The sequence below is a fragment of the Tenrec ecaudatus genome, chromosome 11 (assembly GCF_050624435.1).
Source record: "Tenrec ecaudatus isolate mTenEca1 chromosome 11, mTenEca1.hap1, whole genome shotgun sequence".
Taxonomy (NCBI): Eukaryota; Metazoa; Chordata; class Mammalia; order Afrosoricida; family Tenrecidae; genus Tenrec; species Tenrec ecaudatus.
Genome location: NC_134540.1, coordinates 46,679,455 through 46,791,118, shown reverse-complemented (window position 1 = coordinate 46,791,118; position 111,664 = coordinate 46,679,455). Strand labels below are relative to the sequence as shown.

Below are 111,664 nucleotides of genomic sequence, written 5' to 3'. Positions count from 1 at the left end.
CTGGGGGCCTTCCCATCCTCTCGGGGCTCCGATTGGCCAGAGCCTTGCCGACTCAGCGTTTAGTTTTCCACCACCAGGGACTAGGCTCTGCACAGCCATACCATGCTTTTTAGATTAAATCTGGGTTTTCCCATCAAATAGATGCTTTATTCTTATGGCCAACAGGGTTCAGGGGAAGAAGATCGTGTTTTATAATGTTTGAAAAATGCCTGCCCATCTGCTCCAAGTCTGAAAGGAATCAAAGCCGTCTGGGAAACGAGGCACAAGGAAGCAATCCGTGAATGAACGAACGATCGTTGCCGAGTGCCAACAAGGAGTGAGCAGCAGAGAATCATCTAAATCAGATAGAAATCCAAAAGCCACTTCTACACGGGCAAGTCGCCCCTGCCTCCTGTCCCGGCTGCTACGCTTTTCCTGGGACTGGAGAAACGAGCGCTGCAAGCTGGCAATTTTCTCCTGATGCGGAAGAAAAAGACCTCCAGAGCTCTGGTTTTTAAGTATCCCGGGTTTTTGTCAAAAAACACATTCAACATGGGAGGACATTGCGTGTCTTACACACAAGGATTGGCCTTGTGCGTTTCCTCTTTTGTGATCCATCCTTCTGTGCCTTCATCTGTTCGTCGGTTTCGTCGTCCTTTGCTTATTGGCTTGTGGACATTCTTCCAAGAGTCTTTGTTCGATCAGTTACCTGTCTCCACCTGTAGCTTATGGTTTCTCCTTCTTTAAAATGCCCTTTGACGATTAGAGGAAGGTTTTCATCTTATAGAGTTAGTCATCACAACTCTATTGTATGGTGGGTTTTAAAAACACATGAAGTATTTGAGAAGTATTCCCTACCCTCAATATAAGAAGAAAATCACCTGTATTTTCTTCATAAAGTTTTCCTTCTTACATATGCGACTTTAATCCATCTGGAGTTGATTTGCATGTCTGATGGAGATAAGAATCCAGTTGACATTACATATGGATAACCTCTCAGCTGCCCCGCCTACACACAGACCCCAACTCCTTTTATTGAATTCCTCATAAACCATCCAGATACTGATTTACATCCACTCACTTGACAAAAATGTAGAAGTCTGGCAGCTCAATTGCTGGAGAGGATAGACCCATAGGCTCTCCTGTACTTTGCTGGTGAGAGTCGAAATTGCTCCAGCTGCTTTGGAAAGCAGTCTGGCCTTAACTTCCAAAGCCGAACCTCTACTCATCCTGGAAACCCTGGTGGTGCTGTGGGTTAAGTCTTGGGTTGCAAACTACGAGATCAGGGGTTCACACCCACCAGCCTCCTCCCTGGCAGACGATGAGGCCGCTGCTCCCTTAAAGATTTGTAGTCGGGGAAACGGTTAGGGAGCAGTTCTACTCTGTCCTTTCCAGGGCCGCTATGAATTGGAATCAACTTGACGGCAGTGGGTATGAAGGACCCCACAGCCCTGGTGGCCCAATGTTTAAGCACTTGGCTACTAACTGAAAGGTGGCTGGTTCAAACCCACCAGCTCTACTGAGGAGAAAAATGTGAGCCTATGAAGTCTGTTCTTTAAAGACTAAAGACTCGAAAACCCCATAGGGCAGTTCTACTCTCTTCCAGAGAGTCCTTCTGGGTCAGAATCAGCTCGATAGTACCAAGTGTGGTTTCGTCTCTGCTTTTGCTTTATGAAAAGCCCAGTTATTCCATTCCAAGGTGTTTGCTGAGGAAGCCGCTGGCATGTGTCCACCAGGAAGAGAGCCTGTATGCAAATCCCCAAGTACTGTGCCTACCAGCAAGAAACGGAGATCCCTAAGCACAGGGCCCAGGCAGCCATTATGGTATAACAAAGAAAAAGAAAAGAAATCATGATGTAGACACATCGTAAAGCTTTCTAGGATTGTGACCCGGTGGTGTAGTGGCTACACATTGGGCTGTGATCCACATGGTCGGCAGTTCAAAAGCACCAGCAGCTCCACCGAAGCTATTCCCGTAATCTCGGCTTTCTATTCCCGTAAATAGTTCCAGGCTCAGAAACCCACAGGGGTCACTGTGACTCAGCAATGACTGAGGGGTGAGTTTGTTGGTTTGTTTATTTGTTCCTTTGGTAATCTTTATAAGCAGAAGCTCTGGTGGTGGTGTCGGGTAAGGAGTGGACTACTGTGTTAGACTGGGTTGACTAGAGAAACAAATCCAGAGACACTCATGTATCTATAGGAAAGAGGTTTATATCAAAGAGTAATTGTCTATAGGCATTCCAGCCCAGTCCAGATCAAGTCCACAATTCAATGTTAGCCCATAAGTCTGATATCAGTCCATGCATTCCTCTTCAGACTCACGCAGCGCATGCAGTGATGCCAAATGCAGGAAGATCGATCACAGGCTGGTGAGTGGAAAGTCCTATGGGTCCAGTGGCAGTGGAATCATCTCCAGGGCTCTGGCTGCCATCGGCATGGCTCCATGTGACTTGTGAGCAGGAAGACAAAGCAGAGAGAGAGTGTGTCCTGAGATGACCATGCCCACAGGAGGGATAAATCAGGCTATGACCTAATTGACAGGCTAGACTCCACCCCTTCACTCCAGCTGGCAGGAGGTTCTGTAACTGCCACAACTACTAACCCGAAGGTTGGCAATTCATACCCACCAGCAGCTCCGAGGGAGAAAGATGAGGTTGTCTGTTCCTGGGAAGATTTCCCGTCACAGAAACCCAAAGGAGCAGTTCTCCTCTCTCCCACAGGCTCACTAGCAGTCAGCATCAACTCGATGGCAGTGGGTTTGAATATTGTGGATCACCAGGTCTTCCAACCATGGAGCTTCAGAATGGTTTGGAACTGCCAGCCTTTAAGTTAGCAGCTGAGTACTTAACCAGTCCACTACCAGGGATCCTTTACTCTGTGCATGCGTGCGTGCATGTGTATTTAAATTAGACGCTAGATCGATAAGGAGTATAGACACAAAATTCATGTAGGAGGTGGCAGGGGCAAGTGAGATAAGGTAGCAGCAATAGAAGATATAAGTCATTGTTATTATAGGTTTTTAAAATTGTTATCATTTTTCAATTGGTGCTCATTATATATATATATATATATATATATATATATATATATATATATATATATATCCCTAAACTGACCAAATAAAAGAGTCAGGCATGGACCAATGATGGGAGTTGGACATGTACCAGGATGAGGAAGAATCTCAGCTCAGTGCATCATCAGAGGTCCACTGGAAAGGCAGTGAGGGAGAAAATTCAGGACAGGCCCTATTAGAATTAAGCGGTCGGAAAGCTCAAGGAGGAACCCAGGTGCTGTAGTGGCTTTGTGTTGGCCTGCTAACCATGAGGTTATCCGTTCAAAACAACCAGCCCATTCTGGGAGAGAAAGAGCAGGCTCTACTCTCATAAGTTACAGCCTCAAAAACCTGCAGTGGCCGTTCTACCCTTTCTGCCTGGGCCCCCAGGAGTCGGCATGGCCTCGGCGGCAGGGAGTTGAGTGAAGTTAACATGTTGAGTGTAGCGGGCTACATGTTGAACTGCTAACCGCAAAGGCTAGTGGGTGAAAGCCATGGAGGAAGGAACATGTAGCAGCCTGCACCTGTGAAGATTGTGCAGAAATGTAAACTCACTTCCATCGAGTCCATTCCATGTAGCACAGGGAACGGACGCGGTGAGTTTCCCAGGCTATAACTCGACAAGAGTAGAAAGCCTCATCTTTCTCCTGCAGGGGGGCTGCTGGGACTGAGCTGCTAACATTTCCATTAGCAAACTTTCTAGGGTTCAACTCCAAGACAATGGGTTTAATTTGGCTTAGGGCAGGTGTAACACCATGATGCTTAAAATAACAAAACAGCACCAGCCAACCCAACCCATCACCATCAACTCCTTTCTGACTCAGGTCCACCCTGTGAAAGGGTTTCCAAGACGGGAGGTAAATCTTTACAGGAAGAGCCAGCCTCATCTGTCCCCGGTAGAGTTGCTGGTGGGTGTGAACTGCTGACCTTGTGGTTAGCAGCCCAATACCAAGCCCATAGCTCTGTGGGATACCAGCCCCCACAATTGAATGGGTCCAAGGGGTGGTTGTGTAATTGAGGGGTAAAATTTAAGAGGCATCAGGCAAGCTAAAGCATGCAAGCGCTCACCTTCACAGTCATGACTTCAGGAGCTATGTTCACGCAGAGAGAGAGAGAATATATTTCCAACCAAGGCTTACATGTACTCTAGGGGCATGAAGCCCCCCCGCCTCCAATTACAGGTAACCATCTATGTAACAGAGTGGGCTATACCCTTACCCTAAAGGTCCCTGAGTACACTGGAGGAGTAACTTAACACCAGTGCCCTGGGCAGGTCAGGGGGAGGGACGTCTCCAGAGCCTGGAGAGCAATAGCACATGTCTGCCTCTATAGTTAAAGGTGCCGGCTACATAGCCATCAGCCATGTGCTTGTAAGAGGCAACTTTTAGGTAACACTATGATGGGAGGATATAGTGGAGAACAACATAAATTATGAGCACGTGATTGGGACTCTCCTCCAACTCACAAGGGTGAAGTCTCCCTCCACCCCAGAAACCCAGCCTGTCAGGCTTCTTAATAGAATAATAGAATAAAGCATCCATCCGTATACACTCTCAGCCTGTTCCCTGCTCCCCACAAGCTTTAGGCCGACAGTTTTAAGTAGATAAGCTAAACCACTGTTAGATTTTAAAAAGACATCAGGAGGTATTTGGGGTTTAAGGTTTAAAACATCACTCTTGATTGCTGTATGATATTCCATTGTTATGACTGTGCCGCGTGGTTTCTACCTGGTCTCCTACTCTTCTTATCTCCCTGTCTGTTGGTAGACATTTGCATCGTCCCCATGGGGCTTCTCTGAACTCCGCTGCCATCCACACTGGTGCCTTAGCGTGGCCTGAGGCAGGAGTCCAGCTGAAATCATTCTTTGACATCTGCCTACTCAATCCTTCCAGCTCCACTCGTTGAACTTGGACTTTTATTCCCCAGAGCTTGCTTGTTCCCTGTAAATCAACCAACCTTTCCAGGTAAACAAATGATTTTAAAGGAAAATGTAATCCTGCCCTAAAGGTCAGAGCAGTGTGATTTGCCACAAAATGAAAACTTACATGCAGAGGAAACCAAGCGCTATCACCCAGCTTCAGTGACTGCCGAACCTCCTACTTTGCTAAAGAGGGAGGTCAGCAAGTCCCTGGGGAGTCTTGGGGTTGGAGAGCCTCTCACCAAACTTGAGATGTCATAATTGGGATTATTAACTCCCCAAACCAAACTCACGCCCAGCCAATGGGTTTCTATTCAGAGTGACTGTTAGACAGGGGAGAACGGGCTCTGTGGATTTCCAAGACTAGAAATCATTATAGCAACAGACACCCTCCTCTTTCTCCTGTAGAGTGGCTGGTGGTTTCAAACTGCTCACCTTGCATTTAGTGACCAACGTGTAAGCAGTACGCCACCAGGGCTCCTTGGAAGGATTAACAGGGAGAGTTAACAAGGAAACACTTGTCTCCCTAAGCAATCTGATGTGAAGATGTAGCGCCAGCCCCCATGTCCCTTGACCCTTCTCTGCAGCACGGAGATTGCTAGGTGCCGCCCAGGCAAGCTGACTCACAGCGAACCCTATGTACAGCAGAAGGAAGCGCCGCCTGCTCCTGCGGGTTCCGTGGGCATGGGTTCCGGATCCAAGCAAGATGAAACCCTCGACAGCGCCAATCGGGTCTCCATGGATCGTGATGTCACCTGCTGGTCCAGCGGCGAGGAGTTTGGTTTGCCTTGCAATCCATTCCACACTTTTGGATCTTGATCAGCAAGTGCTTTAAGTCGTCCCGTTTGATCTTAAGTGTTTTGATGATAAACATGGGAGCGAGCCATAGTCCTGGGGGTGCCACCTGTCTCTCTATGACCAATAAGCCAGTTCACTTTCAGCAAGCAAGGATGTGTCTGCTGCTCCAATCCTGGGGCCGCATTCTTCTTCACATGAGAATGGTATGTGCTTCTCTGGTGGGTTGCTCAGCATGCAGACTGAGTCCGTATGATGAGAGGGCGCACACCTTTCCTGCTTTTAAAGTATGTCCTCCTTCTCTCCATACACCTGCCTCTTGATGCAGGTACAGGTTCTGCGTGAGCAGTTAACGGTTCTGGAATTCCCATTCTTCTCAGGGCTATTGATAGTTTGCTATGGCTTACACAGTGGAATGCCTTTGCGTAATCATAAAACACAAGCAAACATTTTTCTGGTATTCTCTGTTTTCAGCCAAGATCCATCTTTTATCAGTAATGGTATCCCTTATCCCTGGTTTCATGTCCTCTTCTGAATCCAGCCCGAACCTCTGGCACCTCCATGTGAATGGACTGCTGCGATTGCTATTGGACCATCTTCAGCAACATTTTACTTGCATGTGATGTCAATGATATGTTCTCTAATTAGAGCCTTTTGTCGGGTCCCCTCTCTTTGACTGGTGTACCATTAGCACACCAGTAATGGAAAGAATCTGGCCTTGGGAGGGAAACCAGCCTGAGCTGTTTGAATCTGGGCTCATCACTTATTGACTGAAAGTGGGAGAGTTACCCAGCCTCTCTGCACCCTGTTGGCTCAGTGGTTCATAAGACGAGGCAGAAATGATGGGGTGGTAGATGAGGTTGGGATGAGGTTCTCTCATAACCCAACACCACAGCCATCAAGTCAGTTCCAACCCATAGCAACACTTTAGGACAGGGTAGAGCTGACCCCGTGAGTTCCCCGGACTGTAAACCTTTATGGCAGTGGCTCTCAACCTTCCCAATGCCGCAGCCCTTTGACACAGTTCCTCATGTTGTGGGGACCCCAACTATAAAATTATTTTTGTTGCTACCTCATAACCGTAACTTTGCTACTATTATGAATCAGGCAACCCCTGTGAAAGGGTCATTTGACATCCATAGGGGTCGTGACCCACAGGTTGAGAAACGTTGCTTTACGGGAATAGCGTCATCCTCCGCCTGAGGAGCAATTGCTGGCTTCAAACTGCTGTCCTTGCGGTGAGCAGTTCAAGGACTAAGTTCTTTTGCCCCAAGGGCTACTCCCAAGCTTTTAAGACCCAGTCCCCAAGTAGAACCGGACCACTGTCTTGTGAACTCCATGATGCCACTTTACTTTGGTGACTCTCCAGAGGGGTCATGAGCCCCCAGGCCCAGGATCTTAGTCCCTCAAGGTATTTGGTTATGTCTAAATAATTTTCCTAACTCCCCGCCCCCCAGCATCGCCGCCCCACACCATCTGCTGCGCTATATTCATAGATATACCTTTCAGCAAGGATAGATACCCAGGTACACATAGCCTTGATCAAGCCTCTCTATGTCCCCCTCACCCTCTCACTCCTGTTCAGTCTGCACGTCATACGCAAGCATTGGCTCACAGATGACGATACTGCAGGATTGTGTCTGTAACAGTCTTTGCCTCTGTGGTTTTTAACTGTTTCCCCAGCAGCACTAGAGACGCTTAGGAGATTAGAGACGAGAGAGGAAGTGACTAGAAATGCAGAGCCTTGGGAGCTAGCCCTATCTCCACCTAGGTCTACATTTGATTTCCTTCTCTCTCTTTTCCCTGGACACACGGATGCTGGGAAAAATATAAAGGTATAAGGTCACCGCTGGCGTAAAATTTCCCGGCTAGAGCTAGTTTTAAATAACCAAATCTTGTATCCAAACTTGAAGTCACGACATCCGTCCGTTAAGAGGCATACACCAACAGTCACTCAGATGCCACTGGGTTTGTATCCTTTCAATATAAGCATTTGAAATTTTAAATATTGGCTGGAGGCTTGGTCTGGCTCTTCAGTTCAAGAAATGCAGTCAGTTCAAGGGACGCACCCCCGATCTGGGACGTGTGCTTACTGGCATAGAGGCTGGCTAGAGGCTCCGATCAAACTCCCACCCCATGTGCAGCGGGCTCTGGGAAGCGATTGCTTCTGAGGGTTCAGAATGTCATCACGAGCTTCCTTGCAGAGAAATAAGGATGAGCTTCACATGTCTATTAGACTAAAGAGGACAGCGCCAAGGTACAGAGTGCCTGCTGGCCGGGCCATGACCAGATGGCGCCCTCACTGTGTCCCCAATGTGGTGTTTCCTGTGCTTCGCTGCTGTCTTAGCTGAGCTCTGGAGAGAAACAAAATCAGCGTGCTTTATATATGAGAATGTATAGAGCCCAGTGCCAGCAGACCAACTCAGACTCACAGTGACCTTTCTAGTTTCGAGACTAAATCTTTAATGGAGACAGCCTCATCTTTTCCCCCATAGAGCAGCTGGTAGGTTTGAATCTCTGACCTCGTGGCTAATAGCCACAACCTAACTCAAAGTACCACCAGGGCTCCTTATAAATATATATATATTTCAGATCTGGGACATGTGCACACTGGTGAAGAGGCTGACTGGAATATGTGTGTGTGTGTACGGATACACACACACACACACACACACACAGTCTTGGTCAAGCCTCTCTGTATTCACACACATACATATACAGAGAGATTTCAAGGAAATGTCTTATGTGGTTGTAGAGGCTGTCAAGTTCCAAATCTGAGATCAGATGTCAGGCTAGAGGCTTTTTCTGACTCATGTAACTGCAGCGGCTGATGAACTCAAGATCGACTGGTCAGATGGCAGGCTGCTGGCTGCAGATGCAGATGAATAAGCCAAGGTTGGTAGGTAAAAGGGAAGGTGGCTTACTCACAGGCTATGTCACCCTGTAGGTCTGATGAAGGATACAATCAGAATGGCTGTATTCTGCACACTTCTTTTCACTGACTTGTGGTCTAGTTAAGCCGTTCTCAGGCAGTGATAATTAGTGAGGTAAGAATCTCTGTGAGGGCCTGTACGGGTTTCTGAGTTCCCCAGATGACTGCCCTGCCACACCTGCTGTGGAGCCACCAACTAGACTGCTCAGCTTAGTCACATCTCAGAGCCCCCAGGGGAGGTTCTGTGCAAAATCCTAACCCCTCCACCTATGATGGCTATACTCCCATTTGGGAATGGCTTTCCTTTGAAAATCAACTATTTTTTTCCCAATATGAAAGAAATTGTCTAAACAAGGGAGAAGCAGAGATGGGGAAGAGAAATACCAAGTCGCACAAAGATGCCCCAGGAGCAGCAGCTCAGAATGTTTCTTGATGCCATTTTCATGCCATTTTCGGGATTGGTTGTACGAGGCGTAGTTCTTGGCCCAGGCCATGTCTGCACTGACAGCTGCTGCTCCCGAAGTCTGCGGTTAGGTTTGGTGTCAACCTGCTGCACCTGTGGGAAGGTGTGGGTGGAGCCCAGCCTCAGTCGGAACCTAGTCGCATGGTATCGACTTAGGTTGTGACCTATTTCGGAGACACTGTGGAGGACAGGTCTCTTTCTCTTGCCCCTCTTCTTCCCACATGTGGCCTGTTGACCTGAGGAGCGGTAGGCACCCTGCCATGTTCCTGCCAGCCCTAGATCCATGCAGCCCTGCACCTCCTAGCTTCCTTCTTCACCTTCCTGAGCCATTGACTAGTGGCTGCAGGAGCCTGCAGAAGCCTCCAGTTAGCAGCTGACCCAGGGGCTTGAGTTGGACTTGGCTGGGCCACTTCCCTGATATAAATTTCTCTTGAAGATTCTTTCTTGGACATACATGACTATGGCAGTTACATGATCTCCCGTCAACTTGCGAAGGGGTGGAGTCTAACCTGTCAATCAGGTCGCAGCTTGGTGACTTCATTTTGGAGGTGCAAAGGAGATAAATAGCTCACTGGAGGACCGATACAGCCTCTGCTTTGACTATCTGTTTGATGTTCCTGTTGATGGACACATGGAGCTACACTGACAGAGCCAAAGCCTTGGAGCTGAAGGAGCCATGTGGAGACCCCTGCCAGTGCTGAGATTAATACCACTGCCACTGGATCCACAAGTCTTCCTACCCATTGGGATGTGATCTTCCTGCATTCGGTGTCATTGCGTATGCTGTGTGTCTGAAGAGGAACTTGTAGATTGTTATCAGGCATATGGGCTAATATCGGACTTATGGATTTGATCAGGACTGGGCTGGGCTGTTTTCTTAATTACTCTTTGATATAAACGTTCTCTATTATACATGAGCATCTCTGGATTTGTTTCTCTAGTCACCCGAACTAACACAATGACTGTCATTGGTTTTGTCTAGAAAACTCAGCCTAACCCAGTGGTCTTTGATTTTCCCAGTGGATGAGAGTAGGATTTTGGTGTTTCTCAGCATGAGGCCTGTTGCATCTGTACTCTTGGGACTTATTCTGGGCAGGCGCTATGCCAGGGAAGGTAGCTATGGAGGTCATAAAACAAGTGACACCATCCGACAAAGGTGCTTCACAACAGTGGGGAAATCCCACTAGTTTCTCAATCTCTTTTCCTACACACTTTACGAAGCCCCTTCGTAGAAAACAGAGAGCCCTTCTTACTTTTTAAAAAAATTTAAAGATCATTTTATTGGGGGCTCTTACAATTCATTATAGTCCATACATCAATTGTATCAGACATATTTGTACATATATTGCCATTGTTCTTTTCTAGACTTACTTTTTATTGAGCCCTTGGGATCAGCTTTTTCCCCCCTCCCTCTCCCCGCCACCGTCGTGGCCCCTTGATAGATGATCGGTGGTTACTATTTTCATATCTCACATCGACCGCGGTCTCCCTCTCATTTCTGTTGTTTTTCCCCCTGCGTGGGTGCGTGTGGTTATGTGCCAGTCATTGCGATCAGTTCCCTTTTCCCCTCCTCTCCCCCTACCCTTATTCTTTTAAAGGGGGTCCTGAGAGGATGTACACCCGAGTCCAGTACCCAGCCTGAAATTAAGAGGCCTCTCCAATGAAACATCCCACACTGACTGGTTTGACAATAGCCCTGAACCTAAAAGCTGCATCTGAGAATTTTTAATTATGGTAAGGTATATGTAGCAACTTATTTGCCATTTCAACATTGCTCACATAATTCAGGGACACCAATGATCCCTGCCATGTTGCTCAACTAGCTCCACTTTCCATTTCCAGATTCCCCACGACCCTGAACAGAAGCTCAATGTCTCCTAAGCAAAGATTTCATGTAAGGGGGAATTACACAGCACTTGTCCATTTTTCACTAATTCCACTGTTTTCAAACTTCACCCATTCCATAGCATAATCAGGACTCCCTTTATGGCTGAGCAGAATCCCATGATAGGCATGTACATTTCATTTCTTCATCTGTCGATGGACAGTTTCCACCTTTGGTGCATGAGATTTTAATTCCTATTGTTGCTGCTGTGGTGTGCCGTTGAATCGACTCCAACTGCGAGGATTACCATTTATAAGAGAACCAAGCGTAGCCCAGTCCGGAACCACCCTCACGATGCTGCTATGTTTGAGCCACTATAGCAGGTCACCAAATCAAATCAAGCTGCCGCGTGTCCATGAGCGAGACACAAGCTGCCACCCGCGCTTTGCAGCAGCATCTGAATGCATCTCTTCCGAGACAGATCTGCTCATTTCCTGGCAGTTCATGGCACATTCACTACTCTTTGCCAACCCCATAATTCAAGTGCAGATTCTTCTTTGTTTCTTTCTTATTCATTATTCAGCTTTTGTATGCATCATGAGGCTACTGAAAATTACCATGTCAGGACAGTAATATTGAGTCAGACCTTGCTATACTATGTAAAGAAGAAATGAGTACAATTTCAACAAATGGATACACATATACTTTGCCTGAAACAATTAAATCAAAAAAAATAAGCTCAGGCCAGTGTGTCTAGGAGGGCGGACAGAGACCGACTGCACACTGACTGATCTACCCCCAGGTTTCTGTCGGCGCTGTCCCATTCCCTCCTTCTAGAGCTTCTTCTGGGAAACTCGCACCTCACCTCTCACCCCCCCACCCCCCGGAACTCTGTGTGAACCTGATCCTTTTTAAAAGGCTGGTGTGGTAAGCACAATTTCTACATTAGTTACCATCAATTGCCACCTTTCAGATAAATCACACCTTGCTGAAAACAACGTGATGAATGATCTATCTGCCAAAATGTTTAACGTCAAAGTTGATTAACCTAAAATCATTAAAATTCTACAAAAAGAAATCAATGCCGTGACACCAGAAAATATCTGGCAGTTGGTCATGAGTGGGAATTACATTTGTTTATATGCTGCAAAGATTAAGATGTATAAGCTTTTATTCCCTCAAAGAAAAAAGCATTCTGAAAAAATACCATCAACACAACTACAAAGGCAAATAAGCAACTGTGTACAAAATAATTTATTACATCATTATATAGGTTGGCATTATATATACAGTGAAATTCAACAATTAAGAGTCTAATAGATTAGGGTATGGAAAATCATTTTAATTAGAATTTTTTGTCTAAATAGAATTTGTATTGCCACAAAGGGAAGAATTGATATTAGACATATTTACATAGTTCTGAAAGAAACACAAACATATTCAATGATTCCATAGCTGTTTTCTGTATGAGACAGGACAGAAAGCTAGTCCCCCCGCAAAAATAAAAATCATTGCTCAACAATACTAACTTTTAGTAGTTAAGGATAGTGTAAACTCTCATTTTGCTGAGGAATATAGAGATACGTGACTGTTCAGAGTAAGATGTTTGTTTCACTATCTTTTACATTCGGCCTCTTCTGCTACCTTGAAGCACATCTCTCAGCCACAAACTACCTGTTAACACTCAGAGCAGTTTAGTTAAGAAAGCATAATTCCTGCCTGTGAGACTGAAAGCTATTTAGAGCATGGCAATACATCTATCTGCCAGTTAAGTTCCATGATTGAGAGGTAAAACCAACCCTAACCCTGGGCCACCCAGAAAGTACCGCTGTGACGGAGGCTACAAAGAAGTGGTACAGCAGGACAAATTAAGGCAGAAAAGTGGACACACTAAATTTTAAATAACCTCAATCATCTGCCACGATGGGTTCTAGATTGTTTTTAACACACAGTTAACAACTTAAAACTAATGGGCTTGAAGTAAAAAGCAAGCAACTATAAGCAATCAAACAAACCAGTAAGACAGGGATCAAACCATGAATCCCAAAGAAAACCACATCGTGGCCCAGCATATAACTTATCTTAATGAGAATCAATACATGTATAGAAGTGACAGCGCCTACTGCGGTGTTTGCCACTCGGAAGCTTAGGGTAAAACCATACAAGGTAGAAACCTGGGATCTTAACAGATGTTTATAGAAACCAACCGGGTCGGGTAAAGAATAAAACAAGCTTACAGAACACTTCACTGAAAATTTTTATCCAACTATTTCTATATATATCAGAATGCACCCTGGGAAAAAAAAATCCTGACTTCTGGAATTCTGCCTCGGGTCTGGAAGAGCAAGCTTCCACGAGGCTTCACATTTCGTTCGCCAAAACATCATGGCTAACAGCTGCGTGGTTGAGCACTGCGCTCCGACTGTCGGCTTCGCTGGCGGCAGGCAGGAAGGCCGACGTAAAGGGAAACCGTCTGTGACAGGCCGCTCGGTACTCTTCGTACTGGGGGTGGCACTTCCCGAAGCTGCCGTCCAGCAGGGCCTCAGACACCTTTGTCAAAATCTAGGGAAAAGGGAGACATCCAAAAAAATGTAAAAGGATCCCTCTAACTGAAAGATGCCATTTGTTAATTCAAGAGAAAGCACAGGTTTCAGTCTAAATTAACTGCCTGTCCACAGGAAGTAATCACTTCAAAATAAGCGCACGAAAATTCAACTTTGTTAAAGCCTTAAATCAATAACAAAATAACCAGTAGAATTCTTAAAAACTGGCTTAAAAAAGTGCCCCTGCTAAACTGTGATCAGAAAGGGGACACGGGCCTCCTTAATCACACTCAGAGTGCTTCTGGTTGCAGTCTGTCACTCAGTTAACAACCCTTGGGCCAAGCCTCGGGCAGCAGCGGGGAGGGACCGTTTCATCTCCAGCAGTAACTGGGGGAGCTGAAGTTAAAGACCAGGCAAAACTGTGAAGAGCCCCTTAAGAATTATGTTGGTTAAATCTTACCTTTACGTTTTTATCTTTTATCGTTTCATCCAGTCTGGTAGCAATAGCAATTGCTTTCTCTTGCCTTGACTTATCCAGAAAATACATCATTTTAGCACCTGAAATATCGAAGTATTTTTAAATGAATGATCTCCAAATACTTATGTTTGACCTGATTTAACTGAGTAAACTATTTAAGTCACTGCTTCTCAACCTTCCTCATACCGTGACCCTTTAATACAGTTCCTTATGTTGTGATGACACCCCCCAACTATAACATTATTTTCGTTACTGCTTCATAACTGTAATTTTGCTACCGTTATGAATCAGGCAACCCCTGTGAGAGGGTTGGTCGACCCCCAAAGGGGTCGTGACCCTCATGTTGAGAACCGCTGACTTTAAGTGATGGACATCATGCTTCCAAGTGTTTGATCAGAGATGACCTTGGACCAGCTCCCAAAGCCAACCAAACTGCCAAATGGCTACCAGCCGAGCACTTTACCCACCGTGCCACAGGCACACCTTAGGGGCACCGGATAGTATTTATCACCACACAACTTCTCCAAATCAAGGCTTCTACTACCAGAACAGCTGGTGGTTAGGCCTTTCCAAGAAAACCAGTGATTTACCCACTTTAGAAAGGATCTAACTCAGGAATGTCAACAGGGGCTGCTCAAACAGCACTGACCCCACAAAGACAAAGCTGTAACAGAAGACCACCTGAGGAACTAACCATTGCCACACGGACAGTGGGAGGGACAAAGCTATATTTTTGCAGTTACAAAGCAAATAAGTCTTTAAAGCTTATTTATACTTTCCTGTAAATTACCTGCTATATATTTTATGCTCAATTTTTATTGGGCTTTTCTGTAAACTCTAATAGCTTGTGATGGTTAAAGTTCTCTGTCAACTTCTTTAGGCTATGATTCTCAGAGGTTTGGCAGAAACTATACAAGGGGCTTCAAAAATATTCATGGTTAAACAATTAAAAGATAATGGAGGGGGGAGGGGAGGTTAAAGGGGAGCTGATATCATGGAGTTCAAGAAGAAAGAGAATGTTTTGAAGAAATTCATTGTGGTACCAATTGTATAACACAGTTTGATGTGATTGAACAATGGAATGATATAATATCTGCATTACCTCCCAATAAAAAGGTTTTGGATGGATGGAAAGATACGTCTCCAACCTGTTGCCTGGCCCACAGATCTGGGACATGCCAGCCCTTACAATTAATTGCAAAAGCCATTCCCTCACAATTTTGTGAACCATATTTCCTTTCATAAATTTCTGTCTATACACATTTCATTGGTTTTGTTCCTCCAGACAAGCCAGATGGAGAGAGAGCTCTATGTATGAGGAGACTTCAAAAAGTTCACGGGAAATGTGCATTCTGAAAAACCTATGCTTGGATTTCAAAAGAATTTTGCACAAAAATAAATTCACACACGTCTGCAGAGAATCTGGTTTGAGGTATCACCTTGTAAAGAGCCTCTAGGTATCAGGCATCAAAGAATAAAAAAATCATACCAGGACCAGTGCTGAGAGTAGTGATACCGGGAGGGTGGAGGGAAGGAGGGGGTAGAAAGGAGTCAATTAAAAGGATCTACATATAACCTCATCCCTGGGGGAAGGGAGACATCAGACAGTGTAAGATATGATGAAATAATAATTTATAAATTATCAAGGGTACATGAGGGAGAGGGAAGAGGGGAGGAAGGGGCAAAAATGAGCTGATACCAAGGGCTCAAGTAGAAAGCAGATGTTTTGAGAATGATGAGGGCAACAAATGTACAAATGTGCTTGACATACAATGGATGGAAGTATGGATTTTGATGAGTTGTACGAACCCCCAATAATTATATATTAAAAAATAAACAAAAATAAACCATATAAACATGACACTAAAGAAAAAGAGCCTCTATCGGAGCAACATGAATTCAGCTAAAACTGAAACATGAGCAAACAAAATTTATAATGAAGCTTGGGTGGGAAAATGATGAAACCAGGATGCTTTACAAACATTTACGGGGACAAGGCCCCAAAGAAATGAGCAGTTTACAGATGGATAATTCATTTTCAGAAAGGATAAGGCAATACCAAAGATGAGGCCCAAAGTGTCAGGCCATCCACATTACTTTGTGAGGAAGTGATTCATCTTGTCTGCATTCTAATGGAAAGGACAGGGAACCACCACAGGTGTCTGCAGCAGCTCTGCTCTCCCCATTCTCACGGACAATTAAAGAGCTAACGTTCCATTCAATGGGTATCAGCACTGGTGTGTCTAGATCAGCCAGACATGAGCCACACTTTCAAAGAGCACTTTAAACAAGTGGGATAAGATTCTGAAGCCCTTCTTAGAAGAACTGTAGCAGGCGAGGAAACATGCTGCGGAAGACAAGCAGAGAGCAATGGTAACCCACAGTGGACGTGGTCCCATCCCAGCAACAGTAAGCTCAGCAAGAGCACAATGGCAGTCTGGGGGATGATCAATGCATTTCGCATGGAGAGCCCAAGAGGGTTCTGAGAAAGGTAGCTACAACTTTAGGCCAAGAGTGCCCAGGAAAACGTCATCAGGACAAAGCTCATCCCTGCTCATTCCTCTCATCAAACACCGGCGATCGTGTATGAGTTTCTGTGAAAAACCATAAGGCATGCCTTACAGCCCCGCTTGGGCTCCTTCCCGCTTCCATTTCCTAATCTCTACAACGCCTTACGGGGCATCCGTTTTCTTCTGTAATAATGTAGACAAGCCTGACTGCGATGGTCAGACTCCCAGGGCCCTTTGGTCTTTAGGGGTGTACACTAAATGGCTGGTATCATTACTAAGAAAGGCATCTTGAGCTTGATGAAGCTTATGCTTAAAAATAAGTGATTTAAAAATGTTTATCTTTTAATTATAATTTGCCACACTTTAAAGTCCCTTTGTATATTTGTTCTTTTATCAGTTAAATATCTTTAAATATGTTTTTCCAAATGATCTTTTAACTTTATGCTTTCATTTTTATATAGTGGAAATTATCTTTTCCTTAGAATTTCAAATGATACTTGGATAGGCATTGCCCACAATTATAAATATTTTCTTTCATTATCCTATATTCTTTTCTTTTTCATTATCCTACATTCGAAAAGAAAAATTCTTATCTCCACTTGCAACCAGTTAAGTGTTACAATTTTTCAGAGAATGAATTTCTCACCCATCGGTATCAGAACTGAAGTGTTTTCCTTATAATCAGAAAGCCTAGGTGAACATGGTTAACTAGTTTGCTTAAGTTCTAAGCAAAATTATGACATGTACTTTGTTCTGTCCCCAAATCCTTGTTCTACAGTCTTGGTCCAGTTTTAATTTATCCCATTGTTGTCATTTTGTGAATTTGAATACAATGCCTAAAATCCTTCCCATAGTAAGGCAGAATATAAATTCTCAAGGTAAAAAAATATGTAAAGTAATAAAAATATATTTAAAAAACCTGTAAAACCAAAACACCCAAAGGTAACCAACCACTAAAGCTTTAAAAAATAAGTATTTTGTATATTCAGTTCTGCATGCACATTATTAAAGTATACCTGTTATTATAAACCCTCTGAATAAATATAATTTTCAAAGACTACCTGATATTCTAAGGAGCCTGATGGTGCAGTGGATTAAGAGTTGGGCTACTAAGCACAGTGTCAGTGGTTCAAACCCACCAACCACTTTTTGCGAGAAAGATGAGGCTTTCTGCTTCCATTAAGAGTTTAGGCTTGGACAGCAGTCAGTGTAAAATACGAAAATAATTTATCAAGAGGTCACAAGGGTGGGAGGGAGATAAAAAAGAGAAGCTGATACCAAGGGGTCATATATAAAGTAAATGTTTAGAAAATAATGATGGCAATATATGCACAAATATGCTTGATACAATTGATATATGGATTGTTTGTTCTAAGAGCTGTAAGGGTCCCCAATAAAATGATCTTTACCCTTCCAGAGGATCTCCGGGAGTAGATGAGCCAGTCAGGATGCCATGTAGCAACAATGAAACATACAACTTTCCTCTAGTTCCTAAATTCTTGTCCCCTCCCCCTATCATGATCCCAATTCTACCTTGCAAGTCTGGCTAGACCAGAGGATGGACGCTGGTACAGATAGGAACTGGAAACACAGGGAATCCAGGACAGATGATCCCTTCAGGACCAGTGGTGAGAGTGGTGATACCGGGAGGGTGGAGGGAGGGTGGGTAGGGAAGGAGGAAGGGATTACAAGGATCTACATATGACCTTATCCCTGGGGGACGGACAACAGAAAAGTGAGTGAAGGGGGACGTCAGACAGGGCAAGATATGACAAAATAATAATTTATAAATTAGCAAGGATTCATAAGGGAGGGTGAACGGGGAAGGAGGGGAAAAATGAGGACCTGGTGCCAGGGGTTTAGGTGGAGAGCAAATGTTTTGAGAATAATGAGGGCAATTTAAAAAAAATCTTAAAAAAAATTTTAGGCTAGGAAATCCTAAGGAGAAGTTTTACTCTGTCCTACTGGGTTGTTGTGAACATGGAGTCTATTCAATGAGCCTGATACTCATGGGAATCCACCACTGCTTTTCCAAGGGTCTGGGCCAATTCCTTTTGGAAGCAAGCCAAGGAGAAGGGCGTTTGTTGACCACATCCTTGTAATATTTGGGTCTCCTTTTTGCAAACAATGCCAAGAACATTTTTTAGTGTGAAAGATCAAATGGTATGGTTGGTATGTATTTCCTTTTCTCTGAGAATTACTGAGGATACAAACCTTTTCAAATGTCTGCTTTTCATACAATTTTAACTTTTTCCATAAGCAACCTTGGGAGCTAAATACAAACCTGAAAGTAGATGCTGAAGAGAGGTAGCATTATGTTTGAGAAAATCCTCATTGAAACTTTCCAAGTCCTTGTTGACAAATATTTTCTGCATTTCTTGAGAGAGAACTTGATTAACAATGTCTGGAAGGTTACTATGATTAGACACTGTAAGATGAAAGCAATTGAATGTCTTGTTATTGTTGGTTTAATTTCTTTTAGCAATTCATTTGGTTTATCTTTGTATTGATTATTAAACTTGATATAGCTTACAGAATAAAGTACTGCTGTACCTTGAGAATCCATGTACATTCTAGTCTAAAAATGTGCTGAATTCTAGCACTGTTTTACCAGCATATTTAACTTACAGCTACATTTTCATTTAATCATACAAAAATACCTTTTTATACTTACCAGATTTAGAAAACTTAATCAAACATTCATGTAGCCATGGGTTATTACTGTTTATGGCAAAAGCTCGTTTGACAGACTGCAGCATCAACAGAAACTTTCCTGCATCAGAAAAAAAATCAATACTGATGTCTGTGATTGTCTTCACTTTGTCAGTCTCATCGAAAATCCATAACCAAGAGTTACCTTTGCTATAAAATTCCTAGGCAAAATTAAGAGCTACTTTTGTTATCAAAGATCAGTTTTATTTTCTAATGAAAAGTTTGGAAAAAAACATGAACGACTGCATCAGGTCCATATGCATGTACGGTCATTCAAAACAGTCTTAAAATGGATGTAATTGTACTATGCAAATTGTAAAGCAGCACAGGAGAGAGAAGAGGAACTTCTGTGGAAGTTAAAATAGGACTCTGAGAAATAGAAACTGGTCTGACTGACAAGGATTATCCTGAACATGGTCACTGATGTACTTACATAAGAACTTAAAACCAAACTCAATCCAAACTGTTCGTTACCTTTTCTAAAATATATTTCAAACGCTAATAGATGAGTGTCAATATTATCAGCGACAAGGTTCTTAAGAGGTATAAGGAATTTGATCGCCTCTTCTAGTGGATTTTCTACCTATTTTGAAACAAAAAGAAAAAAAATTTAAGTGGCTGTATGAGCAAAATCTTCCCCTATTATACTGCATAATTTAATCGGTTTCTTTTTATATAACCAAATAAGCAGCAAGATTTAATTTTAAATTATTTTAAACAATCTATAAAAGATACAAAGTATATAGACAATCCCTTTTTAAAAATGGAAACAGCTCTATTGTTTTATAAAATCAATATTATCTTATAAGAATCGAAGAAAATACAGACAAGTATTCCACATACTTGAGATGATATAACAAGTACAGTCTAGAATACTACAAACATCTAAAATAATAGGACAAATGTAACAGCACCATGTAACTGAGGGAAAAAACTACGACAAATTTAAACACTTACATTTGATTAATAAATCTGAAAGCTAAGTATTTCTCTAAATCTGAGCCCTCAATATCTGACACTTTGAGAAAAATCTAGAGATGAAGTTAATGTAGCAGACACTGTCCTGCAGCTCAAAAGACAGAGCTGCAGTGAGCTAAAATCTATTCTACAGCACACTGCGCGAGTAAGAACAAAATGCCGCTCTCATTTTTAACAGGTATTCGTTTTCTATTGCTGCTTTAACAAACTACCACACTGAGTGGCTTATAGAGTTCTGGAGGGTAAGCATCTGACATGGGTCTCACTGGTTGTGCCCATCTAAATGTTGGCAGGAAGGACTATGTTTCTTTCTGGAGACTCCAAGGGAGAATTCACTGTCCTGTCTTTTCCAGCTTCCAGTCTGCCTGCATTCCCTGGCTTGTGACACCCCCCCCCTTTCTCTCTCTCTCTCTCTCTCTCTCTCTCTCTCTCACACACACACACACACACACACACACACCCTTCCATCTTCAGATCCATCAGCAGGTTGAGCACTTCTCACACGGCATCAGTCAGACCCCTTCTTACTCTCCCACTTCCAAAGCCCCTAGTGGTTACACTAGGCCCACTTCCCAGGCTCAAGGTCAGCCGATTAGCAACCCTTCTGCCCGTAAGTGAACATGTCCGTAGGTTTCAGGAATTAGAAGTGGGATTTCTTTGGTGGCTACTGCTCTGTTAGCACAACGAGAAACACCTCCGCAGACTGTGTACTAGCAAGCATGGCCTAGTATCCCTCAGAGGTGATCTTAATGACCTGAAAACACTGAAATGGCTTCTGATTTATCGACTTAAATAAATCGTATGTATATCCAACACTGCACCCAAAGAACATAAATTTTACCAAACAACATAAGGACAGTTAAACTCATCCCACCCTTTCTAATCTTTCGGGGATAAACTCTTCCGTGAGACCACTGGCTTCCTCCTCTTCCTCGTCTCTTTTTTTCTTTTGGTTCTTCTGCTGCCGCTCCCTTTCTGCGTGCTTTCTCTCTTCTTCCAGCTTAGCCTTTTTCTGAGCTCTTCTCTGCTTGCTGAGCATTTTCTTCAATTCTTTGGCAGACAGGTTTTCTATAAACAGCCAAATGAACCAAAATTCTCGTTAAAGAAGTGTTTCCATTCTTCCACAAACTCTTTGAAATTATCTCAGAGTATAATTTCTGGGAGAGGCAACTATACAAATGTTTTTAGAAAATGCATCCCCAGTGATTAGCACAAAACCTGTAAAATGGGCTAATATCACCAATGATCTTCTTGTACGATTTCAAGTCTAAGTGAGAGGACACACATACACATACAGCCACTGTGGGCTCTACACAACGTGAGAATATTAGTAATAAAAGAACGCAAATCTACCTCCAATGCTACTCATTTCTTAAATAGCCGCAGACGTTAACATTCTCCAAGCAATCTTATTTTCAATAAAGTAGTTTCTAGAAGGTGTGAGGAGACTCTTCCCTAAGCCATTTTCATTTACAATTGAAAACAAAAGAGAGGATAGGAACCCAGCACAGAGACCCTGCCATTTTCCCTGACTTGCTCTCACTGACGGGACAATAAGAACGACCACTAGTCACTTCACCCAATGATTCAAAAGTGCAGCGACAGGTAAGCCCACGTGGTTTAAGTGTCCCACACTTTCTTGCTTTAGCATATCGTTTCTAATTTTGTCTCATGTCATCTGACATTGGATCACACATAAATGAGTCTGAAGTATAGTGTTTCTAGTATATATAATATATACATATATTTTACACAAATTATTTTTCAGTTACCTGAGTTTATTTCTTGTTGTTTGTTTTCGTCGGTTAAAGGATTATCATACAATTTCAAGTATATTTCAATGGCTGATCTAGCAGCTTTGAAATAGAAGGCATGTCTTCTGAGAATATCTTCTAACCTCAGAAGGTCAACATAGGCACGAAGGGTCATTTTTCTCATGCAGTATGTATGGAAGTCAAACTGATCATCAGTTATCTCAAAAAAATGCTTCAAAACAAAACCACAAAATTATTCCTTACATTTATGTCACAGCGTCTACTTTTGAACAGAAAATTGTAAAAAGCCTAAAGAACAATTTAAATAATCACAACTGCCCTGTCTGGTGCTGAACACTCTGAAAGACACCCAGCTCTTTGCATCCAACTTCCGTTTCTCTTCTTACAGTCTGTGCTTAGTCCCTACAAACAGCGGTTCTCAACCTGGGGGCCGCGACCCCTGGGGGGGTCTAACGGCCCTTTCACAGGGGTTGCCCGATGCATAACAGTAGCAAAATTACAGTGATGAAGTAAATAATGTTATAGTTGGGGGTCACCACAACATGAGGAACTATATTAAAGGGTTGTGGCATTAGGAAGGTTGAGAACCACTGCTGTAAACCATGTTTTGTGGCGATGCTCAGCTTCCACATAATAACTCAGACGATCAAGTTGTTTTTAAACCTGGAAATTTGTAATATATCAGTATTTTTATGCTAATGAAACACTTTTCTTTGTGTTTCCTAAAAACCTGCATGGCAGAGTTTTACGAGCAGCTCTCAATGCAAGGTGAACACATGTAGGGTCACACTAAACGTTTACAGAGAGCGCGTCTTGGGAACGTGCTCATCGTGGCCCCGCTGGCTGGCAGAGGACCTACACTAGGCAGGCATTCAACAAGCACACTCCTTGCAACAAGAACTATAAGCTGATTCTGTAGCACACGGGTTTGTACATTTTTCAAATTTCTTATGAGTCTCAATTACTGAACCGAAACTAGGAAAGACGAAATCTGTACAACCATTTCTAAGGATACGCATACATGCCGACAGACCTTCTAAACCATGAACTGCTACCCAACAATAGGCCATCTGCTCCAGAAAGAGGCTGACATTCTTACTCTGGAGTCACATTCTAGAAGACAATAGCTTGATCTTTTGCATGGGCTCAAAGTTCTCATGGAATTCTCAAAGGACCCATGACACCAAAAAAGGGTGACAACTAACATGGAAAGGAGAACACTGACCCCACCACCCAAGAAAGCAACGTTACCTTTGTATTTTCCATGTATTTAAAGCTCTCTGGTCTTTATTTCCTAATGTTAGCCCCTCCAAATACCAGAGAAAAGTGGCGGATTCCAAGACCAATATGGGCCAGGCTTCTCCTATGCTTCACCTTCCTTGCGTTTTGGGGTCTACTAACTCGTTATGCAGTGGACATATTCATAATTGTCCAGTATCACTCGATAATTTTAGTTTTCTTGGTAAATAGAAGAAATCCTTGGATGAAGCAAATAGCTAAAATATTAACGTTCAGCAAGATGTTAAGCTGTTAAGTGAAAGACTCAAGGTTTGAGTCTACTCAGATGCACCTCAAAAGAAGGCGATCCACTTAAAAAACCCTGCCTTGGAAAGACTGTGTACACAGTTCTCTGACACACACAGGAGGGCCATGAGTCAAAATCAACTCGATGACAACTGGTACAGGTGGAAATTGGAAACACAGATACCTGCAATCACATTAAGTACCTGAGATTAAGAGAAAGTTAGAGCTAAGAAGAATGACAGCACAGCGTGCAGAGGGAAAGACATGGAAGGCAAACAGTTCATTGAGTTTATACTCATCACGTCAGCGCTCGTGCCTCAGCGATGTTGCATTTCAAGACGGCAATTACTCGCCATCGCTAAGTCAAACCAACTTACAAACAATTAAACTTGCTTTTATTTTTAAAAATCATAAAGCTAACAGTCGTTTTCCTGGGTGTAAGTAAAGTTATATCTACACACGAATGTCTTCAAATTCAGTACAATTAAAGGAAAAATGGCAGTGCTGGAAGTCCTAGGACACATGAGATGAACACATCTGAGACTTACAGGGCTCTTAGGCTGAAAAACATCTGTATGCGTAAAATGTCAGACACAAGCTTCAAGAAACAGCCCCAGCAGCATGGGTACACATTAATCCAAAGTTGAGCTTCAGATAAGATTTAAGAGGGGAGGGAGCCAAATGGAACCACAGACAATGAAGCCTCTTTGTCAGTAACAGCCCACAGGCTGCCTCTCTCCAGTGGATGTCTTCCATACACAGGGGGCCAACTCACCCGCTTTGCCCAAAGCTATCCCAGTGTGGCCCCTGACAGCTCTGCATACTGGCAATCCCCCACGTCCCAGGCAAATTTGAATGGCTAATTACCCAACAGTAAGCTAAAGAGCAGTGCATAGGACACAACTGAATTAAATTATGGGGGAGAGGTAACTGCAGTTATAGATTATTAATACTTTTGCTTTGGGAAGAAATGGTATACTGTAGAATTCTACAAATAAAAAGAATTAAAACATCGTGGGTTGTGAACAGGTGGCCATCTAGCTCAGAAGCAATAAAGCCCAATGGAAGAAGCACACCAGCTGGTGCGATCACGAGGTGCCAAAGGGACCAGGTATAAGGCATCATGCAAAAAAAAAAGTATATATATGTGTATGTATATATATAGATATACATATACATATATACACACATGTACACACACACACACACACACCATAGTGAATGAAGGGAGAAGTGCAGAGTGGAGACCCAAGGCCCAAGTGTTGACCACTGGAGATCCCCTCATAGAGGGGTTTAGGAGAGGAGATGGGTGCGAGGTAGTACTGATGAAGAACACAGCTTTCCCCCAGATCCGGGATGCTTCCTCCCCACAACTACCATGATCTGAATTCTACCTTGCAGGACTGGATAGGGCAGAGATTGTACACTGGTGCATATGGGAGCTGAAGGCACAGGGATTCAGGGTGGATGATACCTTCAGGACCAAGGGTGTGAGGGGCAATGCTGGGAGAGTGGAGGGTGAGTGGGTTGGAAAGGGGGAACTGATTACAAGGATCCACATGTGACATCCTCCCGGGGAGATGGACGGCAGAGAAGGGGGGAAAGGGAGACTCCGGATAGGGCAAGATATGACAAAATAACAATCTATAAATTATCAAGGGCTCATGAGGGAGGGGGGAGCAGGAGGGAGGGGGAAAAAAAGAGGACTTGATGCAAAGCGCTTAAGTGGAGAGCAAATGCTTTGAAAATGAGGGCAAAGAATGTATGGATGTGCTTTACACAATTGATGTATGTATATGTATGGATTGTGATAAAAGTTGTATGAGCCCCTAATAAAATGTAAAAAAAACCAAAACATCTTGGGTTGATGTTTTTTTAAACTTTTTTGGGGGGAGCACACCTACAGATACAGAGGAAGTTACAAAGGTAGTAGAGACCCACCCCACCCCCCATCCCCAGATTCTCCTGCAGGCTGCAGCCCATGTAACTGTAGTACAATAGCAAAGCCAAGAAACAAGCATTGGTGTGATGGTATGGATCTACATAATTTTATCATGTGTACATTCGCAACCAATACCACAACCAAGATACAGAACCATCCCATCCTCACAACGATGTCCTAGTTATTGTCATGGGTTCCTTTGTCCGGACCACATAAAACATGCTGGAGAACACACACGAGAACGCTACTTTGCCTGCACGTTGGCCAGACTGTGGTGCTGCTGGGCTTGCTGCAGACAACCAGGAGTCCACACCGTAGCATAAAGCCCCCAGCTTTACCACTGTTCTCCCTCATCTGGAAACACGAGTTCGTTCTTTCTTTCTTTCAGGGGAAAGGAGCAATTAATGCCTCTAGGATTTACTCAAGTTATCAAAATTAAGCGGAATCACAGTAAAACAGTCCTAGACGAGAACAAGCCACCACCAGCTGAAGAGCAAAATCTTCGGTTTTCTGTTCTGACTCAGATTCTAGGTGCAAACTACCTCTCCAAGTTCTCGGATAAGACATAGAAATAGAAACAGAAAAGAAAAAAACGCTATACTTAAATCAAGCAGGGTAACAGGGAACTCGAGCTCTAAATCTATGGAATCTATCAGTATAAAGCACCTGTCAATTTGATAAAGATTAAGATGCACCAGAAAACAGTTATGACCTTCCTATAGTTTTCATGTATCATGAAACTAAAATCACATCAACATGCTTCAGAAATATGTCTTGGTTGCCTGTCCTGCTTTGGCTATAAATCGACCCACTAAGATGATGCAAAACCAAGTGCCTCAAGTCTAATAGTGAAAGAAAAAGAATTCAGTCCTTGAAAGACAAAAAAGAATTTGAAAAATTATTCTGAACACAAGTTTATATTCAGTATTTTGAGGAAAGCTGTCATTTAAGAAAATAAAATTCAAGTTCAAACATCAGATTGGTTTGGACTGCAACCTTTACAGTGTTTATCCACACAATCCTGTGAGGAGCAAGGTGAAGGCAGGAAAGGACTATGCGGAGTCATCCCAGAATTCTAAAGTTTCAAACCCACAAACCATCGGTGCCCAAGCTAAACCTACATTAGTGAAAGGGCTCTAAAAGAATCCCTAAAGGCAAAGGATTTAACTCCTAGTGTCTTCCGCTAGTTACTAAATAGAAGGGAAACTAAATGAATGTGAATCGAGCTTTATTTTTGAAAGGGGCTCATTTTCTAACTAAAATTTAAAATCCAGGCACAAAAGTAACTCTCATAGATACCTATCACAACAGAGCTTTGAATTTCATAACCATTCCCAAATCCTGACAATTCTATTAAAATAAGGATTTCTTTTACTTTGTTAATTTTGTATGCAATTAATTTTAGAAGCACTAATCATGCAGTCAGCAAGTACTTAATGATCTTATCTGTATTAAGCTCACATATATTTCTATGTATAATTACCAAGCGATGTAAGTCTTACTTTCACTATATTCACTGTAAGAGGATTAGCTGAAAAGTGGTTTAACAGTCAGAGCAGATTCTTTTCTGGTTTATCTGTTTCTAGTTCTTCCTATTCATGATCATTAACAGAAAACTAACCAAAGGGAGCGAAACGTTTCTAGCAATAATTAAGTTAATGTGATGATTTCTGCCATGCTTTAATCTCAGATGGCCAATGAGTTCTGTCATTTTTTACTTCAAAAATGTTTTTGACGAAACTCATTGTAAGTCACGGTGACGTGAAGGTCACTTGGGCTGCGATCCAGCCTGGCGGGAAGTTCAACATTACCAGCAATTTCTGGGGAGAAAGACGGGCTTTCTACTCCTGTAAACAGCGACAGTCTCAGACACCCAGAGCGGGGTCACTATGAGTCAACAGGGACTCGATGGCAGTCAGTTTGCTTTGTCGTTTTTTTACACTAGAAGTACTTTATCTGACGTGATGGAATTGTATTCCATGCTACTCAGCCAACACTTTTGGAGATGCATAATCTCCATGAAGTTTAGTAATAGTTCAGCACTACTTATATTCTAGTAACTCTCAAAAGACGGTTGACAGAGAGTGCTTGGCCAGGGATGTCACTAGCCTGGTGGCGCAGTGGCGACACGCTAGGCTGGGATCCGTAAGGTCGGTCTGAAACCACCAGTGGCTCTCTGGAAGAAAGACGGGCTTTCCACTCCCAAACACTGGTACAGTCTCAGAAACTCACTGCGGATCAACTCAATGGCAGTGAGTCTGGTTTGGGTTTTGTAGGGTCACTATAAGGAGTCTTCATGGTGTTATATTAAGGTAAAGTTGGACTGCTATCACAGGGTCTGAAGTTCAAACCCATCAGCCACTCTAGGGGAGAAAGATGAGGCTGTCTGCTGCTATAGAGTTGTACAGAGCCTCGGGAACCCTATATCGAATCAGCACAAGTCAGAATCAACTCAGTAACAGTGGATTGGGGTTTGTTAGTTTTTAATTAGTGGGTATTTAAATTTTACTTTCAGAGAAGTGTATTTACATTTGTATCCCATAGACTTGCTGAAACTACTGATCCCTGTTGAGCAGAAACAACCTACTTCCGACTGAGAATGTCTAGAGTAAGAATGTATCCTCTTTTACTAAGAGCGCTTTAAGGTGAAGGTTACCTCCGGTGTGCTGAAACCAGCTCCGGCTCAACAGTTTCCCTGCAGCACTAAGAGCCAGGCCGGTGTGTGGATACTTCACATAGCATCCAAGGGCTGTGCCTGTCCTCGAGGAGGAGAGGAGGGGGATCCCCCACATATACAGCCCTCTAGCCCAGGCTAAAAAGGGCAAATGAACACAAAACTAGGTTACTTCTGAAAGGGCTCGCCGAGTCCTCAGCCCAATTCCCTTCAAAAGCCGCCTTCTCAGATGCCTTTCCTTCCGGAGCTGCACAGGGGAGAAAGGCCAAAGTGACCGCCAGGGTGCAGACTTCAGGCTCACCTGACTACGATGCCTGCGGCTCTACACTGCGGCCGGCAGGGGGCAGTGGTGTCAGTGACGCCACAACTGACGGCTGCTGAGGGCTGCCGCAAGGGCTGCATGGGCGGCTCTTTCCTCCTGTTGTCCATTTGGAAGGAGAATGCTTCAGAGATGACAAAGAACAGGAAAACAAAAATTCACACAAAGGAAAAGAAAAGTCCCCTCACTACACCTTTTCATAGTACGGAACAGTAGGCTCATCACACGCATCCTCCTCAAAGCAAATAATACAGTGAGCCTGCAAACTGGCTGCAGGTTACTGTGCAAACTCCCGCGCTGAGAAGACGCTCCTGGAAGACACATGGGAGAGAGGCTGGCTGTGGACCGCTCCTGAAGAAAGAGGCGAGGGCTTGCCACGGCTGGGGCGACCCTCTAGGCTAGAGATGCAAACCAGATGATGGCCCAATAGAGAAGGAGACTGCAATGTATGTTAATAATAATGTTTCAATGGTCATCTCTGTCCTACTTCCCTCAGACAAAAATTTAGACAAGTCAAAAATCACAGGAATGTGAGGATCCAGTAAAGCAAGCCTAGGTTCACACGAAGTCTTAATGTTTGGAAGGCCACGATCAAGACTTCCTTGTTCACAATGAGGCGCACAAAGGCTGAGGAGCTCCTCTGTGTAAATCTACCTGCTTTTTCATCACCTTACAATAGAAAAATCAAAGTCAACTTACCCTTTCTACTTCATGGCATTTTTTCAGGGCATCTCCGTATTTCCCCAAACGCTGATAAGCTGATATACATTCTGTCTGAAACCACATACACTGCATTTCATTGAGATTGTCCATGGCAGATGTTCCTTCCTGGAATGAAAGCATTTCATGACACAGAAGCTAGACATCTCATCAGCTCCTTACCAGGTAAGCTACACGTGCTATTATGACAATAGGAGATACTGCTACAAAATCATAGCACGCTTTATTAAACAACAGCATCAAAATGAGAAGCCGTGGCTACTCAACACGTCCTCCCCTAGGTCTGCGCACTTCTGAAGGCAGTGGTCCCACCTCGCGGATGGCACCCTCCAGGCACTCACGTAATAATCCTTTCCAAGGTTCTTCGAGTTTAGGGAGCAAAAAGAAGTGGGAAAGAGACTGTAAATGGATAGGGTCAGTCCCCACCCCAATTCATTTGGGGACAGGCTTTATCACCCTTGAAGAATGAGCAGGTACATTGTTCTGATGGGGAAAAAAATTCCTCATTGCCACTTTCCCAGCCTTTTTCTAACCAATTCAGTTTTCTGTTTCCTGAAAGCTTCTTCATAACCGGCTCCCCGTATTTAAAAATCTATCAAGATTATCCCTTGGGAATCCTTCCCCTTCCTCACCCCTCACAAACATCAGTCACCATGACCTTCTGAACTGACTGGCCACTCTGTCTTGAATTTACCTGGTCTAGGAAGCAGATCCATGCTCTGACTGGCCTTTTCTGAAGCCCCCAACCCCCTCCCAGGAGACTAAGATAAGTGTATTATCAAATTTGTCTACAGACACCCACAACTGCAGATATGCTTACACACACTTTGTGTGAAATAAATCTATGCATATAGGAACTAGCAAACCTCGTAGCAATATTCTTTACTTGCTCTCTCTTATCTTAACAGCGTTCACAAGAACACCTATTAGTTTTAAATGATAGAATGCTTAATTTTCCAGCCATCTGTGAGTATTCAATACGCTACAAATTTTTAAATGTCAATAGTTCTTAAGCACCAAAACTTTTATTTAGATTATGACAATAATCCTTAAAAGCATTTAATAGCTTGTCTTGTAAGCAAGAACTACTTAGCCCTCCCTTGCTGACTCAGTCACTATCATGCACTTCTGTAATTGTAAAGTGTGCTAGGAATAGCATCCCCTGTGGCTTTCTCCACCTGCAGGTCCCCGCACAGTAGGCCCACAGCCCTCACTTTCATTGTGCCAAAGTATCTGCTTCGAACAGCACCTCCTGCACTGTGCCAGCTCATCAACTTTGCTATTTCTCCTTGGCAGTAGGCGAACTATAAGTGAATTTGTTACAAATATTTTCATTCAAGTTCAAGAAGAATAAGTTTAAGACATGAATTCCCTAGTTTTAGTACAGGTACACGAGTTTTGTCAAAATTCAGAAAAGTTATTCTAAGGATACTTTATGTGACCCTAAGAAAAATGATAAAGGTGCAGTCCTATAAATAATTTCCGTTCAATTTTCAGAATTCTCATTAAAAACCTCCAAGTGGTCACATTCGATTGTACACAACAGGGTCACTACGAGTTGGAACCACCTCAGCGGCACACAATAATAGGAACATAAAGCATGGAGCCCAGTGCTGACTGTGAATTCAGGGCACGTTCTATTTCCCCTCAACAAAAGCTATGCAAATTATTTATGTATTTGCTTTTCAACACTTTAAAACATTTTAATAAATCATTTTATTGGGGGCTCTTACCGCTCTAAAAACAACCCACACATCAATTGCATCAACACATTTGTACATATGTTGCCATCAATATTTCCAAAACATGTTCTTTTGATTGGAGCCCTTGGAATTAGCTCTTTTGCCCCCTCACTCCCCGACCCTCCTCGCCCCTGTGAACCCCGTTAATGGACACTGTCCACTGTCTCCCTTCATCCACATTTCTGTTGTTCATCCCCCTTGTGGGAGGGCGCTGTAGGTCGATCATTGGGACCGGTTCCCCCCTCACGGTATGGCCACTCTCATGATTGGTCCTGAGGGGTTTCTCTGTCCTGCCTGTGTGCCAAGAGCTCCTATCTGGACCGTGTGCATACGCTGTATGCACAGTACTTAAAGACGGGCCAGTGCAGGGTCACTACAGCTCACATTTAACCCATGGCAATGGGGGGCATCAGACGAGAAAGCACCTTTTAAGATAAAAAGCAAGTTGCAAATGTTGTACAGTAGTGGTCTTTTATGAAAATTAAATATATATACACACACCATTTGTCACATATCATCTTTTTTACTTATTTCTGTGTTTTATATTAAGTTCCTAGTTGGCAAAACTGGTTTGTGCCCCATGACCAACGTAATGGTTGTGAGTATGAACCCATTGACCTGCACCACAGAAGACAGGCCTGGTGATATCTCCATAAAGTGTCTTGTCAAGATGGCCTATGGAGCAGTTCTACTCTGGGACCTCGAGTCAGGAGGAACTTCAAGGCAACAGGTTTGGCGTTTGTGTTTCTTTAATTGTATGACATCACCCCCTGTTGTCATCATGTGCCACCGAGTTGGTTCTGACTTAGAGTCACAGTGTCAACCCATCTCGGCAAAACTCTTCCTCGTTTCTCACTCATCGTCTCCTTTCCCAAGCATGGTGTGCACATTAAAGGCTCATGCTATTCTGTGGCTTCGGAAGTACAGGGATATTTCCACAAACATCCAGACACAAAAAGATCTGGTTAATATCCTAAGGAAGACAACAAACTGGCCTCACAGAGTACATCAGTAACTAAATTCCATCGGAAAAAACTTACTTGTAAACACCAGTACTAAAGCCTTTTATGTATAAAGTTCCGTGGAGATAACTTATTCTAAAATTTGGAAATAAAACTTATGGACATAACCCCCTTATCCTGTCTCAATTTCATGCTCAATGTGAATTGGGATCATGATAGGGCGGCAGGGGGTGGGTGGCAGGAAGCATTTAGGAACTAGAGGAAAGTTGTATGTTACATCGTTGCTACATCACACCCTGACTGGCTCAGCTCCTCCCCGAGATCCTTCTGTAAGATGTCCAGTGGTCTACAAATGGGCTTTGGGTCCCTACTCCACACTTCCCCTCATTCACAATGATATTTTGTTTTTTGATGCCTGATACCTATCTCATTGACACCTCACGATCACACAGGCTGGTGTGCTTCTTCCATGTGGGCTTTGTTGCTTCTGAGCTAGATGGCCGCTTGTTCACCTTCAAGCCTTTAAGACACCAGACGCTATATCCTTTGATAACCAGGCACCATCAGCTTTCTTCACCTCATTTGTTATTCACCCACTTTGTCTTCAGCAATTGTGTCGGGAAGGTGAGCATCACAGAATTCCAATTTAATAGAAGAAGGTATTCTTGCATCCAGGGAGTACTTGAGTGGAGGCCCAATGTCTACCTGTTACCTTAATACTAAATCTACAAATAAATGCACATAGATCTATTTTCCCATCCTCATATATTTACATATGTACATGCCTTTATTTAGACCTCAATAAATGCCCTTTGCCTCCTAGCTCTTTCCTCTATTTCTTTTTACTTTCCTCTTGTCCCACTATCATGTTCAGCCTTCATTTAGGTTCTTCTAAAATTTTTAAAGGTTTGGTTTACTTTCCATATATAGATCATTAACCCACTTGAAATTGATTAATGTACAGTATAAGTTAGGGAATCTCTAACATAAATAACTAATTCATCCAGCAACATATTCCTCTCTCTGAATTTTGAAGTGCCTATGGCCATCTATCAAGTTCCTAAATATGTACAAATCTGCTTTTGAGCTTTATATCTGTCTATTTGTCAGTATACATATTTAACCATGAACACGCATGAATACAGTAGTATAAGAGAAAGTCCATGAGGGAAGGCAGGAAAGAAAGGAAATGAAATAGCTTAGCTCAACAACTTAAGAGAATTTAAATTCTAGAATGTCACAAATAAATTAGCAATTCAAAGAATTTAGTCCTCCACAAGAAGATTCCTGGGAACAATTCTGCAATAGAACACTCGGAAAGTAAAAATATTTTTAAAAAACAGTCAAAAATTAATAGTTAGATTAAAAATTGAGAATTTTACATATAAGTTCTGAACTACAGCATATTGCTAGATGTTTGTGTCAGAGTGCTTTGCTACTGTTATTACTTATGAACTAGCCCCAACTGGAAACATTCACACCAAGAAACCACAGCTTGGAAATAAATGAAATGAAATGGAACTTTTAAAACGATATCAAGCATTCATTCGTATGAATTTTAGTAGCAAATGTTACAAAACATAGCAGAACCTGAGGTTAATTTCACCAACTTGCTCACACATACTATTTCCTACCCTTGTGAACTTGGAGCACATTTCCTCTGCTTCTTTGATCATATTTGCTCGAAGCAGATATTTTGCACATTTAGAATTGATGAATCTATCAGCTGTGTCCAAAGACTGTGCTTCATCCATCCACTTTGCAGCTTCTTTAAGATTACCTATATGCTACGAGAGATAAAAGTGTTAAAGTAGTCACAACTTATGATAAAGAGAACATAGGCGCAACCCAAATCCAACCAAAACACATCACCACTGGATGGAATCCCAATCATAGCCGTCCAATATAGGGTTTCTGAAGCTGTACATTTTTACAGGACAGGAGCAGAAAACCTCATTTTTTCCCCTTGAAGCAGCTGGTGGAGCTGAACTACTGACCTTGCAGTTGGTAGCCTGCCAGGGCTCCGTATAAGTACAATATAAATTGAGAAAATTTATAAAACCAACTTGAAATTTGGCAAGATTTGATAAATATCTCTAGAAATTTCTTGATAAATTATCGTTTACATTTACTATGACCCCAATCAAATAACAATGACTGTATCAACCATATCACATGAAACCCCTTAGTACTATTAGCATGTTAGCAATACATTATAAGTACACCTTGGAAATATTTTCTATATACAAAGATTGCCAACGGTTCATAAGGTGGATGAATCCTTTATGTGTATATGTTTAATCACTAAGGTGTTACCTTGTAAATTCTTGCTTTCATATAGAATAACTCAATTAGAGTCGGGGTGCTAGCAATTGCAGCATTAGTATACTCCAAAGCCAAAGAATATTGCCCAAGCTTATCAAAGTGTTGGGCCAGGAAATAGCGGACCCAGAGTAGTGTTGTTGGGGGTTCTTTCTCACCATTCTCTGCAATCAAACAAATATAAAATTATATGAAAGAAGGTAAAGTAAGGCAAATCAGAGCCCCCCCCCCAATTTCATAATTGAATAACAGTTTTTTAAAAAGCTAGTAAAAATAATTTCACCAGGACACGTTCATGCATGAAGGTCAGAGTGTGACCCTCAAGAAGATAACCACATTCTGGTCTGACCCCCCAAGCCATCTAACCCCTATCCCACTCCAAGTACTTCTAACCCCTATCCCACTCCAAAGGCGCCTAACCCCTACCCCACTCCAAGTACTTCTAGCCCTTAACCCACTCCAAAGAAACAGTGTTGGGGGAAAAGGAGGCAGCTCAATCTAAGTTTGCAAATATTCAGGCTGAGCGCTTAAGATGGCAGTTCAGAAAGCTCAGAAACCAGAGAAATGTGAAGAGATGTCTTTAACCATCACTAAAGATTTCAATTTCAACAGAGGCAGGAACTGCCAGGACTTAGCATTTTCTAGGTCTCCACACTGAATCAGAGAAATTGGAGGCTGAAAGTTTTATTTGAGAATTGCAGTGTTTATCAAAGAGGTCCTTAAAGGTAGGGTAGAAGATTGTCTGTGAGTTTCTGAGATTGGAACTCCTGATGTGAGCAGAAACCCTTGTCTTTCTCCCAGGGAGCAGCTGGCAATTTGCGGTTGTGAGCTTGTAGGTAGCATGGATGGCGGTAGCAGCCCAATGTGTGACCACCCCTGACTATAGGACCAGAGAACCCCACCCTGCAGAGAGCAGCTGGCCAGGTCCTCGGACAAAAGATGTCACCAAGCCAGCTGAATTCTGTCCTGCTCCCCACCCTCTACCCTCAAGCTTGAGCAGACAAAGAAATAAGAAGTCCTCAAAAAAGACTGGAGAAGTCAAGACATCTCAGTACAATATAAAATGGAAAGGGCACAAAGGAGAATTGATGTGCCCTATGTTGGAACAAACAGAATTGAATCCTTGACTAGCTGACCTGATGGCATGACAACAATGTAAATGCACTGCAGAATGAACACATAAAAACTCTATCATGAATAAGTGGAGTCTAGCTTGTTCCTCTTGGGTAACCTGCATTTCTGGGAACCAAGTATTACATGTGAGAAAGTCCTTTACTAAGAACTCAAGTGAATAAATGCAGAAAAAAATGATGGGAGAAGTAAAATAGGGGACCTAGAAAATTATCAATAATGGTTGTTCAAAGTCATTAGGTGAGATGCTGATGAAAACAGAACACCAGTTCCACCAAGTCATTTCCAAGTGATGGAACATCTGCACGAGTGAAACTGGGCTCTTGAAGGCTTTTCAATAGTTGATTTCTCAGATGTAGACTGCCTACCTAGCCTTTCTCCTGCGGTGCCTCTGGGTGGACTCAAGCCTCAAGTGTTCAGTTAGTAAGTGAGCCTGTTAACCGTTTGCACTACCCACAGGCTCCAAAGGGGCTGCCGAGTACTTTAAAATAGGTAGATTACGTTGAAGATGTACGAACCCGATCAATCTTAACATTCACAAGAAAGGAGACAACTAGATTACCTTATGCCTCCCTGAGGTGACACAACAGGAAGTACACAGATCTTCCACCACTGTTTATGTAAATCTGAATCTGAACTGGTCTATAATTTAACTATGTGTTCACAAGAAACATGGTTGGCGGTGAAATCTGCTAAAAGAGAGCCATTGGTCAAATCCAGGATCTGTGACACTACACAGACAAATGACTTTCCACAATATATATGCTATTTTTTAAAGAGGGAAAAAAAGTATTTACTGTTCTTTTTCTTTTTAAAAATATATTTTTTCCCCTAAATGTCAGAGTTCTCGGTCAGTCTTGAAAGCATGTTTAAACAAGTCATTGGCAACCTCCAAATTATTCTTGGTGACCTTGATATTCCTGTGGTCAGCATTTGCTGTTCTAAACAGAGCATTAGACACACAAAAATCAAAGGAGGGCACACCTTAATAAAATCCAAAATAAGTAAACCAATTATACAAACTTTTTTTTAGGTAAAAAATGTACTGTTGAGAAAATAAACTGTGGATTAGGTATGGGAAATACTTTATATCAGTCGATTTTGAGCGTGATTAAAGTTTGAGCAATATTAATTTAAAGAAGCATACTAAAGTATTTATAAGTGAAACAATATTTCTAGAATTTGCTTGAAAAATATTCCATAAATGACTAGCATTACCAAATCCCTTGAAAGGGACCATGTTGGAAGATCCTGGATAAAGCAGTAGAAAAATGTGGAACAAAACCCCCAAGTCATAAGAACACGCTTACTGGTTTGACTGGCGGAACCACCAAAGGTGGACATTAGTAACCCTTCAGGTCTGGATGTGAACTCACCTCAGCAGCCCAGATTTCAGTCAAACAATACATAAATCCAATGGGGAACAATATAACACTCGTGCAGTATGCACGCCTTAGTAAACCAACCATTTAGGATCAAAAGGTAGGATTTACCCAAAGATAAATACCAGAAGGGTTAGGAAAGGAGAAAAAGAGAAAAAGTGGGATAAGCTGATGGTTCACTGCGAGGACTGCAATGAATGGATAAAGCAAAATGTGCATGAATTGTTGAATGTAAATGTGATCATTTGTTCTGTAAACCTTCATCCAATTCACATGCAAACAAGTTCAGAAAAATGAGGGAATAGAAGATGCTTCAAATAAGAATGACAAAATAGACTTCCGGGAAGATGGTGACTGAGTAACACATACCAGAGGGACTCCACAGAAATCAGCCCAGAAGAGTTGCTCAGAGGGAAATTCAACACTGCTGGATCATAGGAGGACCATCATAAAGATAAGTAGACACAGACCTGCAAGGATTTTTAGCTTTGGGCTAAAAACAGTGGAGGCCAGCTAGGGCTTGATCTTAGCCCTGCCACTGGCCACTGTCTCGGCTGGAGCCGGGACCATCTGGAGCCCACACAGGGGCTTAATCTCAACACAGCCACAGCTTGCCACAGCTGCCACAGCTTGTCCCAGCCTGCCTCAGGGCAGGGACTAAACCCTTGCAGCCCCACAGGCTGGGATCTGGTCTCAGCTACATTGTTACTTTTGTTTCCCTCTCTTCTTGCTATCCCCCTCCAGTCTCAGCCTGCTTACTTTTTAATTTTATTTCTCCTCTTTGTCTCTTTCCTGTTCTCTCACACTCCACTGACCACCTGTAGGCCACTCCCCTTAACCTAGGGCATTTACGCCTGCCCCACACCCAGCTAAGTGAACTCCACCCTGTGCAGCTAATTGGAGGTTGGGGAAAGCCCTGCCTACCTCCACCAGGGGATACTCCGCCCACCTCCTTACTGGGAAATTCCTGCCTGTGTGCATGGGGGAGCTCTGATTTTTCCTCTGTTGTCCCACGTGACTGAGAAAACTTCCTCCCGCCTACCTTAGTGCCTGACATGGACTAAGGCAGCTCGGCCAACACTCATTAATGTTCCAAACTGCTGCAGGAACCTCTGCCCAACCTTCACAACACTAAAGCAGGTAACCCACCAACCTTCTGGGGCACTCCCCTGAGAGGGAAGCCACAAGAGGATAAGTGGTAGGTTAATCCCATAGTGAAAGTAGTTGTAGGTAGTTCGAAGAAGCACTCCTACAAGTCTTCCAGAGAGACCCAGTGCTCTTCGACTCCCTGGAAAATGGCACCTGGATCCTCTAAAACAATGCCACGCAAACAGTCATCAGCCCCAATGACCTCAACGAAAAAACAGGAGAAACAAAAGGCAATGGCAGAAGATGCCCTAAACATAATGACATGCATAGAAGTAGACACTGAACTGCCACAGAAAGGAATTTTCAGAATGCTACTTGGAGTCATACAGGATTTGAAGGAATCAATACAAAAAAAAGTATCAAATGATAGAGAAGATAAAGTCCATACACCAAAGGGAAATACAAGAGCTTAGGGGGGAGATAACAAAAACCTGTAGCAGACACACAGACCTCAAGAATCGATTGGAGGAAGCAGAGAACCACACCAGTTAGGACGACCAAGCAGACTTTAACAAACACGAACAAAAATCTAGTAAGATCAGAGAAGCTGAAGAAAACCTAAGAGCTATGTCTGTTGCTAAAAAAGCGAAACAATAGAAATATTGGATTATCGGAGGAAGACAAAGAAGTCACCTGCAACAATAGTGAGAGAATTATTGGAGGAAAACTTCCCCAGTTTCATGAATGAAAACCAGGCAACCATTCAGGAGGCTGTAAGAACACCAGCTTGACTGAATCTCAAGAAGTCGCCAAGGCACATGGTAGTTCAACTATTCAACTTTGAAGAAAAGAGAGCAGCTAGGTAAAAGCAAACAATCACATATAAAGGTTTCCAAATAAGATTATGTTCAGACCTATCAGCAGAAACTAAGAAGAAGAGAAAGTGGAGTAACATATTCCAAAAATTAAAGAATATTCTACCCAGGCAAATTATCTATCAAGATAGATGGAGAAGTCTTCCCAGAAAGGAAAAACTCAAACAATACGTTAGAAGAAACCCAGCCCTACAAACGATCCTTGCCAACCCAGTATGAGCAGAAGAACAACTCTCACCAAGCATAAATAAGAAACCACCACATAGAACAACCTCACCCAGAGGGCAACAAAGAGAAAACAGACCCCAAGATAGCATTGGGCATACACAGAAGCCTAAATACACACATGTACATATGTAAATATATTTATGATTATGGGGAAAATACACTTATGTGCATATATGTATAGGTTTAGTAGTAGAGTAGCAGGTGGACATTGAGCCTCCTCGCACGTGTTCCCTTAATACAAGAGAACCTTGCTCAGCTAAACGGTCATTTCATGATACCCACCTTCACGGCATGATCATTGAAGACAGACGTGTGCACAAGCAAACATGGTAAAGAACGCTGATGGTGCCTGGCTATCAAAAGATATAGCATCGGGGGTCTTGAAGGCTGGAAGGCAAACAAGTGGCCATCTAGCTCAGAAGCAACAAAGCCCACAGAGAAGAAACACACAAGCCTGTGTGAACACAAGGTGTTGAAGGAATCAGGTAGCAGACGTCAAAGGACAAAAACCATCATTGTGTGATCACCTTCCCCACATAAACGCTGAAGATAAATGTGTGCATAAGTAAGTGTGGTGAAGAAGGTTAATGGTGCCCGGCTATCAAGAGATAGAGTCAGGGGTCTTAAAGGCTTGAAGGCAAACAAGTGGCCATCTAGCCCAGAAGCAACAAAGCCCATATGGAAGCAGCACACCAACATGTGTGATCATGAAGGGCAGAGGGGACCAGGTTTCAAGAACCAAAGGCGGGGGGGAGGGAGGGGAGGATCATATCATTGAGAATGAGAATACGTGATCGGAACTCAATGAGCATCTGTAAACAATTGGACATCCCTTGCAGAGGGGTAGTGGGGAGGAGATGAATCACTCAGGCAGGATTCAGTGTAGCAATAATGAAACTCACAACCTTCCTATGTTCTTAAACCCTTCCACGCCCCAACTATCATGATCCCAATTCTACCTTTCAAACCTGGTTAGACCAGAGGATGCACAGCGGTACAGATGGAAACTGGTAACCACAGGCTAGATGAACCCCTCAGGAACAGCGGTGAGAGTGGCGATACCGGGAGAAAATGGGGGGGAAGGGGTGTAGAAAGGGAGAACTGATCACAAGGTGATAGGGGCATAAGGTGAATCTACATAAATTTAAGCACATTGATATTATATAGACCTCTCTCTCTCTGACCACTGTGCCATAAGGCTGGAAATCAACAAAAGGAAGATGAAGAAAACAAGAGCAAACGATTGGAGGATGAGTAACTCTACTGCAAAAGGAGTGCGTACTGGCACAGATCAGAGATGAAATTAGGAAACATAGAAACCAACAAGAATGAGAACACGACATACCAAAACTTATGGGACACAGCAATGGCAGTAATTAAAAGATGTTTCATAGCAATACATGCACACGTGAGAAAGGAAGATAGACTCACGATTGATATGCTGGCACAAAATTTACAACAACTAGAGCAGAGTCATCAGGACAATCCTACTAATAGCAAAAGAAAAGAAATAATAAAAATCAGGTCTGAGATTCAGGAGAGGGAAAATAAAACTATGGGAAAAACTAATAATGCTAAAAGTTGGTTCTTTGAAAGGATAAACAGAATCGACAGACTACTGGCAAACCTAACCAAAGCAAGGAGGGAACACATTTCAATAATAAGAATAAGGGATGAAAGAGGGGAAATTACAACAGACCCTAATGAAATCAAAGGGATAATTACATAGTACTACAAAGGATTTTACTCCAATGAATTCAAAAACTTGGAAGTCATGGACAAATTCTTAGAAAAACAATCCCTTCCTAGACTGTCCCCAAAGATTGTCAAGAATCTCAACAGATCCATAGCAATAGAAAAAATAGACAAGGTTATCAAGGGATTACCAACAAAAAAAAAAACCCTGGACCAGATGGCTTCACTAGAGAATTCTACCAAGCATTTAGGGAAGAACTAACACCAATCCTACACAAACTCTTCCAGAATATAGAAAAAGGCGGTAATCTTCCGAACCCCTTCTATGAAGCTAGTATAACTGATACCAAAACCAGGAAAGGTTTTGAGAACTACAGACCAAAATCCCTAATGAACATCGATGCAAAAAACCTTAACAAAATCTTGGCCAATAGAATACAAAAGTATATAAAACAAATAATTCACTATGACCAAGTGGGATTCATACCAGGGATACAGGGATGGTTCAACATATGAAAGACCATTAATATAATTCACACATTGACATGAAAAACTAATAAGAACCACATGATAATATCGATAGATGCAGAAAAAGCACTCAACAACATCCAACACCAATTCCTGCTTAAGACACTTGAGAAGATAGGAATGGAAGGAAGAAAAATTCCTCAAGACAATACAAGCTATATATGAAAAACCAACAGCCAACGTGGTAGTCAATGGAGAAAAGACTAACACAATCTCACTGAAAAAGGGGACCAGACAAGGATGCCCCTTGTTGCCACTCATATTTAATATCGTGCTGGAGGTTTTAGCTAACAGCATAAGGCAAAGAAGAGACATCAAAGGTTTCATCTGGGGAAGGAAGAGGTGAAACTATCATTTGCAGATGATATGATTTTATATATGGAAAATCCCAAAACCTCTCCAGGGGAGTACTGGAAACAATAGAGGAGTTTGGCAGAGTGCCAGGATACAAGATCAACAAACAGAAGTCCATCGGACTGCTATACACATTGGATAAGTCCACAGAAGAGGAGATCAAAAAGGTGGTACGCTTCACAATAGCCAAGCACAAATTGAAATATCCAGGGATATACCTGACTAAAAGAACAAAAGATCTATATGGGGAAAACTACAAAACACTTACAAGAAACCAAGAGTGACCTCAACAAATGGAAGAATATCCCATGCTCGTGGATTGGAAGACTCAATATAGTCAAGATATCAGTTCTGCCAAAGGCACTATATAACTTCAATGCAATCCCGATACAACTACCCTCATCTTTCTTCAAAGAAATAGAAAAAACTGACTACCAACTTCATACGGAGAGGGAAGAAGCCCAGAATTAACAGAGAACTCCGCAAGAAGAAGGACACAGTGGGAGGGCTTGCTTTACCTGCCTTTATCACATATATACAGGCCAGTTATCAAAACCGCATGGTATTGGTACAATGACAGATACTCAGACCAAAGACCTGATAACCCAGACATAAAATCATCAGCTTACAGACAACTGATTTTTGATAAAGGCCCCAAAAATATCCAGTGGTAAGCAGATGTCCTCATTAACAAGCGGTGCTAGAAAAAAATGGATATTTACCTGCAGAAAAACGAAGCAAGGCCCTTATATCATTCCATGCACAAAAATAAACTCAAGGTGGATCACAGACCTTGAGATTAAACCCCAAACTATTAGGGCCATCAATGAGAGAACTGGGACCAACTGAGAACATTGGCACAGGGAATACACAGGCTATCAGAAATAGGGAAGGACAGAAACAGAGGAGGCATAAATTGACAAATGGGATATAATGAAGATAAAACACCTGTGTACATCGAAAGAATTCACCAAGAGAGTAATAAGAGAGTCCATGGACTGGGAAAACATCTTTAGCAATGACACATTAGACAAAGGCCTTATTACTAAAATCTACAATACTCTGCTAGTTTTCAAAAAGAAAAAAAACCAAATTGCCCACTGAGAAGGTGGGCAAAGGATCTGAACAGAAGTTTCACAGGGGCAGAAATCCGAATGGCCAACAAACATATGAGAAAAAGTTCCCGATCTTTAGTCATAAGAGAAATGCAAATTAAAACAATAATTAGGTACCACCTAACACCCTCAAAGATAGCACAATTCAAAAAATCAGAAAGCAACAAGTGTTGGAGGGGCTGTGGCAAGACAAGAACTCTCATACACTGCTGGTGAACCTGTAAGTATGTACAGCCGGTATGGAAATTCATACAGCGATATCTAAAACAGATGGAAATCGAGTTATCATACGACCCAGCAATCCCCCTACTGGGTATATACCCAGAAGAGGCAAGAAACAAACCAAGGCCAGACATCTGTGCTCCAATGTTCACTGAGCACAGTTCACAATTGCAAGGAGTTGGTAACAATCCAAATTTCCATCAACTGACAACTGGATTAAAAACTTGTGGTACACACATACAATGGAGTATTAGGCATCGCTAAAAAGAAGTGATGAACATATGAAGGACATCGCTGCATGGAAATTACTGGAGGATATCATGCTAAGCAAAATAAGTCAAGCACAAAAGGACAAGTACAACATGAGTCCGCTGAGGTAAGCTTTAAAAAAACGAAAGGGGCATAGAAACAAAGCTACTGTATACAAACATTCTTGGGGTGAGGACCGTGTAGTATGGCAGGGACCAGACCAAATCATATCATTGTGAATAAGGGGGAGTATGGAGTGGAGACCCAAAGCCCATCTGTAGAAAACTGGACATCACCTTACAGAAGGGTCTCAGGGTGGAGATGAGCCAGTGCGATGTAGCAATGATGAAACGTACAACTTTCCTCTAGTTCCTAAATGCTTCCTCTCCCCCACTATCATGATCCCAATTCTACCTGACAAATCTGGCTAGACCAGAGGCAGTATACTGGTACAGATAGGAACTGGAAACATAGAGAATCCAGGGTGGATGATCCCTTCAGGACCAGTGGTGTGAGTGGTGATACCAGGAGGGTGGAAGGAAGATGGGATAGAAAGGGGGAACTGATTACAAGGATTACATGTGACCTCCTCTCTGGTGGGCAGACAACAGAAAAGTGGGTGACGGGAGACGTCAGACAGTGCAAGATATAACAAAATAATAATTTATAAATGATCAAGGGTTCATGAGGGAGGGGGTAAGGGAGAGGGAGAGTGAAAAATGAGGAGCTGATGCCAGGGGCTTAAGTGGAGAGCAAATGTTTTGAGAATGATGAGGGCAATGAATGTACAAATGTGCTTTACACAACTGATATATGTATGGATTGGGATTAAGAGTTGTATGAGCTCCCAATAAAACAATATATAACAAAAAAAGAATGGCAAAATATTGACAACAGAATCTGAGTGATAGGGACATGAGGGCTACTTATTTACTTCTGTGTGTGATATTTAATAATTATTTTATTATAATTATAATAATGTAATCATGCAATTAGACTAAAGAATTAGACTAAAGAATTAGAATTCTAGCTATTTATATGGATTAATTCTATAATTAGAATCATATTTTAATTATGATTATGATGTATTAAATCATAAACCAAAATAACTTCTGAAATCTTCTAAAATGAAATGAAATCTTTTGAAATCTTCTAACATAATTAGTTTAAGCATAACAGCCAGGAGCACAACACTCGCTTTTTACCTTTTTAAAAAAAAATAATAATACTCTGAAAAGAATTATCTACAAGACAAAGCTCAGTGCCAGCAGTCAACTTCAACTCAGAGTGCTCCTCCAAGGGCAGAGCAGAAGGGCATCCACAGCTTCCAAGGCTGTGCATGTCCGTGAAAGCCGGCTGCAGCCTGGTTATTTATCCCTTGAGCAGCTGCTGTGCCACTACTGTAAGGCACAGCAGCTGAGTGCTTCAACCACCGCACCACCAGGGCTCCTTATGAACTCTCTACAGGAATCACACTGACAACAGCAATTCAAAGATAGGATCCTTAAACAAAAAAAGCTCACGGTCATCGAGTTGATTCCGATTCACAGGGACCCTATCAGGCAGGGTAGAACTGCCGCTGTGAGCAAGAGCTGGCGGTCCCAACTGCTCACCTTGCAGCCAGCAGCCCAAGGTGTGGCCACTGGATCAGTTAGGAGCCTCAGGGGGCAGTAAACGTATGTTAATGATGGAGAGTCAACGCAGAAAAGGAGGCTAAAGAAGGGTTACACAACTGGGAGAATGTAATCAGCGTCATCCAGTGGTACCTGCAGAGGCTGTTGAATTGGCGTGTGCTTTCGCTGTGTCTAATTCTCAACAACAGACACAAAATTATTTACTTCTTAAAAACTTTTATGGTGTTGGGCCAAAGCCTTAATCTGTTTTTCTCATGTTAAAAGACTAAACTCCCACCCCACAAGTTATAGAAAATTTAAGTTGATTTAGAGTAAAAGTTCACTCACTTTTTTACTAATCCAAAACCTACTTAGTTCACAGCTATCAAATACCATGCATATAATAAACACAATACAATATCACTGTAAGTAATTTATAGCACAAATCAAATTCTAATGTAATCTAATTTAAACTTACCATAAGGGTTAAAAAAATCACACGTCTTAAGAGAGGCTTCATAATTAATAACAAGTTCCTGGATTATAGAAACCTGTTTAAGAAAAAAGTTTACAATTTTAAAATACTTTACTGCAGGTATTTACATTTACTATAGCTAAAACATTTAGACTTGGCAAACAGCACACAGCTTCTCAGAATGGTAAACGGAAGCAGTAAGGTCGCTGCTGGTTTTGCTCAGCAAAACCCCCTCTGTGAGGGGAAAACATGGAAAGCCTATGGTCTCAACTAAAGGTAACACACAAGTTTGTTAATTTTTCATTTCAATGAACCGTTTGAGGTTTTAAAGAAAAAATTATCACTAGGAATCACAAAACATTTATTATTACAGTAAATACATCCAGAAAAAGTATGTATCTCATGGAATTCAGGACAGATGGACCCCTCAGGAACAGTGGTGGGAATGGTGATGATGCTATGAGGGTGGGGGGAAGGTAGGGGATGGTCGGGAAGGGGTTGGGAGGAAGAAGTAAGGGGGAACCCATCACAAGGTTGGATATATGGCCCCCTTCCCTGAAGGGGACGAGTGACAGAAATGTGGGTAAAGGGAGACAATAGACAGTGTAGGATATGAAATAGTGATATCAGTATGTGGTTGATCAAGGACTCATGAGGGTAGGAGGATGGGGGAGGGAGAGAAAAAAAGAGGAGCTTGTATCAAGGGCGCAAGTAAAAAATGTTTTGGAAATGATGGCAGCATACATACAAATATGCTTCACACAGTTGATGTGTGGAATGTTTTAAGAGCTGTAAAAGCCCCCAATGAAATGATTTTAAATAAATAAATTAAATTTTAAAATAAAGATAATAATTACCAAAACAATGTGTCTTTTGCTTCCTACTGTTTGTTATTTTGTGCAGTTATAAAGCATTCCATAGATCCTTATGAGGTAAACAGATAAATATATTCAAAGTTCCTTTAAAAAAAGTACTTAATACAATAAAGTTAAATGAAATTATATGAATTACATATTGGGTGGATGAAAGATATAAGCTAGACTCCAAACTAGATATTTAAACTAAATATCCAAACCAGATATTTAAACTACCTTTATTTTAATGATTATTTTAATTAAAAAGATGGTACTTCAACACTCCATTTAAGTAGAAGTAAAATACTATAGACTACATCAGTGTTTCCCAATTTGGGCAACACTGGTCATCTGAGGAGCACTAGAATGATCCAGGGGGAGGGGCTGTAAAAGCAGATACCTACACTTTATCCTGGATTATGGGTTATTGTACAAAAATGTATCACTGCTGGGGGCGGTGGTGGGAGGAGCAGTTACGTAGAGTGTTAGCCCTTTGAAGTATCAAAGGAACAGTGCCAAGAATTGGAATGATGGGAAGTAACCAAGTACCTTACTTATAGTTAATTCTAAACAGCTAAACTGGGAAATAGAACTTTCTTATTGGTGAACTTTAAAACTTATTTTTTTAAAAAAAACAAAAAACCTTATTTTATTGAAAAGTGAAGATTGCCATTCAAACTTTTAATAAAAGTCCCTTGCAAATATAGGATTATTTTTTTAAATTATTATTTCAGGGGATAGCACGAACGCAGTCCCCACTACCACAAATTATGCAGTGGAGTGTCCCACATTTGGGGAAATCGCCGGGGTCAGCACACCCAGAGGGCAATGGGTGAGCCTCGCCCTGGGAAAACCACCTTCGTGATCATGGTATCTCCCCTGCCAGGTAAGTATTATTTGAATAGGATTATTTTAATGAGGCGAACAGACAATGATGATTATGAACATGTTCTAAGTTTTAAAAAACCGGGTACTGTTGTGCGAGCAGGCTAAAGGAAGAGCGGAGGCGGGTGCACAATGATAAGCCAGTGTCTGTGGTGAAGGCTTTCTGCATCTGATGCTAACAAGTACAAAAGTCAACCGCAGGCATCCTTTATTCTCTCTGCATTTTCAACAGGTTTATGACATGTGCATTTTCTTAGGCAAAGGGGAAAAAGCTAACATACACCTCGGGGAAGCGAAGTTTCAAGCCAAGGAAGAGGCCACCAGACACAGCACGCAGTGGAGGAACTCTGGCGCATTTATTACTACCTGGTAATTCTGGCTCCAATCAGTTTTGGTGTACATGACACCAAGTGGTGTACAGTCAACTGAAAATGCACTTGCTGTGGGTACTTGCCATCAAGTCAGCGCTGACTCGTAGCGAGCCCGCTGCTCCACAGCTTTCCAAGGCTGCCATCTCTTGGAAGCAGATTGCCAGGCCTGTCTCCCAAGGTGCCCCAGTGTGCCTTTGAAGCACTAACCTTTTTGGCTACAGTTGAAATCGTAACCATTTCCCCACCCAGGGACTCCTGGAAAATGTACTAAGAACATCAAAATTCAGAGAGTAGTAAGCAAGCATTTACATAAACACAACAACAACAAAAAAAAAACCCAAACTCACTGCCATCAAGTCAATGCTAACTCACAGCAACCCCTTTAGGTTTCCGAGACGTTATGAAAACAGAAAGCCCAGTCTTTCTCCCTCAGGGCTGCTGGTGGTTTTGAACTGCTGAGCCCTAGGATCAAAGCCCAGTGCCTAACCACTACACCACTAGGGCTCCTTAAGCACTGAAATAAGAACACCAAAATTGAGGAGGGAGTTAGGGGAGGCAAAGCATATGTAAGAGAGAGAGAAACAAGTGAGAGAGAGCTTAGGTTGGACAAATTATAATAACAAACTATGATGAGGTATTAAAGAACATACTTGAACACCTACATTCCCAAGGTGAATTCCCAAAGATTTGTAAGTTGGTTTTTGTATTTTTTAATGTATGTAAATTTATTTTGGGGCGGGCACACGGCAGCCAGGACAGGAGTAGTATCATAGACAGGAAAAGCCAGCCAACCAATTTCTTTCCTTTGTGAACGCTTTTATGCATTAGATGCAGCAGCATATAAATAAGGAAACATAAACTTGGTAGAGGGTTCATTCTATTTATGAAGTATGAGGCTGTACTTCTATCTACCCCCCAAAAGAAATGAAATTAAAATAATTTAAATAAAATTTCAAATGATCACTTTTGCTCATTGCTATTACCAATCCCGGTAAAAGGCAGGAAGTTAGAATCTGTACTTAATAAAATTATACAAAAGGGCTTCGAAATGTTCATGGAACAATTGTGCCACAAAGCGGCTGCAGAGACTTTCCATGGGTTAACTCGGTCCACTGTCTCTAATTTCTGTGCTGCTAATAATCTTGACTTGGCTTTTAGACCCTTTGCTAACAGCAAACATAAAATGTTTTCACAAGATTATTACTAGACTTCAAGAGCAAATTAAAATATGAAAACAATATAAAATTTTAACTTCAAGAATCTAAAGAGTGCTTTGCTATATATATACTTACTATAATTAAAACCAAAACCTAACTGGTATTAATCTTCCAAATTCACTTAGCTACCCATGATTACTATTTTGTAAAATCTAGGCCTTCAGACACTTATTCTCAAAATAATGATTACATATATTCCTTTCCCTAGGCCTCTTGGCAGATTAACCCAAATTACAACAGTCCCAACTGCTTCTGAACAAGCAGAGCGTGTACCACAAACCCTAGGAGAGCTCCCCTGCAGCCCAATCAGAGTCCACGCCACAGAGTAAGAGGGTGTGGGTTGCTAAACGAAAGGTCAGCAGTTTGAATCCACTAGCCACTCCATGGCAGAAAAATGAGGCTTTCTGCTGATGAAGAGGCGCAACCTTGGCAACTCGCTGGCTCATTTCTACTCTACCCTATAGAGTCCCTATGAGTCCGAATCTACTTGCTGCTGTAAGTCTGCTTTTGGGGTGGGGATGCTATGCAAAACTACACTAACTAAGCAATGGAGAGAGTGGTGGAACTACATATGACCAGTGGGGGAATGTATAAACAATAGAAAAACCATGTATGACACAAAAGGATACATTGTGGCAGTTATATAATCCTGTCAATTTGAGAGGATTATGAGGGAAGGGGTGGAGTTTAGCCTGTCAATCATTGTATAGCCAATAAGGCCTCTGTATGGGCATGACCTTCCCAAGGATTCTGGAAATCCCTGGTTTTTCCCTCCCTGGAGGCAGGAGACACACTCTCTCTGCCCACTGCCTTGGAGACTCTCTTCTGACAAGACGCAAGATTCACTCCCTGAGAGATGTTCTACTGACAAGGCACATGGCACTATGCTGAGAGACCCTGTGTCCTGGAAACTGGTGGAGAGCCCTGTCAGTACTGAGAGGCTTACACCACCACTGAATCCACAAGACTTTGCATCCACTGGCCTGTGAGCTTCATACATTTGAAGTCATTGCATGCGTTTCGTGAGTCTGAAGAGGACCTTATAGATTGGTATTGGACTTATGGACTTGATGTGGATGGACTGGGATGTTTTCTCACTATTCAACTGCTCTTGTGTATAAAGCTTTCTTATTCACATGAGTCTCTATGAATTTCTTTCTCTAGTCTACCCAGACTAACACATATAGCTAAACAGATTAGGATGGAAGAAAATGGGGAATTCCTTTTCGATTTAGTAATACAAGGGGGTACCCCCCAAGAAAATGTCTAGCATTTTTCCTACTAGGCAAGCATAGAGCCATGAGAGCAACTGATACTGCCACCACGTATGGAAAAGGACACAATCATAGTTCATAGTTTTAGAAAGAAATGCATTTTTAATTAGTCATTAAGAGTACAAAGGTACAATAAGCAAGAAAAACTACTCTACCTACTAATAATATAATCAACACACAGATAATGATGGGTCAATTACAGGACACACACACAAGATTCCCATAGCACTAACCATATGAAGACCTACTACATCCAGTCCTCCTTGATTCACATGGCTTAATCCTAAAGGCCAAGCCGTCAATGGTATGTGAAAATGATGGTGGACAACCATCTTGACCACAATTTTTACAATTAGGGCTATTCTGCTTTGGTTTTGTTTCCTAATTACTGGCAAGGAGAAAAAACAAATATGACCAAAATGTTTCAAGGTAATATCACCTGTGTAAGCAACACTATTTTCAATGAGATAGTATCTACACAAAATAGAAAATGGAATACTCTTAGCATTATCTTCAGTAAAAATAATATATTTCAGTAACATATATAAGACCTTGGGATTTCTATGCTGTACACAGCAATGAAGCTGTTTTAATATTTATAATGGATTTTCACTTTACAAAAATATCATTTATTCTAGTCAATAATTAATACTTTTAAAGTTTTCCTAAAAAAGAAAACTGCTGAACAAAAGTAAATAGAAAGAATCAGAGAAAATAAGAAAAAATTATAAAGACCAATGATTAAAAGATAATGACCTAAGAACAAGATTACAGAAAATCTATATGAAAATTAACAAAAGAAACAAGTGTTTCTACTTTTATGCTATACCACACATGCCAAATTTCAATATATAGTTTGAGTAAGTACGCTACATCTTATGGTTTTCAGATATCTGAAACAAACAATAGTTATCCACAGATCAAGTATCAGACGTTTTTCCTTTCTAATTACTTTGAGACCTATACAAAGCTCCAATTCCTAAAGCCCAGTAAGAGCCATCATATTTAGTTACCTGGATAAAATTATATCATGACTTTATATGTTAATGCAGCAGTAAGAGAATTCAAAAGCCTCGCTAAAGTGCAAACTCAATGTTAACTCTAACAAAACATACAAGAGTTACAGAACAATTAAGATTCCCTCAAAATTCACCACAAAAGTAAAGTGATTGACAGGTCAAATACCTATGTACCTAGAGAGATGTTACGACTTGTGGCCTGTGACGTGCCTGCGGGTTGGCATACCACCATGCCTTGAAGGTGATGACGCGTGTGTGTACTACAGCAGCCGTCAGACAGAGGTTTTAGCAGACTCCGTTCAGAAATAACAGAAGAACAGCAGCAGGAAAAAGTAGAGAACAGGAGGAGGAAAGGTGCCCCCGAAAAGACTGTCATGGTGTTCAAGACCGTAAGGCTGAAGACAGCCAGAGGCTCGGCTGGGGCCCAGCACAGAGTTGGCAGAGAGGGATGGCACGGCCAAGAGGAATCAAGCGTGCCGTCCTACACTGAAGAAATGAGAACTGGGCAGACCCGCTTCACGATCCCCGCAGTTGTAGCTTGCTGCTGAATAACCCACGTAAGTCTCCTACAGTTAGTGAACCTGTGAGACATTGGCAACTGCCTGACCCAATGGGAGGAAAGAAGGAAGGCCAGGGTCACGGGGAGCGTGGAGCAGCAGCACGGAGAATGTGGAAATCTGGAATGTATTTGTCCGGCACCTCTTAGAAATTGGTTTTGTGTGGGTTCTTCTACAGTTAAGCATACATGTTCTTAGTTATTTTAAACTTTATTATGGAATTCATTTATCTCACACAGCTTTCCACTCTGCCTAACTCCCAGTTCCCCGCTGCTGCCTCCTCCCACTGCCCTCACACCACACCACCTGCCCCACAAATGGTGGAGGCATTTAAAAAAATTTTTTTTCTTTTATACTTGTTTTATTGGTGGCTCATATGACTCTTATCACAATCCATACATACATCAATTGTATAAAGCAATTTGTACATTCATTACCCTCATCATTCTCAAAACATTTGCTCTCCACATAAGCCCCTTACATCAGCTCATTTTCCCCACTCCCCGGTCCCCCCTCCCTCATGAACCCTTAATAATTTAGAAATTATTATTTTATCATATCTTGGGCTGTCTGATGGCTCCCTTCACCCACTTTTCTGTTGTCCATCCCCCAGGGAGGAGGTTATATGTAGATCCTTACAATCGGTTCCCCCTCTCTACCCCACCCTTCCTCCCCCCTCCTGGTATCACCACTCCCAGCACTGGTCCTGAAGGGATCATCCATTCTGAATTCCCTGTGTTTCCAGTTCCTGTCTGTACCAGTGTACATCCTCCGGTCTAGCCAGCCTTGTAAGGTAGAATTGGGATCATGACAGTGGGGGAGGGTGGGGGAATCATTTAGGAACTAGAGGAAAGCTGTATGTTTCATCGTCGCTAGACTATATCCTGCCTGGCTCGTTACAAGTATACTACAGTCTAACTTTCCCCCATTTTGCTGTAGAGAGTCTGACTCATGGTGACTCCCTCCCTCCCCACCATTTTTCAAGGGTCTACCTCTATTGGGTTTTTTCTTTCTTTCCTGTTATAAATCTCCACTGTGATTTAGGTGAAAGTTTACAGAGCAAACTGGCTTTCCATTCAACAATTCAGACACATTTTCTTTTGTAACCCTGACTGCAATCTTCCCACTTCCTCCCTGAATTTATCGTTTCCCTCTGTCCTTCTTTCTGATCCCTCTGCCGTCAGAGGTCTATCGAGGGGCAAACATCGCAACGTTGACTGTCCAGTGAATTCGTGCCTACCTGGCACCACCGTCCCTCTCCAGGACTATACATCCTGTACGGGGTAAGTTCACCTCGAGGCCGGAAGGCTGTCCAAAAGCCAGTCCTGACTAATTTTAAAAGACGATCTGAGCTGATACAGCTCAAGGAGAAAGAAATTTTTTGGAAAATGATGATGGCAATATATACACAAATGTGCTTGATACAACTGGTGTATGGATTGTATGAAAGAGTTGTAAGAGCACCCAATAAAATGATTTTTTTGAATGAATAGTAAGCAATAAAAAATTATGATTAATTTTGACCCTATATCCAAGAATAATTTTAAGATCTGAAAGATTACAAAACAATTTTAAGAAATAATCATCTTAAAATCCTTCTTTATAAGGCAAAATGCAACCAAAGGTTGAAAATTAGGAATTATACAAAAGTTTAAATGCTCTGATGAGTCATCACAAATAGGTTTTTCAAAGAGTTTGTGGAAAAACATTCATTACAGTTTAAATCCACTTTTCCATGAGATTTTGAACCCCCCCCCCCCAATATATGTGGTCAACACTGGTTGAGAAGCACCTGTGGCTCTTATTTCTTCTCTCAATACAGTACATTCTGAAGGACAGCTGTTTTCCGCAGTCACATGCATTTGGTAAATAGTCCTGTTGCTTGTTGAAAATCAACACGGAAGTGAAGTCTATGCTCCTTGTGAAGACAGTCAGAGAGAATGAAGTCTTCATGGTTCCTGAAGTCGTTACTTGCTAGTAACGACTACAAAAGCCATATTCTGATTTACGTACAAAAATAATTGATTATTTCTGTCATTGCTTCTCCTTCAGCCTTGTGAAAAAAAGAGAGGACAATATACAGATGGGGAACTATCTATCCAATAAGGTTCTAATATCCACGGTACATATAAAACTGCTACAACTCAGAAACAAAAAGACAAATATTGCAGTCAAAAGGACATGAACACTTTACCAAAGAGGATATGTACATGCCCAATAAACACGTGAGAAAATGCTCATTATTATTAGTCATCGGAGCTATGTAAATCAAAACTATCATGAGATACTACCTCACTCCTACTAGAATGACTATGATCAAACACAGAAAATAAACAAGTGTTGGCAAGGATATGGGGAAATCAAATGGAAATCTTCATCAATTACTGATGGGGATACTAAACAGTATGGTCGCTCTGGAACACATCTGGTGATTTCTCAGCAAACTAACAACAGAGCTACCCTATGACCCAGCATTCCCATTCACAGTATATGTGCTAACTCAGAGAGACCCACTGCCATGGAGAAGATTTCAACTCACTCAACTCATAGTGACTCTATAGGACAGAGTAGAACTGCCCCCATAAGGTTTCCAAATCTCAAACTCTTTATGGAACCAGACTGCCACATCTTTCTTTTATGGAGCAGCTACTGATTCAAACCCCTGACCTTTAGGTTAGCAATCTAGTGTTTAAAGCACTGTACCACCAGAGCTAAAAATGGCAACACAGACATAGCATGCCTGTGTTCACTGCAGCAACACGCACAATAACAAAAGATAAGTGCCCATCAACAGGTGAAGGGATACGAAAAGGTAGTACAAACATACAATGAACTACTACCTAGCCGCAAAGAGAAATGAAATCTTGCTACGTGGTATGGCATGGATGAACATCAAAGTCATCAAGCTAAGTGAAATCACTCAATCAATAAAAGACAAATCTATGATGATCTCACTTAACCAAATGCTAAGAATTGGTAAATACATACAGACCAATGGTTATTAGTAGTAACCAAGGGCAGGAGGCGAGAGGAAGGAAATCCTTCCCTAGGAAGTACCGAGTGGATACAGTGAAGGGAAAACTGACAATGATTACGGACCATGATTATACAATTTACTGATATAGATAATACCACTGAGTAGGTATGCCGGGAAAAGTGTTAATACGTTAGAGGTAATTTTACAGCAACAGCAAAACAAACACCTCAGGGAATTAGCGTCCCTGGCTTGAGGGTTTAGGGTCATGGTTTTATGGAACAATAAAGGCAGCTGGCCTGATCCTGTTCTGACAAGTTCCTGTTGTATTTCCTAACTTGGAGAGTCGTCTCAGGGGTCTCAGAAGTTTCAGAGTGGCCATACAAGATACAGCAAGTGGTCTCTTCACCTGGTGCAGCAGAGAAATGAGCACCAGGTATCAGAAAATGACCTGGATGCAGATCAGATTGCTTCACCTGAAACCAGGAAAACCGCATGCTGCCATGCTACAAGACGCAATGTTTCATCCAGGGAGGGTTTAGTGTACGGAGCAAAAAAGGAAAAATGTAAAACAGAATTTCAAATTCCTTGGGAATCTAATCCGTTGAGACTAGAAGAACCCCTGGATCCATGGCCCAGAAATAAAGAACATTGTACTTTTAGAGATTTGTATGACATCAGACTGACACAACAGTAACTCTACAGTACAAAGGTCAGGGGACAGTGCATCGAGTCTAAAGGGGGTGAGACAATTCAGGCAGATAAGCCAAAAAATACAACGTGAAGAATGAAAATACTGTCACTGAAGTGTACATGCAGAAATTGTTAAATAGCTATTATGCTTTTGCTTTGCATGTTTTTTTGCAAAATAACAGTTTTTTAAAGCATGAGAGGGATTTTGCCATATACTAAATAACCTAGACAACTGGTAGATGTTTTCATATAAATCACCCACAGTTTCTCAAAAAATTAATAGGAGGCATCAGCATTCAATAAAATATACTCAGACATGGAAGAACTAATTGCAGTATTTTCAAAAATTGTAAAATGGAACTTTATACTCAGTATTGATATTATCATTTGTACCTTTTAGTTTCTGTGGGAAACTTGCTGCCACAAGGAGAAATGTACCTCAGACACTTATCACGAATTTACAAATTATAATGGGTCAGGGATACTTAAATATAACATGAGAGAGCGTCAATTAAAACGCTCTAGGCACTTCTAATAAAACCTTTTCCTTATCCACTCATAAATGTCAGAAACTGACACAGAAAACAGCAAGTTTTAGACCTTATGAACAGAAGCAATACTAGAAATAGAATATTCATTTTTAAATTATCTATCTTTCTTGGTACTACATGTCTATTTTCTAATTTTAAAATCAGAAAAATATTAGCTCTTTATTAAGAATGAGCTTGAATTATCATTATTAATTAAAATTAATAATACTCTGTTGATCAAACAGCATTTTATTGTTATGTTAATTCAACTGTTCATACTCGAAGGGCATGCATAACAAACTGAATCCCCAGGATCGCACTATGATAAATAAATATAAATATTGACCTCTACTGGCAACATATCAAGTTGTTTAAATCCCACTAGAAAGTTATACCCATAAAAGAAAACTTTTATAAGCTTAGTGCTCTTCTCTTACACATCCATTTCTCATCTATATTTTTTCAGATTGACATTCCTTTTAATATTACATATACTACATGCACATAATTTGAAAATTGATCATTATACTAAAATAAGGTGAAAACCACTACTAGAAGAGAGGAAATTATTAAATCATAAAATAGTACATGGAAAGCTCTCTATAATAATTAAGTTAATAAAGAATATCAAAGCTGGATAAATTTACCTTTTCTGCATTGTAATATAAAGATTTCAAAGTGGTAAACAAAGGTGGGCAGCCTTTGCTGAGGTGAGCCCTCAGGAACTTATCCATTAGTTCTCTAAATTTTTCACCTAGAAACAAAAGTGTACTTTGTTATACTTTGATCAGCAACAGAGTTTTAAAATGATTTCATAAACCACCCCTAAGCAAATAGTTACGTCAGCATCCTTTCTTGTTTGTTATCACCAAAAAGCACACCACCCAATATTTCAGTTCTAGGTTCAAAGTATTCTTAAGAAAAACTTCGAAAGATATGTAAACAAAATAATTACAGTATGTTTCATAAACTCTATCAGAGTCAGTTTCTACAACGGGAAACTCAAACACTCTGCAAACTACAAGAAGAATACACTGCAAGCCGTACTATATTCAAGCTACACGGAAATGTCTCTAAAACCCTACCGTGGTGAAGGTATGGGCGCTCTAGCAACGTGGGGCTGAAGAAACTAGCTGGTGCTTGGCTATCAGAAAGAACAGCGGCTGGGCTCTTAAACTCCTTGTCTTCAAGCAAGCAGCCAGCTAAGGGAGGCATCAACCAAGTCCACATGGAAGAGTGCACCAGCCTGTGTGCTCCAAGGACGCGAACACGAAGCAGGGAGTGGTTTCAGAGCTTAGATTGTGCACACCTGGTTTGCAGAAGGCTCTGGATGGTAGTGGAAACCCAGAATCCATCTGCAGGGTCCACATATGAATTAAGCCTGCAGTGAACCCCCACTAGCCCAGTTAAAGGATCTGAATAGCCCTGTTAGCAGACAGAGAGCACTGTGTGAAGTACATTATGGCAGATGTAAGGAAGTGAAAACGTAATGTCTTAGCATTTGATCTCCTTTTAGACCCCTTTTAAAGTTGGCCCAGTGCGTCTACTCCAGCACTCCCTCAATGCATGAATACTTTCTTTTATTAAATTGGCACTCTATGATGCTCACTCTTCCGACACAACTGCTGAAGCCAAAGCGGGTGAACAAGTAAATGTGGTGAAGAAAGCTGATGGTGCCCAGCTATCAAAAGATAGTGACTGGGGTCTTAAAGGCTTGAAGATAAACAAGCGGCCATCTAGCTCAGAAGCAAAAAAGCCCACATGGAGGAAGCACACCAGCCAGTGCGATCACGAGGTGCCAAGGGACCAGGTATAAGGCACCATGCAAAAAAAAGATATATATATGTATGTATATGTGTGTGTGTGTATATATATATACCATATTGAATGAAGGGGGAAGAGCAGAGTGGAGACCCAAGGCTCAAGTGTCGGCCACTGGAGAACCCCTCATAGAGGAGTTTAGGAGAGGAGAGGGGTCAGTCAGGGTGCGAGGTAGTACCGATGAAGAACACAGCTTTCCCCCAGATCCTGGATGCTTCCTCCCCCCAACTACCATGATCCAAATTCTACCTTGCAGGACTGGATAGGGCAGAGATTGTACACTGGTGCATGTGGGGGCTGGAGGCACAGGGAATCCGGGGTGGATGATACCTTCAGGACCAAGGGTGTGAGGGGTGATGCTGGGAGAGTGGAGGGTGAGTGGGTTGGAAAGGGGGAACTGATTACAAGGATCCACATGTGACCACCTCCCGGGGAGATGGACGGCAGAGAAGGTGGGGAAGGGAGACTCCGGATAGGGCAAGATATGACAAAATAACAATGTATAAATTACCAAGAGCACATGAGGGAGGGGGGAGCGGGGAGGGAGGGGAAAAAAAGAGGACCTGATGCAAGGGGCTTAAGTGGAGAGCAAATGCTTTGAGAATGATTGGGGCAGGGAATGTGCGATGTGCTTTATACAATTGATGTATGTATATGTATGGATTGTGATAAGAGTTGTATGAGCCCCTAATAAAATGTAAAAAAAGGAAAAAAAAAAGAAAATGATTAGGGCAAAGAATGTACAGATGTGCTTTATACAATTGATGTATGTATATGTATGGATTGTGATAAGAGTTGTATGAGACCCTAATAAAATGTTTAAAAAAAATAAAATTAAGTTGGCCCAGTTAAAAAAAAAGTGAAGGAAGAAAAACAGTGAAGCCCCTGGTGAATCCCGCTGTCCATGGACCAGGGATGGGAACTGCCTGGCTATCATGAAGAGTGCATTGGAAAGTGGATTGTTGTAGACGCAGTTGGGTTAAAAGTTAGCAGCTTATTATTTGATCTCCCTTAGGATCCATTTAAATTTGCTCTAGTATTTGATTATTTTTGGCATTTTTTCCACTGAAGATTTTTGTTTTACTTATTCTTGTTAGTTTTTGTTTTTTGTATTAATGTTTTTCTGTGTATGAAATCCAGAATAGGCAAATCTACAGAGACAGTAACTGGATTAATGGTTCATTGGAGGTCTGGCAGGGGAGGTCGGGAAGAAATGGAGAGCTAATATGAGGAGAGCAAAAATGAAGAAAATGTTCTAAAACTGACTGCCCAACTCCTACAGACGTAACTGAACTACTGACTGGTATAATATGTAAAGTATATGACAATAAAACTTCTGAAAACAACAAAAAAACCCTACACTGGTATTTACAAATGTCTTTCAAACTAAGGAATTATTTACTGCCATTCATTCATCTCACAGTCCTGTATTACTCATATGCTCTCTGCCATTCCGTCCGTTCTGACTCAGAGTGGCACCATGGGACAGAGCAGACGGGTCCGTGGATTTTCAAAACACTAACTTTTCAGAGGAGAAAGCCTCATCTTTCGCCCAAGGAGCAGCTGGGGGTCCCAAACTGAACTTGCAGTGAGCAGTTTTGCATCAGCCATTAAGCCATCACTTCCATCAAGCCCATCTGACTCACAGCGACCGAGAGAACAGGGTAAAATTGCTCGTGTGGGTTTCCCAGACTCAACCCTTACTGGAGTAGAAAGTCCCATTCTCACCTACTGTTGCCAGTCAGCCATTGTGCTAGGCGCTGGAGATGTAGGTAAAACAGGGTTTTTAACAGTTGTAATTAAGACAGGGTGGGGTTTTCTTGGTTTGTTTTTCAAATCCTGTCCTCATAAAATTTTACATTCTAGTTTTGGTGAGAAAGACAATAAGGGAAATAATGTAAAATATACCTAAGACTGAGCCCAGGGAAACCTAGTATTAGAATTAAAAAAATACCTATTTGTCACACCAAATAAATAATTCTATCATTGCTAGAGCTATTTATTTGATGTGGCAATTTATTTGATACCTTCCCTTTATCAAATTTTTTTATTTAGCTTATCAGAAATTTGGTGACCATTTTCGAGAATAGGAAAAAAATTTAATACAAAGGTTCTTTCAAGAGTCTTTCAAAAGAGTAAACTTTTTTATAAGAATAGGTTAATATATAATATGTAAGAACATGGTTTTACCCACATACTAAAAAAAAAGGACATGTTTGTTATGAATGGTTTATCGTAAAACAAAGGCTGTTTAAAGGAACTCAGGGGTTTTTCAGCCTCTGGTGGTTTCTGATACTGTAAATCAGTGGTTCTCAACCTTCCTAATGCTGCGACCCTTTCATACGGTTCCTCATGTTGTGGTGACCACCCCAACCAGAACATAAATTCTGTTGCTACTTCATCACTGTCATTTTGCTACTGTGATGAATCAGGCCACCCCTGTGAGAAGGACCTTCGAGCCCCACCAGTTGAGAACCACGGCTGTAAATCTTTGTAGAAGAGCCCTGGGGCCGAAGGGGTCAGATGGCAGGCTACTAACCTCAACATCAGCAGCTCCAAGACAAGCTACTCCCCAAAGAAAAACGTGGCTTTATACTCCCATAAAGATCTAGTATCAGAAGCCCACAGGGCAGTTCTACTCTGTGCTCTTTTTGGAGTAAGTCTGATGCCCTGGGCTTGTACACATAACTATAATCCCAGTACTCTTCAATATCATGGGGCACCAGAAGACAAATCCCAGACCTTAGCTGGAACACTGCATTAATAGGCACTGTGATTTAAAAAAATATAACCAAATCAGTAATATAGAAACAATGGTAAATGCGAATTCAAAAACAAGTCCGTGTAGGACTTCATTATTCAGAGCTGTTGTTGTTGTTAAAGGCTGTTGAGTCGTATCTGACTCGCGGTTGTCCAATGTAGCGCAGAATAGAACACTGCCTGGAACAGCACAAAGAAAAAGAGCTGCACCCCCAAATCCCAACAACCTAAAGTGGTTATTTTTATTTGTGACTAGCCATGTTGAACAAAAGTAAGCATACTCATACAATTAATTAGATATCATAAAATTTTCCGATAGAAATGTAAACTTGAGGGGAAAGATATCAAATATTTTAAAAGGCACACCATTCATGCACTCCCTGTTTGCAATATTCTCTACTCTTTCATCAGCTCACATAGCCCTAGATCTTTCGAAACTCACTCTCCAGACAACACAAAACTTCATTCTGGGCTAGATACACAGCCTTTCTTCTTTAAAATCAAGAGCGGTTTCAGAGATGAAAGCTTTCCACACGTTCTCTGGTTTAAGCAGAAGTGAACAATACTGAAGTAGGCACAAGATGCTGCTGCTTAAAGGGAGGCCTAAGCCCCCCACCTACTTGGTGTGTGGCCAAGGACAATAACTTGGTTCACTCACAAACCCCAGATCCGCCACTATGAAGTGAGGGAGCAGTAACAGCCCGCCCGTCATGACAGGGCTTGCTAGCATGGCTTCAGCAAGATGACAAATGCAAAGCCCCAAGCACAGCCTCTGGCTTAACCACTCAGGAAGGGTCAGTTATCATGACCTGCCCTGAGATCTGCCAAATATTGTTTTTCTACAGCTAAAAATCTGTTTTCCATACTTAGAAAACAAACATTTTCTATTTACAATGTGTGGAGTTATTTTTTCCTTTTGTAAATTTGTGGGAAAATGGAACTAAAAGATAATGGGATTTTTTTCCATGAATATTTTGAAAGCCCTTCAGATTTTGGAAGTTACTCCAATCTCCTCTTCTTGGTCCACTTCCTTGGTCTATTTACACCTTACTGACAGGTTCCACTTAAAAGACAACACACCAATTCTCAATTATTCACAATATTGACAAAGCTTCTTCTCTCTTCCATGCTACTGTGACTGAGCGGCAATGAGAAAGAATAAGGAAGCTCTTCGTGTGCTGAGACAAGACTCATCCCCAAGAGAGCAGGTGAAAAGCAAAGCAAAGCTAGGTGAAGTGCAACATCTGCTGCTGCTTTGTTTAGGGGAAAACAAATAGGGGGTGGCGACAGACATCCTCCCCCCCACACACCTCTATCTGTACATGCACAGTGTATTTCTGGAAGAATACAAAATCAACTGGTCATGACAGCTGTTTCCACAAGAGGGACCCTGGTGGCCAGCGGCGGCAATGAGAGGACACTTTCCGTTATAAGCCCTTGGAACTGTCTGACGGAGATACCGCCTAAATAACAAGCCCACGCACAGCTACTCGGCAGTTTAGTCACCCACCACAGCCCACAATTACGATTTGTCATTTATTTCATATTTTTCTCTAATATGAATAACGCTTTTTCAGGAAAATAATTATCTCCCTCTTTCCTGGCTATTTTCTAAAGAATGTTTCAGTATCCCATGTGAAAGATAAATCATTTTTCATAAGTGCTTGTTTAACATCTCACAAAATAAGTTCTCTGATTTCATAGATGCTATGCTATGTGACATTCATGAAGAAGTTGTCCCACATCCCCTCAGAAGGGTCCCAAGGAAGGGATGAGTCAAGGGATGAGTGAAGTATAACACAGATGAAACACACAAGATTCATCTGGTTCCTGGAGGCTCCCTCGCCCCTCACTATCATGACCTCAGTCCTGCCTTTCACCACAGGCCAGGTGTGACACGTTGAATCCAAGTCAGATAAACCCCTCAGGAACAGAAATGAAGTAGCGATACAAGGAGGATTGGAGGAAAGTGGGGAGATGGGGTGGAGTGGAACTGTGGGAGAAAGGATACAGTGGTCAGTTTAATATATGAAATTAATAATACTTATAATTTATCAAGGGGTCATGAGGGTGGGAAGAGGGGAGGGAGAGTAAAAAGAGGAGCTGATACCAAGGGCTCAAACAGAATGTAAATGTTTAGAAAATAATGATGACAACATATGTACAAACATGCTTGATATAACTGATGTGTCATAAGAGCCCAATAAAATGATCTTTAAAAAGTCCCAATAACCATTGCTAAAAGAATCCCTATGAACAAGAAGATCAAATGGTTTCTGGTTCCATCAAAGGATAACGCCGATGAAATGTCACTTTTGATTAGTAGTGTTCTATTGTGTTAGCACCGTTAGAGTTCACATTCTCACTCTAAGGAGCCCCGGTTGACAGGAGTGAAGCATCCAGCTGCACTTGTTCGAAAGCACAAGCCCCTAAGCAGTCTCCTTCTGTCAACACTCAGTGTTGGAAACCCAGGGATTGTTCTCTGTCCCACAGTCACTACGAGTTAGAATCAACTTGGGCACAATGGGAGTGGGAATTCTTACACTGGATTACTTCCTTCCCTCCCACCAACCCTCAGTCAACAAAGACTAAAAGAATATCATAAATTAAACTGGGTATTTTGAAAAGTCACTTTATCCCTATGTTATAGTCACAGAACTTAATGTTTTACCGTTGGGAGCTGGCCCAGGCCTTCTGCTGTAGCCACTGCTCTGTACGTATCCAGCCTTTGGATCCATGAAATAAAGCCTTAGAAAACTTCTACTGCACTTGTACTCTCAAATTCCACCAGTTCTCGCTTCTGATAATGCTGAGCTACCTCTCCTGTCACACATAAACACCTGAGAGGGTTTGAAAAGTTCATGGAGAAATCCCAATACCTTTTCACTGCATTGCCCACATACGCTGAAATCACTAAGCTACAGAGGGCTCATTCATACTTCTAGAGAGGCAAACCATCTGCATGAAGTATTCAACTTTTTCAGACACAATTCCACCCTGCAAGGCTGGCTAGACCAGCGGATGTGCACTGGTACAGATAGGAACTGGAAACACAGGGAATACAGGGTGGATGATCCCTTCAAGACCAGTAGTGTGAGTGGTGATACTGGGAGGGTAGAGGAAAAGTGGGTTGGAAAGAGGGAACCGATTACAAGGATCTACATGTGACCTCCTGCCTGGGGGATGGACAACAGAGAGATGGGTGAGGGAAGACATCAGACAGGGCAAGATATGACATAATAATTTATAAATTATCAAGGGCTCATGAGGGAGAGGGGAGCGGGGAAGGAGGGGAAAAACTGAGCTGATGCCAGGGGCTTAAGCGTAGAGCAAATGTTTTGAGAATGATGAGGGCAATGAATGTACAGATGTGCTTTACACAATGGATGTATGGATGGATTGTAATAGAATTGTATTGAGCCCCTAATAAAATGATTTAGAAAAAAAAGTTCAAAAGCAAAAAACAAAAAAAAACTTTGTAAATACATGTTCTTTGAGAACTTCACAGTAATGTTAACCTGAAAGCGCAGGTTATCAGACCCCTCAACTGAGACCTGTCTCATAAAAAGGTCCGTCTAGTATTTCAGAGACAAAGTGTTGAGAGAATCCAGGATGGCTCCATTTTAAACTGAATCACACTTTACAGTGAACAGCAGGTTGCAGTAAAAGATATTTCCAACTATGTACTGAGAGGTTGTAGTACACTTTGTTGACTACACAAGTAAATTTAGGCAGTGTAAATTTGATACCCTATATTTCACAATAGAAATAGAAAATAAAGTCTTGTTTCAATAATTTTCCCTAAGAGACTAATGATGAATACATCTCAAGCCCAGAATGTGAGAAATCAGTGCCCACAGGGTGAAATAGGAGGCAAGCCAGGAGACTGAGAGAAGGAACCAAACCCCCGGGCCACATAGGACATGGTGCCATGTCTATGCAATGCCCCAGACAGGCAAATCCAGACACAGAAAACAGTCCGGTGCTGAGGGAAAACTACTGCAGTGGTTCTCAACCTGTGAGTCGTGACCCCTTTGGGGTTTGATCAACCTTTTCACAGGGCTTTCCCGATTCATCACAGTAGCAAAATGACAGTGATGAAGGAGCAACGAAAATAATGTTATGGCTGGGGGTCACCACAGCATGAGGAACTGTATGAAAGGGTCATGGCATTAGGAAGGTTGAGACCACTGAACTATTGGATCTGGGTGGGAGATTTTTCTGAAACCAGATAGTGGTGATGACTGTACAACTCTGTAACTAAATATACTAAACACCCCTGAACTGGGCACTTTTACAGTGTGTGAATTGTATCTCAATAAAAAAATTTAAGCATGTAGTTGATATGAGCCTAAGCATCTTCCATTAAACACTTTTTCCCAGGAAATGCTCCTCCCTGCTGCATATCCCTCTGTGGAAAATGCGCAACGCACATAGGAAAAGCGCCAAGAAAACCAGTCGACTGCTGTGAGATTTCCCCTGCCTCCTCGAGCTGGCCTGAGAGCATCCCAGTGCACCCCCGCCCCTGCCAGCCCTGTTCATTATCACTTGGTGGTTCCTGAAAAGCACCAGAAAAGCCTGCTCTCAGTAGCTCACAAAGTTTAAAAAAAAGAGGGGGGGGTGGTCAGAAGAATCCTATTCAGCTCTAGAACTGCAATGCACGTGTAGACTATCAGGAGCACCGGTGAGGCCAGCTGGGATGTGAACTCACGAGGTGCTCTAGAGGAGAAACAGGAGGCAGGCAGCTTCCCTAAAACCTGGCAGCCCTCAAGCCCCAGTCAGCCTTAACGAGCTGCTATGAATTGCAATTAACATGATGGCAGTGGATTTGGTTAGTGAAAGATGAATTTTTAACTGGCTTGTTTTATAAGGTCTAATCTAAAAAATACTTCACATATTTTAAGTGCGTCTTTAATTTCCATTATTATTTATCAAAAACTATAGCCCACATATGTAAACAAACATTTCTATTGTAAATGAGAATTCATTAGAAAATTTACAATCTCCTGCTCACCAGAATAAAGATTTTTAAAGTTCTGTTAGTTTTCTAGAGTCTGACTTGTAACCAAGAAATATTAGAAGTCCAATTTTAATCTATAGCATTTACAAGATAAAATAAAGAGGGATTTAAAGAGGAAAAAAAGCACAATTGTCTATAAATGTATCACTATTTAGAGAGTTAATATACTCTCTCTGCTACCCAGACCAAAAGCGAATGAATGGAGCTAAATGCAACAGCTTGGATCCTGCTCTCAAGCGTACTGGTGTGGGATAAAAGCGCACCATAGAAATCATTCCACCAGCTCACTGGATGTTCAAAAGCAGTTTGCTGTTTGCTTCCTTTTGAGGGATGCAAGGTACTTTACGTTCTGTAAAGAAAAGCAATTGCATGACTGGAAGTAAGCATCAGGAAAGGGGTTCCCTCTGAGGAGAGCGGGCCTTCCAGGGGAATGGTGATGCTCCTTATCTTAAACACTGGGGACACGAAGGGTTCACTGCTCGGAGTTCATATCTAAACCAACCCGAATTCTTGCCATCGAGTCAATTCGTACTCATGGCGACCCTACAGGACAGGGTCAAGCTACTCCTGTGGGTTTCCGAGACTGTAATTCTTTGCAGGAATAGAAAGCCCTGTCTTTCTCCCTTACATCTAAAAGGCATGAAACTTCAAAACTCCCATTACTTACATCACAATATAATTTGTAATCAGTTCTGCAAAGTACAATTTACCTTCCAATTCTGTTGCTTTTTAAGATACATAAGAAAGACAATTATGTAAATATAATTCCTAATACTCCAAACCAACTTTACTATAGCTATACACTGAAGAAGCATACCACTATTAACATACATATACATAATAAGATTAATAACTGGTCACCCCCACCCCCAGATTGGGATAGATATAAACTCTATACCAGAAACCGTGTTTTCCCCACAGAAGCCATTTTAAATTCTGAATGCCACTAAGCAATTTCAACCATTACACTAGTAGTGCATAAGAGCTACCCTAATATTACCTGGAACGAGGTTCAAAGGCAGTCTTCTTGGCGACATTGCTCTAGGATGCTGCTGACTAATTTCTTCATAGACTTGAAGCCTCTCTTCTAAAGTGCCTGTGACCAGGAAACAGGTGTGAGATGCAGAGCACAAAAACTCTATGGATGGCGAGACTTAGATGCATTTAAAATGATCAAGCTGTAAATAAACTGACACAATCAATTAAAAACCCTGTTATCCTAAGAACAACATTAAAGCACTGGTGTGGTAAAATATTATAAACCATCAGTCATCTTTGTTAATCAGTCTCAACTTTTTCATCTCAACAGAGTCTACATCTAACTCAAGATACACACCCGCAGGACAAACTCAAGACTGCTGTCCTTCTCTTACATTCTTTAACACACACCAAATTTTTAAAAAAAGAAATGTTTTATATGTAAAAGATGAAGCAAATTTCTATGGTAGCCAATGAAACTTCAAGAACCGCTATTCAAAGTATAAAACATTTTCTCAATTATGATATAAAATATTCTTCTATTACAAAATTCCATTTTCCCACCTAAATGAACCTAATCTCAGAGCAGCACCAGACTATCTATATAAAAACTGTTACTATACAATAAGGAAGGTATGGGAAAGCAATCCCGAGGGAAATATGACTAAGACTCTATTCCCTAACTCTGAACAGAGGGAATCTAGAAAGCTAGGATTCCACATTAGGAAAGCCACCACTTAGGTAAGTTAGAGAGAAAGTCCAAGTACATTACCCTGCTTTAAATATAACTCCCACAGATTCTCGCCTTACAACTATGCTGCCTTAAAGTGAGCACATGGTTGATTCTGTCTCCCTACAGAAGCAGATATTCTTGTTGGCTCCTCCCGCAGTGGCAACCATCCCCACCTCATGCCTTCTCCCAATGCAGGTAATAGGTTTCCTCACCTATGCGCTCAGGGACTTTAGTGTGGTTCCCACCCACCTGTGACTACTGAATATGCATGGTTTTTGGCTACCTACAAAAGCCCCCTAACAGGAAAGCTGCTCTCTATCCTCCTCCCTCTCTCGGAGCAGACCTGGCTGTTGAGATCACGGCCATCCGGAGCTGAGCATGCTACCATGAAATGTGTCTGACTCCTTTATTTTATCTTCTCTATTTTCTATGACTTTGATCTTAAGATATCGGAACCGTACAATTGCACCGACGAGCCCCATGATTGTTCGAGGCTAGTTTACTCTAACAGGAAGATCTGGGTCTAATTCATTAATTTAAAGAAAAATACTGCAACATTTACAAAGATATACTTATGTGCACTATCTTATACTCACATCAGCAATAAGATAACTTACAGAAGACTTTTAAGAAAATGCAAAACTGAAGTTTTCATTCAGAGTACAGAATTATAATTGTCCCAAGAAGAGCTCCCTTGGAGCCAGCAAGCAATCTCCATAGGAAATATGGTGCTTAGTATCAAAATATAATTAAAGCACTGCCGTTTAAGAGGTAACACTTGACTGTATCTAAACTCTTTCCTTCCCCCAATAATAATGTTTTGGAGCTCCAATGTGGTCATATTTGAAAATCTGGGGTTTGTAAAAAATAATTTCATGGTGTATTATGATTTGGAGACTTCATTAATGACTTATTACACAAAGGCTGTTGTAGAATAAAATATCTTTTTAAAGTCTTCATTACTAATATCTAATCTTAGAGAATGACAAGCTTAAAGTATAAAGAAGTTTCCCACTCCCCCAGTTGTTTTATAAACGTAGTTAAATTGGCATTAAGACAAAACCAAACAATTTCAATGCCCTACGTGAAGTCACATTTGGAGCTCCAGAACTTACCATGGGGGAGAAAAGATCCTAAGGAACCTAAAAAGATAAAGTAGTATAATTAGTTTTGTAATCAAGACATTTTATAACAGCCAAAGATATTGCCACTCACTTACTGAAACATTAAACACCTTTATTATTAATTATAGTATCAGTAACTTAGGCATGACAGGTTTCCTGTTTCTCAGATACAGGCAGTCCATGGGTTATAAACCAGATCTGTTCCTGTGTCTTTTAAGAATTTCTAAGCCAGTCAGGAAAGGTGGGTATTTAGTCTGGACAGTGAGTTTTGGTATAGGGAAGAGCCCTCGCTGGTGCCGCGCGAGTGAAGCACTTAGCTGCTAATCAAAAGGTCAGCAAGTTCAAGCCACCAGAGGCCCCACAAGGGAGAAAGGAGCTAGTATGCATTCTGTAAAGATTTACAACCTTGGAAACCTTATGAGACACTTTTACTCAATCTTGTGGGGTCACTATGAGTCAGAACTGACTAAACAACAGGGGTTGTTTCAGCTTTGGGGTTTAGTGCAAGAAAAGGCTCAGTCTCTGCAGTGATTTAAAAGTGGCAGGTGCTAGTGAAGGTGGTGTGATGAAGACTTTGTTGGGAGTGGTGTACTGGAAGAAGCCCGCATTGTAGTGGTTAAGAGTCGGGCGGCTCACCCCGTGATCAAGAGTTCCAAATGACCAGCCCTCCAAGGGAGAAACACGAGGCTTTCTACCCCAGTACAGAGTTCTGGTCAGAAACCCCCAGAGGAGCGCTACCCTGTGAGTCAGAACTGGCTCGAGGGCCGTGAGTGTTGAGGGTGGGTTTGAAACAGCACGCCCAGGGGCTCAGAGGTGGCAGCCCACCACATGGCTCTGAATGTAGGCAGCTTCCACCATGAGACCTGTATATACTCTCCCCTATCAGACCCTCAAAAGGGCTCACTCCAGATCCCGGTCAGTTTCTGCTCCCGTTCCCTTGACAATAATTCCCTCTGCATAAATTCCGGTCTAGTCCTATCTTCGTTGGTCAAGACAGAACTGGGGGAAGGTCTGCATTAAAGGGCCAGTAGGAGTTGTTCATAAGTCAGTCATAACCCAAGGGACTATCTAGAATGGCCTATCAGTATTATAACTGCTATCATTGTACAGATGGTAACAAAATGTTAATTACATTTTAAACAATGTGTGATACTATATTTTAAATAAAAGCATAAATTCTGACTTAATTTTTAACAGTTATTAGAATACAACAAAAAGTCTTTTCTTACGACTCATACTACTATAAATGAATATGGGTACTCATTTGTACACTTTTCAATGTAAAATTCTGCTGTTTCACTATGCTCAAATGACAGTGTCATAGTTATTTCTGCCATATCATTATTCATGAGCAAATAAAATTTTAGAAAAACTAACTAGTTTTAACAATAGTGAATTAGAAAGATATCAGTGGAGATTTAGATTATAAACTAGACTTTTACACATGGTCAAGTCTATCTACCTTCAAAGGAAGTATATATCATTTTGCTTTATAGAAACGAGTGTGCAATTAAGAGAACAAATTTCATACAGTGGTTATACAATACAGACACTCAGGAAAATATCTTTGCCCCAATTCTTATGTTTTGAGGTTGAGGGCAACAGACCTCTACTTCTTTACAAGTGTTGAAGAATTATGACTTTCTTGGGGGAAAATTTTTTTAAAAGAGGAGAACATTCATTTTATTTCCCCATCTCTCTATTTAGTTAATCTGAATTGGTAAGAGTTTAATTTTACTAGGTCAAGGGATCTAAAACACCTTAAATGTAAATATATAAATTTGACTTCTATGGTTAACCTATAATTTTAAGGAAATGGAAAAACAAATGCTAATACTAAAAAACTTGTCTTCCAGTTACAGTATTACATTTTTATTACATAACTACTCCCTAAGAGAAAGTAGGAGAGAAAAACCTTTACATACTAAGTTGTAGAGCTTTCTCCAAGCCTTCATAATAATACCAGTTTTCTGCATTGCGGTCAATCAAGTTTTTAAACACTTCACTGGCTTCTTTCAATCGTCCTAATTTCAACAGCATTTCCCCTAAAATGAAATTTAAAGTCACATGCATTTTACTAAACATTAAATATGTCTTTGTTCTCATAGATTGTGTTAAGTACCACTAGAGTATGTCTATGAAAGAGAACTCTATCTCTCTGTGGGGCAAGTGGCAATTTATGTAATGAAGTAGAAGTTAACATATAGTTTGCCTTCAGCTATGAACCTGTCCTAACACATTCCACCAACTGATGGACAGTTATCAGACGAACATAGGTCTGGACCCAAGTAGACATGTAACTAATTTGTTAAGCAAAATCTTTGCATTGCACACATTTTAAATACCCTTTAAGATACCATATATACTCGTGTATAAGCCGAGTTTTGCAGCACATTTCTTTTTCTTTTTAAATCATTTTATTGGGGGCCCGTATAATTCTTATCACAATCCATACATACTCCATTGTTGAAAGCATATTTGTTGCCAACATCATTCTCAAAACATTTGCTTTCTGCTTGAGCCCTTGGTATCAGCTCATTTTTCCCCTTCCTCCCCGCTACCTCCTCCCTCATGAACCCTTGATAATTTATAGATTATTATTTTGCCCTATTTTACCCACTCCCTTCACCCATTTTTCTGTTGTCCATCCCCCAGGGAGGTTTTTTTGTTTTGTTTTTAATTTTTTATTCGGGACTCATACAGCTCTTATTACAATCCATACATACATCAATTGTGTAAAGCATATCTGTACATTCTTTGCCCTCATCATTTTCAAAGAACTTGCTCTCCACTTAGGCCCTTTGCATCAGGTCCTCTTATTTCCCCTCCCACCCCTCTCCCCCTCCCTCATGAGCCCTTAATAGTTTATAAATTATTATTTTGTCATATCTTGCCCTGACATCTCCCTTCACCCCCTTTTCTGTTCTCTGTCCCCCAGGGAGGAGGTCACATGTAGATCCTTGTAATGGGTTCCCTCTTTCCAACCCACTCTCCCTCTACCCTCCCAGTATCGCCACTCACACCCCTGGTCCTGAAGGTATCATCCACCCCCCCAAGGGAGGTTTTATGTACATCCTTGTAATCGGTTCCCCCTTTCCACCCCACCCACCCGGTATCGCCACTCTCTGCACTGGTCCTGAAGGGATCATCTGTCCTGGATTCCCTGTCTCCAGTTCCTATCTGTACCAGTGTACATCCTCTGGTCTAGCCAGATTTATGAAGTAGAATTGGGATTATGTTAGTGGCGGGAGGAAGCATTTAGGAAGTAGAGGAAAGTTGTGTTACATCGTTGCTACACTGCACCCTGTCTCATCTCCTCCCTTGACCCTTCTGTAAGGGGATGAAGGGGATGTCCCAGTTGCCTACAGATGGGTCTTGGGTCCCCCTAATCTGCACTCCCCCTAATTCACAATGATTTCATTTTTGTTCTTTGATGCCTGATACTTGACCCCTTCAACACCTCATGACCACACAGGCTGGTGTATTTCTTCCATGTGGACTTGGTTGCTTCTCAGCTAGATGGTCGCTTGTTTAGCATCAAGCCTTTAAGATCCCAGATGCTGTATCTTTTGATAGCCGGGCACCATCAGCTTTCTTCACCACTTTTGCTTATGCACCCATTTGTCTTCAGTGATTGTACTGGGAAGCACACAATATGATCTTTTGTTCTTTGATGTGATACCTGATCCCTTCGGCACCTCATGATAGCACAGGCTGGTGTGCATCTTCCATGTGGGTTTTGTTGATTCTGAGCTAGATGGCCGCTGGTTTACCTTCAAGCCTTTAAGACCCCAGATGCTATATCTTTTGATAGCCGGGCACCATCAGCTTTCTTCGCCCCATTTGCTATGCACCCGCTTTGTCTTCAGCAATCGTGTTGGGAAGGTGAGTATCATGAAATGCCAGTTTAATAGAACAAAGTGTTCTTGCATTGAGGGAGTACTTGTGTGGAGGCCCGATGTCCATCTGCTACCTTAATCCTAACCCTACACATATATGCACATAAATCTATTTTCCCATCCTCATATAAAATATATTTACATATGTATATGCCTTTGTTAAAACCTCTATAAATGCCCTTTGCCTCCTAGTTCTTTCCTCTATTTCCTTTTATTTTCCTCTTGTCTCACTATAATGCTCAGCCTTCATTTGGGTTTCAGTAATTCCTGTTGGTTACATTACCCTTGATCATGCCCTACCAGGCCTCCTACACCCTCCTCAACACAGATTTGGATCACTTGTTCCCTTGTTCCTGGGTTTGTTAACACCACTTCCTTTCCCTCCCACCTCCCTCTCTCCCATGTCACCCCGGAACCGTTGGTCCCGTTGTTTTTTTCTCCATATTGTTCATCCAGCTTATCTTATTTAGACAGACCTGCGGAGATAATAACATGCACAGAAACAAGACAAAACAAAACAACAACAACAAAAAGCCTATAATTAGTTCAAGGACTGTTTGTGGGCCTTTAGAAGTGTTTTCCGGTTGAGTCTGATGGGGTAGCAAGCCCTGTCCCCAAAGTCTATTTTTGGTATCCCTGGGGACTTCGTTGCTCCATTCCCCTTGCTGTTCTGTTCCATACCCTTAATGTTTTCCCTCGGTGTGGTGGGATCAGATCAGGTGCAATTCCCACACTGTGTCTCCAGTGTTGTCCCTTGTAGGGCTATGAGTCAGTGAACGACGTCATGTCTCATAGTGAGGCTGGCCATATGGTCTTCTCTGTGGATTGGCTGTGCTGAGCGGGAATGTCATCTTCAAGGCTTGGTGGGTCAGGATGTGCTCCACTCTCTCTTCTTCCCCCTTCATTGGTGCAGCACATTTTTAATGCAGTTTTTGTGGTAAAATTAGGTGCCTCTGCTGATATTAAGGTCAGCTTATACTCAAGTATATACGGTAGCTAAAATTGTTCTACACAAGAAAATTAGGTCCTAACTCCAATGAATATCTCTACCACCAAGATTAAGATTTTAATATCTTTTCATGATTAACTCATCTACTAACAATTATCGACTCACTTACTTGAAGGCGGCCTGGTGGCACGGTGTGGTAAGCACTGGACTTCTAACACACCAGTCACTCCGTGGGAGAAAGACGAGGCTATCTGCTCCCGAAAAGATTTACAGCTTCTATAAACTGGAGTCAACTTGATGGCAGTGGATTTGGCTGGGGCTTTTTTGCACCTAATTAATTTCATTTCCTTTCCAGGTCATTAAAATTAGAGAATTTTTAGAGACTCAAGGCACCACTTTATAGCAAGAAACCACACAAATCATGCTAATGTGCAGTCACCACTACGGTGCAATCCCTTTGACTAAGCCACACAAAGTGGGAATGGAAACTGGGGATCTAACCTGTCAGATGTAAAAGAAAGCACTCCTAACCCAAGAAAAAGAGTCTCAAAAAGAATATACCTCAACGTCCTGACCCCAAGATTTCCCATTCCTCAAATAATGTAACAAAAAACTCACCGAGAAAGGGCTAAAAGATTAATTGAAATCATGCAACGTGAGTAATTAGCATATGCTATACTATATAGGAAAAGTAAATAAATGCAAAGTTACTTTATAAAGCTTTATAGGTCCTAAAACTATACAGAACTTTAGTTTTAAATAGTTATTATGTAAATTTGAACATTACATTTATAATAACTGGAAAATACAATTTTGCTCAGAAAATGGATAACCAATGAACAAAGCTTCATGAAAAAGTCTGCTTCTCAAAAACCCAGAACAAAACAATCATATCACTGTGAATGAGGGGGAGTGCGGAGTAGGGACCCAAAGCCCATCTGTAGGCAACTGGACATCCCCTTACAGAAGGGCCACGGGGAGATGAGCCAGGGTGCAGTACAGCACCGATGAAACATACAACTTTCTTCAAGTTCTTTAATGCTTCCTCCCTCCACTATCATGATCCCAATTCTACCTTACAAATCTGGCTAGACCAGAACATGTACATGGATACAGGTAAGAGCTGGAAACACAGGGAATCCAGGACAGATAAAACCCTCAGGACCAATATTGAGAGTAGCCACACAGGGAGGGGAAGGGCAAGGGCAAGGGCGGGGAGATAGGGGGAACTGATCACAATGATCTACATATAAACCCCTCCCAGGAGGACAGAAAACAGAAGAGTGGGTGAAGGGACACATCAGTTAGTGTAAGACATGAAAAAATAATAATAACTTATAAATTATCAAGAGTTCATGAGGAAGGGATGTGGGGGGAGGGGAAAACATGAGAAGCTGATACCAAGGGCTCAAGTAGAAAGAAAATGTTTTGAGAATGAGGATGGCAACAAATGTACAAATGTGCTTGACACAATGGATGTATGTATGGATTGTTATAAAAGTTATATGAGCCCCCAATAAAATGATTTAAAGAAAGAAAAATCTGCTTCAGCCTTAATTGATAAACATTGTTCAACATGTTTTGAAGGAATCCTGCCTTCATAATTACACCATAATAAAATGTTCTCAAATCTTGCTTTGATAATTGATCCCAGTGTCATCATTTACTAGCCTCGCAATGTTTTGCTATGTATGGATCTATCCGATATGACGGTGGAACACACTTCTTATATATTTTACATACGGTCTATCCGATATGAAGGTGGAACACACTTCTTATATATTTTACATAGTAAATATGGATCTATCTGATATGACGGTGGAACACACTTCTTAAGGGAATGGAATCTGTAGTCAAAATGCCTGGACTTAAATACCAGCTCTACTTTGTTATGTGTCTTTTGGCAAGTCACTTCCTCAGTCCTTTCTTTACTAAAATGAGTATCTTAATAACTGTGCCATAGTTAACTATGAGAATTAAATTAACGACTTCATAATTAAGTCATCGGGATATAATGCTATAGAATAGCAAATGTTATTGAAATTCTAGGACAGGATTAGGTTTACCATTTGGTTTTACAATTTAGGCTACCTATATACTCGAGTATAAGGCGACCCAAGAATCAGCTGAGGCACCTAATTTTACCACAAAAACTGCATAAAGTGCTGAAAAACCCGGCTTATACAGTATATACGGTATTTAAAAATAAGCAAATCAACTTACCTTTAATTTCATCCACCAAAAGTTTATCACATATTTGTTTCCCATAAGCTTCTATATGTTCCAGTGATTCCTGAAACAGATCTGCCTCTCTCATCACTTGATTTTGATATAATATAAGTTCGCTATATTCATAGTCTATTTTGTTAGGAGGAACCTAGAAAAAAATGGACAATACAATAATGGTTTATAATTACATAAAGTAAATACAAATATCTGATTAAAAGGACCTCCTCAGAAGTATTATCACAGGCTTTTAAAAAACCATGACAAACAGTTAACACTAGAAGAGTAACTAACAAACTTTACAACAACTGATAAGATGGAGCTTCTGGTTGTGGCAAACTGGAGAGGTCTGCAAATTCTACACCCCTAAAACAAGGACAAAGCAGTTAGGATCCTAAGGGATGCATAAAAAATACATAAACTGAACAATACTCAGTTTAGTAAGAGCAATATAAAATTTTTTATAAAACACTTTAATTTCTACATACTAACAATGAACAACCAAAAAGAAATTATGAAAACAGCTTGATTCATAAAAGCATCATACAAAGAAAATGATTAAAACTTAAAGAAGCAACACTTATATATGGGAAAACTACACAACACAGTCAAGAAAAATGAAAGACCTAAATAAGTAAAAAGACATTCATTCCATGTTCACAGGTTAGAAGACACAATATTCTTCAGCTGGCAAGCTTCCCTAAGTTAGTCTATATAGTTGACGCTTTACCAACTCTTAGCAAACCTTTTCGCAGACACTAAAAAGGTGGACGGTGGATGATGACTGGGAACAGTGAACACGATTCTGAGAAGAAATTTTAAAGCATTCAGGACTATAGAGCTATAGTACTCGAGGAAGTGGGGCATGGGCACAAGGCTAACTATACAGATCAATGACACAGGGCACAAGCTTCAAAAATAGCCCCCCACTATGGGCAATTGAATTGTTGACAAAGGTGCCAAGGGGAAAGGGTACTTTTTTCCAACAAGTGATGTTGCAACAATCACACAACCAAATTTCTGAAAGATTGGGGAGGAAAGAACTTAGGGACATATTTTCTATCATATAAAAAAAATGAACTCAAAATGGGCCACACATATGAAAGTGAGAGCTAAAACTAAAAAGGTAGTTTTAAAAGAGGCGAAAATATGTGTGACCTCAGGTTAGGCAAAGGTTTCTTAGCTATGAAGCAAGATCATGACCAATAAAAGGAAAAAATGATAAACTAGAATTAAAACACTTTCGTCAGAATTAAAACATTTTCTCTTGAAAAGATCATTAAAAACATGAAAAAACAATTCACAGCCTGGAACAAATTATTTGCAACTGTGTATCATATTTGCAAATCAAGAAGAACCTGTAACATAAATATTGAATTTGTGTAACTCAGTTCTACCACAAAAACTACAATTTTTGAAAATTTAGGTTGCAAACAATTTCAGGTTGACATTTCACTTAAGAAATAAAAATGTTTAATAGCACATTAAAAATGTTCAACATCATTAGTCATTAAGGAAATGCAAATTAGGACAAATGTCACTACATACCCACTAAGATGGGTAAGCATAAAAAAATAGATAAAAACTATTGGTGGCTATAGAAAATGGAAGCATCATACATTGCCAGTGGGGCTATAAACTGGTTCAGCCAATTTAGAAAATAATTGGACAGTTCCTAAAAAAGCTAAATGTAGACTTACTATGCAGTCCAGCTACTTCATTTCTAGGATCTATCCAAGAGAAATGAAAATAGGTAAGAGGGTTGCAAAAAATTCACAGAAAACTGCAACAGAAAGTCAATGGAATGTTTCCATGAAATTTTTGAAGCCCCCTTGCATGTTCACTCATCAACTATTGTACACGACTGTTCATATAATAGCATTAATCACGTTAGTCAAAACCTGGACATAATCCTTGTGTTCATCAATTGGTAACTAAAGATATGCAGCATGTCCATTTCATGGAACACTGTGTAGCACTGAAGTATAATGATCTGCTGAGACATGATGAATCTCAAAACAACCAGGACACACCATGAGGAAAAAGACTATTTTGAAGGGCTTCAAACATTCGTGACAACTTTCCGGCATCTGTTAAAGCTCCCTCGTATGGCTGACCCACACGGGCTTGAAATGCAGGCCGACATACACAGTTAGTTGTCCTGTTCCTATTGCAGTGAGCTCAGTCCACTTACAAGCCAGGGCGACACTAATCATCGCCATGTAAGCAGCTTGACTATTGCCTGAGAATATCCTTAGAACTCGGCATTGAAGTCATTTCCGGAGGTTGTGTTTCAGCCAAATAAGAGGTTTGACTTACAAAATAATAGCACGCGTGAGGGGCTTAAAAATCATTTGTGGGAAGATGGAATTAAAAGATAAGGAAAATTTTTCATGAAGTTTTAAAAGCCCCCTTACATGAGATCACACGGTTAATATTTACCCTCAAAGGAGAGAAAAGTAGGAAAAGGGAATTACGTCAATAAAAAGACAAAAGCAGAGTGTAAATTCAAAGTATGCAAATACACTGCAAAAAACCAATGGCACAAAACAATTTGTACAGAAATCAATAAAAGGGATGAAAGGAGCACACCAGCCTGTGTGATCACGAGATGTCGAAGGGATCAGGTATCAGGCATCATCAGAACAAAAAAATCTTATCATTGAGGGGAAGTGTGGAGTGGAGACCCAAAGCCCATCTGTAGGCAATTGGACAGCCCCTTACCGAAGGGTCACCGGGAGATGAGCCGGTCAGGGTACAATGTAGCAACGATGAAACATAAAACTTTCCTCTAGTTCCTAAATGCTTCCTTTCCTCCACTGTCATGATCCCAATTCTACCTTACAAATCCGGCTAAACCAGAGGATGTACACTGGTACAGATAGGAACTGGAAACACAGGGAATCCAGAGCAGATGATACGTTCAGGACCAGTGGTGTGAGTGGTGATACCGGGAGGGTGGAGGGAGGGTGGGCTGGAAACGGGAAACAGATTACAAGGATCTACATATAACCTCTTCCCTGTGGAACAGGCAACAGAAAAGTAGGTAAAGGGAGATGTCGGACAGTGCATGATATGAAAAAATATTAATTTATAAATTATAAAGGGCTCATGAAGGAGGGAGGAGTGGGGAAGGAGAGGAAAAAATGAGGAGCTGATGCCAGGGCCTTAAGTGGAGAGCAAATGTTTTGAGAATGATGAGGGCAATGAACGTACAGATGTGCTTTACACAATTGATGTATGAATGAATTGTAATAAGAGTTGTATGAGCCCCTAATGTTTTTTTTTAATCAAGAAAAGGGAATCGAATTTGCTGTGTAAGACTTTCACCTAAGACACAATATTTTTTTTAGCTGCAATGGGTAAAAACAAAATAAGAGTCGTACAGATTTTAACACATTTCTGGAAGATGGAAAAACCAACAAAGAATAAGTGATGAAGGAGGAAGGAGAAAGCCCACGCCAGGCGCTCTTACGGAGAGCACAGAGAGAATCTAATATGTCGTTACTGTTTACAAAGCAGACTCTAGCTGTTATAAACCTTGACCGCGTACAAATACAAAAGACAAACCAAGTGGCCAGGCAGAAAGGACACTCAATGGATAGCTAGCTTCGCATAATGTGGAGAGCAAACAAATCGTTCACACAGCTCATGGCATCAGATACACATATATTCTCCAAAGTCACAACTACTTTAGGTAACACAATGCTGATATAATTATATTAAGGAGGGAAGGTAATAAAAGAGCTAAATTCTAACATATGCAAAAGTTAGTAAAACGTCTAAAATAGAGCAAGATGTGCATCATTTAGGCATACAGAATGTGTACTTCCAATGTTTCTCTAAACCATCTTCTGTACAGCAAGGCAGAGAGAGGTAGAGTACATCTCTATACATCTTCTGTATTGAGAAATTACCTGACATAGGAAAGAAAAACTGTCTAACGCTCTACCAAGGACAATTAGTTTGGTGACTGGTCTCCATCCCCCGAAGAAGGGTCAACGCTTTGCTTTCAAAGTGGTCTATAAAAAGAAAATGTGCTCTTTAGCAAGATAAAAATGGAGGGCGGGAAGCCAAATGGGCAGAGTAAGGCCTCAGAGTACTGGTTTGGCATGGTGACCAGACGCCCCGTTTTTTGGCGGGACAGTCCCGATTGCATCCCGCGGCATATTATTTTAAATTCTGATTTTTGTAAAGAATGCACAACAAGCTAAGGTATACGGTTTTCAGCTGCCCTGTGGCTATTTCGCAGGATATGAGTTTTATCAATGGGTGTCCCACTGGTGTCCCGCTTTACCAATGTTAAAATCTGGTCACCTTAGGTTTGGTAGCATGGGCAATTTTAACACTGGCTGTCTAGAGTAGGGAGAGAGAATGGGGTGGAATGCTGGTTTACATGCTTCTGAGCGTGTTCTTACATTGAGAACAAGGGAGGGGCCGCACTGAACAGAGCCCTCTGGAGGAGATACAGCGGGAGAGGGGCAGAAGATGCCAATCTGGTTACGACTCAACTGTGTCGGCTGTTCACGGGGTTAATTCTGAGAGAGCAACTGTAGCTGTCTTAGTCGTAACTAAGAGGAGATGACTAAGGGGGAGGCACTGCTGGACTGGGATACAGTGGCCACCCAGATGTAAAAGGCTTTGCTATGCTGATACCTGGGGAGGATCCGAGCAAGGAAATACTTCTCTCCTGGTTAAATTTTATTAGTGGTCTGAAAAGGTGAAGCCAGAATGACCACTGGGAAAATCTGACCAAACTAAATGGACCCCTGCAGCCAACCAGAGCAGCTGATAGTTATGGGCCCTCGCACTGGTCATTTCTGCCCTATGGAGTACTCCTCAAAGCCCTGAGGGTGTACCTTTGTCCTAGTGTTCAGGCAGAAAGAATCAGGGAGTGCAGCAGAAGCAGTAGGAAAACAAGCAGAGAGAAAGGAGGCAAGGTACCTAAGAGAACTGTCACCTGAAACAAAGGCAGTAACACTGAAGAAGGCCACAGACCTAGAAAGAGTCCCAACAGAGATGGCAGCTGCAGATCCAGAAGGGGTCTGTGGGCGAGGTGGTAATGACACATGACAGGGCCAATAAGAGCCCAAAATGAGGGGGCTGAGATGAGCCTGTCCTGAGAGACTGATAGAAGGCCTGCAAGGCCAAGAGGTGCGGAGAGAGATGTTCTAAACTGACGGGATCCCAATTTGCAGCCTGTTGTTCCTGGTGCAGAGCTGGAACCTGTCCTTTCCTTACTGTGCTATTTAATTGCGAATGTGGGACTTCTGTGGCCAGTGCAATGCATTACTAAACCCAGTAGGGAATGCCAGGGAGTGACGACTCAGAATTGGTAAAAAGACTGGAGAATGGAGGCGTGTCTGACCTCCACTTCACAGGGGTCAGCTTTGGACTGATCCTGATCATTTCTGGCCAGAAGTTAGACAGGTTCTAACATTACTACTAGCCACACTTTACAATAGTCTCCAGGCAAAGTTTAAAAGGTAGTAACAGTAATTTGAATCCATATTATAAAACCTGAATATGAAACTACATGGGGTCTCAAATTGCCCAAATAAAAAAACTCACTGTCACCAAGTCAATTCTTATTGAAGGCAACGTTACAGAGCAGGGTAGAACTGCCCTTGTGGGTTTCCAAGACTGTAACTCTTTATGAGAGTAGAAAGCTTAATCTTTCTCCCACTACACCACAAGGGCTCCTTAAATAACTAAAACAATCTAGAAAAAGAATAAATTAAGACTCATGCTTCCTTTTATCAAAACATGTTAAACAACCATAGTAATCAAAGTCATGTGGAATTAGTAAATTAACATACAAACCAACAGAAGAGAACTGAGGGTCCACAAACAAACCCATACATGTATCTATGATTAGGAGCCCTGGTGGTATCATGGCTATGCACTTGTGCGGTTAACCATAAGGAGAGCAGTTTGAAACCGTCGGCTGATCTCAGGGAGAAAGAAGAGGCTTTCTACTCCTATAAAGAATTAACCGTCTCGGAAACCCATAGGAGCAATTCTACCTTGTCCCACATGGTCACTGTGAATCAGAACTGACTTGACGGTATGGAGCTTGGTTTTTGAGGTAACTATGACCAACTGATGTGCAACAGGGCAACAGGCCATTCGATGGGGGGGGGGGGGATCATAAAGCAGGACCCATGACTCACGTCCTGCATAAAAATTAACTCAAATGAAGCAATGACCTGAACATAAGACCTGAAGCCATATAAGACTGAGGAAAAAAGGAAAATTCTACGACTTTGCTTTTGAAAATAGATTCTTTTAAAAAAAGAAAAGAAAATAGATTCTTAGGTATGACAACAGAAGCAACAAATGACAAAATAAACTGGACTTCATAAAACTGTACAAAGAACTTTATCAACAAATGAAAAGACAACATCCAGAATGTGAACAAATATTTGTATATTATCTTAGGTCCAAAATTCAAACTATACAAGAACTCAACAACAAAAAAGACAAATACCCAATGAGAAATGAGCAAAGGAAAAATAGACGTTTTACTAAAAGGAGAAAAGGCTAATCTGAGGAAAAACTCATCAGTACATTAATCATTAGAAATCAACAGGTCTCTCTAGAGGAGGATAAACAATCTGGAGGAGAAAACAACGGGACCGACAGATCCAGGGGAACATGAGAAAAGGGGAGGTGGGGGAAAGGAAGTAGTGTTAACAAACTCAGGGACAAAGGAACAACAAGCAATCCAAAATTGGTGGCGAGGAGGGGTAAGAGGCCAAGTAGGCTTGATCAAGGGCAAAATAACCTAGAGGAATTACTGAAACCCAAATGAAGGCTGAACATGATAGTAGGGCGAGAGGAAAGTAAAGAGAAATAGAGGAAAGAACTAGGAAGCAAAGGGCATTTATAGAGGTCTAATACAGGCATGTACATGTGTAAATATATTTATATGAGGATGGGGAAATAGATCTATGTGCATATATTTATAGGTTTAGGTAGATGAACATTGGTCTTCCACTCAAATACGCCCTCAATGCAAGAACACTTTGTTCTATTAAACTGGTATTCCATGATGCCCACCTTTCCGACATGATCGCTCAAGACAAATGTGCGCATAAACAAATGTGGTGAAGAAAGCTGATGGTGCCCGGCTATCAAAAGATATAGCGTCTGGGGTCTTAAAGGCTTGAAGATAAACTAGCAGCCATCTACCTCGGAAGCAACAAAGCCCACATGGAAGAAGCACACCAGCCTGTGTGATCACGAGGTGTCAAAGAGATCGGGTAGCAAGCATCAAAGAACAAAAAAAATCATATCATTGTGAATGAGGGAGAGAGTGGAGTGGGGACCTAAAGTCCATCTGTAGGCAACTGGACATCCCCTTACAGAAGGGTCAGGGGAAGGAGACAAGCCAGTCAGGGTGCAGTGTAGTAATGATGAAATATACAACTTTCCTCTAGTTCTTTAATGCTTGCTCCCCCCCACTATCATGATCCCAATTCTACTTTACAAATCCGGCTAGACCAGAGAATGTACACTGGTACAGATAAGAACTGGAAACACAGGGAATCCAGGACAGATGAACCCTTCAGGACCAGGGGTAAGAGTGGTGATACCAGGAAGGTGGAGGGTGGAGGGGTAGAAAGGGGCAACTTATTATATGGATCTATGTATAACCCCCTCCCTGGGGGAAGGACAACAGAAAGGTGGGTGAAGGGAGGCATCGGACAGTGTAAGACATGACAAAATAATAATTTATAAATTATCAAGGATTCTTGGGGAGTATAAGACATGACAAAATAATAATTTATAAATTATCAAGAATTCTTGAGCAGAGTGGGGAGGGAGGGGAAAAAATGAGGAGCTGATAGCAAGGGCTTAAGTAGGAAAAAAATGCTTTGAGAATGATGATGGCACCAAATGTACACATGTGCTTGACACAATGGATTTATGTATGGATTGTTATAAAAGTTGTATAAGCCCCCAATACAATGATTTAAAAAATAAAGAAATATTTCACAATAAATGTTAAAAACATAAAAGAAAGAAAATGCAAATCAAAACTAGAATGAAATACTGCTTTACTTCCACGGGGATTACCATTATTATTAAGAATAAAGAAGAGTAGTGCTAGTGAAAATGTAAAGAAATCCAAATTCTTAGTTATTGCTGGTGTGACTGTAAAATGGTGCATCTACTATGGCAACAATTTAGTGGTTCTCATTATCATACGATGCAGCAATTCCACTTCTCGGTATATACCCAAAAGACTTGGAAGAAGGAACTTGAACGGTACTAAAACTCAAACTTGAATATGAATATAATCAAGGAAACACAAGAGAAAAATGAAATATACCTCCTTCACACTCATAAAATTGACAAAAACGACTCTATCTTACACTAAATGGCAAGCATGTATTTGCATAAAATGTAAAATATCTATTAAAGAATCAATTTCCATAGCCCCAAAGGTATTTTCATTTTTTATTACCATTACATATGCTAATGTTTATATCATAAGATGAATTAAAATTTTTATAAGTATTTATTTCCTCAGTTTTAGGCCTAACTTTTTCCAATTCAAAAAATTGTTTTCAAATGTTCTCATAAGTTGAAAAAACTTAATTCCCATATTAGGAGAAGGGCAGCAATTGAGAAAATCAACTCATGGTTTTCAACAGAAGAGAACGTTAAAGTGAAGTTCTTACTTGCTGTGTTTGTCTAAATTCTTCTAATAGCTTCAATGCCATATCATAATCTTTCAGCAAATGGTAGGCAATAGCATATCCAATCCAGGAAGCACGTTGTGTTGGGCGCAACTGAAGAAGCTGATACCTTGTCTCCTTCAAAAATAATAATTTTTTAAGTTGTTTAGCCTTCTTAAAATATTTATATTTCACGAGTTTTAAGAAAACCATTCTATTTACTATTGTTACAGTGAATTCAATGATCAAACTTCACTTCTAGAATAAAATGGAAACACATCGACCAGTCCTTCATTTAAACGGCTTCCACTTCAGAACACCCTGTAATGCTCTTCTTGGAGCCCAGGCCTCTGGGCTCGGATACAATGACATCACAAGAGTTCCCGTGCCAACTAAACATCCTGGAATAGTGGCAAAGGTCTTTCTACAACAGTAATTTGCTATCTGTAAAGATGTATAGGGAATTACAATGTATTTACATTACAATGGACTCCATAGCTGGGGACAAAAGCAGAGAGTAGACACTGCCAGGGGAAACAAAAGAAAACTCTTGTAGGAGAAATACCTGTGCTGTGAAGCCATCTGTTCAAACAGATGCTCACCTGTGATACTAAGAACAAAGCCCAAAACTCGACCCAGGCAATCTCAAATGAATCAAGAAGCATCGCTATGGGGAACAAAGTCCAACCTCCCTACACAGCCTCAACTCCCATAGCTCATTTCAGTCTCCAAATTCTAGAATAGTGTAACTGCTTGAAGGAACAAGATCTCTAGAGAATCGTAACTGCATGTGACACCAAGCTATGCCACTGTCACCCCTGTTGCTTCTGTTCATTCACCTCCTTCATTAAATTTAGTCTTTGGCAGCTGGCTCCGTTTTCTTCTTTCCCAAATCTGGACATGATCCTGGGTAAATGGAACACGAATATGGACCACCTATTTAACACTATCTGTTCAGTTCCAACCTTTCCTCATCCTCAATCTTCTCTTCCACCAGCTATGGCACCCATTCCCACACCTAGACTTTACTGCCACCCAGAAATCACAAATGAAGATACCTCACTCTGACTACAGCACTTATCCTTCCAACAACCTGGGACAGCCCTTACTTCGTGCTGTGACATGACTGGTACCCCTACTTCCTTGGGCTCTTTCCTTCTCACCTTTGTCTCACTGCCTAGCTAGACAGCCACTCCAGCCTTACTGCTTTAATTCCCACCAGTCTATAGGCTGAGGAGCACTGCTGAAGAAAACCTCACAACCCTAAAGAACACAGCCATATTAAGCTCCACGGAGCCCCAGAAGCTGCTGGAATCAGCTAGACATAGGGTATAGAATTTATACGGCAGTAAAAGGCAAAGGAAGAAATAAATGAAAGATTTAATTTAAAAACTGTTAAAGACTGGTGACTGGCAAAATAGGACAATTCCCTTTTGCACATCTTGCAATTAGAAAGCAGAGTGGAGTTAAGAGTAAGTGCTTAGAGATGCTCAGCAGGGAAAGGCAAGTCTGGAGGGGTCTGAACTCCAGAAAGACCCACTTACACATAAATGGTTCTCACTTTTTTAAACATTAACCACCTGGTGAAAAAGTAAGTTACTGTTTACATCCCAGGTGTCCCTGGTTAGGCTATTAACCACAAGACTGGCAGTTCAAACCTACCCAGAGGTGTTTTGGAACAATTCCTGGCACTCACCTTCTGGAAAGTCTTGAAAACCCTATGGAATAAGTTCTCTGAAATCCACGGGGTCCCATGAGGCAGAACCCTAAAGGCTAACTGCTTGGGTTTGGGGGTTCTTGGTGATTACATTTAAGCTTGACTGGTTTGACCAAATTTGCAACTGTCAAATCCTCAAAGACTCTGGTCAGCATTTTGTATCTAACAGAAATCCTTTATTAAATGTTAACACACCCAGTTGTCTTTGTCAACAATCAGTTACAAAGTTCTACACCTATTATTGTAAGGCGGTCCCAGGCAACTTTTCCCTTCTCACACAAACTGTGACACACAATCACCTAGACGTGAGTCCAGCCTATGCTAAACTCACTCGAAATTCAGATGGTTTTCAATTGCATCTCGTGTCTAAGCTTCTAATTTTCAGGCTAAAGTACTTACTCGGTAACCTTCAAGGTCTCTCATCTGAATCTGCAACAAGGAGAGGTCCCTCAGGATTTGCAGATTATCTTTATCTAACTTGAGAGCATTTCGGTAACACTTGATAGCTTCATCGTATTTCTTATCAGAACGCTGCAGGAGTCCATACACATGCCAACCTGACTAAGTTAAGGAAAGAGAGACATTCGCAGACACTAAAATACATTATGCTGAAAATCTACTATAAAATGTAGTGCAGCAATACGGTGCTTTGGGATTTTGTTCAGAATGACCTGGAGGGCAGGAACAAGAAGGCAGGGACAGCGGGGTGGTGGGGGCATTACTAAAGACAAAACAAGATCGTCCTGACTAACAACTGTGTTAAAGCTGGGAAATGACACATGAGGGTTCATTGTTCTCATCTACTTTTTGTTATGCATTTAAAATGTTATTTATTTGAAATTTTTTCCTAATAAACCAGTCTTAGAAAATTCTTGGTAAAAATGCTTCATATTCCTCACCATCTATCCGAGTCACCTCAGCATTTACACAGGAGCCCCGATGACGTCATGCATTATTACATGTTGGGCTGCTAGCCCCCTACTTAGCAGTTCAAACCCACTATCAGCTCCATGGGAGAGAGGTGTGGCTCCTAACAACAGTTACAGTCTTGGTCACTATGAGTTGGAATCAACTCAATGGCAAAAAATTTGGGGTTTTTTTCTTCAGCATTCACTTATTTTTTATCACATATATGAAATAAAATATTGTACAAAAATTGCAATTACCTTTTCAAACAGGAAATGTATATCCAAACAACTCTAAAATCACATGTAGCCCTAATAATTTAACTGGTTAATATTTTAAAAGCTGGCCCACACTGAATTATTTTTATTGTACAGTCTCAGTATTATCTTGAAGCTAATAACAGTAACAATAATAACCTCTCATACTTACATGCCCTGCCTGTGTCTTTACTCTGGAATAAGAGACAAAGAAAAAGTATTTGGTATTTTAAGAGACCCCCCCCCAAAAAAAAGCTAAATGTAAAAATACTACCAAGACTATTCTAAGTAGCTAATATAAAACTTAGTTCAACAAAATAGTACTTTGAGATTTAGTTCAGAATGCCCTGGGGGGCAGGAACAGGGGACAAGTGGTAAGTAAAAGCTGAGTAAACACTCTACCAGCACGAGGGGAAAGCGCTGAAGAACCAGTATGCCATACTTAATATTAAATAAGATGTTGTCGAACAAGTCTCTTCTAAATTTTTATTTTCCAGTATCTAAAAGAAAGTTTAAGGCCCTAAATTTTATTACATAGTTAAATAACTAAAGAGTCGGTACTTGAAACTTTAACAACATCCCACACAGTTCATGAATGTATACAGAAAAAAAAGAAAGGGTTTCAGGCCGTACATACTAAAGTTGCTTTTCTCTCATACTAAGCACAGCGGCAGTAAGCACGCCTCTCTTCGCATAGGGATTTTCCTTACCACACTCCAATCAACACACGAGTGCAGAGGCAACAGAGAGAACAAGTATTACAAAATGTTGATAATTATATCACGGAGTAATAGGTACAAAGTGTTGGTTAAATTCCCTTTCATGTACGTTTGAATTTTTTGCCAGTGAAGATTTTTTTCATTAAATGACGAGAGAAATAAAACTCGTCAACAACTGCAGAAGGATACAGACATGACTCTTGACGTCACTGCGGAGGCCTTTCCGGACAAATTCATAGGCTTCTTCTTTCCTTCCTAAACAGTTCAGTGTTAATCCTTTCATAGCCAAAGTCTCTGGGGGGGAAAAAGAGTCAACATCTAGTCACACAAGACTAATTTTTCTCTTAAATATTTGAGATCTTAAGGATTACTATTGCTTCAGTGCATGTGATTTGTTTTCTATTTTATTTAAAATGCATATAACAAAATATTTCCCATTTCGACTGTTTGCAAATACAGCCAGGTGACGTTAATTACATGCACCACGTTGTGCAACCAGTACCACTATCCATTCTCAAATTTTTCATCACCCTAACAGATACTCCGTGGCCCCCCTTCCCCCCGCCCCCCACGACTTAGGAGAACTTCTTTCCAATTACAAAAAGTGGACGTACATGTATTTGCTTAAAACTTAGCTCAAGTTCTTTCAGAAACATGTTTGAGTGGGATTCAGTTGCTAAAATATTAAGTGTCCTTTCATAGATTCTATTAGAAGACTCGAGATTATTCTACTGACAGAAGAGCTGGCACAGAGTCTGCTGAATGAAACCCAAGTAAGCGGTCCCACAGCTTTCCCTGACATCAGTGCTAGTGAAATCATCTGTGTTACCCCTAAGAACAATGGAGCTCCCTTAAAGACACAAACACAATCTCAAGACATTCACGCTTGGGGCAGATTTCTCTTCTGACAGCAAGTTTTGTCCTCTTAATTGCAGTTTATAGTTCAGGAGTGCATTGACTATGGATGTGACAACCCAAAGGTACGTTAGAATGGTTGAGAACGATGGCTTGGGATGAAATAATGCTCTAAATAATCCACAGCAAGGAAGGAGGAAGGATAAGTAGGCTTTCGAACTCAGCTTTGTAGACTCATGGTTCCTCCAGAAAGCGGTGACCTAGCATCCCCGGTCCTAATAGCCAAACAACTTCTCTCTCTGCTCACATCCCGACTTCTCTCAAGCTTCACATTTGGAAAAGGGGTCTACAACTAAAAAGTTGCACAGGCTGCGATCAGTTTTGTGGGAAAAGGATGTCACAAATACACACTAAGCACCAGTGCTGAAAAGGTAATGCAGAATGCACAACCTAACTGTACGTTAACAGTATCATGCAGCACATTCCTAACCAAAGGTAAACTGTTTTGGCTGTTTCCTCACGCTGTCAGTATTCCCCTGCACATGAACGCTCCTGCATCTTTAAGTGGAATTTGTACAGAAGTCAGAACAGGTACATACAGTTCTTATTTAGCTTGAATTGACAACGATTTAAAAGCTGCAGGAGCAGCAAGTGAAGGTGAGTGTGATTCTAAGTTGCCACACTTGACTGAGGATTGGAATCACGTGGGGAATCTGGTGAACCTAGATCCCTGGGCTCCATATACAATCAAATAAATCAGAATCGGGGGCAGGAGCACAGGGATCAGTAGCTGCACCAGAGCCTCGGCTGATTCCAATTAACCGCTAAATTTGGGAACCTAGGTTGTGATGGGTAATTTGTTGCAAACAGGGACTGCTTCAATAGTTTCAAAGTGAGGGCAACTTTGTATAATATTAAAGAGCATGTAGTAGTTCAATCTGACATTCATAACCAAAGGGCTGTAATTGCAAAAACTGCTCTCATTTGGTAAGTTAGAAACAGGCATAAACTTAAATGATATTCAAACACAAGAAAAACAATGGTATAGGTTTTGCCTGCCATCATAGTGTTCCTATGACACCTTCTATCATCCATTTGCTATTCATTTATAAGAGAAAAATGTTTTGAATGTTCCCAAGTCCAAAAAGAAATTATGAAATCATACCAAATACATAAGCCCTAAAATAACACTATATAGTGTTCACAGGCAAGGTTCAAAGCTAAGAATGCTTGACGCCCAGATGCATCAAGGGGATGCATTAGGGACACTACCATTGTTGTGCCTAAGTTTGTCCTTTAAAAAAAAAAAATCGAAAATCTCGTTTGGATCTATTTTGGTTAGTGAAGCCAGGTACTAATGTAGGTCTTTCAGAAAAGGCGGAGCTGTGTAAAGCTCTCTCGCTCTCTCTGATACATATGTGTATCATCCACTTTAAAATCCAACACATCAGTCAACTGCATCTCACCTAAATGACATTGTACTAACAAAGGTATAAGTAATCTAGAGTAAGACAGAGGAAACATAACTTAAAAAGTTGAACATGTATGCACTCTCAGGGAAGGGTCAAGGTCAGGTCATTTTTCTTTCATTTTCTTTAAATATATCATCTGCAGCCTGTGGGATTAGATTTCCCTCAAACAATTTCTCTCACACAAATGGGACAATACCTCCATGTTCAGCAAATTTTGGGTTCGAAAGAATCATCTTGCAAAACTTGAGGCCATTTTTGTACTGTTTCTGTTCATAACACTTCTGTAAAAAAAATACACGAACAAGAGTTATTATATAAATAAACATGCAAGAAAAAACTTGTCTATTGTAAATTCTAAGTTAAAACTCAAACCAAATTCTTAAAAAGTATGTGTTGGAAAGTTTTCGTGTCGTTTTATATAAGTTAAAATATGAAGGGTACTTTTGTCCCATACTGGCTCACTGCCATCGAATAACGTCTGGCGCCTGGTGAGCCAACAAGACAGAGGAGAGCTGTCTCCGTGGGCTTCTGAAGCTGCAAGTCTTTACTGGAGCGCAAAGTCTCAGCTTTCTCCCGTGGATGCTCTTTATCAAATTATTCTAGATCCGTAAGTAGGTAACAAAATTACATCTAAACACAGGGAAATGTCCAACACTGCCACTGAATACTATAATTCAAAAGCAAAAAACATGGAATAACGATTGATAAAATATAAGAAACGGCATCAAAATGATCCATTCTGCATCCTGCAAGAATCAAACCAAAGCACACAAACTACTGCCATTTTTAAGCAAATACTACATGTTTATACCTCAAAATCCCAAACCCATTGCCAATAAGTAGATCCCAACTCACGGCAACTCTATATACAGTTTCTGAGCACAAACAGCTTCCACGGTCTCTCATGGAAACACTGATGGGTTGAACCACAACTTTGCAACTAGCAGCCCAAGCCCTGATCCACACTCGCTTCAGGGATCCTATGTGCCTGCACAAAACCAGTAACGCTTCAGCCATAGAGGAACTACTAAAGGTAGGTGGCGTTACCTTCACTTTACAGCTGTGAAACCCAAAATTCAGAGTTCATCAAACTTGCCTGTAAGCAGCTTAGCTGAGCTTAGCTGCAAACTCTGCATGCCCATGACCTAGACAAAAGCTCTCCAATAAACACAGTCCAGTAAGAACCAGGCAAATGGTACCAGCAGTGGAGGAGTAAAACGAGAAACAAAACTCACTGCCACCGAGTGAATGCTGACTCATAGCGACCCCCAAGACTGTAACGGTTTACAGGAGCAGAAAGCCGCATTTTTCCCCCGAAGAGCTATAAATGGGTGCAAAAAGAAGAACTAGAAGAGTCTTCATAAAAAATAGTTATGTTTCAATCAAGACCTACTGATTGCCTCTGCATCAAGGAAACAAAACAGGGGGCTGGGAGAAAAAAGTTGGTGTCATGGGTGCTCTCCAACCACTTCCAACGCAGATGCTTTGTACAACAGAATAAGCAAGGGGACGACCGTGCCCGGTCCAGCGTCGTCCTCGCAGTCTGCTCTGTTTGAGGGCATCGTTGCAGTGTGCCATCCATCTGGCTGAGGGCCCTCCTCTTGCTCAGGGCCTCTTTTAAACTTTTTTTTTACCAGGGATGGTGTCCGTGTCTCCAGGCCTGGCCCCTCCTGATAACATTTCCAAAGTAAATGAGACAAAGTCTTATCATCCTTGTTTCGAAGAGCCATCTGGCTGTACTTCTTCCAAGGCAGATTTGTTCGTTCTTCTAGCGGCCCACGGTATTACTGGCCAACACCATAATTCAAATGCATCGATTTCTCATCGTTCTTCCTTATTTACTATCCAGCTTGCCATCCACATGAGGCCAACAATAAGACTATGGCTTGGGTCAGGCACACCTTAATCCTTAAAGTACTATCTTTACTTTTGAACACTTAAAAAACCTTTTGCAGCTGACTTGCCCAGTGCAGTAAGTCATTTTTTAATTTCTTGACTGCTGCTTCCATAGACACTGATTATTGATCAAAGTAAATTAAATCCTTGACAACTGCAATCTTTCTTTTCTTTACCATCATGTTACTTACTGGTCAAGTTGTGAGGGGTTTTGTTTTCTCTATGTTGAGGCATAATGCATATCGAAAGCTGTAGTCTTTGATCTTCATTCGTAAGTCCTCTTTCAATAAGCAAGGTTGTATCAACTGCATATAACAGGCCGTTACTGCATATTCCTCCAATCCTGATGTCATTTTTTTCTTTATAAAGACCAGCTTCTCAGATTTGCTTAGCTTCCAGACTGAGGAAGTATAATTAAAGGATCCAACACTGATACAAACTATTCTTCACATTTTATGCAGCAAGCACGAAGGTCAAAAAGGAATTGGAAGACTTTGATCAACCTCTACAGTCTGAACTTGATTAAGTATGCAGTCAAGATGCACTGAAAATTAGTACTCGTGGTTGGAATGTGAAAGTTGGAAATGAAGAAGGAAGGTCAGCAGTTGGAAAATAAGGCCTTGCTGACAGAAACAGGACCAGGTGATAAAACTTCTCAAAACCAACAACTTATTCGTGCAGCTATCTTTTTTTAACAATGTAAACAGTACAAATTCACATGGACCTCACCATATGGAATACACCTGAATCAAACGGACCCTGGAAAGAGACTAAGGAAAACTCAGTAACATTAGTCAGAGCAAGGCCAGGAGCCGAGTGCAGAACACTCCACCAAATGCTCATACTCAAGTGAAGCTTGATCGAATTAATATGGAACGACTTCAAATACATCATACATGCAGACACCAAAAGGTCATGGTGGCAGTTAGATTTTATGTCAACCTGACCCTGTGTGAAAGTGCGGGGGTAAAGTCCAACCTATCAGTCAGGTCACAGCTTGATGATGAGTGTGTTGCCTTTTAAAGAGAGGTGCTGGGAATTCTTCTTTTGCCCTTCACCTTACTCCTCACTGGGACTATGTGTCTGCCTTCAGGGGAGACCTGTCAGCACCCTGCCATGTTTCCACCGACTTTCAATCCACAGGACTGCACCCACCAGCCTGGGATCTCCTGCTTTCCACTTCACCAGCCTGCAGCTACCTGGGTCTGAAGACTCTGGTACCATCAGGCCCATGGACTTCAGCTGAACTGGGATGGGACGCCTGATACCATATTATTCTTGTTATAAATCTTTTTCTTATACATATATGAGCACCCCGGTTTTGTTTCTTCAGACATGTAACCCAGTCTAACATCATACATGAAGACACCAAAACATCCTTAAAAAGAGATGAGGCCAAAACAGATGACAGAAGAGATTCTGAAGCTGCTCTTGTATGCAGAATAGCTAAAGCAAATGGGGGAAAATGATGACATAAAGGAAGTGAACAAAAGATTTCAAAGATACGTTAGAAAACCAAAAGAGAAGAACAAACTGGGCATTAAGAAAAATCCACGCCTCAAATTGCAATGTCAAAGGATTCTGTAGGAAAACCACTGAACAAGTAACAAATGAAGAAGACGAAAAGAATATAGACTCACAGTGCCAAAAGGAACTGGTCAACATTCAAGCATTTCAAGAGATAGCGTTGTGATCAATAACCAACAACACAGATGCCCAAGCTTCACTAAAAAAAATGGCAAAAACAACCCACAAGGCTCCAGGAATTGACAGAATACCAACTAAATTTTTTAACACACTGATGCAGCACTGGAAATGCTAACTCATCAATGATAAAAAACACACCTGGCGAATCCTAGCCATCAGCCCTATGAGGATCATTTTGAGTAGGCAGCAACTTGATGACGATGGCTTTTAGGTTTGAGGTTTTATCCCTTGAAATAAATCTTTTCCCCGCTCCCTTACTTCCTCTCTGTTGGCTCTGGGGGATGATGCTAGTTTCGTTTCAGCATCTATGGGCACAGCATTCTGGGAAAACTCCTTGGGTTTTAGCCATCAATCTTCCCCTTAATCTAGGGCAGTGGTTCTCAACCTTTCTAATGCCGAGACCCTATAATACAGTTCCTCATATTGTGGTGACCCCTAATCATAACATTATTTTCATTGCTACTTAGTAGCTGTCATTTTGCTACTGTTATGAATCAGGCAACCCCTGTGAAAGGGTCCACAGGTCTAGGAGGTTCTCAGCACAGGAACCCTGGATCTTCTTGCTTGGAGGTAAATGGGGGCTCTCTTTCTCTGCTGCAGTGTTGAAAGACGTTAACTCAAAATCCCAACCTAATCCAATCTAATTCATATAATAAAATAACCTAATTATCATTAACATGGTCCCATTAACATAACAGGGCCATAACCAGAGGCCTAGAGACTGGTATTTACAACACAGAGGCCAGCCACATAATACTGGCAATCATTGGCCTTGGCCTTGTCAAGTTGACACATATTTGGGGTGGTGGTCGGGAGGCACAAGCCAATCCATTCCAGGAACACAGGTTGCTGCTTTTTTAAGTGTTAATGTACGGGAGTCCCAATTCAAACCCATGTAGTACACCTCCAAAGTGCAAGTACTCGGGTTACAAAAGTCAAAGTCCAATGAGGGGGAAGTGCAGAGTAGAGACCCAAAGCCCATTTGCAGGCCACTGAACATTCCCTTACAGAAGGGTTTCGGGGAGATAAGCCAGTCAGGGTGCAATGTAGCAACGATGAAACATACAACTTTCCTCTAGTTCCTAAATGCTCCTCCCCCCGCGCCCGCCCCCCCCATTACCATGATCCCAATTCTACCTTGCAAGTCTGGCTAGACCAGAGGATGTACACTGGTACAGATAGCAAATGGAAACAGGGAATCCAGAGCGGATGATCCCTTCAGGACCAGTGGTGTAAGTGGCAATACGAGGAGGGTAGAGGGAGGGTGGGGTTGGAAAGAGGGAACCGATTACAAGATCTACATATAACCTCCTCCCTGGGAGGCAGACAACATAAAAGTCGGGGAAGGGAGACGTCGGACAGGGCAAGATATGACAAAATAATAATTTATAAATTATCATGGGTTCATGAGGGAGGGGGAGTGGGGAGGGGGAGAAATGAGGAGCTGATGTCAGGGGCTTAAGTGGAGAGCAAATGTTTTGAGAATGATGAGGGCGATGAATGTACAAATGTGCTTTACACAATTAATATATTATGGATTGTGATGGGAGTTGTATGAGCCCCTAATAAAATGATTTAAAAAAAAGTCAAAGTTCAGTAAGGAAGCATGGCAGTTAGTAGATGAGAAAAAATTCAAGTCAACTCTGCTACTGATTCAACTAAGAACCTTAGGCATCTAATTCATTTACAACTCCTGGGTTTTGATTCTTCTCATCTGTAACAGATTATCGAAAACCTCCAAAATTAAAAATAAATAAAAATAAAATGTGATGCTAACAGTCCGCTTAGAAAGTAAGACGAGCAGGTATAAACGATGCAGGGTATGTACCAGCGGACTGGTGACTGTGTGGATGTGTTCAATTATCTTGACAATAGGAAAAAAATTTGGTATTTTGGTCTAACAACCAAACTTATAGTGTAAGATAGGACAAAATAATAATTTATGAATTATCAAGGGTTCATGAGAGATGGGGGAGTGGGGAGGGAGGGGGAAGATGAGGAGCTGATGCCAAGAACTTAAGTGGAGAGCAAATTTTTGGAGAATGATGAGGGCAACGAATGTACAAATGTGCTTTACACAATTGATGTATGTATATGTACGGATTGTGATAAGAGTTGTATGAGCCCCCAATAAAATGATTTTTAAAAATACAGTTTTACTACAGAGACTTGTGTTTACTATGGAATTGGTATGACAATTTTTATCCATAAATTGTTATGAGATGATAACATTTATTGTTGTGCGATGATAACATTATTCACTTTTGCAGAAACCAAAACCAAGCCAATTGCCAACAAGTTGATGCTGACTCAGGCCGACCCAACTGCCCCACAGGGATTCCTAGCCAGTGATCTTTGTTGAAGCAGACAGCTACATCTTGCACCTGCAAAGCAGCTGGAGAATTCAAGGCACCAAACTTTCGGCTAGGTAACTGAATGCTTAACCGCTGTGCCACTAGAGCGCCTTAATTCTGTAGAACCACACCTAAATTCATGCCACTTAGCAATATACGTACCCAACTAAAATGTTTAGTGTTTCTCAATTTATACACATTGGAGGATAAAAATCACTCAAAAGCAGCTTTAACTTTTATTAACTGATGTACACTAAATCGTTAATAAATACATCAAGATTGAAGATAACAGAAATGCTACTTAAACATGATGTGAACTAGAAAGAAAGCATTACAGAGTGAAAATAAAGTTCCATCATCTTTTGGGTTATCATTTTTGGTATAAAGTTCTGAAATCCAATCACTAATTGCTGATTTTTATTAACAATGTTTCAGGTTCCCTAATGGTTACACATGGGCTGCTAACGTTCAAGGTCTGCAGTTTGATAGGACCAGGCTTTCCACTCTGGTAAAGAGTTACATTCTCGGAAACTCCATGACCTATAAGGTGGCTGAGTCGGCATTGACTCAATGGCATTGAGTTTGGTTTTGATATCAAGAACTAAACACACACACACACACACACACGACTGAGGGGGAGGGTCGTTCTCCAATTTCATACTGTTAAAAAAATACGAGGGTGTAATTTTCTGTTATGTTTTTGCCATTCTTATAATCTGTTCAAAATTAAGCACCGTATGAAAGCGGGGCTTAAGTTTTTCATCTCTTATGCATCTTTAAACATTCTGAAGACAAAGTATGACGTTTCCATTGGTCGGCAACAAAACAGAGCCTATGAACGCTTCATCGGTCACTAATACTTAAAACTGCTCTAAATGAATGTTTTCTTTTAGTAAAGTAAATCAGTGGCTCACGACCACATAAAACCCAGTATCATTCAGTTGCTTCCACGAATGTGAATCTTTACCGGGGCAGACAGCCTCACCTCTCTCCCTCCGGCTTCCTTAAGCAGTCCGACTTACCCCGCAGCCCCACCGGAGCGCCTTAGAATGACCATACAGTCAACACAATGCCTGAGATTCACCCTTGAAAACCAAAGGTCTGAAAAGATCAACTAGAAAAGACAACCGGAGGTTAGCAAGATTAGTGTATGGTCTACGGTCTCCAGCGGGCACCGAGAAAAGCAATGGCATGTTGCTTCTCAATTCTCCGAAGGCTGAGCCTGGAAAGCCGAAGCACAACCCACTGAAAACTCGCCGGCACCGTCCTACCGGCCGGCTACTGCCCGTCACTCAGGCTTTTGCTCGAAAGCAAAGCCAACGTTCACCCCAAATGCAAAATCAGGACCTGAAAGCAGCTTTAATTACTCCCAGCCAGGTCGGTGCGGGTTAAAGAAATCAAGGGGCTATGTTTGGATAACTTAGAAGTGCGGCCAAGGCACTCATTCGCTTCCCAAAGACCCAATTAAGGTACTTTGAAAGCATGCAAAACTCGGATCGAGGGTCGAGGGGCCAGCGCAGGCTCCCTGCGGTTACTTTGTTTCTTTTGGCCTAAACCCCACCCCGCTTCCCCTTCTTTAAGCCATAAAGGGGCGCGCACTGAAACCCTAGCGGGGAAGGCTGCGGCTGCCAGCGGCGCGCGAGGATCCGGCGGAGGAGGAGGGCGCGGGTGCCGCCACCAGGCGCCGCTGGGGGCTCGGCGGCCAGGACCGGCCAACGCGGCTCTGCACGGCGGGACTGCGGAGACGCCTGAAGTTTCTGGAAAAGGCGCAGCGGGGCCGGGCCGGGCCGCCGCAGGGCGGGAAGGCGCGGAGGCAAGGCCCGGGCAACCCCTCCCGGCGGACGGGCGGGGAGCCCCGGCGCAGGCCGGCCGAGGCGGTGCCGTCGGGTCCGGCGGGGCTCAGACATCAACAAAGAAGCCGAGTCCGGGCCCTCACGGCCGCCGCCCGCGCCGGGCCACTCACCAAGATACGCTTGAAGAGATTGCTCTCTTTGGGCGTCAGCTGCACGTTCGGCATCGCGGCCGGCGAGGCACGGCGCCCGGGCGCTCCGGGTCGCGCGCGAGGGCGGGCAGCGGGCGGCGGGTCAGGTCATTGGCCCAGAGGGGCGAGGGGGGGCCAGGGCAGGGCTCCCCGGCGGGGCTGCGGATGGGGAGAGGGGGCAGCCTCGGAAGGGCGCTCTCGTTCTGGCCCTTCTTTGGGGAGAGTGGCGCCGGCGGCGACTCCCGCGCGCGGCAAGATGGCAGCCGGGGCCCGCCCCGCCCCCGCCCGCGGAGGGGCGTGCGCATGCGCGTACGCGGCCCCGGCGTCGGCATGGCGTCTGCCCTCAGATTCCGGGCGCGAACTGTCCCCGGATCCTCGCGGCCCCCAGGTATCCTGAACCGCAGACTGACTTTTCCTGTGCTCCGTTGAGGAGGCTTTGGGCCCAAGATCATGTTCGTTCCTTCATACTGAGATTATTTATACATTGCTCCGTCCAAACGAAACCCTTCTTAACACCTTCGCGTTAGACTTTGGATGAAGTCGTTTCTATTCCGTGCAAAGGAAACATTCATCAGGCACGTGAGGCCATGAGCGTTCTAGTGGCGCAGTTGTTGAAGTGCTGGGAGAGTAATGAGAAGTTCTGGAGCTCCCTAACCCTAACCCCAGTGGCTGTGCACCATCTCATAGCTACCCGATGCATCTCAGAATAGATTATGCAGGCACCTCCCTCTGTTTCCCCTGACCCTCAACCAAGCACAATGACCTTTTCCAGGGACTGGTCTCTCCACATAACACGTCCTTTTGATGTGAGACCAGCCTCACTCCTAAGAAACATTATGGATGCACTTCCTTAAAAACAGATTTGTTTGTTTTTCTGTCAACCCATGGTACTTCCAATATTTGCTAACACCGTAATCCAAGTGCATCAATATTTCTCCAGGCCTCTTACTCTTTCTTGTCCAGCTTCCAAATATGCATGGGAGGCAACTGAAACTACCTGAGCTTGGATCAGGCATACCTTAGTCCTCAAAGTGACATCTTTGTTACTTAACACTTTAATTTTTTTAATACTTTTATTGGGGGCTCTTACATCTCTTATCACAAACCATTCATCCAGTGTGTCAAGCACATTTGCTGCCATCATCAATTTCAAAGCATTCTCTTCCCACTTGAGAAACTTAAAGAGGTCCCATGCAGCAGGTTTGCTCCGCACAATACTTCATTAGATCTCTTGCTACTGTATCCCTAAGGGATGACTGTTTATCCAAGTAAAAAACTAAATACCTGACAACTGAAATCTTTTCTCCACTTATTATGTTATCTAGAAGCCCAGTGGTGAGGTCTTTGTTCTTGACACTGGGTTTTAACTCATGCTGAAGGTGGCAGTCGCTGATCTTCAGAACTGAGCGCTTGAGTTCTCTTTGCATTCAGCAAGCAAGGTTGTGTCATTTATAATCAAAGGTAGTTCGTGAGCCTTCCTCTAATGTTCATGCTGATTTCTTCATATAACGTAGCTCCTCACATTATTTCCTTAGCACGCAGATTGAATATGTAGAGTGAAAGGATACAACCCTGAAGCACCCCTTTCCTGAGTTAAAAACCAAGACCATACTCACTGCCATCAAGTTGATGCTGCCGCATAGTGACCTTCTAGAACAGGGTACTACTACCCCTGGGAGTTTCCGAGACTCTTGATGAGAGTAGAAAGCTCCACCTTTCTCCCAAGGAGCAGCTAGTGGTTTTGCACTGCTGACCTTGCAGTTAACAGCCCAATGCATAACCACTATACCACCAGGGCTCCTGATTTAAACCACCCAATAGTCCCTTGTTTTGCTTCTTAGTATATGTACAGATTCTCCATAAGCATAATTAGTGTCCTGGAATTTATAGTCTTCTCATTGGTGTTAGGATCTACACAGTGAAAGGCTTTTGCATATTCCCAAGTAGACATCTTTCTGGTATTCTCTGCTTTCAGCCATGATCCATCTGGCATCAATGGTGATACTTTGTTCCATGTCCTCATCTGAATCCAACTTGACTTTCTGGAAGTTCCTGTCCATGTGTATTAGACAGGGTTCTCTAGAGAGATAAAACCAGATTGCTGATAATTATATTTATAAAGATAGTTAAGATATATAACAAGAAATGAACTGTTAAATTGTATACAGATAGATATAAAATACAGGAAATGAACAGTTAAATTATAAAGCGGCACAAATGGCTCAGTGCAACTCATTCCTGTGAGAGAGTTGGGAGACACTAGCAGTCCAAGTCTTGAGAGCTGCCAGGTAGTCCTCTGTAGAGAGAGAGCTAGGCTGTCCCAGAAAAAGCAGCAAACCGCAAGGCAGGTCACCAACTGTCAGCCAGGTCACCAACTATCAGTCCCCAGCTCCAGAGATGTAAATTTCAATCATGTAGTCTTAAAGGAACCTCAACTTACAGTGACACAGGCTAGGCGTCCCACAGGTAGTGTACCCTTTAAATTGAGGCACAGAACAAGCAAGGCAGCCGCACACTGGTCCGATGATTAAAGAGCGAGAGACAAGAAAGGCGAGGCTCACCGAGCCATTCTCTCTCCAGCTTCAATTAATCCCACTTGTGTTTATCGACCAGGCTGGCACAATAAACTATCTCACCATGTATTGATGTCCATGTTTTTAAATTATCTTCAGCAAGATTTCAATTGCATGTGATATTATAATATTGCTTAATGATTTCTTCATTCTATTGGGTCCTTTTTTTTGGGGGGGAGTCCCTTTTCTTTAGAATGAGCACAGGTGTGGATCTCTTCCAGTCAGTTGGCTAGATAGCTGCTTCCAAATTTTGTAGCATCGACGAGTGAGTGCTTCCAGCTATGCACCAGTTTGTTGAAACGTTTCTATCAGTATTCTGTCAATTCCTGGAGCCCTGTTTAACTCTAATATCTTCAGTGCATATGAAGTTCTTCCTTCAAAATTGATGTTATGATATCTCTTGAAATGGTTGAATGCAGGCCAATTCATTTTGGTATAATGACTCTGAATTCTTTCCATCTTCTTTTGATGCATCCTGCATAGTTCAATATTTTGTCCATAGCCTCAAAACTAAACTCAATGCCATCGAGTCAATGCTGACTCATAGTGACCCACTGTGGGTTTCCAAGACCATAACTGTTTATGATATTAGAAAGCCCAGTCTTTCCCCCTTGGAGCTGCTGCTGGTTTCAAACTGCCAACCATGCAGATCGCAGCCCAACCCGTAACCTGTACAGTGGTGTGCTTTGCCCATAGAATCCTTCAAGATCACAACTCAAGGCTTCACAATGTTCCTCATGTCTTTCAGCTGATTATTTTCTCCTCTTTTGGTTTTCTAACTCCAGGTCTTTGCACATTTATCCTTTGAGCTGCCCTTTGAAATGTTCTTTTGAGCACTTTTACTTTGTCATTTCTTCCATTTGCTTTAGCTACTCTACATCCAAGAGCAAGTTTCAGAGCTGCTTCTGACATCCACTTTGGTCTTTGTTTCTTTCTTGTCTTATTAATGTTGGCATTATTTTAATTTTTATTAAAAGATCATTTTATTAGAGGCTCTTACAACTCATAACATTCCATATATCAATAGTATCAAGCATATTTGTTCATATGTTATCATCCTTTTCCAGACATTTGCTTTCTATTGAGCCCTTGGTATCCGCTCCTCTTTTTTATTTCCCTCCCCCCCTCATGAACCCTTAATAATTCATAAATTATTTTTTTTCATGTCTTACACTGACCCATATCTCCCTTCACCCACTTTTCTGTTGTCCATCCCCCTGGGAGGGGGTTATATGTAGATCATTGTGACCAGTTCCCCTTTTCTCCCCATACCTTCTCCCTACCCTCATGGTATCACTACTCATGTTATTGGTCCTGAGGGGTTTTATCTATCCTGAATTCCCTGTGTTTCCAGTTCTTATTTGCACAAGTGTACATGCTCTGGTCTAGCCAGATTTTTAAGGTGGAATTGGGGTCATGATAGTGGGAGTTGGAGAACATTAAAGAAATAGAGGAAAGTTGTATGTTTTATCAGTGCTATAATTGCACCCTCACTGGCTTGTCTCCTCCTCACGGCCCTACTGGATATCCAGTTGTCTACAGATGGGCTTTGGGTCTCCATTCCACACTCCCACTCATTCACTATGATATGTTTTTTTGTTCTGGGTCTTTAATGCCTGATCCTATCAACATCATGATCACACAGGCTGGTGTGCTTCTTCCACGTGGGCTTTGTTGCTTCTGAACTAGACGGCCATTTGTTTATCTTCTAGCCTTTAAGACCCCAGATGCTATATCTTTTAATAGTCAGGCACCATCAGCTTTCTTCACCATATTTGCTTATGCACCTGCTTTGCGATCATGTCGAGAAGGTGAGCATCATGGAATGCCAGGTTAATAGAACAAAGTGTTCTTGTGTTGCAGGAGTACTTGAGTAGAGGCCCAATGTCCATCTGCTACCTTAATACTAAACCTATAAATCTGTGTACATATATCTATTTCCCTGTTGTCATATATTTACATATGTATATGCCTGTATTTAGACCTCTATAACTTCCCTTTGCCTCCTACTTCTTTCCTCTACTTCCTTTTACTCTCATCTTGTCCCACTATCATGTTCAGCCTTCATCTGGGTTTTAGTAATCCCTCTAGGTTACATTGCCCTTGATCAAGCCCTACCAGGCCTACTACACCCTCCTGGTCATCGATTTTAGATCACTTGTTGTTCCCTTGTCCCTGGGTTTATTAACACCCACTTCCCCTTCTCCTATGTACCCGTGCCCCCTGCCCTCAACTGTCGGTCCCATCGTTTTCTCCTCCAGATTGTTTATCCCGCCTCATCTAGATAGAAATGCAGAGATAATAATATGCACAAAAACAAGACAGAGTGAAACAAAGCAACAAAAAAACAAAACAACAAAAAGAAAAGCCTATAAATAGTTCAAGGACTGTTTATTGATTGACCTTTAGGAATGTTTTCTGGTCGAGTCTGATGGGGTGCCATGCCTGGCTCCAAAGTCTAATTTTGGTTTTCCCCAGGGACTTCATTGCTCTGCTCCCCTTGCTGTTTTGTTGCACACCTGTAAAGTGTTTTGCCTGGGTGTGGTAGGGTCAGATTAGGCACAATTCCCACACTGTGTCTCCAGAGTTGTCCCCCATAGTGCCATGGATCAGTGAGGGATGTCATGTCTCATAGTGGGACTGGTCCTATGGTCCTCTCTGTGCATTGGCTGCTCTGAGCAGGAATATCATCCTCAAGGTTGCTGGGTCAGGATATGTTCCACTCTCTCTCCCTCCCCCTTCATCTGCTCCTGTGTGCTCTGATTAGACATGTTCCTCTCCCTGAACTGTAGCTTCAGTGCTATCCTCTGAAATAAATTCTTCTGGGGGGAGGGGAAGCTGTCCACATAGTTGGGATTGGGGTAAAAAGGTATTTGCAGTGAATAAGTCATTGCTCTTGTGAATTTTTAACTATGATCCCCAGCTTTTTCTATCACCAAGACTACATTTTCCAACTACTATCCTCCCTCTTTATTGTAAACTCTGGCACTTAAGTCACTGTAACTACATAGAAGGCAGTAAATTAATATAATATGTGTGAATCTAAAGAAGACTCAGATATATGTACAGGTGACAAGGAAAACCACCTCTATAGTGTGAGTTAATACTAAGAAGTATATCAGTATTAGGTGTTCCAAGTTATTATATAGGTTCTGGATCTTAATTTATGCATGTGCTTGAAACTATCAGGGTAATTGAAGCATGATTGAGTTTAACTGACTACAATCAGTATCAACTTAGCAAGGGACTTGGTTTAACTGGATTAATCAAAACTGGTGTGGAACTTATTTGATTTTCTTACCTATTGCTTGAGTTCAGGAGCCCTGGCAGTGCCATGGGCTAAGCATTGGGTTGCCAATCAGAAGGCCAGCAGTTCAAACCTACCATTGGCTCCTAAAGAGAAAGATGAGGTTGTCTGTTCCTGTAAAGATTTACAGCCTCAGATAGTCCATGGAACAGGTCTATTCTATAGGGTAGCTATGAGTGAGAATCGACCCATTGGCTCTGGAGGGGATAGCATGACTTGGTTCGTGATGGGAGAAAGCTTCAGGGAGTCTTTTAAATTAAGGAGGTGACTTAATTAAAAGGTTGAGGTCTAAAGAAGGAGCGAGTGGAGGAGCGCTGGTGGCAAAGTGGTTGAGGTGGAGAGGTCAGCAATGAACCCACTCAGAGGAAAAACCCACTCTGAACCCAGCAATGAGCCCACTGTGCAGGAGAAAACTGAGAACAGTGGACAGCCTGGGACACACTGGGGGAGTTCTCCTCTGTCTCACGCGTCGGTAGCTCACAGTCTGAACCACAGCAAGGGGCTGACGGGAGAGAAGGGACAAGGAAAACCAAGCCAACGGGCTCGCTGGAGATCTCATTCTGAACCTTGCCATGTGTAAAGGAAGCAACCGGAAGCACAATCAGAAAGCCTCCATCAGCACTGACTAGGATTTCATGACTGACTTCCTGTTTAGTCTGGAGCAACTCTTATTTTCACCTGGGAACAGAAAAATGGCATGATAATAACATAATTTTTATCTGTTTCACAGCCCAGTTGTGAAAATTTAATGCCCAGTCATTTTAAAGCCCTTGGGCAAAAAATTTAAAGCCCGAGCTGTGTACAACTGAGCTCATTTCTCCTGACCGTGGTGAAAGCTGCCTCTCAGGAGGCTGTAGCCTCTTGGGCCTGACGGGCGTCCTCCACAATGTTCCTTCCTGATGACTCAGGCAGCCTTGTACCTTCTGCAAAATCACACCCAGAGTGATCTCACAGTAACATCATCTGTACAGTCCTTACTAGCTCCCAAAGCACTACTGATGTGCATGATATGGTCCCGTGATTCTCTTGCTGAGCTTTGTAGAGCCAAGGGGAAAAGAGTTTAGGAAGGGCTTTATCCACCCATGTCCACAGAACATCTTAAACAGCCAGCTGGCAGAGTTTGCTGCTAGTTCTACAACCAATTTAACCACATAACTAAAGGCTGATGGGAAAGAATTGAGATTTCTGACTGCATCACGCCTCAGGCCTGGTCGTATTCCTGCTCTCTCCTACCTTCCTTGCTCCCAGTTTTGAAGAACAAATGACACCCCACTCCCCCAATTGTAGTCTTGATCCCACCCCCTCCTGCTTTCCAGAGCACTTCCTCATTGGAAATGTATTATGCTCTGCTATTTGCATTCTCTCTCTCTTTTAGGTAGCTTACATTCTCATGGGAGGATGCAAACCAGAAACATACAAGGAAACTCAAAAAGTTGCTGCTAAATCAGAGAAACCTTTGTTGTTGTTGTTGGTGGTGGTGGTGGTGGTGGTGATGGTGGTGGTGGAGGTGGTGGTGGTAGAGGTGGTAGGTGGTGGTGGTGGTGGTAGTAGGTGCTGCTGAGTCAGTTCTAACTCATATCAACCTGCCCCGTCCTGCACCATCCTCACAATTGTTCTTATGTTTGAATCCATTGCTGTAGTCACTACATCAATCCATCTCATCTAGGCCCCTCCTCTTTTTCCTGCCCCTCTACCGTACCAAGCCTGATCTCCTTCTGCAGGGACCGGTCTCTCCTGAAAACAAGTCCAGAGTATGTACCTCTAAGGAGCTTTCTGATGGTCCTTCTTCCAAAACAGGTTTGTTTGTTTGTTTGGCAATTCATGGTACTTCCAATGCCCTAATTCAAATGTATAGATCCTAGTTCAGTCTTCCTTACTCAGTGTCCAACGTTCACATGCATCTGAGGAAACTGAAAAAGCATGGGTAGGTCTGGCACACTTTAGCCCTCAAAAAACACCCCTGCTTTTCAACACAGAGCTTATGCCATAGGTTCACCCAATACAGTGCGGCAGGTGATCTCTTGACTGCTGCTTCTCTGAGCACCGATGGTGGATCCAAGTAAGACAAAACCCATGGAAACGTCAATCTTTTCTCCATTCATGAGGCTGCTGGTTTTGTAGCAGCCCAACTTGTAACCACTATGCCACCAAGACTTCTATGAAAACTTTATTAAACAAAAATTTCAAAATGTGAAGTTATTGTGTCTCAACATGCCCTCCATTAGATCTGTATACTTTTCCAGTGCTTCCAGCTCTCTCACCCTTCGCTGGAGAATTCTACCCTCTTGGATTTACACCACATCAAAACCGCCGTTTGGGCCTCCCCAAGGTTCAAACTGTGTACCTTTTCAATGCTGTTTGAATTCAGGGAACATAAAGACGTCTAAAGGAATACTACCTAGGCTGTATGGTGGGTGAGATATGGTTTATCAAGTTTAATTCTTGTAGGATGGGGTACAGTTTGCCAGTGTAAGTCTTGTAGGATGGGGTCTGGTTTGCCAGTGTGAGTCTTGCAGGATGGGGTCTGGTTTGCTTGTGTGAGTCTTGTAGGATAGGGTCTGGTTTGCCAGTATGAGTCTTGCAGGATGGGGTCCGGTTTGCCAGTGTGAGTCTTGCAGGATGGGGTCTGGTTTGCCAGTGTGAGTCTTGCAGGAAGGGGTACAGTTTGCCAGTGTGAGTCTTACAGGATGGGGTCTGGTTTGCCAGTGTGAGTCTTGTAGGATGGGGTCTGGTTTGCTTGTGTGAGTCTTGTAGGATAGGGTCTGGTTTGCCAGTATGAGTCTTGCAGGATGGGGTCTGGTTTGCCAGTGTGAGTCTTGCAGGATGGGGTCTGGTTTGCCAGTGTGAGTCTTGCAGGAAGGGGTACAGTTTGCCAGTGTGAGTCTTACAGGATGGGGTCTGGTTTGCCAGTGTGAGTCTTGTAGGATGGGGTCTGGTTTGCCAGTGTGAGTCTTGTAGGATGGGGTCTGGTTTGCCAGTGTGAGTCTTGCAGGACAGTCTTGGCTGCCCCAGAAAATGAGCAGATCCCTTGTCAAGATGGGGGGGATTTCCTTGGCACAACTATCTTGGCCTGTTTCTCATGAATATAATGTTCCATTTTCTTCTGAAAACTTGTAATACTTTTATTAGCACTTAATCCACATATCATACAATTCAATAGTTCAATCATGTCAACAGATTTCTTCATAATAAGCCCCAATCATCATCCTGGGCCCTTCATTAAATCTATCAGGATGATCCCTTTGGGTTCCCCAGTAAGTCAGTAGAAGCTGCTGAACTGATCTCTCAGCCCTTGAAAGGAACAGGCCCCGCTGGTGTTCTTGGTGGCCACCATTTGGACTGTACTTTTTCAAGGCAGGAAAGGAGACAAGTGCATAACTGAAAGAACATGTCTGCAGCACCCACTAGTCACAGAGGCATGTGTGAACATGTTTGGTTTGAAACAAGCGCCTCCATGTATAAATGAGAAACTTAGTAGCAGTACTTTTTTACTGACCCTTATATACACAAATGAGGAGAGGTCCTTTCAGAGCATGGTGAATCTTTTTTTTAAATCATTTTATTAGGGGCTCATGCAACTCTTTATCACAATCCACACATACATCAATTGTGTAAAGCACATTTGTACATTCATTGCCCTCATCATTCTCAAAACATTTGCTCTCCACTTAAGACCCTGGCATCAGCTCCTCATTTTTGCCCCTCCCTCCCCATTCCCCCCTCCCTCATGAACCCTTGATAATTTATAAATTATTATTTTGTCAGATCTTGCCCTATCCGACGTCTCCCTTCACCCACTTTTCTATTGTCTGTCCTCCAGGGAGGAGATCACATGTAGATCCTTGCAATCAGTTACCCCTTTCCAACCCACCCTCTGTCTATGCTCCCAGTATTGCCACTCACACCACTGGTCCTGAAGGGATCATCCACCCTGGATTCCCTCTGTTTCTGGTTCCTATCTGTACCAGTGTACATCCTCTGGTCTAGCCAGACTTGCAAGGTAGAATTGGGATCATGATAGTGGGGGGGGGGGAGCATTTAAGAACTAGAGGAAAGTTGTATTTTTCATCATTGTTATGACACATCCTCTCTGGCTCATCTCCTCCCCGAGACCCTTCTGTAAGGGAATGTCCAGTGGCCTACAAATGGGCTTTGGGTCTCCATTCCGCACTCCCCCACTCATTCACTATGGTAAGATTTTTTATTCTGATGATGCCTGTTACTTGACCCCTTCAACACCTCATGATCACACAGGCTGGTGTGCTTCTTCCATATGGGCTTTGTTGCTTCTGAGCTAGATGGCCGCTTGTTTACTTTCAAGCCTTTAAGACCCCAGACGCTATAGCTTTTGATAGCCAGGCAACATCAGCTTTATTCACCACATTTGCTTATTCACCCGTTTGTCTTGAGTGATCATATCATGAAGTGAGCACACAATGTTATGATTTTTTGTTCTAATGATGCCTGATAACTGATCCCTTCGGCACCTCATGATCACACAGGCTGGTGTGCTTCTTCCATGTGGGCTTTGTTGATTCTGAGCTAGATGGTCACTTGTTTACCTTCAAGTCTTTAAGACCCCAGATGCTATATCTTTTGATAGTCAGGCACCATCAGCTTTCTTCACCACATTTTCTTATTCACCCGCTTTGTCTTCAGCAGTTGTGTTGGGAAGGTGAGCATCATAGAATGCCAATTTAATAGAAGAAAGTATTCTTGCATTGAGGGAGTACTTGAGTGGAGGCCCAATGTCCTTTTGCTACCTTAATACTAAACCTATAAATAAATATATGCACATAGATCTATTTCCCTATCCTCATATATAAATTTATTTGCATATATACATGTATTTATCTAGACCTCTATAAATGCCCTTTGCCTCCCAGCTCTTTCCTCTATTTCCCTGACTTTCCTCCTATCCCACTATCTTGCTAAGTCCCCACCTGGGTTTCAGCAATTTCTCTTGGTTATAATACCCTTGATCATGCCCTACCAGGCCTCCCATACCCTCCTCACCACCAATTTGGATCACTTGTTGTTCCCTTGTCCCTGGGTTTGTTAACACCACTACCTTTCCCCCCACTTCCCCCTCTCCCATGTCCCCCCAGAACTGTTGGTCCCATTGTTTTCTCCTCCAGATTGAGCATCCAGACTATCTTATTTAGACAGACCTGCGGAGGTAATAACATGCACAAAAACAAGACAGAACAAAACCAAGCAACAATATACAACAAAACAACAACAAACCAATGACAAAGAATAAAACACAACAAGAAAGAAAAGCTTGTAGTTAGTTCAAAGATCGTTTGTTGGCCTTTAGGAGTGTTTTCCAGTCCAGTCTGTTGGGGCACCATGCCCTGGCCCCAAAGTCCACCTTCAGCATTCCCTGGGGACCTTGCCACTCCATTCCCTTGCTGTTCTGTTGCATCCCCTTAGTGTTTTGTCTCAGTGTGGCAGGATCAGATCGGGTGCAATTCCCACACTGTGTCTCCAGTGTTGTCCCCTGTAGAGCAATGGGGAAGTGAGGGGCACCATGTCTCATAGTGGGGCTGGCTATGTGGTCCTCAGCATGGTGGATCTTATAAAAGAAATCAAGCAAGGCCGTGAGGAGAGTGGGGTGATAGGACAGCTTTAAACCAAGTGCTCAGACAGATTAGCACTTCCCCTGTGAGGATGTCAGGCTGTGTGCAGAGAGCCTGGGAGCAGGAAAAGAGCTCACCAGGTAAAGGGGGTGGGGGGGTGGCCCGTTCTGGGAAAGAGATTCAAACCTCCATTGACATCACATTCTGACACAGAGCAACCCCATAGGTCAGAACAGAACTGCCCCATAGATTTCCCAAGGCTGTCTGTCATCTTGATGTCACAGACCACCACCTCTTTCTCCCATGGAGCTGCTGGTGACTCTGAAGCACCAACCTGCCCGTTGATAGCCAAGTGCTTAACCACTGTGCCACCAAAGCTCCTTAGGAAAAGGGAAGCAAATGCAAAGGTACTGACTGGTGCAGAACAAGCTTGGCCTCGTCAAAGGGTAAAAGGGACAGGCAAGAGCTGCAGGTTCGAGTATGGCTGGGGTACAGTGCTGTGCAGCCTTGTTGAAAAGATAGGCCGGGTTGTGCACAGCTTGTCAGTCTTAGCTAAATGCTTAGATTACTTTTATTCCATGTTCAGTGGGAAGCTATTGAGACATCATAAGCAAGGAAGTGACATGGTTTATTTTCCTTTTTTTAAGCTCACTCTGACTGTGAGTGGGCAGAATGAGAGATAATTTAGTTTCTTCCCTGGTGGTTAAGCGCAAGTACAGTAGTTCAAAACTACCAGCCACTCCTTGGAAGTTAAAAATGAGGCTGGGGACAGGGGGTGGCTTTAGAACTGACTGTAATTATACACCTCATTTTAAAGACAATTTAACCATAGAAGTATATGATATGTGAATACTATCTCAAGACAACCATGAAAAAAAAAAAAAACAAGCCAAACTTGACCGTGGTTACCATAGGTGAAGGGGAAAGAGTTTTTGAATAGGGGACATTGGGTTTATGTCAATGGAGGTAGAAGGATAGCAGTAGCGACAATACAGCATGCCCAAAGAGTATGATCAATGACACTGAATTATACAAGTAGAAGTTGTGGAATTGGAGAATGTTATCTCGTGTATATTTTTGCCACAGTTAGAAAAAATAATAATACATGAATAATAACAAGAAAGAAGAAAATGTCCTAGAATTGAATATGGTGACAATTGTACCACTCTTCTTGATATGCTTGAATTATTTATTAAATTGTATGACATGGATAAAGTGCTAATAAAACTTAAAAAATGAGACTGCTTTCATAAAGAGTTACTGTCTGTACAACTCTTCTTGATATGATTGAACTATTAGAGTTGGATGATATGTGAAGTATATGCTAATAAAGCTTAAAATATTAATGGAAATATATTACATAAACAACATGACAAAATAATTCAACTGTAATTTAAGATTTTTATTTTAAAAGCCTTACAGTCTGGGAAACTCACAGGGGCAGCTGTCCCCTGTCCTACAGGCTCAGAGTCGGCATGGACTGAAGGCAGTGAGGGAGTCAAGGAAAGAATCAACTACTTGTTCCCGAAGATTCCGCTTCTGCCAGAGGTTCTCTGACAGTGTTCTCTGGAACAGCACCATTCATCTGTTCAATATTTATTATTGAACTCCACGAAGTAACAGTCTTCTTTATTTATTATCATTTTATTGGGAGCACCTACAGGTAGCATAACATTCCATACTTCAATCACATCAAGCAGTATTGTGCAATTGCTAGCATAATCAGTTTCAAAACATTTTGTTTTTTCATGAACTTGATATCAACTCCCCTTTGTCCCCTCCCTCCCCCACCATACCTCCTAGGAACCCCTAGTCTTTTTTGTGTGTGTGCCATATCTTACACAATCCACTCTCTCCAGTCACATGCAATTCTGTCACTCAATCCCATCAAGCGGAGCTGCGCAGTCATCAATGCTATAAGCTCCCCTTTATGCCCCCTCCTCCAGGCAGTCTTCTCGCGGATGGAAACACCTTCCTCCGCGGAGCTTGCAGGTTAAGCACCGCCACAGCCAGAGCGCTTCCCCATCCACGGTCTCCTTTAACTCGCAGCCGCACTTCACATTCGCATGGAGCACCCTCTCCTCCTTAACTTTCCCTCCTTAGGTCTCCGAGGACCCTGAAGAACGCAGGGATTCTGCCAGTGCCTCCTAGTCCTTGCCTGGATCTTCCATGGATACTTGCTCTTCCTCCTAAAAGCGGGTTTTCTAGATGATTCTTTCGGCTTCTGCATCAACAGCAAGGAGGCATATTCACTCACCACTTGCTGTGTGCTAGGCAGCAGTTTCAGAATTAACAAATGCTCCTGCTCCTGTCCCTGCCGTTATTAACACCAAGCAGGGGATTCCAAACCCGCCTCCAGTATCAAGCCCGATTTCGAGCCTGCATTCTGTCTGTTGGGTAAATACCTCACTCTGGATGTCCTGTTAGTATTTCCTGTTTGAACAGTGCCTCCCTGTCTCAGAGAGAGCCCTGGTGGAGTAGAGAGCTATTCATTAGGTCAGCAGTTTGAACCCAGCAACCTCTCCATGGGGGAAAGATGAGGCTTTCTCTCCTGCGAAGAGTCCCGGCCTGAACAACCCACAGGGGTAGTTAGTTCTACTCTGTTCTGCAGTGTTGCTGTGAGTCGCATCGACTTGATGGCAATGA

The 111,664-nt window shown here is 42.0% G+C and overlaps 1 protein-coding gene and 1 non-coding gene across 3 annotated transcripts; both read right to left on the bottom strand.

Moving 5' to 3' along the window:
* Nucleotides 1-12,200: 12,200 nt before the first annotated feature.
* NAA16 (N-alpha-acetyltransferase 16, NatA auxiliary subunit) lies at nt 12,201-97,831 on the bottom strand. Of its 2 annotated transcripts, XM_075563018.1 has the most exons (21): nt 97,539-97,831; nt 89,815-89,899; nt 87,481-87,585; nt 85,809-85,966; nt 83,696-83,830; nt 75,003-75,156; nt 69,857-69,976; nt 67,923-67,949; nt 66,097-66,192; nt 56,143-56,249; nt 45,125-45,197; nt 34,160-34,329; nt 33,478-33,630; nt 29,119-29,247; nt 21,958-22,171; nt 21,060-21,253; nt 19,682-19,790; nt 19,170-19,268; nt 18,780-18,923; nt 13,968-14,065; nt 12,201-13,526 (listed from the first exon to the last, which is right to left on the bottom strand). In XM_075563018.1, exons 1-21 carry the CDS (start codon nt 97,590-97,592, stop codon nt 13,326-13,328), a joined length of 2,625 nt encoding a protein of 874 aa, XP_075419133.1. In that variant the 5' UTR covers nt 97,593-97,831; the 3' UTR covers nt 12,201-13,325. The 2 variants fall into 2 exon arrangements, with proteins under 2 accessions (XP_075419133.1, XP_075419134.1); XM_075563019.1 differs by lacking the exon at nt 67,923-67,949.
* On the bottom strand, nt 46,707-46,869 carry LOC142461768 (U1 spliceosomal RNA). Its single transcript, XR_012786966.1, has one exon. It is a non-coding gene; the product is annotated as a U1 spliceosomal RNA (small nuclear RNA).
* Nucleotides 97,832-111,664: the final 13,833 nt, after the last annotated feature.

What these genes read in the sequence shown, in the direction of transcription:
- NAA16 (XM_075563018.1), bottom strand. Translation starts at nt 97,592, where the DNA reads ATGCCGAACGTGCAGCTGACGCCCAAAGAGAGCAATCTCTTCAAGCGT. An exon ending in TGAAATATATTTTAGAAAAG is followed by an intron (nt 19,269 to 19,681) that starts GTAACGAACAGT and finishes TTTCTGATGCAG; the next exon opens with GAAAGTTTCTGTTGATGCTG. An exon ending in TCTTCAGCATCTACTTTCAG is followed by an intron (nt 14,066 to 18,779) that starts GTTTGTATTTAG and finishes TCGATATTTCAG; the next exon opens with GTGCTAAAATGATGTATTTT.